Source organism: Episyrphus balteatus, chromosome 4 (assembly GCF_945859705.1).
Source record: "Episyrphus balteatus chromosome 4, idEpiBalt1.1, whole genome shotgun sequence".
Classification (NCBI taxonomy): Eukaryota; Metazoa; Arthropoda; class Insecta; order Diptera; family Syrphidae; genus Episyrphus; species Episyrphus balteatus.
The window spans coordinates 326,828-471,006 of record NC_079137.1 but is presented as its reverse complement, the minus strand read 5'-3'; the positions used below and the strand labels follow the sequence as shown (position 1 = coordinate 471,006).

The window sequence follows — 144,179 nt, the reverse complement described above, 5'->3', positions numbered from 1 at the left end:
TCCTACATATAGCTACACATTTATTCCATGTTTGTGATTTATAGAAGCTATAGTGTCGGAATAAACCGAAATGGGCTAAAATGTCAGTTTTTCAAAATACTGGATGTTCTCAAAAACTACCTATACTCTACAGTCGTCTACACACACTTAGGTTAAGTGAGTCTTCATCTTCCAGATATAGCCCAAAGGATTCAAACATATACCTACAACTAAAATTTGATTTATTTCTATACAAACTTGCGTTCACTTGTATGTGTACAAAGAAGAAATCTTAAATAAACCGAAATAATATCTTTATTGATGCCGGCAGTTAGTCAAGAGTAAAAGGAAAACATTTATAGATAGATAGTTTATGTAGGCGCCACTTAGTTTTTATTCGAATCACATTTTTGCACATAACACCGCTTCGACCAATCCATATATGGATTGCACTAGCTTAAACGATTAGAGTTACAACAGTGCATATACTGAGAGCTACCTATAATAATAATAATAGAAGAAAAATTATCTATTCTGACCAATAACAAATTGTCAAGCAACCGACCGACACATAAATAATAAGTAAAAAAAAAAAAAATAGTTGCACGTTAAAAAAGCGATAAAAAACCAGTGAAGTTAACTTGTTGGAATATAAGAGATATAAATTGCAATGGAAGTGATTTGGTTGTTTTTTTTTTCTCCTTATTTTTGTTTTTATATTTTGTAAGCACCGCACTTTAAAAAATGTGAATTTCACCAGGGTTTCTTATTGTAATTTTTCAAAAAAAAATATAATCAAACAACTCAACGCATACTTTAAAAGTCGTGATAGGTACAAAATAAGATACACTCACTTTTTATTATATAAAGAACGCATTAGGAAGGTTTTGAGTTTTAAAATTTCATCCGGGTGAAATTTATTGGTAGAAATGTTTTATTTTGTATGGGAACAAAAAATTTAAAGAGTCCGTAGCATTGTTTTGAGTGAAAGTTTTTATTAATTCATAATACAACGATCTTACTACTATTTTTTAGTAAAACAGCGTTTTCGAAATGTTCCAAAAATTTAAAGGTATAATTATTACGTTTACGAATTTTATAAAAAATGTGTTGATGGGCGTTTTTTTTTTTTTTTTGAAAGATTATGATAGGTACATTGAAAATATCAATACATACATATATAATGGATAAAAGGGTGTTATTAGGGAGAGTCAAATGGGAAATGTCATATTCTTTTCAAACAATAACTTTTTTTACTAAGGCAATTTTATGAACTCTTTGGATCTTTCACGTTCCTTACAAAGAAGCATTTTCAAAAGTTAAAAAAATATGGATGTGGTGGAACTATTTCATACATTTCTTAATCTCTAAAAAACATCCTTTTTGTCAAAAATATGTTTACAGTATTTATGGTTTCTTTGTTCCTGTTTCAATTAAGATTCCAACATATTGAATTGCATCAGTTTTTCATATTTTGTATTTGTACTTTCATATTTTACTTAGGTTAGATACCACAATCATGATTTATTTGGCCATTAAATGAAAAACTCACCCTCTCAAGATATTTTTTTGAATCTTTTGATTTCATATTTTTGTTGATTTTATTTTCCAAGTGCTATGTGGGTGAAATTCTCCTTTTTACAAAACAACGCCTGCAGTAGCCGCTATACAGACGACAAAGATGTAAACAAAAATTGAATACTGTTGTAATTCAAAACTTAATTGATCAAGAAAATTGCTTTTAAAAAATCTACCTCAACAGGTAATATTGATAAATTTTATTGACCAGAATGGCTTTTATACTTAACTTGAACAAAAAAAAAATAAAATTAAAATAATAAAAATATACTCAATGGTTACTTGTTGTACCATCTAATCTCAAAACACACCCATATGTGTGTTTTTATTTATCTATCTATCTATCTGACTGCATGTTTGATTTATTTAAATTAATCGTTTGTGATTGAGGTGTTCGGGGAGGAAAGGAAGCTAATTTCCAGTGGCATAGACAAAATGCTGATGTCACTTGTTAGTATATTTAAGTATTAAGAGAAAATCTATAGACAGATGAATGACGACATTGATTGGAATGAATAAGAAGACGAAGACGACGATGAAGAAAAAGCCTCTAGGCATGAGTCAGTCATTCAAATAATTCTCCTGATAAAAATAAAGCTTCATTTGGATATAGGAGAAGGTGTTCTTCTGTGACACCGTGATGTTATGTAACATGAAACTGAAGGTCTTCTTTCTATGAATTATATTCATTTATTCACAATATTATATTCTCTTGCTAGATCCTATTCTCATGAAGACTTAATTCTATGCAAATTTTGATTTTATTTCGAGATAAATAAAATCCTTACTCGTATATGTAGGTATTATACCTTTTAAGAGGCTTTGAGTAGTTAAAGAAGAAGGATTTCTATATTTAAGATAACAATCTTTAAGAAATCTTTAAGAATAACCCAAAACTATCTTTGATATTCATTCATTAGCCCTTGTGGTTTTTGCGGTTTATTATATTGATTTATATTAAATATTAAATAGGTTTTGGTTGGTATCCCTCCCTACAGGTGTATTGGTTCATTCAAAATTTAAGATTTTCAGAATCATGATATGGTTTTCCTGTTGAATTATTTGGATAAGTAATTACTTGTAATGAAGGCAGCTTTTCATCTGGGTGTAAATCGATAATGGTATGTCAATATGATAATTAAGGTATCAAGGTATCAAGGTATCAAAAAGCATTGTATTGAGAATTTTTAATTTTTTGTTTGTTTATGTACAATTGACTTTAAATTCAGTTTTTTAATCAAATAAAAGTTTTTTGATTCTGATACTTTCACAATTCGATGATACAAACTAAATAGCAGAGGACCTAACATCCAGCCTTCCAGTAATCCAGCCTTGATTTTTGTTGTTGATATTTTCTTTCACTTTTTGTTTCGCTTTATTCATTTGTAGTAGGCAATAGTTTGCTTCTTAGGTTGCGGCTGTTTCATATTTTTCTTCATGGGTAGATTTATTTTCTTCAAAGTTTCCAAGTTATTTTTGTTCTTCTGTCTGTTTTACTCCTATTGGAATTTTTGTTTGTTCAGTACCAGAAAAAATTGGTTTTGATTACGAAATAACAAAAAGTGAATAATGCCCGATTTTTCTTCATAACCAGCATGCAACAACCCTCTTCGTGTAAAGTTGATAGCTTAAACAAATTTAAGTAAAATTTAAATCCATTTCTTCCTTAATATCCAACTCCATATTACAAACAAAAAACCTTAAAAATATCGATTATTAGGTATCCAGTCCTTGTAATAAAAGATAACATCACCGACAGAAAAAAAAAAAACAAAAATTGCGGTCCTCACAAATTTCATCACTTTCTTCTCCAACGCCCTCATCCTGTTATTCAAATCAAAGTTCCTCAAAACAACATCTTAAAAGGAAACCTCAAGAAAACACCCGCTTCTAAACCATAGATTAACTATATTTATACAGATTATTCTGTTCCCTGGGCAATGAACATTCTGATAAAATCGAATTCTATTCATCTTTTTTATTTTATTATTATTATAACTTTCATTGTTTGTGTATCTTCTTTAGATAGAAGAAATGGAACTTACACAAAAGTGAGTGGTATGGTGCGGGGTACTATCAATATTAATTGAAATCACCATTAGGTATCGACATTTTCTCCGATATCATCACTTCCGGTCTTACGAAAGATACAAAGACGAACAAAAAAACTTGACCTAAAGTCCTCAGTTTTACCCTCCAATATCGTCACATCGCTATACGCCATCATCATCACCATCACATCGCGCTATACCTATTGTGTTTACGAAGTTTTATTTAATGAATTTACTTTTGTTGAAATGGCTTTTCGACGAAGAACGAAGCTTTTTGGCTGTCGTTTATTGTTAATCATCCTTCAAGTGTTCCCGAATCCATTTTAAACTCGTCTCTTTTTCTGTCTAAACTGTAGAGTAGCGTAGGACGACGACGGCGACTTGAACAGCACAGCTGATAGTGCAGTTTTGTGTGTGTTGTTATTGACAAAGTTTTTGAAGGGGGGAGGTTGTTTTTGGAATGTTCGCAAGCTAGAATTACTATAACAGTCTTACTCCTTCACCCAGTATCACATTGATCCAGCGTTGTGTATTTTGATCTGCAAGTTCTGTGGCACACTTAGTCTGTTTTTAATGATTTTCGATTTCTCCTTCCGTCTCCGTCTAAGTAGAAGTATTCGAAGGAAGAAAAGTTAGATGGTAATCAATAGTTTCCTAACATTCTACTGTGATTTCAAAGTTTTCGGATTATAGGTTGATTGTTGTCAGATATTTGATTGTATTAAGTATATCGTAAGTCGAAGATACTCCAAAGTATCTGATATTGGAAGATTATGGTAATAACACATCAAGAGGTCAATATAATGCCAATATGTGTGTCAAGCTTAAGGATTCAATAAAAAAGTCAATAGAGAAAATGCCTTTTGTTTGGAAATTGAATAGATTTATTATTTATTCATATTTTTGTAATATTGTTTATGTTTATATGTTAAGAGAGGTTGTTTTGTGTAGGAAAATCGAAAACTTTGTGTGTATCTAATTCAACAAATCTAAATTTTGCGTTTTTAACTACCACTATAACTATGAACATCCACCTGGTTATTAACCTTGTGTTTAACAATCTCATTACCAGTCATTAAAATGTTCGCTTTAATTCAAAAAGAAAACAAAAGGTAAGCCCTGGCATGACATTGTCATAACTAATAACACAAGAAGAAAGAAAAAAGAAAAGACAAACCCTTTACAAATTATGGTTCCCTCTCTCTCTCTCTTTTGTTTAAGTAGATCAAGATTATTTTCACCTCAAAAGTTCAAAATAGTCCCTACGTGCTATGAGAGAGATACGTATCCTCTTATACAATAGCGCGCGACATGATGTAAAATTTAAATTCTTTCATGAAAAGAACACTTAAATGATGAGTAGCTTTAGGTCGACATGAGTGAGAGAGAGTGAAATTATCCCGATTCAACGGGATGGTGGATGTTATAATGGTACACAAGCAAGCAGACAGTAGAGAGTATAGTGGTGTACAACATGAGTATAGTCTATATAGTGAGTATAAACTCAAATGTATCTTCATGCTCTTCTAGACCGAAAATATAACATTCTCAACATGCCAGATATATATTATATGTATGCGAAACTGGATAATAAAGCAGCTCATGGTTGGCCCTTCAAGGCTCCCATCATCATCATCAACATCGTCATCCTACTTCAGTGATGGAATTTATTTCAAATCTAATTTAAGTTCTATTTCTGCACGAATACAGTGGGTGACTCGAGTATTCTTTCAAAAGTTTCCAAGGGTGATGCCATATTTAATCTCTTGTGAACTTTAATTTTGTTCCATTAAATAAATCTATACCATTTCTAGGAATTCTTTCATTGCGAAATAATTAGTCTCGAATATCGGAGGTTTTTTTTTTGTATATGTTTAGCAACAGTAATGAAATAGTTCAATTCGCGGTTAGTAAAAATTAAAATACATATATATAAAAAAACTAACCATTTTGGGTTGGAGCAAGATGAATGTTAAAAGTAAAATAAAATCTGTGTACAAAATTATTTAATATTTAAAATATAAAAAAATCAAGTTCGCTTCTCAGCTCTTTTGTTTGAATGAGGCTAGTTTTGCTCGTTCAAGAGCGCTGGTCTCTTTCAAGTTTTAACTATTGAAATAATTATGGCTTCTTAAATTATAACACGAGGCATTACACAGATTGGTTTTTTACACACGGGTCTTATTGAACTTTACGCTTTTGGATTTAAAATACGCCAATAACTCCGCATTAAGTAAAATCAAAATTAAAATAATTCTTCTAAACGATTTGCCTTAGAGAAAAGTTTCTATTTTTTTAGGGAGAACTTTCTACACATGCGGTGAACTGGCAAAAATATAAGGAAACAAATTTTGTCAAAAAACAGAGACAACATGCAAATACACCAAATGTATTTTTATAAGTCTTAACAAAATCAAATGCAAAGAAAGTCCCGTTGATTATTTTTTTAATGTCTCGCCTTCGTTTTATTTGACTGTACTAATACGTTTAGAAAATTAATTTTTTAAGATTATTAATAACAAATATCTAAGAAATCTAATGCCATGCAATAAAAAGCAATGTAAAACCTTGGAACAGAAAAAGTGAAATATATTTTTTTGCGTAACTGTAGATATCAAAAGCCTGTCCTTGTTTTATATAATTATCACAAAACTATATATACAAACAAACAAGGAGCTTAAATTTCCTCCGATGATGACTACTGTACCATGCAATAATGCTCACGTACCAACATTTTTTGTTTCGTTTCCTTTCTTGTCGATAAATAAGGACTTAACCTGTGTAAGCTGAGTTCGTATTTTGAGTGTGCCTCGGTGCCTTCACCACTTACAAATTTACGTAAACGGTCTGATGGACACAAACACACAGTTAAATAATTATAGGATTACATCGCTTCTGTCATAAAATATCTGACACTATCAAGTGTGGATCTGATGAGAGTAGCGTCAAAAAGATATCCTTATTGTTAAGCAGCATTCCTGTATACATATTTATATATGTATGTATGTAGGTATGTTTCTGTGTAAGTATATTTTGACATGAAAATTGATGGATCCTGGTTTTATAGGTCATAACGTCAATGCTCATTTAGGAAATCGAATTGAGATCGACAAGAAAGATTAAAGATTATATATATACATTTTTTTTTAATATTCATTCGTATATATACTTGTGGAAATATTAAAGGTATATACACAAATAATGTTGGTTACATTTAACGACCTGATGAGAATTTTATAGGTAGATAGGATACTCATCAGAAAATAGCTTATTAATATTTTTATGATTTTTTATTGAAATTTAAAAATGAAATATGCGAATCATGTTTCCAAACTTTATCCTTCTTCCATCAAAAAATAAGAAAATGAAAAAAAAAATTAAAGCACAAAACTCAGCTTCCTTTTGTTTTCTTAAAGATTCATCCCCAAGACTATAATATAACTATACCTCAAACAAAAAAGTTTCTATACATAATCTGACAGTTTCTCAAATCCTGTAAATCCCTTTAAAATATATGGGCATTGCCACAAGCTAAACCAAAAAAAGAAAAAGAAAACAGCCCATCAAAAGTAAATCCTCCCACAGCGACATGACTTTTCAGGCGAAACTAGACATCAAATTCTGTCATCACAACACGAAAATGACTGATGTAGCAATTAGGGATCCGTCGGGCGTATCTGTCTATCTTCAAAAAAATATCTAATTCAGGAGAGAAGAAAATTTTATTTCCAGGTGCGTTGTGCTGCCACAACACACAATTACTCACCAGCTTGTCGTTTAGCAGTAGTAAGCCTTGAAAAAAAACCGCGAGTTTGATAAAGTTCCTTGCCATTATTTTTGCATACGTAACATTTTCTATAACTTTTTGGTGTCCTTGTATATAGAGATACATTACAGGGCGTGTTATGCTGGGGGGTGTACTATAACTATCAATTTGATTACTGGGCGTCATTATAAATGTACACCTAACCTATACCACATCTTATTTTGCAGGTGTTTATTTAAAGTGTTTACGTGCGTCAGACTAAAAAGTCCATTTCGAAAATAACTCAGCATAAATAATTATTAAAATAAATAAAAAAATAAAAAATTAAAGTGAAAGTATAGACTGTTGGGGTATATATGGAGATGGAGAGGTGTATAACTTCACTTCACCTGCTCCCAAAGTCCAACATTGACAAATTCTGGGAAATTTGTCAAAAACTCAAGCTTGTCTGTAAACTGCTGTGTGTTTCGTTTTCGCTTACCATAAGACTATGGGGGCTAAAGTTTATTATTTATCATGTCCCTTTAGCTGGAAGTAGAGCATGTGGAATGCTTGAATAATGCTTTGTAATTAAGATTTTGAAAAACGAGTGTATACCTTACCTATACGGTGGCGTTGGCGTTGTCGGTCGTTGGTCGTACGGAATATTGCAACAGTACCTATGTAACTGCTTCTATACTGTTGGGGGAGTTTAATTTAGCTACTATGGTATTTTTCCGATGCTGTATGGACAGACTTTTCATGATTAATTTGAATTTTGATTGTGTATAGAGTGAGTAAGGTTAAGTTTAAAATGATATTTAAGTAAGGCGGCACATTCAAAGTTTTCAAAGCCAGTAGAAATAATCCATTAACACATTTTGAGAGGCAAACAGAATTTTCTTCGCATTAAAAAAAGCACATGTTGAAATAATTTTCTAGGAAAAAATGTATATTGGTATGAAATAAAATGATTGTATTTAATGTGGAGGCGTTTGTGTGTTTTTTTTTTTTATTTCTGCTTAGTATAAGTTAGTAGGTGATAATTGGGTGTTGGAAAGTTCAAGGTTTTAAGAGTGTAAAATCTAGGAATTGTAACTTTATGAAAACTTTGCAGTATAGCACATACGATTTTGCTATTGCATTTCAAGTGAAAGCTAGAAATTGAAATTTTCAATATTGGTGTAGGTATTTATATGAAGGCGTTAAATTTTTTTTAACAACTTTTAAATAAAATTTGATTAAACATGAAAGTCTTCTTTAACTTGGCATCAGAAATCGTAACAAAATATGACCCAAATTCCATTTGAATTTCGAAAATATTTGTGTAATCAAATTTCAAATCATTTTCTGCTTTTAAACAATAAAATAAAACAATTCTATAAAATTTCGAATTCTATTTGATAATGAAAAGTACATAAACTTAGTGCATTGATGTATTAAACGATTTTTTTTTTTCGAAATAAAGTTAAAGATACAAGTATTTAAAGAATTTAAAATTAAACATTAGCCTTGGCCTTTTATAATGTTCATCAAACCACGGCTAAATGCGAGATCAAAAACTTAAAAATTGCAATAAATTCTTTAAAGAATATTTTCCAACAAAAAGTAGGAAAAACTTTATTTTCTACACTAAGCTCATGCCCTCGATAAACTTGAACGTAACAACCGTAAAGAGAACAGTTTACATTAAGGTATAGGTATAGGTACTAGGTTATAGACAGTATAAATTCTGTTTGTTTTTTCTTTCTCATGCAAACAAACTTTTCCAATATTAATTTTGAACATAATTACATCTTCAGTTTTTCTCTCTCTATCGTTCACTTTTCCCCTTGTTATTGGATAAAAGTCGGAAAAAGTCAATGAACAATCAATATTAAAATATTCACTTCCAAAGGAATCTGCATCAATAATGTTAGTAAAATCAAAAAGAGAAGAACAAAACAAAAATGTCAAGGCCATTGTTAAAGCGGGCGGCAACTTAATGACATTCTCTGTGACTTGACTTTAGTAATACCAGCAGCCAATATTTGCACATATATCCCTAAACAGGAATTCAATTAGAATGCACATAGCTTAGCTGGAGAGCAAATGAACGTTGTCGTCATCGTCATCATTGTCGTCGTCGTCGTTTGTCGTCTAATTTTTGTTTGTATTCTTTGAATAATTTTTTTTTTGTTTTGCTCAGTTTTAACAATTTTCACAATTTCTATTCAATTTTCCTTTTATATTTTTTACATTACATTCAGCAAGAAGATGATATGAGAATAAAATGAACGCGCTAAGGGATGCAGAATGAAACAATCGGAGGCAAAAAAAAAAAGAAAAAAAAATAATAAAAGAACAAAAACTGAAAATGTCTTTCCGCAATTTTCTCATCTCTTTTCTTGGAATACGCTAAGTGCAGCAAAAACATATAAAAAAGAATCTCGACTTCTTCCTCAAAACCCAATAGATTTTTGTTCCCTATGCGTATCAAAACAACCAAAACATAAAACTCACTCTTGAAGTATCTGAGGGATGAGCTTTGCAATGTTCTTATAACATAGCAAAGTGCGCTCTCAGAATGGAATGCAGCGAAATGTACACACTTTTATATTCAAATCAACGATTAATATCAAGAATCAAGATGCGAGATATTAAAGTTGTCGTAGTACATGCAGGGATGTGTTTGTCTGACTGGAGAAAAAAAAAAAAAAGAACTGATAGAAGAAGGATGAAGACGAACGAAAGTCCTGGAGGAATGCAAAAGGACATGCATTCCCCCGCCTTAAGAGATTTAAAACAAAAAAAATATCTTTATGAATGGTTTATGTTGATGTGCTTGTTATTACGTACATCTACTTACATAGAATGGCTTTTTTCTTTGTTGTTAAGAAAACCGTAGACAATGGTGTGAATTCAACCATCATTTAAAAAACTTCTTCTTTTTGAATATTTGAAAAAATTTAAGTTTAAAAATTTTTATTTTATTTTATTTGTGCAAACATTTTTGTGGCCAAAAAATTGTTTCAAAATTGTGTTAAATTTCTAAAACTTAGTTAGTATCCCTTCTGAAATTTAAAATTCTCAAACAAAAGAAATAGAAAATCTCAATTCCGCTCAGGATGCTTGCGCCCATGAAAAGACCCAAAATTCCTCCGATTGTAACTACAACATCTAAACGTGTTCGAACAGCTTGTCTACGATACAGCTGGTTGGCAACTGTTTGTATGATTCTAACTCGACTTAATTGCGTATCATTATTTCTTCTGAAATATAGGTATTTATATTTTGTTGTTAAAATTTTATCAATATATAACAAAAAATTTTACTCAAAATAGTCTGATGCTACATTGATTTCATGCTCAGTACAAGATGGTAAACATTTACACACAATTGAATTAGAACGCCATGGTTGCAGAATTGTTGGTTTAGGACGAAGAAGATCCGCATGATCTAGACAAATTAATCCTTTATAATCACATATTACAATTTTTTCGGTACCTATAATAATTGTAAAAAAAAAAAAAAAACAAGTATTTCTAAACCAAGTTTAACCAAACTAACTTTTTGTCCTTAACTTTTAACTATATAATTGTGGTGAACACAACCACATGTTTGATTTTGTAATCTCTTAAGACAATCCGATACACAAGATGAAAAACTGTAATATTGATAGTCTGAATTTCCGAAATTCTCATCTGGAAATCTACACTTTCTAAATTCTGGGGAAATTTCTCGAACATCTGGATCATTGATCATACTTTGGGTACTTAATTGTATTTCCCATTCCCTTTGGCGATGCCCAACCTTGAAGACGTTGCTTTGAAGAAACAACATAGGGATATCTTCAGCGTTAAGTAAGTGTACCTGGTGAAAATTTTGGTAAATATTAAAGATACCGACATTGCAATTTATCAACTGATACTCGTAACTATCAAAAACAATCCCTTACTTGTGTTGGATTCGATACCTCAAACTGCAATCGCCCAAATCCAATAGCCCAACTTGTTTCTGTTTCCAACCAATGTGGGCCATTTCTGGAAGAAAACAAAGAAATAATTGAAGATGTACATTTTGAAACAAAAACTACCTCAAACCTCTTAGTTGTTTGTATTGAGTTCAAAATAAAACAACGACCAAGAGATGTTTGTAGTGGTAGAAAATAATCACAACAATTGAAGGGTTTTCCATTCCAAGTGCAATTGAAAAGTAATTCGGGACAAGTAACGCGTACCTTTTTAATAAAAAAAATGTATGAAAATTTTAACATTCCATCAAATTCAATAATTTCTCACCATATCAGAAATATTTTTATATCCTGTTGTTGGACATTTAGCACAGGTGTCACAATCGAAATTTCGGTCACATAAAAATGCCAGCCCTCCGGCAGTATACGTATTTTCAAATACAACTCGCAAAACAAAATCTTCAATGTCATAGTTATCCTCAGGGTTGCTTGCAGTGTTTTTGGACAAACTGGAATTTTGGAATTATTTAATTTTATTCAAAAAACAAGAAAGATGAAAAAATATAAAATAAGTTTGTAATACCACGTTTTTGAGTGACCGAGTTGAGATTTCTAACTCTGTTGTTTCTAAATCGATTATAAAGTTCTAGATTTGAAGAGAGTTCTTGGCTACATTTTAGAAGTTTTTTTTTTGCTACTTTTAAAAATGTATAAGATTTTCTTTCCGATAATAGTTGAGAAACTTAAAATTGGTTAAAAAATGGTCACTCGAAAACGTATTTTCAATCATAAATATATATAAATTTTGAGCATCTTAGCATAATACATATTAAAATTTTAAATTTACATAACCAGATCAACAACTTTTTCTTAGGAATTCGACAAGTTCGTGACACCTCTTTTGCTTTAAAACAAAGAGGATGTAAAATTTCACATACATATCTACAAATTTAATTTTTTCAAACGAATCCCTCGAAAGTATTTTTGTGACTTCTTTTAGATTCTTTTAACGATGGGAAGAGAATTTTAAGCTTAGGTAGATATATTTTTTTGAACTTACTCTTCGACAAACTTTATTAGTGTTTCATAGCGCTGAGCAATACTTCCTTCCTCACATACCCCAATAGCAGGAAAAAGGGTCTTATCTTCTGGCCCTGTTCCTTCGATTACCAGGCTTATGGCCTTGCTTTCAAAAGTGTTTTGATATTCACGAATAAGATAATAAGATCCGCCTGCGGATATGACTATGCAAATGAGCCAAAAAATCCTTTCCATCAGATGGATTCTGTATATAAGGTATTATAAAAAACAGTTGTAAGTGTTTTAAGGAGATATTTTGTAGGAGTCTATTCGTTTAACATACTTTTGATTAGAAATATAACCGAGACCTACAAGACTTGTGTTCTCACAATAATCCCTAAGAATTGTTTTAACTTTTTGTAGAGAAGGCATCACTGATTTTAAATATTTACTCTTTTAATTCTTAACCACTTTGTTCACCGAAATTATTAACTGTATATGGCTGGGCTGGATGCAGTATTAAAACTCTGCAAAGCTATTACATTACTGTGCTTGTGCAGTGCTATGAGCTGAGCATTTATTTTCATTTTCACTTATAAAAGTTACCGTATAAATATTTAATTAGTAAAATGTACAATCGTTACGTGTGTTGCAAAAGTAATGATTGTGGTCTTGTTCCATGAATATGGGAAACTTAACTTTCATATATGAGCATATAGGTGGCGTACTTTTTAACTGCAATTGCAACTCTGTAAGGTAACAGAACAGGAAATACAAAAATACAAAACTGTTGGTATCCGTTTCGTTGGATATTTCAATAATAATGTGGAAGGAAACATAAGTGCAAACTGCAGTCCTTATGAATATTTAACTGTTAATTTCGTGAGCAGAAAGGATTGTGTAGTATACCTGCCTTTATGGAGTTTATTTTTGGTTTAAATTCTTTTTTTTTTTAATATATAATTTTCCTTAATATTCTCTTGGTCGTAATTAAAAAAAAATCGATTGGCGGCAAATAATGTCTTTTAACCGCTTCATGAACTATGTAAGCCTTGACGTGGTTTAGAGACTTACGGTGACCTCTGATATCAAACTTGTTTGCGGAACTTGTTTCTGATGTTGGTTGCCCTTGTAAGCGATAGGTTAATTAAGTAAGCAACAAGAACATATTGAATAGAGCGAAAGATTCTTGTAAAAAAAACATGGAGTTTCTGAGCTGAATAGCATTTAAGAGCGCTGAATAGCATTCAACAGAGCTGAATAGTGCTCATTTTATCAAAATGATTACTAGGGTTAAAAAAAATGTGTTCTTCTACTGAGATGTGCTGATATTTTTAGTCTAAGTCTTCTGAATAGGTTCCACTAGCGCTGAATACAATGAGGCTTTATTTATATTCATTACACTCTAGATTTTTCGAATGCCGCTCAGTCCTTACAAACAAAGTTTCTTTTAAGTCTCAAGCTTTTTGTGATCGAAAATGTCCGTAGTTTTGTAGAATCAAAAAATTTAATAGAAGATGATAAAACTTTTGTTCCCATAAAAAGTTGGAATATACAAAAAAAAAAAAACTCCTTAGACATATTTCAAGTATACCCCCAAGACAAATGTGAGCCTTTTGTTTGATTAAATATACCTATAATAAAAGCACACATGAAACTCACCTGAATGCGAAAAATTATTTTCACATTTCCAAAAGTACTCCATTTCATTCTCAAACTATAATGGAACAATTTATCATAAAGCATTTTCTGCCAGACATCACAATGAAACATTTATGTAAAAAAAAAAATAATAAAAATACAAAATCCTACATCAATTTCTACAAAATAAAAAACCACTGCACTTAAGTCCGCCGCAGCAGCCATCTGGGTACGTTTGTACAGAAAGCATTATTATTAAAGAAAAATACCACACAAAAAAAAAAAAACTTACGATTAAAAATGGTTCATCTTTGTACACTATGTGTCATGCAAGACTGAAAAATATGGCAAATCTTAACATGCAATAATGGGACACCACAACCGGAGCGAAGGAGGAAAACTTTCACAAAATAACTCAAATACTTTCCTGCTTCTGCTTCCAATTACTAGATTCCTCTCCTGAACCAATATAGATATAAACGATAAAAGGGGTAGATAAAATAAAAGACAACAACAATAATAATAAAAAAACAAAAAAAAATATGAAATATCCTGGCAACAGTTATTTTTGGCCCAGTGTCATTTATCAAAAGATTATTTTGTCGCACAAAGTTTTGAGAAATTTTTTCGCCCGATGATGGACGATGACTTCAGCGAAAACGACTACGACTACGACGACGAGCTATGGAATTCCGGTTCACTGTGAAAACTGAAAACTTTGAACCTTCCCTCCAAAAAATATCTCTCGCTCTCTCTCTGTCTGTCTCTCTATAGCGACAAAGCAAAACTTCTCATGAACATTTAGTGCTATACTTTCAAGCAAACCACCAGTACCGCCCGCAATGGAACGAATAACGAACCCAAACCCATCATGTCGCTGGGAAAATGTTTTACTTGTATGCCTGATTTTGTGGGAAAGGAGAAACATAGCTTGGGGGATTTCCGGAGAAAACTTTCCATAGAGACCCTTTTAACCAAATTCCAGTGTGCAAGGAAATTCCTTTAAATCCATACCATCCAGGGGGTTCCTGCTATTGCTGCTGCTGCTTCCATCATCATAGCTGAACCAAAATTCTCTGTGTCACCAACATTTATAACATTCGTTTCGGGTTAGCTTAAGCATAAGGCGTACGAACGACGTCAACGTGTATCTACTGCACAGGCGGCAGCGGGTTGCTGCTGCGGCGGGCTTTAAATTTGAGTGCTTCCAAAGGTCCTGTCAAACTCTTTTGCTCATCATAGTTTAAAATGCTTTGTTCAATTCTCATCGGATGCATTATTTTTTGTCGTCTAGCTAATTTGTTTTATTTTCCTCATTTCTACAACACAACGAATTTCCTCGCCAACGAATAATAAATGTTGAAGTTTTCGCAACTTTTCTCACGGGGAAATCAGATTGCTCTTCTAAAGGTAAAAGAATTTCGAAAACTTATTTCGAAATGTCATCATAGTATTCAACTATTTTTGTTTTTTTTTTTTTTTATTTTTTGTCGTTTTGCTTTGGCTCGAGTAAGGGAAAGGAAGACAAACACTATGCGGTTTGTTAATTGGATTAATTTTCATTCTCGGAATTTCTGTCTCCCGTTGAGAGTGTAGTCCTTTGGGCTGTAAAATATGGAAATTTATGGAATTTCTCAAACTAATTAATCGATGTTCCATCAATTTGCTTAAATTTATCTCTAAAAGAATAAATCATTTAATAAAGTAAAAACAAAACAAAAGTCAAGTCCTCTTGGAAAAATTGTTTACTAGGTAATATGAATCAGTCGATCTAATTTATTACGCTTTTTATTAATATAACCTATTGTGTTTGGTTTTTAAGAGGGATTATTTTCTGAAGGATATTTCTTGGTGAGCGACCAAGAGCATTTAAAAAAAAAGTTTTCTTTTATTTAAAGAAATTTAATTTTTTTTTAAATGACAAATCAAAGTCGAAATTTTAATCTAGAAACTTAACATAAAATATTTTTCTTGTTAAGTTTTCTTTGAAAAATACTTGACTGCTTTAAGTAAAAAAATTCTAAGAAGAATTCTAAGTATAGAGTTATTTTTCGTATATTTTGATTAAAGAAAATTCACTTTCTGTTCAGTTCATTCTATACATACAGTTTGCCAAATCACCATTGCCTCTCTTCTTAACTGAATCCTTATACTTTTCCTGTGTTTTTAAAGGTTTTATTCCTGCATAAAAGCTTCATCTAACATGTAAATTATTCACAATGTTATTTATATATAATCAACTTTTTTATTCTACAACGCAACCGAAATTAAAACTTGTAGTTATTTTTCTTTCACGTGCAGTATAGAACCGATGAACGTTCTTTCCATAACTTTAAAAACACAAACATACTGTTCTATTCATTACACCTCAGGATATACCGTCATATAACTTCCGCTTCTTTCTACTTATTCCTCTATTCTATCCTGTGAGTTTTAGATTGTACATATATTTTGCCAAAAAAAATAAAAAAAAGTTGACCGTTAAAAAACTTAAGAAAAACTTCACAAATAACTCCTGAGAAATATTTCCCTGCCCGTTGCCGTAAAAAGCAAACATAATATCAGTTTCTAAACAGACCGACTTGTTCAACAAATTCTGACAAAAGAAATTCATCAAATAAAATGCGCCTGAGCCGCTCAGGCAATATCCTCTATCCCATACAACTCCACAAATGAAAAACTTTCCAAGAATTGTTATGTGTATATGTGCATTATTGTGTATATGTATATAAAGGCAAAACTTATTTTCGTCTAAATAACTGTCCCACTTTCAAAAAAGTTACCCAACAATACCTTTTATATCTCTTCTTCTTCTTCTGTGATAGGATAAACAAAAAAGTTATCAAAAAAAAGGTATCCTTATGGAAGCAAACAGAATTATTGTGTACCAAAATGAAGCAAAAAAAAAAAAGCATTCAGAAGAAATGAAAGAAAGAACTATTTGTCTCTAGTGGAGAACCCAGCCATCATTGCCCAATATAATATACAACAGAAGTCCAACTTCACGAGGAAATCATCCAAGCGAGTTAGTTTTATTGTTTTGGGTATTTTTTTGACGAGATGAGATGGATTCGTTGATAAAAAGAAGTGGACACAAAATATTTATTCGATACACTTTGTTGCGTTCTTCTTTGGAGAGATGATGAGAATGAAGATGCAAAAAGTTATATTACAAATCAAGCAAAAGATCCTTCTTTCTCTCTTTGGTATAGTTTCTTAAAAGATGACTTCTTGGAAATTTTTTGATAAACAAGGGAACGTTTTGAGAAAGATATTGGTTTTTTTTTTATTGAACTTTATACGAAATCAAAACAAAAATATTTTTGTAATTAAAATTTAATTTTGGTATGTGATTTCTAAACTTTTAAGTCATTCAGTTTTATTCTATAATAAAAGTAGGATATAAAAAAACTGGTATATTTTGAAAAATTATATCATGCTTCTTCATTTTAAATGATTGAGTTGTTTAGACAAAATCAAGTTTTAATATTATGCAATTTTTTGTAATACCTTATGATTTTGAGGCCCCATTAGTAATCATAACCCTAATTTTCCAAGCTTAATGTGGCCCTGTTTCCTTTTTATTTATTTTTTTTCCTTTTCATGTCATTATGACATTGCCAAATCAGATTTAAATTCCCACTCATGTTATTCAATGCTAACAGGAACATTTGGTAGCTAAATTTGATAAACCATCAGGCAGATGATGTAAACATTGTCAAAAGTACCTATCACTCACATATTCATATATTATGTAAACCACTTTTAAAATGTCAGTAAGTTATTTGTTTTTTTTTTTTGTTTCATTTCCTTCATACTTTCCCCTAAATATGAATCACATTATAAGTTAAAGTCACCTAAGCACTTTATTTCCTTACGAAAGTGATACCTTATTATCTTAATTAATTTATTATTTTGATTTTTTTCGGCAATGAAATTTTATTTATTTTTATTTTTTTTATTTTAGATATTTTTTATTTTTATTTTTTTATTTTAGAAATTTGAGCCTATTTTTAAGTTTATTTCCGCATAGAAAACCAGAGATTTCTTTAGAAGCAACTGCATTTGTCCTAAATATTTTACGTTCCTTGCCATTTGTAGGTAGTTAGTTTTAAAGCCTCTTCCTATATTCAAAGCTTTAGTTGTTCTGACGTTGAATGTTACAGTTTTATTGAATGAATTTTTACTCGGGAGCCTTCTTTTACTTTGATTTGAGAACAACGAGATGGTTAGATAGAAATGATGAACCTAACTTAGGCAGTTTTTTTTCTGATAATAAAAAAAAACTTCTTGTCTTACTGTATGATTATTGAATGAAAAATGTACCATTTTCTATGTGTTGTTTCTGCTTAAAAAAAAAAACACTTTTTAACCAACAGGGTTTTTTTACTGATTTTTTTTTATAGTAAGTTAACAAGTTTTTCCGTCCTTTTCTGACTCTTGCACTCAACATTAAATACTGTTCTAAAAATATTCAATAACTTTTGACATGATGTTCCAGTAATTTTGGTTTTTATTACATCAGTAATTAAATAACATTTAAAAAATCATGCATTGCATTAAGGATGTTTCATTAATTGTACCAAGAAATACAACCAAACTTGTGGAATACAGAAAAACTCTTTTATATACCTACTCTTTCAGATGGAATCCAAATTGAATACTACCAACAAAGCAAATTTCATGTTTTCATCACAAAGTGCACAATTGAATATATTTTTTTTAATGGTAAGCCAGCTTACTAAAGTATTTTAAAAATTTTTTCTACCTCAAAAAAGAATATTCAAAATGAAAAATCATTTCCAAGAAAAAAAAAAAAACAAACACAAGTTAATGTTCCTTAGAGTATAGTTTTATTCATTAATTATTGCATACTTTGTCTCGTTGGAAGTTTTCACAAAATATTTTTTTTTTTTTATTGCATACTTTAAACAATAAATTCTTTGGAACTACGTTTGTATAACTGAAATGTCTCATCCAATATGATTAGAATCTTAGAAAAGGAAATGCACTTCGGTTAAAAAAATTTCATGTTTATTCATCAATTCGCCGAATACTTTTTTATACAGGAAATTTCAATTTCTGTATGGCATTGTTAAGCATTTTGGTACTGACCGGAAATTATAAAATTGAAAAGGATTACTTTTTGCTTTCAAAATAAAGAAACATCAACTTAAATCCAAAAGAGCTAGCAGTACTCCACAAAACTTAAAAATATAGTGAGTGTTGTAGTTGTTTTAAAATAAAACGAAAAAGGTTCTAGGGAAATGTTTTTAGGATTGTTCTGCTTGATACCCAATCCCAAACAGTGTTGCTAGAATATTTTCGAGGCAAAGAGCCGATTTTGAAAAATCTTGGAGCCAAAAATAGCCGCTTTCAAAAATGGTCCAGAAGAACGCAAAAATATTTTGTGGCATGAGATTTAATTTTTTTTTTAATTTCAAATAACTTTTGCTTATCAGAATTCAAGTATAATTTTTTTTTTTCATTTTGTTGATATATTCTGGTTTTCATCATACTCATTTACGGGCGTAAAATTAAATTTTAAATGCAAATCAAATGAATAATGTATGCAAATTGGTTGTCTGTTCACATTTCTGGTGGATTTTTGCTGTAAAACGGTTTAATTTTAAAGGAGCCTTAAATCGCCATGTTCAAAATTAAAAGAGCCAAAATCCGATAAATCGAAAATCAAAATTTTAAGGAGTGAGTTAAAAGTTCAAGGATCCTGTTTGGCGATAAATAGCCCGCTCTGACAACACTGATCCCAAATACTCAAATAAAAACCATTCAAATTTGGTAATTTTTAAATTCTTCGTATTTTTTCCTGAAAGTGTCACAAACATAGATTTTGTTTTTATTAAAAGGGTAGCGAGAAATTCAATGATTCTTAACCTTTAAGTTTTAAGTTAAAAAGAGTACGGTTCAAGTTCTTGAAAGTAATTGTGATATTGAATAATCACTAATTTCGTTGCGTCATTATTTTTTTTTTATATTTTTGCTAACGTTCATCTGAAAGTGGCAATAGATAGTTAAATGTATAACTCAACATATGCTTAATGCTTAATTCAATTTTGAAAACATAAAGATATCCTGCATCCTAGTAGTAAAATTTATTTATAATAGTGTGTGATGTGTGCGATGACCCGAGGGTTTAGAAATTATTCATATTGAATGAACCAAGTGAATCTATAATAAAACACATTTTGGCAGAGTAACTTTATTTTCCACATAGCCCAAGCCCACACTCAACTCGCAGCACTCTCTGATAATCTGTTTCACACAGTTTCAAGCAGTTTGATGATGAAACACTGTGGTTTACTTTCAGCAAACACATTGTGGTTTAATTATATGCTTACCGAAGTGTAGTCGCGTCAGTGGCTTTGCTTTGAAAACCAAATGCAAGTATGACAAAAGGTTTTCAATTTTCCATATAGAGATACTATATTAGAATGACAACGTTCTATTTAACATTGAAAAATAATTAAATTTTGCTTCTGAAGTTTGACATCCACAAGTCAATAGTCGATAGATTTTGTATAATAAACAATGCCATTTAAATCAACACCAAAACCTACATTCTACTTGAACGTTTCCGAGTATAGGGACCCTTTTCAGAAAGTTACAAAATCGATATTGGTAAATTCATTGCATTGAGAGTGTAGGAATTTTGTTGAAAGATTAATGTCCGCGTCCACAAATATGTACTTTAGTTAAATTTCTTCGAAAAACTTCCGGCATGTCATCCCTCTTGTGTAAAATTGTTTAAGCTAGACATAAAACACCATCGTCAGCAGTCAGCACTTCACAAAGTCCTTACCTCAAAAGCGTTTCACTAGTCAACTGGTTATAAAATACAAAAACGACTACCTACCGAAAAAAAACCCCAACAACGTTGAGAATCCCCTAGAGTCAAAACACGCTCTCGAACTACTTCTTAGTAGTTGTAGTTGTAGTCGTCGTCATATAAGTATAAGGAATCAAAGAAGTTTGCCCAAGTAAAAGTCACTTCACGTGACATTTGAGAGAAGGTGCTGGCTCTATAGGACGACTATTGGACAAGTAGCAAAAGTATAACCGTATAACTATCATCAAAGTTTTCAACACAAGACATCCTGCCCATTGATTGTTTTTTATGTCCAACCATTTAAGCAATCTGAAAGAAATCACGAAAAAAGCAACCAACATAAACTTTCAGGATTAGGGTGTCACACGTCGTTGATTTATGTTGACATGGGTTTTCGACATTTTCGTGTTTTTTTTTTTGCTTATTTGATTTTCTATGTTTTTTTTTCCGTTCATTCTTTCTTTTCTATTTATTTAACATTCCTTCTTTTGGATATTTGTAACTGTGAAAGAAAAACGGGCCAAAATTACATGGTTAGATAAGAATTCAAGATATTGGCAACGACAAAGATACGACAGACATTTGACCCATGAAGAAGAACACTGGTTGGGAGGAAAAAGCGAAGGATTATGGCATTCCGCTTGGATGGTTGAGTGTAATTTACAAAGTCAAGTCAATGGAAGACGATTGGGTCGTCTTCCTACTTCAATCAGATTGGGGGCATTTGTCAAAGGCTGAATAACATATTAGGCGCATATACACATCAGACATCAATTGAAAGCTTAAATTCGTTTGACACTTCAAGTGGATGTCGGATGCAGAATCAAATTTTCAAATGATGAAATATATATGTATTAATGGCTGTATTGAGTTTTTGTTTTTTAAGTTTTTTTTTGGGATTGAAGCCTAATACTTTGTGCACAATGAATATTTCATTCTATGATGTCAGCTATTAGCTATGTCAGATTGCAATGAGGAGGTTAAAAAATGCCATAAATCTGTTAAAAATTCAACAAAAAAAAAAAATTCTCGGGCAATTTATGAATGTTACAACAATGCTTTTTATTTATACGTTTTATAAAATAAAAATAACCAATGTTCAAACAGGAAAACAGCATATATTGTTAATAACAAAAAAATTTTTTGTAAACACAATGAAATGGTGAAATGGAATTCATTGATGTACTAAAAATTTTATGAAAAAATACTTGTTTGTAAGTTGCTTCAACAAACATCTCTTATCTTAATTGAAAAAGAGAATCAATTTCTTAAAAAAAAAGAACTTTTTTTTTAAATAGGATTTATTTCAGCAACAAAACACATTTCTTTACATTCACTTTAGTACACATTTGTTAATATTCACTTTGTATTCTGAATTCTTGGGACATTCACCGTGAATTGGTCTTTCGGCTGTACATTGGTTCCCAGTCTTGTCAAAACCAGTAGGACACGATTGGCCAGCAACAATAGATACCAGAGCCATTATAAAAGCAAACACCAAATAGAAGTTCATTCTGTAATTGATATTAATTTGAAATATTAAATAAAATATAATTTTTTATGAAAACAAACTTTTCAAACTGAGTTCAGAAATATGTCTAACATCAGAACAAAGTCAAAGCTTGTATTTATAGAAAACTATAACCTTTTGTGATCTTGTTATCAGTTTAAAAATTAAAATGAGAAATCACAAATTGAAACTGCATTAGTTTAAGTGATTAGAAATTTAGGTATGAGTAAAATATTGTGCAATAAACTTATCATTAAAAAAGGTTATCAATCAACATTTTTCTATAGAAATCTTTCTTGGGAATATTTTTTGATAACATTGTTAGGTAAACAATTGAAATTCTCTCTCTAAAAAAAAATAATATTTTAATATCTTCAAAGTTGAATTTTAAAAATATTTATAATAATAAACATTTTATTTGAAGTATTCCGATGAAATTCACATAAATTATCACATTATAACGCCTGCTGAATTAATATGATAATAATGAGAGATAATTTACGGTAATAAATTAACGTGACGATCCTGTTTTTGTTTAGAATTCGCATAATCCTCCAGCTTCAGTTTTGGCTGGCAGGCAAACACAATAGTGCCATCTGTTGTCCACCGTTTATAACCCTCTAGCACTTTAATAGAATGACAAACACATATACTATACTATACTACGACTACGACTACCTACAACACAAACCATGACGATGTCGTATCCATTATTATAGTCGTCCTTCAATAATTTTCTGAGCTCTGAGGGTGTTACGTGGTATATATGTATTCTCTATAAATTCAATGTGGAAAAAAAAGTGAACAGAAAAAAAAAAATCTGTTGACTAACGGAGATTTATGAAAATTGCATCTACTGGACAGTCTCTTAAAAACGTCCAAGATTAACTTTGACAGCGTTGACATCCTCTGCTTATTCCTTTCAAGTAGAACTCTGGTATAGCCAAGTGTGTACTACAAGAGTATAATATGTATAAGTAAAGTGTGTCCAAGAATAAGATTTCTCCCCCTCCCAAAAAAAAAAAAAGAAGAAGAAGACTCAAGATTTATAGAGGGGATATGAGTGTATAAGGACGACGAAGACGGTAGGTTATGCTCGTCCTCGCTTAGGAAATGAAATCGGAGATTGAGAGGCAGCAAAAGAAATCGAAAATGGAAATGAATATGTATTAAGGATGCAATGATGATGCGGACTTTAATATCCAAATGGTTGATGGAGCACGTGCAGAAGCAAGCTCCAGAAAAATGCTTGTAATTCTAGACCCTTTTGCTAATTTGAATGCCATTGGAATGAAAGTCATCGTTGATAGTTAAATCAGTAAAAAAAAAATAATGAAAAATGATTGAAAATTGAAGAACATTTTTAAAAACTTTAAAATGTTACTTCAAAAAGTTTTTTATACTCAGGAATTAAGTTATGCTGTATTTGTTTGTTTTTAAGTTATGGCTTTGAATAATCATTTCATAGTTGCATTTATTTAAAGGACTAATCAATTGTTAGTTCTTCTGGATTGTTAATGCAAAAAGGCTAATTAATTTTTCCTAAGGTAGAAATGAACATTAAGTTCTTAATCCACTTATTTAACAAAAAAAATCTTGATTTTCGTTACTTCTCTTCTTACAAGTGCCAACCCATTTTTATTTCGAAAACCTTAGTTTTTTAATCCTTACGCCAATTAAATTGACCAATTCGTTTGCAAATACTTAATGTAACACTGACTTGTCGTTAATCAGTTTCACATTTTTTTTGGCAATTTTTTAAAAATGTCTAAAAATCAATATCATTTAAAAAAAATTAAATCGTGAATGATGAATTTTTATCTTTTAGAAACTCTCTTTCAGCCAAAGTATTTTTCTGTGCTCTTTTGTTATTTGTTTTAAATGAAAAATGAAACATTTTTGCCAAATTTAAATTATTTTTAAGCATGGTATACACATAATTTGACATATTTTCTGTTTTTAATGGCGACTTTAAATAAAATGGTGTGGTGAATGATGTTACAATATGATAGATATTAGATTCAGCATTAAAATTTGTTACTTACTCGTAACTATCTTTTGTAACCAAATTAGTTCCTAGATATAAACAATCTAATCTATATAAACTATGCAGTTATTTTTTGTAAATTGCTTTTCCGGTGTACTGCATTATTTTCCTATGAGGTGAATTTTTTATCTCAGAACAAAAAAAGAAAAATACTCCACCATGTTGAAATTCCACTGATTTGCCTTGACCTTTTGACTGAAACATATTTTTTCAATGCATTTTGATTATTAGTAGAAATTTTGATATATTTCCTAAAATTTAATATTATCATATTTCTGATTACATTGCATATCAAGTAATGTCATCTAAACTGGAAATTGTATCTTCAAAATTTCTATCGATTGCACTGGATCCCGAGTCCTGTTCATCCCCATTCAAAGAATATTATTCAAAACAAAATAATAAAAAAACCACAACAAAAATAAAAATGAATAACACTCTTCAAGTAAATCTGGGTGAATAAATTTGCAATGCAAATATCATTAGTCGATGCATGCCCCGATGTCCTGTTCGGTATGCTATGTAGTTGGCGTTTATACGCTCCACATCAACTTGGACACAAACCAACCCCAATCGAGTTGCAGAGTGTTTGTACAATAAGCTACCACCCACCACCAACACCACCCTGCCATAGGCAAATTAAACTTCATCTCTAACAACATACCTCAATGTTGTTGGCTGAAAGTCCTGTTGATATCACACATATTTAAATGCAAGTTTTCCCATTCATTTAGATAAAATAATAAAAAAAAAGGGAATAAAACTCTACACGAGTTGTCGAGGACATGCAGAGAGCAGGCTAGCTACACAGAACTGGACATCCATTAATTGAAGAGATTATGCTACAAACTGTGATACACTGCAACGCCACTAATTTCAGGAATCATTTTTCGCTTTGCCTTTTTGTGTGTGTGTATGTGTATCGACTGTGTGGATGTGGATGCTTCTCCAAACCTCTAGACCTCCAAACCTCTCCGACCTATAATGTGTTCCCATTTCTGGCCACGGAAATAGTTTGTGCTATGGCAATTTATTTAAACCGGAGCAGAAGCCCCGTTCCAATCATCTGCAGCAATCTGGCAATCTAGCAATGCAACAACCAACCAACCAGGCTTGGTGTGGCTCGACTCGGCGCGGCGGTGGGTGCTAATTTGTGGAATTTACTAATTCCATTATTATCGTTGGCTGGCGATTACGAATATGAGCAGCAGCAGTTGATTTACATTATGATTATCAATATAATTAATATCGAATATGTTTTGCTCGAATTTAAATTGGAAAATCATTTGCGTTGTGCTGTATTTTTTTCGCATTATTTTTTTTTTTTAATTTTTTAGTTTGCTCCATAAATTAAAATAATAAATTTATTAAACAAATTATATTTGCAGCAAACTCTTTTGATTTTGTTTTTGTGTGTGATTTTATGCCTGTTTGTGATTTGTTTTGTTGACGTTGAATTGCATTGAATTTGTTTGTTTGGCTGTGTGAATGTGGTAGTGGCAGTGGTGGTTAGGAGCCAGAGGAGATAGGATAAATGGGAAATTGTTTGAATTTATATTAAATGAGTGTTGGAGATTGATAACGGTAACTGAGTAATGTGCGAATAGCGAAAGTGATTTATTTAAATACAGGGTCATTGGGTAAATATTTGCATTGATTTCAAACGAATACGGACAGTTAGGGATGGCTTTCAAATTTTTAATGGCCAACTACAGGGCGCTCAATTCGAATAACTTCTTAGCCAAAAAACTGAGAACCCCTATACCCAAGACTAACCAGCCCTTCATTATTCTTTAAGTGATCAATTCTTTGGTTGTGTTCAACTGAACGTAAAAATTACATATCAGAACATAGTTTTTGAAAATGGGACAAATAAGAAAAATCCAGGGCTACTCTGGCGTATACGTAACATTTTTTTTATTTCATAGTAAAACTTTTTTTTTAATCATTAAATCATAAGCTGTAAAAATCGCAGATTTTAATTTGAATTAATGTTCAATGATATACTTTACCAACGAACAGGACTTCATTATATTGGCCTACTTTGGTCAAATTTACCTCAACCGTCACTGAATACAAACCTATCATTCATTATTATATGAGAGTTTTTGGCAATTTTAAATTAAAAATAATAATTGCTTGCTTTTGGGTGTAGCCTATTTTATATTTGCAAACCTAAAAGTTTTGGTTAAAAATAAACATTACCAACGAAAACCAACTAAAATTCAATTTTTTATTTTCAAAACATATTGAATGTAGGTAAATTTTGAAATAATGTTCTATTTTAATTAAAGTTTTGACCAACCAATGTTGTATTGAATAAAGGTATGTGTACCTACATAGGTCTGACTGCAATTGAAATGTATGATATTTGCCTTTAGGAGCTTAAAAATGGTAGTATATGAGTTTTTTTCTGAGCTGTCTCTAGTAGATTATCCCTTTTTCGTTGTTTTAAAACTTCATATTATTCAAAAAGAGTTATCGTTACTTTTATAAAAATGTACCTATGTTGTTTGTTGTAGAACATGAATTTTATATTGTTGCCCTCGTTTAAAGGGTTTTTTTTCTGTTTTTTCAAAAGCAATTTGAACTGCAACTGCTATAAAGTTTTTGACTTCTTTCAACCTTCGAGTCAACGAAAATTTAAAGTGACTTGTTCGAGGTTACATTAAATTTAGTATTTCCCTCTTTAAATGAAACTCTCCTTTAGTATAGCATTGTGTATTGACTCCGGTTAAAATGTTAAATCCTATTCATGTTTTCTTGTTGTTAAAAATGTATGTTGACTTCCTTTTTTGTTCAGGCTCTTGTTGTCCTGGGTCCGAAGTTCCTAAGCTAAATTGCATTTGCTAAATGTTTGAAATTTAAAGACTTGCATTTTTTTGTTGTTCAATCCAAGAAGAACATAAAATACGGTGTCCTATCAAATTAAAAGCAAACAAACAAATAACGCAAAGAGGATGACATTTGGAATGTCCTTAAAGTAGGTAAACTGATCAACTAGTCTCAACTGCATCAACTTAATACTTGTGCTTTGGAAAAAAAAGTATTCATTTAAATTCAAAGAAGTATCTACATTTTTTTACTCAGAAACACGACTGTGTAGGTATTGTATGAAGGTTGATCTAAAAACGAATCATCATTTTAACTGAATTAAAGAAAAAAAAAAGAAATGACATTAATGAAGGTATGTATGTATACTGTACAAAGTAGATAAACTGGTCATTTCGAAGAAAAATTTAATTAATTTTGTTGGTTCATGTTGCAGCAGCAGCTATTACGATTTCAGAGAAAAAATGTTTTATTAATAAAGGTTTTGTCGTATAGATATCGGAATGAAAACACTTTCTTGGAAATAAAAATCCATGGCAATGCTTTCAAGTAAATACAAAGAAGAAGATTCATAACGAGTGCTTGGGACTTGGAAAAGCAAAAAATTCTTAGAGGCAACAAATTGCTTATTATATAAGTTTTAGATGTGTTTGTATATCTTACTATCGGCAGAATATGTAAAGGAATCAGGACCACACAGCACAGCACTCTATGTTTTTAAATATTTTTTAGCTATTGCATAGATTTTAACGCAGGCCTGGCATGGGGAGCGAACCAAGAAATTTCGTAACGAAAAATTATTACACCCCACACATAGATAATTTTTCAAATGTGACCTTGTTGTTGTATATGAATTGATAGGTAGATACATAACATAATCATTGGTTTTGTGTAGTGTAGGTTAACAAATTATAATTGCATAAGTTGATAAAAAATGCAATGCAATAGCTTTACCGCGGCAGTCCTCGAGTGCCAAAAGTTTTATTTTCACCCTTGGTCAATCGGGTGGCTGTGTTTAGAAATTAAATCCAAAACTCAAAAAAAGTATTTTTATGAGATAAGTGAGTGGTTATTTTGACTAATTATAACAGTTTTTTTTACGAAAATAGTACAATTTATGTATATTTTATGCTAGCAGACGAATGTATTCGCTATCACAACAACTGATTCTAATTTTAATATTGATATATGAATCGATTACCTCTCACGGAAAAAAACTGCTTAGAGCTCTCGGTTTGTCCTGATTCAGAGGTGAATTAAATGAAGTTAGAATCTCACACCACTTGGTGTCAAATTCCTTTTGAAGATTTTCAGAAAAATAATACACAGTCAGCTCATAAAAAAAATTCCATAATAAACCCTTCTCAAATGTCACATGCCACAAATTGAATATCTATCAATTTATTTAGTCGGGCGTGAGTAGAAAATTAATTGGTTGTTGAGGTGAATCTTCATCGACCCATGAAACCATGAGAAAGGTACTTAATTTCATAATAAAAACCAACCACCATAACCAACTTAAGATAGGTGGTAGGTGGGTGGTAACCGCGAATGGGAAAATCTGTAGGTTTAAAAAGATCACGTTTTGCCATAAAAAATAATAATTTTCTTTGTTTTTATATTTCAAAGCTCAAAGTAAAACAGCCTATTTTTTTCTGATGTTTTTTTTTCCACAAAAAAAAATGTACCTACCTATAGAAAGTAAATGCCACTTAAATAATTTATATACCTCATACTTTTCTTTATGCATTGGATTGTAGGTATATAAAGCTTTAGGCTCTCTTGAAACACTGAATTGATGATAGCTTACGTTTGAAAGAACCAAAGAACGTGCTAATGGTCAATTGAAGCGATAAAATTCACCCATTCTACTTACCTACGCGCGCAATTCTTGAAAATAAATTAAATAGCAATTCAATTGCTTTATTCTCTGTAGAAGGGAATATACCTTTTTTATACAATAAATGTGCCATTCTACTTTCAACTGAGATGAGATTATTTGCGAAAGAGAACAGTGAAAGCAATAATGTTGCTGCTTATAATAATAATTTTTGTTCCGATGCCGGGTTGTGAAGTAAAGTCTGGCAAAAACATTGTTATTTGTTTCGGTGCTTATCTTGGATGACTCAATTTCGAATCCTAATTAAAGCGTTCCACCGTTCCAAGGACCCTTATAGTCATAATTTGGTTTTTTTTGCTAACAAAGAGGCACTTAATGTCAAAAGAAGCACACAATATTGCGGATGTGTTCTGTAACAAATTATTCGTATTTTAATTTGAAAAAAAGGAAACATTTTTTTTTTAGAAAAATATATAAATTTCAATATAATTTTAACATACATATACGAGTAAGTAGGTATTTTTCTTCTTCTGTGTAAGTTGATAGAATTTAAAGGAATTCAAGTGAATTTTTACTTCGATAATTTCCATAGCAATGTCATGTTTAATATGTGTGGAGGAGCTGGAACTCTTTGGCTCTAGAAAATAATATTCATGCGCTGCCCTGGAGACCTTCTGAGTTCTTGTGATGGCGAAGAGAATGCCTGGCATGATTCTTATTTTCTATTTTTATTCTATTTTATTTTTCTGTTATTCCTTTTTAACTGTGGAATTCTATTTAACTCCAGTTATTCGTGAAAACCATTTCAAATGGAAATATTTTCTTTCACTTTGTGAAAGATTGAAAGATATTATATATAGCTTGAGGGGTTGGGGGAATGATAGTGGGTGAAATTTCTATTGGGCAGTATAGAGGAAAATGGGGATATGCCATCGCCATGACAGAAAATAGTTGATTCGACAAAATTCAATCCATCGCACAAAAATCTAATTTTCCTTCCAATTTTCGCAATGTTGCGAACTACTTACACATATAAAATCCTTGCAATTTGACTAGCGAGTGCTACCACATGACGTCGTTTACCATGTTGGCCACTGTTTTAACTATATGGCGCTCATCGTCAAATCAATCATAAAACAGTCGCCTCTATCGAATTTGCATTCGTGGGAATATATATGGGTTCTGGCTTTTGTCACATTCATTGGTACAACTGCATATCCACATATCGACTGCGAGTGTGTGTTTTTTGGTTAGTTTTGAAAGCAATAGTGCTGTCATGGAGAAAATTGTGTTTTTGCAGCCAGCTGATGAAATAACGTTATGATAACATGTAAGTCATTGAATTCGCAAGTGAACATATAACTTTAGTCAACATTTCTGCACTCAAATTGGCAAGGGTTATTTCCTTGAGTGGGGGGATTTTTTTGTTATTATTAAACTAGAGATGTACCAAGTGCGATGGAGGTTAAATGTTCTGTAACTGCTAGAGGCAATCTTCTTTTAAACTACAGATTCATAATGTTTGTTTGAATTTAATTACGAAAACTAGACATTATTACACAAACTTTTGAAAAAAGTTTGTTTTTTGACAAAAGGCGCCTTTATTTAATTTGTAAATCATTTTGAAATTTTTTTTCGAGTAAGGTATAGATAAAAGACGATATTTAAAAATTAAAAAGAATACAAATTGAATGGTAGCTGGCTACCACCCCAGGTTGCGTCGGCAACTAGTTACGGAAAGGTGACAGTACTTCAGCAATTATTTTGAAAATATTTTGAAAAGATGTTAAATCTTATTTTTTTTTAAATTTCAATTTCTACGACAATTTCCAACAGTAAAACATGTGGAACATATTTCTGCTAATCTCATGGATCTAGAAGTTTTGTTCTCATACGAGTTCACTGAATTCAGTGTCAGATCTATATGTACCTGTGAACAAAGTCGTCTTTTACAGAAACTAACAAGGTTTTAAGTTTTTTTTTTCTTTATAGTGTTAATGAGTTTCACAATATTCAATCCTAAAAACAATTTTGAAAATTTAGTTAAGTTGTTTCTTTTAAAGTAAGTTTGCGCATCAGCTCTTTTGTTTGAATAACTTAGTTTTATTTTATTTTCATTTTCAGAACTTTTCTAAGTTTTTGAATAAATTTTTAGGTTGTGATTCTCTTACTTATTCTTACTTCTATTTGCAATAAAAAATCTTCTTAATACCTTCGACTTTTCTGAATTTTCTGCGTCTGAATTTTTCATTTCAAATGAAAATGTTTTTTTTTTTTTTTTCTAAAAAAGTTATTTTCGTAGTTGCGGAGGTCCTTGGAGGTAAATTTTAAGTTGTTTAAATTTACAATTCATGTGGTATCCATCTATTTTTGGTAATAATTTCACGTTTTATAAATCAGTTTATATCGTAGACTTTTCTATTAAATTTTCTAATAATTACTTCAAGAATCACAACATGATCCTAAATCCCGCAAAAAAAAAATGTAATTCGTTTTGAATGCAATCAAATACAACAAAAATCTCTTTTAACTACATATTTTATGGCGAATTATCATACGTAGGTATATTTTCCTGCTGTTCTGTCAGCAAAAAAAAGAATAATACCAAAGGTGTTATAACCAATCAAATTCAATAAAATAACCATAATTCGACAAAGAAACCCTCAACGGAAGGCCAAATAAAATAACGATAAATGGCAGACATATTTGAACAAAAAGGGCTGATTTTTTCCAACAACAAGAAACCGAAGAACCGCTTGGCAATAAAAGCACATAAAAACCAGCCGCTGTCAGTGTCAGGTCAACGGATCCGTAATTTCCCATACAGTTCCTGCAAAACAAACACAAACACACACACACACACATATTATATTTTGCCATTGGGGAATAATAGACTCGCATCTCTCCTCGCACCAAATCATCGTCATCATCGTCTTCATATAACCGTCATCATATTTTTTTTTCTCCTTTCAACTTTGACTTCCATTCAAAAATATTAGCACAAAATAAAAATCCTTATTTTCTCTTCAATTTGAATGTACCAGTACATAGATATAGAAAAAAAAAAAAACCAAACAAAAGCAACGGCATGATATGGATGGCAGAAAAAAATCCACCAATAAAGATGTGTTTTTTATTTTGCCATTAGATGTAAAAGGGTGGGTAAAATTGGGTGTTTGAAATGTTTTCCGAAAGGTGGTAATGGGACAGTTCTTATAAATTTAAAGCAAACAATTTGGTTATTTTGTTGCGAAAGTAAAGCAGCAGCATGCTTTTCTTTATTGGAACATTTTCTAATATCTAGATGTACCATCAGCACTTTTGGCTGAATGGTTATGAGGTTTTTATATGCACTCTCTCACTTATTTTCATGCCAAAATACGTTCATTTTTTAAAATTTGTTTTTATTTAAAAAAAAGGAAGGTGTTGGAAAAAAAAGGTGTGCAAAATGCGTGAAACATTTTAAGGTAAAAACTTTTCATTTTTCTTCTTCTTCGATGTCGTGTTTTTTTTCAGGGAATACTTGTGCTTAAAATAACTGCTACACAATATACCTTTTGTATCTTATAGATATTCTTTTTTCTTGAATATTTTTTTAGGTATAGAAATATGTGAGTATAGATATTATATGAATCCCTTGAGAAACACGTAGTAGGGATCTTGTTTGAATATTTTCCTAAAATTTGTATTCAATTTTCTTATAAAGAAAAATTATACATGTACGAGTCAAAATTCAGGGTATGCAAAAATAACCAATTAAAGAAGACATAATTCGAGCTTGTTAACATAAAACACATGATAACTAGTATTAGGCTCTTGAAAAGGGTGTAAACGATTTCAGTTATTAGGACGTGATAAAAATTAATGTTAGTTTCCGAACAAGAGAACACATCTCGTATCGTCATTTTGAGGACGAATATATAGGAATTATCTAGTGTGAGTGTGTAGGTATATAAGTTTAAAGGAATGTGTTACGTGTTTTATGTGAATTTGAGCCTTTTTCGGAAGTATTTTGATATGAATGTTAGACCACATTTTAACACGAATATAAAAATGAATTTGAATTGATAAAATAATAAAAAAAAAAAATATTGAGGGTATACGGTATACCATATAAATAAACTAAGAAATATTTCGATAAAAAAACGACTTTTTTTCTAACGAATGCTAATTTAAATAGACTTTCTCAAATAAAGTGCATTCAGAATATAATGAAAATAGAAAGCAATCAATTTTCTTTATCTTAAATAAATAAATTTCGAAACAAGTTTATCATATTTCTCGAAATTGCGATAAATTGGATATTGGAATCCTAAGCAAATATATACTCGAGTTAAATTTAATCAATAATGAAAAACGAGCTTATAATTCTTAAAATAACGCGTGTCACACCCGAAACGGTAAAAACACCTCCCAACTTTTGCGTTTATCGAAACCTAATCAAAAGTTATATTATTTACGGTTTTCTATAATTATATATAATTTCTTTTTTTTTGTATGTCTTTTTAAAAACCTAACCTTGAAGCGTTTTTTTACAAAATTTTCTTAGGTTCTTGCTAAAAAGTACACAAATGAGAAAAATGGTATTGCAGCTGTTTATTTGCTGGCATATGGAAGTGGATTTAAAACAACGAAATTTAATTTAAACTTTTTTACGATCTGTTAAGTAGAATTTTTTGAACTTGTAACTAAGTTTTTCAATTTAACTTACTTGTAACTTTTTGAGTTACAATGTTTGAATTATTTCCAAATCAGCATCATTTTAATCGGATAAACATTAAATATTTTGGTAAACAAAAAATCAACAAAAAATAAAAAAAAAACAACAATTTTGTATGCTAAAAGTTGTTCTTTTGTTAATACAAAGTAAAAGTAGGTAAACTCCCCCTCTCTTTCTATCTATCTCTCTTTCTCTCTCTTTTTATCTGTCGAAAAACCACCAGCTTATGCAATTTTAAACAAAAGCCTTACATAAAAATTATATAAACTGACATGGCTAGCCCACAGCTTTATAGCAAAGCAGATGCGGCAAATCTGTTTACTGCATCTTCAAAATGTTGTTTCTATGCTAACATTGTTCTCTCCTTGTGCGCATTGATAAACTCTTTGAAGGATAGTGCACTTGTCACATAAAAGCATCTCCATCATCTTATCCCGAGTCCTTTGTTTCTGCAACAAAGAACAGAATTTGATGGCTTATACAAATTCCCATTGCAAACGTGTGGGGTGGAATGGGAGGGATGGGGTGAGGTTCCATTAATTTTCTTCCTACCTGATGCAACCGTATCCATAAGGATTTGTAAGTACGATGAGAACGACGAAAAAGTACCTACCAAACCAACCAACACAACACAACTAGCTACTTCCTTATTCTTATGGCATACAAAAATGAAAACAAGGAGTAACGGTAACGCTGATGCTTCCACACTGAATAAAAGTATAAAAGAAGAAGAAGTAGATGAAGACGCGGTTGACGATGAGGAGTATAATCAGGAAGATTGACTTTATCTGCGTCTATATGTACTGATGGTACTCCCATATGTCCCATATATTCCCCTATGTTGCTTCTTCTAATAAAAGTAAAATTCTGTTGGGGTTCTTTCATGGTTAAGTCTTGAACTTTTTTTTTTTGTGTTAACATTTTGGGAATGTACCAGTACCAAAGTAGGTACCCAGTACCTACTTGGCTTGAAGTTGCATGTTTTCTGAAATTGAAACAAGAAAACATTATGTATAAGGACGAGGAGCTTGTGTGTACGCGCCACAAGAACGTGAATAGCGTTTTAAGTTAATTTCATGAATAGAGCTCAAGCTTGCGCTCGCACTTTATTTAGAATGACAATAAGGTGATAAAAGTCAGTAACCTTAGTCGAAGAGCGCAGCTACTAGATGAAGTAGCATAGTATAACAGAATTCGTGCGAAAAATAAACGAAAATATTTTCCGAAAAAAGGAAATATAAAATAAAAACAATTTAATTTTTATACAACACAAGCTCTAGAAGAAAGGGTAAATCATGCTTTGGGGATTGATATGCTTAGATCCGTAAAACCATATACGAGAATATAGGATTTAGGTGTACCTAACCTACCAACGAACCAACAAAAGAAGAAAAAAAGACAGCAAATACCATGAATATGAATTTTAAATCGAAGAAGATTTTGACAGAGTTTTAAATTCATTGATGCGATATTTACCCAATCAGGTTGGATAAGGATTTATTTTAAGAAATCTATTTTCAGAGTGAATAAATAATAATTCGAAATTGTAAACGAAGGACGGGAGCGTATTTGAATTTGAAATTATCATTTTTATTGGTACACAAATGTGACTGTTTCTTTCTTTGGCAAAAATCTCTGTCCAACATTTCCATTGATCTCAGTAGTAGATGTCAAAAAAAGTCAATTTTTCAAGTTTTTAAACCAAGTATTTATAACCGCGAAGCTGGATAGATAAGAGGTTCCCAATTTGGTTGTATATGAAGACGTATATTTTGTTTCCGTTTTGAGTAGACCACCGACTCTCTAATACATATTTTCACAATTTCATTGAATTGTAAAAGAACAAAACTCCTTTCTGCCAAAATATTTCCCACAAAAATGCAGTTAAATACAAACTTTCCGAGTTTGATTAAAGTGATTAAAGCCCTTAAAGACAAGATTTTGAAGAGAGCAATGTACCAAATTTAATAATAATATTTAATTTTAATTTAAAAGCTATTTGATGCTGAGAAGTAAGTAATTAAAGGTTGTACCATCTGTCATTTTGTCAAAAGTCGTAGCTTTGCTAAAGTTTATTTTTGGCTTTTTTAAAACATTATGAAGAAATTGCCGTAAGGTTTGCCTTATTCTGAAATACTTTTTTAAAACTGGAACGTAACTTGCGTTGATGCATACAACACTTGGGCACACTTAGTTATCGACCAAGTTTGAATTGAACAGCTTATATTATTTGAAGCACGGGAACACACAATGTTGTAACAACACCTTAAGGTAATAAATTTTAAAGTTGTAAAATAACTTACATTAATTACAGTAATTATAATACGAGAAAAAAATTGTTTACATATTACATTTTTTTTGTTCCTTCCGTTTTTTGTAAGACTACGACAAAAATCACATTCTCGTTGAAAAGAAACTGCCTTTAAAAACTAATGGTGTCTTAATTTATTTAAATAACCACACACTACTTTCTATAGACGCCACAAAAACCATAAAATTCCTTAGTTATCTTTTTTGCCAATTAAATACAGTGCATTTTCAAGTTACCCTACACCATAAAAAAATGAATCTCTTATATTTCTGAGCTTACGTTTATGTGTGTGTGAGTTTGTGTGCCGTTTTATCGTGCATGTAGGTTGTAGGTACAGTACACACATTTACCAACCGAAAATTTGCATTTCCAATTTGGATTCCTTCAACACAAAACATCATCCCACTCGCAGTTTTTATTTCGTTCATACATACTCGTAAACATTTATACATATGTATATATATATAGCCGCAACTCTCTAATGAACATGGGAAACATCTTCTTGACGTCGCCTAGAATTCGGAAAATTCAACTAAAACGGCCGCTGACAACGACAATGACAGCAAGCAAGCAAGCAGCCTGCTCCCTCCACTAAAAAACGAACCCCCGTCTAACGCATCAGTGTGTTTATATGTGTGTGTATACAATTTGGCAAAAGAACAGGAGCCCCCGATAGAGAATGGCAACAACAAAACTAAATAGAGAATGGCATAGCATCCCTAACAACATTAACAGAAACCGCCATACCGCAAAAACACAGCAAATAACCCACTAACCAAGCCTCGGTGGCACACAAAAGAAAATTCCTCTGGAATATTTCAGGACAAAAAAAAAAGTAGAAAAACAGTACGAAACGGAGCAAGCCAGCCACCGAAAAGGAAGAAAAATTCATCGGAAAAGGAGGACTTTGTACTTTTGAAACAATAAATAAAGAAGAAGAGGTTTTTTTTTTAGCTTCATTCTGTTTTTTTTTTTCTCTTCTCTTCTGTTTTGTATTTTTTTTTTCTTTGTGTGCTTTGCAATTGCCACATTTGTGTGTTGAAAATGGCAAGTGTATCGAGGTGGCGGTGTTTGCTGGCAAGGGGTGAATTTTTTACTTTTCTTCAAACATAACGTAGATGTACCTCTCTGCCATCTAAGTACTTGAAGTCTTGCCTTCTGCTTCTAAAGCTCCTGTGTGCAGTAGTAAGTAAAGAAAAAAAAAAAAAGACGCACTTTGCCTTATAACACAAAGTATTCATAAAACTGTAGTAAATGGAAATTACCGAACACTTTAAACGGATATGCCCCTTCGTTGTGATTTTCTCAACAATTCTTTGGAAAATTCTTTGACGTACGTGCTCATACTAAGCAAGTATCGCTGTTTTTTTTTTTTTCATTTTTTTTTTATCTTGTACACAAAGTGAAACACCAAAGAATGAAAAGCCAATTGAATTATATTTTTGAAAACACATTTACTGTGGGTCTTTTTTAAAGTGTTTTTTTGAATAAAATTAAATACACCAGCCAGAAGTTAAAATCAAAATTTATTGATTGTAAAAAAAAAATTAACTGATCTAAATTTTGTGGTGAATTTTTCCCAGAAAACTGTTTTAATTACTTTTTCCTTTGACCTTTTTTTTTTAAATCATAAAAATATGAATCGACAGTTATTCTATGAAATATAAATATTTTACATGTTCGTTAGTGTGTTATCTGGTCATATTGATTTTTGTTTTTATGTAAATCTAGAGCAATGCATTTGAAATTGATTTCAACCAATTTAACCTCGAACAATGAGCCTTATTTGTTTGTTCTTTCCGTTTATGCGAACACCTTTAAAACTGAACCAATTTCGTTCAAATTTTGTTGATTGACATTTTGAATGAAATGGAATTTTAAAATATTTCCAGATATGATTTGTTTTTATCGCAAACATTTATCGAAGAAAAATGATTTTTGTTTTTTTGTTATAAAGGGATTAAGTGATTTTGTATATTTTTGGTATGGAATATTTGTAATATTTGATGATATCTAAAATTGTTGAACCAAAGTTAAAATGAAATTTGTAAACAAGTTTTTGAGAAATGTTGTAACAAAGAAACTTACTATTCCACGTTTGTTTCTTTTTTTTTGTTCCCATGCAAACACATTTTTTGACCTCAAATTAGTACCTCGCAATATACCCATACTGACCAAGTCTGTCTTTTATGATGGGTTAAGACTGATCTAAGGATGGCACGATTCAGACTAATTCTATTAACAATTTCACAATTTTTTATCTCGGGAGTTCACAACAAAAAGTCTCTTGATGGTATCAGCAGCCGATTTTTAAAAGACTATCAGTCTTTTTTTTTTGAATTTGACATCCTTTTCTCTGACAATACTTTGTAAATGATTTGGTGAACATTTTTTTGCAGGTTCTTTACAATGTTCTTTAAATTTACTTCTTCGAATTCGATTGGAGACACGAACAATATAGGCTTTAATGTTTGGCTTGTTTGCTTGAGCACATTCGAACCTCTTCGTCCCTTCTTGAAGATCCTTCCTTTGGATCTTTTGGTTTTTACGGCACCTTCTAAGATGAGTATTGTCTATTGCGAGTAAGTTTGTAAATATTTCTAGAAGGAAAAATCAACTTCGAATTATTGCATCAATATTGGATATGCGTAGGTAACTTACTCGTATTAAAAATTAACACAAAAACCAACTCCTCCAAGCATTTTGGTATTTTAAACATTTTAATTCGAGGAATAAAAATCAAATAAAACAAAGGATTATTACACCATTTATACTTTATTTACCTTAGCAAAAGTAAAAAAAAAATAAGAGCTTAAAATCAACTAGTTAATTTTTCAAGGAACATTAACATCCATTATTTAAATTAAGTTGTTTCATCCATAATTAATGGAATGAAAGCGATTTTAACCAAAAACTCACCATAGTTGCCTAATTTATTATGCATTTACAATTATTGTTTGAGAAAAGTTATATAGTTCTAGTTTAGAGATAAATACATATAATGTATATATTTAATGTGTAGCCATTTTCATGTTGTACCTATGGTCTTGAAAGCAGGTTCCTCCTTCAGTTTTTGTGCAACTGGCAACTGGCAGGTATGTATCTGGCCAAAAACCACCGAACAAAACCTAAACTTTTCTTGTTTTAAATAGAAAGTTTTGATGCCACCACCACCCTGAGGATGATGATAGCTAGAGCGACAAAGAGAGAGATAGATAGAGAGAGAGAGAGAAAAGGTAAACCAAACATACCACAATCATGGGTTACTGGACTCATAATAGTCAAAGTTTTCTGTAAAGTATCTAGAACATAAATATTTTGTATATTTTGGTCATTGAAATTCAAAGAGAAAGTCAACTTTAATAAAACGTTCATTTTGTTATTTGATAAGTACACATCAGGGAATTTGATGATGATTAAAAGTAAGTACTCAATTTACTTTAAACAAAAAACAACTTAACCCTGTAGGGCATTCAAAAAAGTATATAAATACAATAAAAAAGAGTTTTGAGTGAAATTTTACAAATAAATCAACTTTTGCTTTTCATAATAATGTATATCTGTCTAACAGAAATATAAATGAATGACTTATCCTTACATTTGGTATAAAAAATTTCAACTGAATCATGTCACTTAACATATTCAATTGTGTTTGGCATCTCTGCGAGGCGAGGCGAGGAGCTCGAGCTCTGTGCGAGTTCATTCGAAAATATTAAATTGGGCTGCCAAGCTGCCAGTCAAATCTGCTACCCTATGCATATTTGGAAACTAAACTGTGTGCAGGCAAATTATGAAAGAGAAGGCTTTTATTGAATTTGGTTTGAGCAGAAAGTCGGGTTGCAAAAAAATAAAACGAAACGTATGATTTATAGAATAAAATAACTATTCAAATAGTTGTGCTGCTTTAAACAGAAAAGGAGAAGAAATTTAGTTTTTGTATTTCAAAATACGAGGGGGTATTTAGAACACCTTAGAATTTATATTTTCCACTACAGTTTTTGATGTATTGAATCAATTTTCATTTACTTGTGGTCCTGTTTTTCATTTAAAGAAATGTCGCAGAAGCTAACACACACTACACAGTGTAAATGTTTTGCTTCACCCAAAAGTATGCTCTAAACGATGTACCATTAGAGAAATGGGGAGCAGCTTTTCTAGCTCTTTCAAGTATGCTATTATTTATTCGACCGTGTTTGCCAACATTTTCTTCTACCTTTGTAAATCAAAATTTTGTAGCATATTATATGCAAGAAGGGAATTATCTTTTCAAAAATATTTGAAGCTGATCAAGATTGATTTAATTTATTCAGCTTTCCTCTAAGTCGTGATTTTTAGGATTTTTGCGTTTTCGTAGACGTATTGTTGCTGGGATGGTTCATTCGCATGCTGGCTGAATTTTTGTCGCTTAATCTTGCATTTTTTTTTATACGACTGTGCTCGCTGAATGGTCAAACTTAGTCCCTATATTGTAGTTTTTTTTTTTACTAAGAAACATAACATAAATCATACTTTTTTACCTGTTTTTCCAAGGGAAACATTTTTTCCTAACATTTAGTTAGAAACATAACACAGAAATCCTGTTTCGGTTTTCGTGGAATCCTTCTCATTTCACAATTTCATTTTGGCTTCTTTTGATTTTGAAATGCAACATACCAGCAGGTATGTATAAGTTCTACTAGTATTAGTTTAACAAACTTTATTTCGTGGAAATTGCATATACATATTCGTATGACGATAGAAACCTTTAAATAAACATGATATTCTCTGAAATAAAACAGATGACAAAATCTAATACCAGAGTGTGTCAGAGGTATTAACCACCATGCAAATAACCTGTTTTTCCAAAATAGATTTTTAACTCACAGAATTGGTTTCTGATACACACGAGTACAAAAATTCCACAGAATTACACAAAAATACATTGAATATTTAAAATTTTGTTTTTATTTGACTTTGGATACAATTTCTATCATTTAAAATGAAATAAAAATATTCTTTATTTATTTCTTAAACAATAAAACAATCAAGTCATCCACTTAACATACTTCTTAACAAATAAACAAAAATTCTTCATCATCAAGTACATAAAAGTATTCTCTTTTATATCAATTTATCCTTAATATTACAAATAAAATTATAATTTAAAAAACAAGAATCCATCAATAGAGACCCTAACCTAAATTTTAAAACTTCTATTTCCTATAAATCATATTTTCATAAACATATGAATGTTACTTTTGGCAATCACACACTCTTGAATTTTTATTAATATTATCCTCTTCGTATATTTTTAATCAATATAAGGTCCTTTTGTTTGTTTGCGTTATGCGTGTGTGTGTGTTTTTTTTTAACCCTTCTTAAATTTCAACAATAAAATAGTTAATATCAAAAATACCAAAACCCAAGTTGATATCATAATGAAACCATTATAAACGACTGGATTATTAATGCCCCAGCCGCGTTGCAGTATCGAGCGTAGGGATTCTGTTGGCTTAGTTAATGGCAAAAAGAATGCGACAATTTTCAACAACGGATACATGCCCTCAATTGGCCAAATAATACCGCACAGCATAACAATTGGTAGGAAGCTACCCATTGCCACATACGTGGCAGTACGCTCTGTGTCAACAGCGCATGCTATCACAAATCCGAACGACATTCCGCACAGTCCGTTGAGGACACAAAGAAACAGCACCAGCCAGATATCCCCACGCAGCGTCACCTCGAAGAAGTAAAAGCTGAAGAGCAGCACGAAAATCGTCTGGCTTAACATAACGGTAAATTGGGTAAGCACTTGGGAGAAGAGAATTTCCGCACCAGTTATGCCGGCTACCAGGCAACGTTCCAGCATTCCTTCATTGCGCTCGATTAACATGGCACCGGATGTGATGGCAACCGACAGGAAGAAGATAATTGTTAGGATGACTCCGGGTGCAGCAAAGTCAGTGAAATTGGGATTACGATCGCCGTAGATGGGTTCCTGCCAATCCAGAGGCACACGTCCGAGCTTTGAATTAACATCACAGTCATCGAGGATGGCCGCTACGAAGTCAAAGAACGTGTACTGTAGGTCGCGGTACAATAATGTGCTGATTTGTTGATCTGTGGATGAGAGACAGAGAAAAGTTAAATGAGATTATCTATCTGATGGGAAGGGATGAAAACAATGGAATGGGAATCGTTTGACTTACTTGACATGTCAAGGCGAACACTGACTTCAGCCGTTTCCAGGGTGGCATCGTCTGAAAACCTACCACTTTCTGTCCGTTCCACTAGTGAATCTGAGTAATTGCTTGGGAATACTAATGCTCCCCATGCTTTGCCTAAGCTGACTTCTCTGAATGCATCTTCGTCGGATTTCAGGAATTTCTGAAAAGGGTTGATATTGATAGAGATAAAAAATCACAAAAGCTTTTATAAACATGCGTTCTTATAATGGAAAGCAATTTTCAAAGTGATTTGAAAACTCAATGGAGTATGGTTATTTGATCAACCTTCATATGCTGTCGAACTAATTAGCCTTCAAAAGCTAATACCCGTGAAGTTGCCTTAACAAAAGAGTTAAAAGTTTTGCAAAAATTTAAATTACTCTTTACCATGATGGGGTTCCTTTATTTATTGATGGCACAGAACAACAAATTTCTATCAAACGTCAAAACTTTTCTTGGAAAAACGAAAAAGCTAAAAGAAAAAAAAAAAAATGATTCTATTCAGGAGCATCAACTAAAAAGTTAGGTGCATTTATTTTTAACGACAAATACCCTCAAAATCATTTGACGACTTATATATTGAACTTTTTTTTTCTTCATTTTTTATTCCAAGGACGACTAAACCTACCTACCCAAAAAATGTCTAACTGCCTGAGTATAATAATGATGCATGCCTTTTGTTGGTTGTCAAGTTTATCACTCTCGTTTCAACTTTGTCGTCTTTAACATCAAGCTTGGATTAATCTGAGTCACGCACTACAGGAACATGAAGTTTTCCCATCGAAGGGAAGTTTTTATCTTCTGTGAGCTTAACCCAACAAAAAAAAAATATTAAAAAAAAGGAAAAATAAAGAAATATAAAAGCAACTCCTCCTTAAGGATTTCCGTCGAAAGGCAAAAACTTTTGGTCGAACGGACACTCTTCCATGTCGATAAAACGATCTTTCGAATAAATTTGTTGGCCATTATGTTGCTCCCTTTTGACTTTTTTTTTGTTGTTTTTTATTTAAAAAAAGAAAAACTTTTTATTAAATACTCTTTCCGGCAATGGAACTTACTTGCAATTAATCAAAGAAAAAAACAGATGCTTTCCGCTCGAGCAAATTAAAGGGCTGCAACTGATAATATTATGGAAACCTAACCGAACTGTATACTGAAGCGAACCGCAAAGGGAGGAACTTTGCATCATTAGTAATTTTAAATGCGACGACGACGAAGACCGACAAAGACTACAATCCCATTCCCAGTTGCCATTGCTGCTGCTTTTTGCCTCTTTTTTTTAATTCATTTGATTTGTGCACTAATTTCTTTCTGCCTACAAAAGTTTGCCATAAAAATTTTCAAGAGAACGAAGAATATAAAGGTAATTTATTTGTCAGGACATTAATATTATTTAAAGTGTTTCTGTGTTGAGAGAAAGAGAGAGAGAGAGATCGAGTGAGCACCCGGGCCGCTGCTGGTGCTGCCGGATGCGGAACTCGGAACTCCTTTCGGATGTTTATTTCATTTTGTAGGAGTGAGAGTAGGTACTTGTGAAACATTTGCGAAATAGGTTTTTGTTGCGGTAGCAGTATCCTTAATAGCTATTAGCTTGATGTCGGCACAGGATTTTTATTAGCATCCCGTAAATTAAAAGACTTTGACTTTCAGGATTTGGCCTTTGGGGCAATTTTGATGGAGAGTGTATAAAACGAGAACTTACCTTCCATAAGCCACCACCCAGTATATAGTATAGTTACGTTACGTTTTACGTATATAAACCTACACCCAACATTTACCTGGGTGTGCGTTTTATAGTTATAGGATTGGTGATGATTGTTGTGTTGAGGTAAAGAATGGTCCTTGTCGGTTGGAAGGACACGACAAATAAATTTCCGGAAATAAGTTCAAGAGAGTAGGGTGCTTTGAACATTAGTTACAGATAGATGGAGTTATATTTCTTAAATTTGCATGACTTTATTACTGCTTTGTTTTTTGGGCAATAAAACGAAACTATTTTCGAGGACGTTCATAAGTCCATAAAATCTTAATTTTCTTACTGAAAATGTTATTATATAACTGGGTGAAAGGGTTAGTTAATAACATTCATGGTTAAGGCGTGCGTTCTTGCTTGAATTTTTAAGATTTATTTTTTTTAGCTGTTCCACAAGGAAAAATATGTTTTATAGAGATACCAGCCTGATTATTTTTTAGAAGAATGTTATGGCTGCTTATTTTTGGAATAGGTAAGTGATTGTGAGCTGAGAAAATCGAAGTATAAAATTGTATGAAGTTTTAAATATTTTTAGTAAAAGTCAAAAAAATATCGGGTCTCGAAACAAAAATATGGTATTTTAACAAATTATAAAAAAAGATTAAGGATGCATTTGAATTTATTAAAGAATTGTTAAGCCTTGAAAAATCATAGTTACGCTGTTTTGGGTTTATTCTACTCCATTGTCAACATACAGCCAACACTCTTTGACTTGGAAAAAGATTAATTATGCAGCTTTCATACTGTTGTATTTTTATCTAAAGTAGTTCTCATAACAAAATACTCACCACAACAACACTCTTGTTTACCCGCAACATGTCCAAGTATCTGCAACTCAGCATAGTTTGATTACATCCCGGACGCACAGGACAATACTGGTACGTAATCATATTCTCATCCATTTCATGATTTGAAACAGCAATCTTGAGTCCTGTTGGATCGTGACCGATAGCATAACAATACAATACAATTTGTACAACGGGTAATCCAACAATAAAAAGCATAACTCTGCAACAAAACACAAAAAAGTTATCCCAAAAAATAAAGATATCAAAATACAATAATTTCTCCATCCATCCAGACAGACGAAAACAGAAAAAAAAAAAAAAAAAAAACAACTTACCCAACATTTCTCATCATCCATAAGAAGTTCTTCCAAATCAAAGCGTGTAAATGATTTATGCTCATCACATTGAAATTGTATGTCCACGATGTTGGGGTTTCATCTTCTGGCGGCAATGGCGGAGCTGGTGCTGCTGATGCTGTAATCGGATCTCTGCCGTGCGACGACATTGAAATGTTATCGCCAAACTCCCCAGAAATCTCTGGATTTGCTTCATCTGACAAATCTAGCGCCGGATTAGATATCGCTGGCACATCAACTTGTTCGATAATCTCTTGTGCTATAGAAGACCTCCTTCGTTTGCCCGCATTCTGCAAAACGGATAATTTCAGAAAGACAGCTTCCAACGAATCAGCATTGTATTTTTCTCGTAGAAATACTGGAGATTCCTCAGCGAGCATTTTTCCACCACGAAGTAAGCCAATCTTAAAAAGAAACAAGAAAAAAATAAAATCAGGAAAAAAAAAAAAAAAACATCACAAAATCGGAAATATAATGGAATATCCTGTGAAATGAGAAGTTACTTTGGGTAAACAAAAATCGAATGAAGGAGGAAGCTGTGAGAGCGTTGAGTTAAGAGGAGGACGACAAAAGTTTCCACATCAAAATGAGAAAACACAAGAGTCAACACTCTCGGAAGGAAGTCTCACTTATATGTCGGCAAAATGGTAGGCAACCCAACGAACCACGAACACGTGGCAGTTTAGTTAATTGATTCAACAACTTTTTGACTTATAATTGACTTAATTAAGTGCGAACAGAAGAACAAGTGTCTGACATAGCTATCGCCTGGAAAAAGAGATAAGAATGAGTGATTGGGCTCATAGCCAAACAAAATGGCAAAAATGTTTGTGATGGCCCATTTAAGGCCGCATCAGCATTAGTATAGGCATAGGGGGTGAAGTTTATAAATTTACAAAGGCTCTCTAAAGACGGAGAGTTTTTTTTTTTTTTTTGGCTGATGATGGGTTTTTGTGAAATATTAATGGTTGTTTGGAGCTTGTTTGTGTAAACATTTTAATATGTCTCATGCGACCTACTTTGGCCAGTACTTTGAACTTTATAAACCTCAAGGGATGTGATTTTTGGAAATAATTTTTTACTACGAAAAAAGACAATATCCTTACCAACAACTTTCTATGAATGTATTTTGTTTTAATTTGACTTTCTTTCAAGGTTGTAACATTAATTGAGTTATGTTTTTTTTGCAATTGAAATTAATGTTAATTTTCAACAAAAAAAAAAAAAAATAATAAAAAAAGTACGTATACGCCACAGTGAACTTAACTAAATAACTAACTCCTTTGTCATTGCTTTTGCAAGAAAAGAACAATTGCTATTTAAATTGGCCATTACATTAAATAAATCGATTTTATCTGAAAAAAGTACGTATACGCCAGAGTTTTGTCTTTTAAGGTTTTTGTTAGTGCTTTTGAAAAAAAAAATTAAAATTTTCTTTGACTGTTTGACTTGCTCAGCTCATTTTTTTTAATTTTTAGGGAAGATTTTCAAACTTTAATCGAAAGAAATCCAAATTTTTTAACAATTTTTTTTTTAATCTTAAAACCCATCAATTTAAATTTCGACCAACTCTATTTCAAAATCGATTTTCTAAAACTAAAAGCAATTGTCTTGCACACAGCCGCAACAACCTGTAACTTTTTTTTTCTATGAAAAAATAATGATATCGTTAAACTGAAAGCCTTAAAGGAAACAATTATCATCTATTTTGTGATGAATTCTTAAAGGTAAAGGATGGAACCTAATTTACCAGTGAATTCTTAAGGATATCTTTCAATTTATTTTCATAGCCTATATCTATCTCTTTACACACAAAATGTTTGCTCCCTTGGGGATGTATTCCTTTTTCTTCTCTTTGGTTACCTAGGTAAACAAACTTTTTAATGTTGAATAATGAACCTTCATTTTTGTGTTTTTCCTTCTGCCTATTATTTATATATATTTTTATATAAAACGTTGAATTCTAGCATATTTTTTTTGTGTATTTTTATAAAATATTAAAATAAATACCCACATTATTAATTGTTTGGTTTTTGACGGTTTACCTATTTTGATGGTTGTTATTATTTATGGCTGGAATGTCAAAATGAATATAATACTACATTGGGATTAAGACTTCACTCTTTTTATTGTTACATCTGTTTGAAAGATATTTTGCGAATAAATTAAATTGTTGTCTAGAAGAATAAAAAACAATTTTTTTTAATCGGTTTTTCCCCAAAGAAATCATCAAAATTACAAAACATGTGCACCACAAAAAGTTACCTCACATAAATATTTGAATACATTTACAACTTCAAACTCTAAATATACCAAAATATTGAATATTGAAATATTGAAACATTTGGTACTCGTACTTGTAATCCAATGCCATTCTAATCTATTGATAGATTCATCATAGTTGAAAATATGAATGCATGTTTACAACATTGGGAATAATAAAATCGATGATTCTCAACATTTATCGTAACTTTTCCGAATATGCAAAACAAAACGTTGAAGTGCAGACAAGGAGCTATAGTGCTATTGTAATAGAGCAGTGGTCCTTTATCATAGAAATGTTAAACTTCGAAAAGTTATCTGAACATTTTTTTTGTTGAAAACTCATTGAGTTTTTTAGTTTGAATCGATATAAAGTGGAAAACCCCAAATAAGCATTGAATACAATATTTGGATTTTATAAATGTTCTTATAGTAAAGGATGAAGCTGTTTTATGATGTATTGTTTTGTGTAACTACATCTGTACATTTTTATCCATTCACATTAAGTGAACTCATTTTAAGTGAAATCTAAACATTTTGTTGAGAAAAAAACAAATATTGAAAATGTATCCGTTTCACGATTTCGGCCTAATGCAGATTTCCTTCGTATATGTATAAAAATATATGTACCTATGCTTACAAAATTGTAAAATTGTAGACAATTTCTTTTACGATCATTTTTTTTACGCAAAATAAATAAAATTAGTAAATATTGTGGCAAATGTCATTTCCACACCCTATGAAGGAACAAGGCCTTGTGACTAAACACTCTCAACCATCCTTGGTTTTTGTTTTAGAAGGTGGAGGCTTAGATTCGAACTAGGACCTCTGGCGCTATAGGCCATCGCTCTTGCATCGCGGCACGGGGTACCACAAATTTTTACAAACAAAGCTCAAAAATAATGGAAAAAAGCTTATTTCGACCATTTATTGGCCACACAAAAAAAAAAGTAATTGTACCAGTATAACGAAAGAACTTTGAAAAGAAAAAAAAAAAAATTAAATTCCGACACCAGAGATATCTTGCCAAAAAAAAAGTGCTTCGTGGTGGAATGCATTTATGAACTGCAATGCTAAGTCCATCTGAATGTTATTTTTTAGTTCTTTTTCAATTGCATATTGTAACACTTAAGAGCAAACTGTATTATTTGCTATATATGTATAAGAATCCAAAAATAAGATGACCCCCGCCATACCTATAAAAAAGAAAATACTCTGACTTTACGCTCCCTGATTCAATTTATTAGAGCGGAAAATGTCCCTTATTTCCTCACAGACAAAATGAGGGCAGAGGTATAACAAAGTCACGAATATTATAGTACCACACAAAAAAAAAAAAGAGAAAAAAAAATGGAAGAAATACTCCCTTCGCCACAAGGAAGGAATTATGTCCGTCGGCGGTATAGGACAGTACTAAGTGTATGAATGTATGTATCTTATACAATCCCCAATGGTGGTTATCTACACTCAGCGAAAAAAAAAAAATAAAAATACCTAATTTATTTTTTTTCATCCTCTGTTGAGTCGAGTCAGGATTCAGGGTGATGGCAGTACCGCGAACACCCACAATGAGAATATAAAAATTGCTTCCTTGTGGATTTTGTAAGTGTATCTCGTTTTCTCTCGCTACACATAACATAAGCTATTGCACTAATTCAAAGGCTAAAGTAACTTCAATATTAGAGTGGAGTGTACAAGAACACAAGACCCCTTAAAGAAGTCCTATACCACTACCGAGTTGAGTCCCGGCGATGGCGATTTGAGTGAGAAGCATCTTAAAAGTTGAAAAAAAAGAACAAAATAAAGAAAAATACAGAGTTATAGTACAAGGATGAAATTTATTTGCACACCATTATATCGTGTATCGTATCATGAGTACTCTCTCAAGACATCCTTTTGAACGAGGCGCGCGGCGGTACAAGTACAAGCACAAGCAAGCAGATGAAAGTCCTTTTTTCTCTTTGATATTCATTTCTAAAAGAAAATTTTTAAATTAAGTGGAGGGTATTTAAATGGAAGGCGTTGTGGAGAAAATTGTTGTTTAATGGAGCTAGAGAATTTATCTTCAAGTAACTACTATACTTTGCAGGTAATTCTGTGCATCTTGGGATTATTTTGCCTCTAAAATAACGAAACGGAAAAAAAGGTTTCCTTTTTATCTTCTTACTTTCATTTGGCCGCCATAAAAATGTGAACCGGTTTTATTAAAGCAGAAAAAAGAATTTGTCGGCACCGAGGAGGCTATGCCGAGGAGTACACCACATTATTTATTAAGATTAAGCCGAACAAAAAAAAAAAAAAAAACAAAACTGGGTAAAAGGATTGTCCTTGACCGAAATTAACGCTCATTTCGGTAAAAGCTTAAAAGCTTTTTTTTTCCCATCGTATGTACTGTGTATAATAATTATGAGTCCACGCATATTTTAAAATAATACATAAGACCAAGTTGAGTTATGGCTATGAAATGTACTCTTAAAATGAACATACTGAACCTCATTAAAAAAACTGACATTTTGAATAATTTATTACTTTTTTTGAAGACTTATGACAATCAACAGGACAAAATCAACTTTTTTTTATTGAATTACTAACAATTTATGAGTTTTTGTCAAAAAAAAAACTCATAAATTGAAAGCTGAATGAAGCAATCCTTAATCCATGACCTTAAAGTTTCTCATAAAATCAAAAGTGCTTATAAAATATATTCGACAAAGTTTCTATTTTTCACACCTGGGAAAAGTAACTAGCTAGAAAAGTTTTTTTCTTTTTTAATACCCATTATCACATATTCTCTCGAATCCTGTGTATAGTCTATTGTCAACGTGGCTTTATTGGTAATAACTTTACCCAAGAACGGTCATTGAATCCCCCATAATTCAACCTGTGATGATTTTTCAGGTTTATACGTTGTAAGCACAACTTAACTCCTCTCCATATTTACTTTTTATCGTCTTTTCTTCAGCGCGTAAATAAATCTGGGTGGTTTTCGTTTTCCGGAGCACAACACTCGTAAATCCAAAGGTTTTCTCTTTTCCCAAAGGACAACACCACACAACCATACACAAAAAGGACAATTCCACTTTCGCACACAGCACACAAAAGGCTGGAGAATAGAAAATCATTCCCCTAACCCCAAACCTGAAAAACCTGTCAATTTTGTTTTGCAACAAAAAAAGTTGGTTTCATTCCCTAAAAAAAGTTTCCTTTTTGCAGCCACTTGTGACTTGTTCGAAATGGCCTGAGAGTTAATAGAGGTGTGAAGAAATGAGAGATAAAAAAAGGAATTATGCAGACAGGTGTACTTACCACTTGTGCCTGGGCACACTCGTCGATGTAATGTGTTGTAATTATGACCGTTGTGTTGCCATTTTGGGTAATATCCACCAAATGATCCCAGATGCTTAAATTTAAACAAAACAAAAATTTAAAGGCAAAGTTTTAATAGTTAATGTCTTGTGTCATGGGGCGATGGATAGGATGGATATATCAAACCTTTGTCGTAGAACAGGGTCGACTCCAACAGTTGGCTCATCTAATATCAAAAGTTCTGGCTCTTGAAGCAAAGCAGCTGCCAAACTCACACGTCTCTGTTGTCCGCCACTTAAATTCTTAACAAATCTCGAAGCATTTGGTAGATTCAAAAGTTTTAATAGAAACTCTGTTCGGTCCTCGATATCGCCACTAGCCATACCAGCTATGAGACCAAAGTAACGCATAGTTTCTCGCATATTGAATTCTCCATACAATGCAACTTCCTATACACAAAGATATAAACACGCACATTAATATAGTATATTTTTAGTATTCATTGTTATGGAAAAGAACCCGAAAAACTAGTATGTACTTTGGAAAACGTTTACTCTGGAACTTAAAACTAACCTGAGGCATGTATCCAATTCTTGGACCGGGTACTCCGGAGCCACGTGATCCTGGTCGTCCGCCGAGAACCCATATTTCTCCAGAATTCAGTCTTCTTCTGCCGACAATGCATGAGAGTAAAGTGGTTTTGCCACAACCCGATGCACCAAGGAGTCCATAGCTGAAAAAAAATTTAATGTTGAAACATATATGAATATTTTAGATGTGCATGGAATTTTTACAGAGTACTCAAAAGGGTGTTTCAAAATATTAAATACAATTGTAATAGTTTCTTGAATAACTTTTTTTTCAAGGAGACTTGACGGAATGAGAAAAAAAATTTAAAGTGATCCTTAGCCTAGCTTTGTAGGCTCGAAAAAAAATTTCATTATTTCCGATTTCCACTGCCACGCCCACTATTATTTACATAGTATACATTTTGGGAATAGCTCGAACAATTTCGCTGAAATTCTCAAAGTGTATTGTTAAAAGAAAAAAAGATAAAAAAAAAAAACAAAAAACCCACCCACCAACACGCTTAATTTTTTCTAATAATGTCGATTTTTCAGAAACTCTGTTCAAGATTTAGGTGGAAATTTTCAGAATTTGTTGTATAACTGTCCATTTTTTTTATAAGTTTAAAAAACACTTTTTAAAAAAAGTTTTAAATTTTTGTTGGGTATATGTTTTGACATACATATACGAGTACGTACTAAGCTGTAGTATAAAAATGTCAGTACCTTAGTATAGGTAAGGTTTATGTTTTGTGTGTTTTTCATAACTTTCATTATAATCATGAAAAATCAAAATAGATTTAAAATTGTACCAGTTTTTCAGACACTTCCCACAAGCAAACTTTACTTTCCAAAATCTTACATTAACAAAAAATATGCAGAAGAGGTCATAAAAATAAACGCCCTGTACTTATTGAGTAACACAAGGAATACCCAGTATAACAAGCTATGGGGTAAAGAATGTTACAAATTTTTTCATTACAATTCAGTAAGCATTCGCATTAGTGGAATGAGTTTGCAATAAAGCTCAAAGCAAATCACTTGTGTTAAGAAAATCGTCTCTTTATCTATACATTGTCTGCATTGTCAACAAAAGGAGAAGAAACAATGAAGCTTGGTTTTCCCTCTGAAATCTCGCAACTAAAGACAATAACAAAACAAAGATGGTTATAATGAAATAAGTTTTCTAGTTTCTACGTTCTTTTTATCTTTTTTATATAACTATGTATTTTAAAGAGTTTCAATACTGTTTTAAAATTAGATTTGATTTTTTTTTTTTTTTTCAAATAAAACGTTTTAAATATTAAGTACCTAATTTTTGTTATAATAAAAATTTTGCAACACTACTTCCATATAAATAAACAATTCTAGAGAGTGAAAATGTATGAGGAGAGACTTAACACCCACATACGACCGACGTAACACGTAAATATATATATTTTTTCCAAAAGCGAAATCATGCAGAATAAGTTGAATCCCATGAAAATTAAGTCTCAACTCCTGCGAAAAGGTAAACGTAAGCTGTTTGGGTCTTTTATATTCAGTCCTCGGTTTATGAATGCTATAAAGTGGTTTACTCTAGCACAACTAATGTGATCAGAGAGTGAGTGAGAGAGTGGGGAAAGCTTTAAAATCAAAAGGAACAAAGTAAACGTTATGTTTTTGTGCTGAACCATAAAGTTATGTATTGGAACTTATATTAAGATTATGGATGCTGATGATGATGATGATGAGTTTTAAAAGGTTTGTTCTAAAGGCTTTAATAATGAACTTTAAACTTTTATTCGCTTGTTTTATGATGTATAGTGTTTTGGTTATAGTTGTGGTTATAAGGACTTTTTGAGGATTAAGTTAATATCGTTTTATAGAGAGTTATCAATGGAGTGGTGGGAAATTGAATCCATCCGGTAGTTTTTGCTTATCATTGGCATACATTTATCTTAAAATATTTTATTAACTTTAACCCTCCATAGATTTATATGGGAAAAGTTTTCACATAGGTCTGGGAAATACAAAACCAGTTTACAGCTGGTGTTTAAAAGATGCATCACTTTTTGTTTATTCTAGAAAAGTAGAGCACATGCGTTGGGTATTAACGTATTTAATAAAGTCTTTATAATAATCACATCATCTTTGCATGATATATATTTTTGATTGTCTTAAAACTTATGATTAAATCGTTTAAAACTGGTGCTTTTATGAGCTAAAAACATAAATAACACATGATCTTAACACCACGGCACTGACTTGATTCTAATATTTATCTTTGTCTGGTTTTCCTGGTGAGAAAACGATTTCCACCTTTGTACATAAAAATATATACAATTTTTATGAAAGCAAAATTTCTACAATTTTATTGAAAATAATTCTTAAATATCCATCAACTATAATGCATTTGCCCACTTTTTATATAAATCCCATTTGTAGGTTGAAAACTTTAGTCAATTATTCGGACAATATCATCAACAAGTATATAATCGCAAGAATTTGAAGGTTACTAGGCTATAAATTCAGAAATAAAAAAAAGCACGTATACGCCACAGTGAACACATATAACGATTTTATTTTTGTTTATTTTTAATATAAATTGCAGTTATTTTTTAAGTTATATATCTGCATATTTTAGTACAAATTTTACGAAAAACAATTGATTTTATGAATTGGAACCGGAATTGGAATAGAGTTTATTTTTTATTTCAACTTTTAATAATTAATTTCTGAAAATTAATATAATCAGCCATTTTTTGAGCTGTTAGTAAAACAACTTTTTCAATTGTTATTAACAATTATCCTCTTATGCAGTAAATAAACATTACAGATACTTTTGAGTGTAAGCCAGATTAAACATTCATTCAATTTTTCTGTTGCAAAAACTTGTAAAAAAAAGTTGATTTGTTTTTTTCAAACAAATGTTCTGAAAATGAATCTGTTGTAAGGACATACAGAAAAAATATTAAAAGTTTGTATTTTGTTATTGTTGAGTTGTTTTAATAATTTATGAATTAAATTTTATTTCTGAATTAAAATCAACTTTAATCTCCCAAGTAGAAAATTCAAGTAAAGCCCATATCAGCTCTTAACTCTATTCACAAAGAGAGAAAATTTAATTTTCGTTAAAAATTCTTTAATTGTTGACATATTAAACGAAGCGAAGTGAATATGCAACGTTTGTCTGCAACAGCAGCAGCAGCAGCACAACCATCAGAACCAAACAGAAGCAACAGCAGTAGGTTTACCTATATAGTTACAAACTTGCCTGATGCACTTCCACATGACGATGATGAAGAGCTGACCACAAACGGTGCCACTTTATTTCATTTTCATTCGAATTGATTTAATTTTATATGCACATTCGAATATGTGTATAAAATGTAAATAAAAAAAAATTAAATAAAAAAAAAAGTCCTGCGTGCTGTGTAACCTTTGAATAAAAATTAATTAACGTTTAAATTAACGTTGCAATTTATGGTGAATTGAGAAATTACTAATTGAAAATCGGATTAAGTAAAAATGAAATAAAAAAATCGAATACCGCCATAAGTGGGCTGATTAACCATTTAGCAATTTAATTCACATATTTTAACGTGAGATTTCATAAATGAATTTCAAATAGTTGGTATTGTTTTAAGAATTTGCAAATTATTTAACTTTTTATTTTTTTTTTTTATTTAAAAAAAATAATAAACATTACTGCATTTTAAAATTCTATTCATGAAACATGCATCTGGACAAAAATATATTAAATTCAATTGTTCATATTTTCTGTACTTTCATAGTCAGGGACGGAACTTATGTACATAAGCATTTTTATTAGTTTCAAAAACTGAAAGCAAATAAAATAAATTAAGAAAACAACTTGCTGAATTTCCAAATGTTTTTCTATGTCATAACCTGAAGACCTAAAAATAAACAAAAAAAAAAAAAAAAATATTTTAAACTAAATTATTAAACAATTTCCGCCTTCTTGTTCCCAATCACACATGTGTGCGTCCACAAAGTTCTTCGTTCCACAAAACTTCACAATAGAATATTTGATAGGTTTGCGTTCAATATCTGAGTAAAACAAAACCATTTTCCTATTCCAACAAAGATACTTTGTTTCATGGCATGTGGTATCTGTTTTCATGTATTGTTGCTTACTCTATGAGGTTGAATGGGTTTTTGAATGGAAGTGTGGAAAAGGAGGTTAGGGTAGGGAGATGCTTTATTCAATGCCAATAGCAGTTGACCTCGCTCAACTTTTTAATCTCATAACGATTTTTCCTAGTGTTTCTGTGTTCATAAAGCTACAGAACTACGTGACAGGATTTCGTTATTATCATCATCATCACAGAAACAATATGTTTAGGATTCGTCATCATACAAACATATAAGAAGAGAAGTAATTATGATAGTTGGTTCTCAAGATTTTAAGATTCTTGAACATGCTGTGATGCATTGACAAAAAAAAATGAGAAATTAGGGAAAAATCATATTAGTGTTGATGTATGTGTGTGTTTTTTCCTTAAGGGCATGTAATTACTTTTTATAAGCTCATAATTATGTGTCTCGCTTGAAGGCATGAAAAAGATTAAAGGTTCAGACGTAAATCTTTTCTTATACGAGACTGAATTTCATTCATTTATAAATAAACCACAAACGATATCTATAAATAATAGAAAAGTTTAAACATTGATTATGTGCAGGTTATTATCTTTTGGGGAGCCACACAAATTGTTTCCTATTTATTATTTAATTAACATCCCTCAGACGGTAATAATAATTACTTGTTCTCTATCAATTTACAACAAACGATGAAATTCCTGCCAAGAATTTTGAGCTTGCAACTTTTCAAATAAAATATTTTGCCGGTCAAACTTCAAAGCAAATCGTTTTTAAAATCTAATTATGAAAGTAATTCCCTAAGTTTTTGGCTTGCTTGTGAACTGAACCGAACCGAAGACTGTTTCTTCGCTTATTCAATGCTTCTTTCCATAGACTACTTATCAGAAGCTTGTTATGCTTGCTTCTGGCAAGGCAGCTGCTAATCACCACCCTTATAGTGATCAAAGAACAACCACCAAAAAGGCAGCGATAGAAACAAAAAACAATTACAAACACCATACTTTACCAAGCCTCAGCTTTAGAGCATCAGCATCAGAGTATAAGCATCAGCATCATCACTGTTAGCACCGCAGGTCCTGCCATCATCCATGAACCTAACCTAACCAACCAACCAACGAAGCCATACCCAAACCCAACGCCATAGTCTAGAGAGATAAAAACTGATGACTACATTTCGCGCGTATAAGCCTGAAGGACTTTTAACTATGGATTTTTACTGGATTCAACGGAAACAAGTGAACACAAATTGATAAAAGGAGAGAAAAACATCAGGACTCAACTTTGCCATAGTACCTACTTCTCAGTTCAGTTATCCTTTTTATTTTTACTAGATATTCTCTTTTTCTTTTGCTTATTTTTTTTTCTTTTCATATTCATTCTATTGGAAAGTTTTAAGGAAATAAGTTTTAGCCACGATATAGACGCATTCTATTACGAAATAAACTCTTTTTTTTTTTAGCTCTCTCTGCCTGTGTGTGTTTATGTTTGTGTGTGTGTGGTGGTGTTCACACGAACCGCTTTTACCGCACAAGTTTCAGTCGAGCAGACAATTTCCGGTTTGCAGAAGTTGTGTATTGGCACAATACTTTGGAATTTAATGCGTTATCCTTTTTTTGCTATGCTTTTTGTGAATATTGTCAAAAGTTGAGATTCTAAAAGTGTCCTTTATCCCCTTCCCCATGGTCAGACAAGTGTGTTCATTTGCAGGAGACGAGAAAGAAGTGTGTGTGTGATGTGATTTCGAATTATATTTGAGAAAGCATACAGAGATAAGGAGGAAGGTACCTATATTCGAGGAAAGTATGGATGTAAGGTATATATTTATTAATACTTGAATGTAGATTTCGATAACAGACTTTTTGATTGACACAAATCATTTTATCCCCAAAAATGTATTTTTAATGTTCAAGTATTTTCTTTTTATGATACTCAAATAACTCGGTAACTACTTCAAATATGATGCCAGGAAAAAATTGTTCAATAAGATAAGTCATTATCATTGTTAATATAATATCACAAGTGAGATTAAGTTAAATGTTGATGTAAGGAAAACTGCTGACACACTTAAACCTGCGTTTCAAAAATTGTTATGGTATGAAAATACCAACATGTCTGATTAAAAATCGAAATTTGGTAATGAATGATCTTCCGTATTTGAGTGTACATTTTTTTTCTTTGAATATTTTGTGTCTTTCATAATAAAAATCTGTTATAACTCTACGAGCTCGACAAATCTTTTAAGAGAACGAAATCCACTAGGAGAAATATCAACATCGGAAATCTGCAATATGCAGAAAGTAAAAAAACACCCTTTTTGAACTTGTGAAGCAAATATTTGTTATTGTAACTATTTCAAAGTAAATTACCAAATACAATTAAAAAAATAATGAGCCCTAATTAGTTAAATCTAAAACCAGGAAATTATTTCAAAAACAAAAAAACTTATTTTAATCTATTCCACTTTTTAACCATTAAAAAAAAACCCTATTTCAAATTAATCGTTTGTGTAGTCATAATTTTATTTAAAAAAAATAAAATAAAACTAAAATACGTTTATAAATCCTTTCTAAGTATATTATGCGATTCTATAATTAAATATGCAAAATCCCTGATATTACCACTGTAATATTCAATTCTGATTTACCACAAGCCATATAATTATTATGAATTTTATTTGACTTTGACATGTTGCAAATGCGCTAAATAAATCCACAAAAAAAATTACCATAGCTTTATAACCATAATTCTATTGAACAAAAAAACTATTATATTTTAGCTCTTTAAGTTCATCAAACGACCAAAAACACACATTTTATTTGAACTAATTGAAAATTTGCACCCCAAAAAATAAAATACAAATATGCAAGGTTGCCGTGATGCATATCGCATCAAGGGGGGAGATAAAATTTGCATCTGTGTCACTTCACTTTTGTTAAAAAAAAAATACTTATAACCGCGAATAAATTCACACACACACCCAAACACATACACACACACATCGACACCAATTAAAACTCACTCTCTAATAACTCGAAATAATTATGTTTGCATATAAAAACCCATGCAAGCCCACTTAATTTAATTGCATTTAATTTCATAATGACGTATTATTATAATGACAAGTGCGTTATAAACCTTTTGTCGCGCCTTTGGCGTTCCATAGCATTTCAGCATTTCAGCAAAAATGCACATCACAATATCAGAAGTATCTCTCTCTTAGAGAACGTCATGAATTCTGCCTTTATACTTCAGTTGCAGAATTGAGCAGAGGCACAAAAATAGCTAATTCATGAAGGATGATGGAAATATAACACAAATGCACACATACCTATGCACATTGTACATTTCTCTTCCGACTTTCAGAATAATTCTGGAAAAGTTTAAATTCTGAAACTTTTACAACAAACTGATTCTCCCTACCCTTTTTTGCCATAACTCAAACTCAAACTCACATCTGACAATGAGGTGTACGTGTTTGAACTACTTTATACGACCTGCTATATAGTAGAAATGGTAGCCTAACATAAATGTATATGTACATTGTACATCATGCAACATTTTCTCTTTTGGTACCTTACCAAGAGAGAAGTAACTACTATTTTCATATCAAATTGTTGACTTAACAATTTTGCATTCTTACTTCGAAAATTAAGTTGTTTGCAGGCTTTTGTTGTCTCTTTTCGTCACATTTTGATGTTATTATGCTTTTGTTGAACTGCTCGTATAAGGAGATGATGTGATGTCTCAAGCGCTCAAGTCTAATCTCATGACTGTGCCCACTTGTACTTTCAAAAAGCTACTCAAGAGCTTGGCTGGAGTAGGCAGAATTGTGACATTTTAGAGTATGTAATTTGATGTATAAAAGTGATGTGATATTATACATCATATATGTACTTACTAGCAGCAGTTAAGACAACGTACCTGCAATTTGCAAGGATATAGGTACATACAGATACACGCATATCATGAGTTTTTTTTCAACTTTTTTTGTTATTAAGGATGAAAGGATATTCATATTTGCAGATATTTAAGTTTGATATCAAATCTTGATATAAAAGCCTGAGAGGTAGACGAACTATTTAGCAAATTAAGATTCTTAGATTTTTTTTTGTTTCTATGGTAGGTATCTTTAAAATGCATTTGAAATGGGTGTTTTACAAAATAACGCTTATGCTCCTGGTTCAACCAAAAAATCATCACTTTAGCCTCTCCGGTGTCTAGTCGGCCCTCTCGAGTCACCAAGTTATTTGGATCGTTCTCTTCTTAGACCCTTAAGGTCATCTGTCATATACTCGTCGGACTTCTGTATCAGGGCTGTATTTATTCGAGATATCAACGTTCGGTAAACTTCAGCACTTGCTTTTCGTACTCCTGTTTCATCCGCTTTGTTTTGAAAAATCAGTGTTCCTGGCTCTTTCTATCGTATATTTCTTTGGTTTCCTTTTCAGTTTTTCTGAATATTTCTTTTGCTACCAACAATTCAGTCTTGTCAAATTGACAGTGTTTCCACCGATTTGCCACACTAGGTGTTGGTGGTAGGTGTCCCGAAATATTTAGAAAAATGCAATGAGGTAAGGTTTTGGCAGTGTCTTGTGATAAAAAGCTGTCATAAATTTCTCATAAAATCCGATCTCATGACGACGTAGTGAGTTACAAATTTCAGGCATTCCTCTGTGTTTGTAGTTTATTTGCAAGAATTGATGGGTGTAACGATTTCCAAAGAGGAGGGCCCGGTTTCAATATAACTTATATAAGAGAGTTACAAGGTAGATAGTTTGATCTGAAAGGACCTACTGATGCTGCCATCGACTGCTACCATTTTCCGCGTTGGAAGGAATGACATCCTTCTTTAAGCCCTGTTAACTATTGTATACTACCCCTGCGGAAATGACCTTTTGCTGTAGAAAGTACAAGAACCCCCTTCGGCACTACAAAGCTTACTACATGGAGGGACTTAAGAAACATAAAATTGGGTTTTAAGTTTTTCTTGACCTTAAACTTTGTGTCATAGCTTGTTGATAGCTTTTTCCATGTTCCTTTTCCAGTTGATAAATTTTAATTTTTAAGCTACAAAAAGTTTGTTTCTTTAAAAAACACATTTTAATAACCCTTATATCTAACAAAACGAACCTGCTCTATCACACTGGTTGACTTAGATGGTCTATATTTTTCGGATACATAACTCTGCCTACTTTTATCTTTACTATAAATATCCGTTGTTTCCTTGAGAGACATATCTTATCCCATCATATATTAGTTGAAACCATAAATTCCTACCAAAAAACATAGGTATGTTAGCTACCTCATATAAGCCCTTACAAATATCTCGTTATTTACATCGCGGTATTCTAAAAGCCCTCCTGAATCTACACAACATGTGATCCTTCATCTGAAAATTTGTGCTTGGAAAATTTTGAATTAACATACACACATGCGGCAAAAAAGAACTCAAAATGAATGGCTTGCATGTTTGCAGAGTGTAAACAAAAGTTACTCATAATTATTAAAACCAGCTTCAACAGCTACGCTACGTGTAAAATTCTATGTATGTGTGTGTGTGTTTGTGTATGTATAACTATTCTTCTATTTCAGCAGCATAGTTGAAGTACACACTTACACCTGCCACCTACCATAAAGGTGGCAAGCAACATTAAGAGACTAACTTCTGAGAGTTGTTAAAACTGCCTTTACCTTTCTCGCCCGCACCTCCAACACAATACCCCATTCTCTATCATAGTCGGGTAGAGAGTAGAGTTTGTGTGTTTTTGTTTTGACAACAATTCGTTGCTGTTTTTTCGCTTTTGTTTAAGTTTTGCAAATAAAGCGAAACAAAACAAAAATTCCTTCCTTTTAAGTTACCACTCAACCGGAACATAGTCGCAGATTAACCCGGCGTCCTGCATACCTTTAGGGGGTATATAAGGTAGGTATAAAGACAGGAATGTTGGTAAGGGACTTTTTGTAGAACAGAGAGAGATATTCTGGGTGCAGAGATTTTAAGATATTTTTGCAAAGCCAATTTTATTAGTCAAGGTACGAAAATAATTACGCTATACCAAGTGGGTAGATTCTGTTGGGGACGACTTTTGTTAAATGGGTCCCATGGCCTAAGCTATTTTTATATGTTTCTCCAAAGAAGGATTTCTTCACTGGTCATTCTAATTACTATTATAAGATAGATACCCTGAGTCTACGTCAATCTTGCAGATGCCCTTTAAACAGGTAAAAATATAGTTAAGTAGGTACTACCTAATATTAATTGCTTTTTAATTTTGAAAACATTAATAAACATTTTTTTTTTTGCAGAAACCAAAAAAAATATACTCCTGGAGAAATTCACATTACATCTACAAGACCAAAGCTTTTTGTCTTGACGATGGACGTAGACCGGAAACTATGCCAAGGGTAGTAAAAAGCCAAGTTATTAGGTTATACATCATGCTATGGTCAGAAGCAGGTTTTTCGCTACGATTTTTCGCTTACTATACAAAATACAAGAAAAAGGGGTGTCCGTAATATTATTTTGTATGCCTCGAAGAAACAATGGCATGTTTTCTACTTTGTGTTCTAGAGGGTTATACTGTGGCTGTGGCACACCCCAATGAAACTAGAAAATAAAATAAAGTATCCGAAGCATTTTTACTCTGTATATTTGTCTGTGTGTGTGTGTGTGTATTTTTGTGAACATTCATTTTAGTGTTAATTATATTCTACACAGAAAAAGTGATGAATACAAAAAAAATAAAATAGCAAACGAAAAAAGAGCATAGTAGTTATGAAACAGATGCCGCAAGTACGCGCTAGGTGGTGTTTTTTCGTGGTGGTTAATGTAGCGGATTCCTTTGTTGGTTTTGAAAAAGGATATCCGGACGGACTTAACGCGGTACTATGCCATTAAAATGAATTTTAATATACAAAACAATACACCATCATCAGCAACCGAAGCAACAAAGTGCACCACAGTGTAATGCACCTGTGTGATGATGAGACTTTTGCTGTAAATTTTGTTGTTTGTTTTGCTTTAGTTTTGTTTTGAAGGGGGTATGTCGACAATGTAGGGGGCGCTGTGACAATAATAACATAGGCTGCGACAAATCTTTATGGTGGTTGAGCAATTTTGAGAGAAATAATGATAGAAACTAACTCTTGGGTTTTGAAGGTGTGCACAATTTAATTTTTGACGGCAGATGGAACGTGTTTTAGGAAAAAAATTAGTAAATGGTGGCAACAATTTGACAAATTTGCACAATCGTCAGGGAAATTGAAATTATGTATTCTATTTGTATACAAAGATTGTTATGAAAATGAATTTATCTGTATTATTAAATAATTTTCTTAAGTTACCTTATATACTAATATTTATATAACTACATTAACAAATATATCGAAAGAAAATAAATAATTAAATTAAAAAAAAAAAGTGTTTTCATTATTACGAATGAACTTGAAGAAGCAAGACAATAAATCAACAATATTTTAAAAAAGCTCAACATAAAAAATAAAAATATATAAATATATGTACATATAGCAACCTCCCACGAAAAAGAGATTACCGTTGATAAGGAGTGTACCCAATGTGCCTGTTGAAACTTTTGTCGCACGGAATTGATAATGCCGAAAAAAAGAAATAAGAATGAAATCGAGCCATCAAACGTGTATCAGGCGACCATGAAATCTAGCACGGATCTGCATCATTGGTTTTTAAGAATTCTAACCGTTTAGGCTAGGAGCACACATGCGATTTTCAGTCGTTGCTACTAAAAAATCGCAGTCGCAACATAAAATTACAGTGCACACACTTGCGACTAAAAAATCCCGCGACTATTTTTTATTGCAAGAAAAAACATTATGTTTGGTTGGTAAAAGTTGACCGTTTTTCGATAAAGAAATGCACTATCTCAAGATAAAAAAAAAAACAGGAGATACTCACTGTTCAAATCTAATGGTCAAATGACAGCAAAGAAAACAATCACGAAATCCGTTCGTAATAGAAAATTTCATACAAATGGTATCTACGATCAAATTGTATGATAAGGTGAATTCATGAAACGGTGTAAGCTCTGGTAAAAGTGGTAAAGTGATAAATGTGTCAAAATTTGGTAAGGGTTTGACAGCTTGTTTACCAGATTAGAAATGGATATAGATTCTCTGCAATGTGTAATACACATTGTGTGCCCCACGAGTACCAATATTTCACCAAGAAATATAGTACTGGGTAAATTTCTGAGGGTCTTTTCCTAAATTTTTATGAATTTTATGGAATTGCCCTTTTAAATTTCCTATCGTTTATAAAAAAAGAGCCACTATACTACACTTTCTAGTAATATCCATTTAATGTACATCCATTAATGTACTTTAAACATGGTTCCAAGTGTAGCACATGCGGGCAGGTACATTATATTCTGTATAATATATCCTTATGTGCAGCAAAAAAAATCGCGAAAAATAGAACCGGATCCATTTTTTTAAACATTGCGATTTTAAAATCGCAAGTCTGTGCGCTCTCAGTTAAAATAATGTGTTTCATTTCTTGCGTCTAAAAAATCGAGTGGTTGAAAATCGAATGTGTGCGCATGATTTGGACTCTTTGCGACTGCTACTTTTTAGTCGTTTTCGGTTTAGTCGCAAGTGTGTGCATAAGTTTGCTGGTCCATTTGTTCCATTTTAATTTGCGACAATCGCGTCGCCAAAAAAATAAGACAGTTTTCAATTTTTTAATCGCGGCTATTTTTTAAAAGCATGTGTGTTTACCGGCATTGAAATGCGTGTGATCCATTTTTTCGGCTGAATAATCGTGCGACTGAAATCGCATGTGTGCGCCTGGCCTTATAGGGGCGGATCCTAAACCAGTTTAAACTAAACAGAATAATGCCACGTTGTCAAGTTTCTAAAGTCAAACTGGTTTTACTCAATGTTTGTCAATAAGATGCCCCTAGTTGTATTAACTTGAAGAATTTCTTATAAATTTTTGTTTTGAAATTAATTTTCTGGTCTATTTCTACAAAAAGAAAGAAGAAAAAACAACATGAAAACGAATTATGCAACAGGTGCCCATGAAATCTAGCAAGCATCTGTCTAAAAATTCTAACCGTTGATAGGGGCGGATCCTAGTGCCCCTTCAAACTAAACTGATTAATGCTACGTTGTCAAATTTCACCAGTCAAACTGGTTTCACTCAATTTTTGAATTTTGAAAATATACTTCGTTCTACTTAAAAAATGTCATAATGCATTTTGTTATTATAAAAAATGTATCACATTCATTATATGAAATACATTTCTTTTTTTCATGTTGTGAGTTGAAAATAAATAAATTTAATGTTCGTTCGAAACGTGTTTGTAAAAAGAATGTTAATTAACTTGAACTTTGCATGTTGGACTTGCATCAAGAACTTTCATCGACAATGCAAGTGTTTTTATCTCGCCGCTAAGATTTTCTATATTTACACACAACAGCAAATAATGCATTTACGAGTATATATGAATTCTGCAAGTAATTGTAAAATGTAATTATCAAATGCTCATTTTTTAGACGGTTTTTATTGTGTGTGTTTGTAAAAAAAATTAACATATCGAATAACACTTTAATAATATTAATAATTCAATTAAAGTATTGAAGTTGATGCACATCGACATTAAAGTGCGAAAATAAAAGTCAAGCTTTAATTTATAAGTGACAGGTATCAAAAAATTGAAAAGAAAACGGATTTAAATGGTTTGCAATTGCATAAGATGAAAAAAAAAAAAATAGTTTGTCACTACAATTATCATATTCTTGAAAATAATGATTAACACTTTAATGAGGTAATTAAGTAGGTATTATTTTAAGTTTATCAGCTGTACAGCTATTATGAGACCAAAAATCTGTATTTTTTATCCTTTAATTAATTTCTATTCTTATCTTTATTCTATCATTAAATTCACTTCAACAAAATTAGCTAGACCCAATTTGAGTAAAAGAAAAAAGAAATGTGTTTTGTAAATGTTTTCGATTGCGTGTTGTCTCTCTTGCTGTCCAGAAGGTAGTTAGTTCATGGCTACTAACAATTATTCAAAGCGAGATTTTGTTTGAGTTTGTGCGATTAAAAATGTAAATATGTTATGATTGTAGACATGAAAGAAAAATTTTGACACTCCTTAAATTAGGTATTTTATCAAACTAATTTCCCTTTCATGTTAACCATGTTGTTTCATGACATTAAAAATTAATCAATAGGTAGTACCCTACCCACCTAGCAGCTTAACTTGGGTTCAATGGAGGCTCTTTTCTGGCTCGTAAAATAACAATAGCATCAGATCGTGTTCAAATTATGTATATTCACTGAAAAAGTTGTAGTTTTTAACGAATATAAGACCTCAGGAAACTTATAACGACAGTATAATTTAAAGAAAGAGGTTCCTTAAAACCTTAAAAGAAGAACATACTTTTGACGAAGACCGTATTAAGGCTCTAAATTATCCCAATAATTATTTTATGGAAGCAATTACTTGCGGAGATAAAACCTTATAGACGTCGTTTGCAGAGTTACCATATTGTTCGTGCGTTTTTGATTGTCTTCAAGTGCGTTGTCTGTGATCCTACTTACTACTATAACAAAATTCATTAATTAACTTTAATGACAAATTATGGAAGATATATCTTTCTTGATGTCAAATACTACACATGCTAGATATTTAATCTTAACTTATGAAAAAGTTAAAAATGTAAATTTAAACTTTTATAAAACAAAATATTAAATAATTTCAAATTTTCCAGCAAAATTTAATAGATTTCTTAAATTTTCATTTCATATTTACCAAACATAAAAAAAACTCAAATTCAAATTAAAGTTCATTGCTCGGCTTAAACTTTATCCTGCATACAAATCGAACAGAATATCTTTTTTTTTGTTTTTGTTTTGGTATTTAACCAGCACACATTCTAGGAATATTTTTTCGCACTCAAAACTCGACAACATCCTTTCAAAAAAATTAAATAAATTTTAAATGTTTTATTCCACAAAATAAAAAAAAAAAATATAAAAGAAATAAAAATATAAAAAAAAACTCCGACGTTTCAGTTTTATCCAACAGACGGAAGGATAACGCCAACGTACACACAATAACACATATACACCCCTCTCTCTCTCTCATGGTAATTGTTTAATTAAAATTTTAAATCAACTGCTGAACAATGAAAAAAATTAAAAACAAAAAAAAAAAAAAATTAGGTATACCCCATGAGAAAGAACCCAGATTTGTGACACCAAACCGAAAAGCATTTAAAACTCGTGAAATAATTATACTCTCATAATAGGGATGGAACAAGTGGAATGGTTTTATCTAAAATGGGCTGTGAATTTGGCAAGAAATTGCAGGATGCCATTTTGAATTTTCTTCTGCTGTCGAAATACTCCAAATAATTTGCATTTTGCAGTTTGCATTTTATTTATTAATGAATTATTTTTTGTTGTTGTTGTTGGGTTTTTCAATGTTGTGTCCTCTCCAAGAGCAAAGCCTGAGCTTTCAAGGACCTAAATAGATATTGTTATATATATTTTTTTTTATTTTTAATTTATGTATATCCGAATATGAAGATCCTTTTTTTTGTCAGATTTAAAAACTATTCAATTTGTTTCATATTATAAAAGGTCTCGCCACAGCCAAAATGGATGCTCTTTCATGCATGACACTTTGTGTGTGTGTATTTTTTTATTGAATAAAAATATCCTTTTATTTCCTTGAAAAATAAATGAATTTGATTTTGGTTGCTTGTGATTTTATATTTTATTTTATTTTTTTTTTTATTTTATTTTTATTTTATTTTTTAATCCCTTTGGGGGGATGGAGTTAAAATAAATAAAACTGAACAAGGGAAAATGTTAATAAAAAAGAATTTTTGTTGTGTGCACTCGTGACTATCTATTAGCCTGTGACAAAAACAATTTATAATCAAGTTTTCTTTTATTTTAGTTAAAGAACCTTTGAGTTTATATTTTTGTTTCATTTTGTTTAAAATAAAATGCATATAAGCAGCGTTGTAAGCTTTTATTATTATTCAATATGTTATTTTCGTTTTGATTTGATATGAAATATGCAAGATGCAGAATTCGAAATGGTAGGGATTTTCCAAAGACTACATTTTTCAATGTATAGGGTGTTTTTTAGTTAATAGAAAGATGAACAAAGTAAACAAAAAAACTGCACTGGGAAACGAAGACAAATATTACGAATGCGAAATTTTGTACAAGTGTCCGAACTATGTAGGTATGTAATTTTCCAAGACTCATCTCGTCCAAGAACCGTTTTGTCGAAATTTAGTTGAATTGTTTCAAAACCAACATTGCCTTGCTGTTTTCTTAAAACGTATCAGAATTTAAATCAAAAAAATTGTATATTTTGTAGCACTTACAAAAAAAAAAAAAAAACACCCTTTATTGACAAAAATCCTTTCCAATAAATATAATAACCACAGTAATTCATGCATAAGAGCGTTTACGTTTGCTTGCTTTTTCAACTACTTCAAATAGAATTTCGTTTAAATCGGATCTTGATGTTTAATGCTATATTCGCAGAAGAAATAAAAAAAAAAAACATTAGTCAGAGTAAAATTTTTCCAATCTTTTCACGATTTCCTGGAGAAATCAGTTAATCCCTTTACGCAAAGAGTTCTTTTTCAGAAAAGAAGATGAAAATCTTAGCACAACCGAAAGGGTATATAAAGCTACTTCTCTCTTCGTTATATTAGCACATTTCTTTAAAGTGGTTTCATCTGCAGTAAAGTAGTTTCTTCGTCTTCTTCAAAGGGAGACCTTTACCTTACACAGCTTTTGAAATCTTCTTCAACTCAAACACACACACATCTTTGCAACTTTATCAGACATTTTATATGCACAACATGACATGGAAAATAGTAGCTACCTTGAATGCAATTTGGTTTGCTTTCTTCTTTCTAGAAAATTCTTTCTACCTTTTCTCGTTTTTTTTTTTTTTCTAGGTATGTTCAAGGACTCTTGCAACAGGTTAAGTACCAGCAATCTTCTTGCAACACGTTCATTGATATTAGGATAATTTGATTCTTTAAATTATTTAATTTAAACATTAAAAAAAAAATTATTTATGTATTCAGATTAAATTACTGCGTATTGTATTTTTCTCCCCAAGGCAATGGATAAATGATACACCACATTTGTTCCGGATAAATAATTAATATGCCATTCAGTGGAAATAAAATGTGATTTCCTATCTGGATAGCGCACAAATGAATGAGAACTTTAAATGATGACTTGTTTAAAATGTAGTTGAAATTGTTTCTGCTTCACAATATGTATACCTGAATTTAAGTTTTTTTTTTGTAGGTTAAAACTCAACAGTGCTCAATGAATTCACTCTCCATTAAATTTAAAGTCACCAATTAAAACAGGAAATTTTAAAATGTGTATCCAATTTGACAGATTTTTCATTTTTAATGGAGACTTTAAATATATTGGATAGTGAAAAAATTGGGACTAGGTGTGGTATTATCATGTTTTTGAGTAAATGCTCCCATTTTTGTACATAAGCGATATAATCTAAAATTTGTGATTTACATTGTGTTCTATGTTTTTACAAAAGACTTTTTATAGAAAAATGTGTGTGGTCTGAATTTTATTAGAAGTTAAAACAAAATAAAATGCACGACTGGGGTCGCACGTACTTGCTCATGCAGTTTAAAACACTTTTATGTTAGTTTACTTGTAGATTTTAAGAGCTGCCTCTATATAAATTTAAAGAAATTTTGTTAAATGAAAAAAAAAATGCAGTTTTATTGCAATTGCTTTGAATATTACGTCTGCAAAGTTTGATCCAAATCGTTAGAGCCGTTTTCGAGTTATTTGGTATAATTTGAAAAATTTGTATGGGAGGTACACTTTTTTGATTTTTTTGAGGAAAACTAAAAATGTAGTTTGATTAAAACATCAAATTTAGCCCATACATATTTTCCATTTTTCTAAACAAATGTAATTATTCAACTTCCAAAGTTAAATTCTCGGAAAATAAACAACCACGTTAACTTTATTTGAAAACATTTTGCACCGAATTTGTTTACTACCACCTACGTCCGTTTTTCGACTTTTATTTGAAAAATAAAATGTAAATTTCGCTGCCTGATAACTTTTTCCACATAAAAGCATAAAACAATACGAAAAACACGAAAAGAACCCAAATAACAACCACTGCTGCAATTAACTTAATTGTATTATTTTACTATCACCATCCCTCGTGTAGAATAATAAAATAAAAACAAACTAAATATAAATAATATAAAATACAAAATATGAAAAAAAAAAAACAAAGTTAAAACAAACAATTATTGCATGAGCACCTATGTATACGTATATTTTAGGGTATGACGATACGTTAACGGCGACGACGAACGGTTTAAGTGAGGGTGGTTGGTTACTTTAGTGGTTATGTTTGCTGTGAACCCTTCAGTGTCATGTGGGGTGAATGGTTATGAAACATATTTTTAATTGAATACTCCAACAAGCTGTGTTAAATTTTTACAAACCCATATAAACTGCTCTAATTTAATTACACAGTCATTCAGAATTTCACATTTTTTATCTTTCGATTATCTTCTGTTAGGGTAAGTTATAAACTTGTGAAAAAAATACGTTAATAATAATAATTAAAAGTCATTTTAATATTATGGTCAAGAAAATCTAATCTTAATTGAAAACAATTAGAAGAAATTAAAATAAAAATCTTGAAAAAATCGTTATCCATTTTGATAAAATTTTATCTTCTGTTTCATTATTTTAGGCTTTTCTCATAATTGTTTCTAATTATAAAATTTTTTATTTAAGTCGTTAATTTAAATTTATTTTGGTTCAGGTATTGTAAACAGCTAAGCCAATTTTTATTAAACTTTTACTATCTGACTCAGCAAATTCATGCGCCACAGTTGTGCATTTCGTTTTTCTTTGTTTTTTGTGATATATTTTACCCCACTGTTCATCCCTATTTGGTTTTTCGAAATGCGTCTAACACGGATGGATGCTCAGCTGGAGGGTTGAAAGTGGTCAGTAAAAATTTAAACAATACAAAGAGAACAAAGAAAGCTCAAAATGATTTCATTTATCCCTTTGGTGCCATTTAACACCGACAAGCAGTTGGAATGATTTTTTTTTTATTTTTATATTTTTTTGAGTGGTAGGATGATAATAAAACTGTGTAGTAATTTTTTTTGATTTTTTTTTTACTTTAATTTGAATGGGGATTCGTGCTCCCAAATTAACTTTGTTTTACCAAAAATGTTTTAACGAGGGCGTAAAAGAATTACCATTATTTGTCTCTTTATTGTTTATTCGATTTTTTTCGCGTTCTTCATTGTATTTGTTGGTTTTGTTTGATTTGAGTTTTTTTTTGGATTTTTTCTGTTTTTCAAAACGACCAAACGACAGCGACGTCATTATTTTTTTTTTGGGTTGCGAGTAAATTAGAAAGAAGTAATGAAAGTGAGTTTTTTTCTTCTTTGTTTGGATTTTAACTAAGAGAGGATAATGTAGTTAATTAACAAGATAAAATAAAATGAAAATTAACTCAAGTGAAGATTCGTGCATTTAGAACTCTTTTATCCATTTACGTTTGAATTAAATTTAAAAGCGAATGTCAAAAGAATGAATATACCTATTGTGTATTAAGCTTGTATCTTAGGGAAATTTCAAGCTCTTGACCCAAAATCGCTTAGGTGTGATGAAATATAATGAGGGTGATTTTCTTTTAAATTAATGTTTTCTTACACAAAGATTTTTTTTAATTCTCTGGTACAAGTTTCTGATAGTGTATCAGTCAACGAGTATTTCAGAATCATAAAAAAAAGAAGATTAATGTCAACAAATTATTTTCAAATATCATTTTGTAATACAAAAATTACTAACCAACTCCAATAGTGACTTAACATAAAAACATCACTATCCACTTCAGATATTTGAATGTGCATACCTACTTTGTTGATTTTATTATTTGTTTTCATCGTAAACAAAACGCTGATGCCAATTTTTATGATGGCAATAATTTTTAATATATTTTTTTTTATTATGAAGAATTTCTCAAGCTAGGTAAGACAAAAAAAAAATTAATCAAAATCAAAATAGTTGCAATTAAAGTAGGTATCTTTTTAACTGATGTTTTTTTTTTTAAGGTTTTGAGAAATACTAATCGAATGAAAGAATTATTGAGATATTTTTTTTTTAATTTAAAAGCACCTTCACATACATAAGTAAAAAAAACTTTAATCTACAAAATAAATAATAAATCCAAAAATTGTTTTAGGTGATTCAATCAAATGGCATAGGTATACTCGTATATCAATGTATGTAATTCGTTCAAAAAAAGGTGTCTAAGTCAACTGTCAAGTGCAAACTCAATGAACCTTAGCCAAACTTTTCATCTTTACTAAATTTAATATCCGGCAAAATATGACAAAACATCAATATTGTACAAAGAATTCTCCCTTCCGGTTCCGGTTAATCCAAATATATAATATTTGACAAACAGTCTATGAACATGTGACAAACACATACAAATACGTGCAATATACCTATATATAGGCGTTCGTCCATCATCGTCCTTATCACACACAATTTCATTGAACAAAAATCAAATTGAATGTCCTCTTCTATATAGGAACTCTTAATACCGGAGGCCAGTATTTTCTTTGTGTATAGGTAGGCGAAGAGCTCGTTAGTGTGTTTGAATAAGAAATAAATCCATAAAGCAGAAGAAAAAACAAAATTTTTTATTAATTTTTCTTCTTTTCGGTGTACGAGTATGTAATTATTTCAATCAGAACTGAGTGAAATCAAATATGACTTCGAGTTTTTGGTTATCAATCATTAATTTCAATATTGTTTTGTTTGAAAAAAAAAAAAAACTAAACAATTTGCTAATGTCAATCGCATTTTTTTTGGAAGCAAGTATATGCGTTTCACTTGAATGCGTTGCTCAAAAATCAAGCAGAAAATAACAAATTTATGATGAGTTTTTAGTCATTTGAAACAGAAAACAACTAAACATTTATAATAAATTAAGATCAATGACATTTTTGATAAAAAATAATAAGTATTATGGTGTACAAATGAACTACCATTAGTTTCAGAAACTACCATTTATTTGTAAACTATCCAAGTGGAAATAAAAAGCATTTATTATTTTATTTTTTATGTTATTAATTTTAATACCTTTAGTTACTACATGCGAAGCAGAATGAACTCGACCAGATAATTCCTTCGGTTTTTTTTTTTTTTTTATTTTCCCGTTCAAAATTTAAATTGTTTTTAAAGTACCTATAGAAAGTTCTGAAATGCAATCTCTTTTTACAAAATCTGTTTGTCTATTATAAAAGAAGAAACAATGACAAACAACTTATGTCTTAATCACTTTCTTCTAAAACTAATTTCTTTTTCGAAACACCCTGTCTTTTAAAAATCCATAAAATCAATTAAATTTTTTTTTTTCATTCCAAAAGTACTAATTTGTTATCAAATAAAATTATAATTACTATTCGAAAAAGGGATAATTTCAGGCGTTTATAATTAAAATTCGGGAGGCATTGATTTATTACTCTTGACATAAAATCTGTAGTTCCCAGGCCAGGTTTTCCCCAGGCCTGACAAAATAAAACATAAATTGATCTTGCCGGGAAGCTGTTGCAAAAATGTTTAACAGCTCTCTGTCTAAAATTAAGCACATTTATATCTTTACGCTTCAAACTATCTTAAGCCACCTATCAGCATCATAAGAAACACATCTAAAATACAATACCTACTCGACATAGTTTCGTTTATTATTTAATTACTCATTTATAAAACTATTTTTTTTACTTCGTTCGTATCTCTTCACCACGTCATCATTGTTTTGCAGAAACATATAGTCTCAATTCAATTATCGTGTCTCAGTCTCAGTATCTCTCTCCTAAAACATACCTAACTATTTATTTTTCATGGTCAATTTCATGAGTTGGCAGATCCAAATATAGGGAGATATTAGTAGAGTGTATATTATTTATATGCACTTCCATATAAATATCCAACATTCCAAGTCACAAATTCACTAATAAGCTTATCTCTCATAAGACCAGATAAAGATAAAGTTGGTTAACCATTGACATTGACCCACTTTGCTGCGATGATGTTTGAAAAGAAAGAAATACAAAAAAGAAAAAAAATCATAAATAAAGCGAAAGAAGACTGTGAGCGGAAATGAAAACAAAAGTGAAAAGCTAACCAGTTTTCGAATTTCATTGACGACATTATTTTATGTCCATGTGTTGTGTGTGTGCATCTTTGGTCTTTATTTTAATGTTTGGTTTGAAAATCATTATCAAATTTTCAAGTTAAATTTTTTTTGTGAAGAACAGAAAAAAAAACAATGTTAAATATACAACTTATGGCAATCTGCACGCAAACAAAATCAGCATTTAACGCTAAGCTAGTTGGTTTATGCTTGTAAGTATTTGAATAGGTAGTTAGCTGGGTATAAAATATGGAATTGTTTGCCATGTACAACTTTTTCATGCTCAATGGTCGTTTTGAGCCTTGTTGCAATGCAATAATTGGAATAAATAATAATATTAGCAATTTTAAAATTATCCACACATCAATAATCACTGATAAATAATTATACTTGTTTTGTATAGTGGCTAGCATGTTTTTGATTTTCTTACTTTTTACACTTAAAGCTTCACAGTTATTTTGTGAAGGTATTTGCATTTTAATTTTCTAAAAAAAAAACAACCTTTGTTTTTACTTTGAAGCGCTACAGACGCACATAGGGTAGATATCTGACCCACAAAAGGTGATCAAAATTATTTGTTCGCATTTTTATTTGAAAAAGGTTCTTAAAAAGTGTAATTAGTAAATACAACAATTATTTACCATATTTTACAATTCTTGTAAAAAAAAAAAAAAAAGTTGCACATACGCCACAGTGACCAACAGTTAACACGCAAACAAAATATGTAGGTAAAACAAATTTATAGCTGACTAAACAATTACACCAGTTGTTGACCATTAAATAAATGTCGAAATTTTGCATTTGGGATGCTAAAATTTTGAAGCCATTATAAAAATATCGCAAGCGAAAATGGGTAAAGTATTTTTTACCCACTAACCCATTCAGAAAATAAGTCATAAAATCGGAAAAAGGCATAAAATCTTTAAAACAAAAACACTGGAAATCCACCTCATAAAACAAAACAAAGTTGCAAAAAATTGTTTCAATGTTTTTATTTTTATGGCCGACATCATCAATATTTCACCTTTAAAATCAGTTGATACAAAAACCGAAGACCACATTCTTCAACATTCTTTCAAAAAAAACTTTTTTTTTCCCTAAAAATATCTTTTCACCGTATTTTTCAGAACAAACAATTCGATTTTAATTAGAAAAACCAGAGTTGTATAATATGTTAAAGGAGTTGTGTTATTCAATTAACAACACACACACACATACACACAAAATACCCCCTCCCCCTTCTTCCCTATTTCAAGGTAATTAAACAAATCTGTTTTACAGAAGCGCCCAGGTACAAAAAGGATCATTCATAAAAACCGCCAGCAGTTACATAGTTCTCTGTGCTCTGTTACCAACACGTTAAAGTATAGTGTATAAAATGAGCACATCATCACATCTCTTGAAAAACCCCATTGCATGCGCTACTTTACGTGTAGGTAACTCAATATCAATTATCTTACAGTGTTCGCTCATTCCGTTGTTTGTAAAAGGTTTTGTAATTACCTGAAAAGTTTTCCAAAAACTTTCGCTGCTTAACGAAACCGCAAGCATTTGGCAGTTTAATTGAATTGTGGTGCATGCCTCTTGTATACCTTCAAATACGAACTGAACACATACCTACACTTTTATAGAGAAAATAGGTATAGAAACTTGTTGTTTAAACTCATGGGGATGTATCAAGGCAGCTAGCTATACTTTTAAGAGTTCCTTTTCTTCCTTGGAAAATTCGTAATTAAAGAAAAATAAGACAATGAACCTCGTACACTGTACTTTAGTCTAGGAATAAATAAATAATGTTTAACTATTGGGGAGAATTTCTATCCAAATACTATTCATCATTAACAAAAAAAAACAAAAATCATATACTTTTTACGAGTGCATTCAATTTTAAATTCTTATTTTGTCAACCATGAGATGAGCTGGGCTGAAGCATTATCCCAAAGAAAATAGGTCTCGTCTCTGTATCATCTCTATCAGTTATTATTATATCTATAAGTGCGTGCTTCGAAATTCAAAACTTGATGAACATTACTCAAAATTTTGTAAGCTAAAACAAATCGTATCTTAATCCTTAAGCACCACAAAAAGCTTAAACAAAACATTTCTATTCTATCTGGATCTCGGTCATAAACCTAATCTCATCCGTCGATTTATTTAATGACCTGGTTTCCTGTATTCTCCTCTATGGATGCTTCTCTTTACTACTTCTATATACTCTACTCTACTACCAGAGATTTTGTATTTCTATTTACAAGCATGGGTAGACGACAAGGATGAAAAGCAAAAAGATATCATATCCTTTTGAGAAGGAAATAAGTGTTAAAACGAGGGAAAACATTACAAAGTTTTCTGTAAATGGCAAAGTCTATTTGTCCACTTTAGAAATTGAAAAAAAAAACAAAAAAAAAAATAGAAGAAGAATAACAGAAATTTTGAAATTCATTCTAAAAGACAAATTTAATAGAATTTTGCTTTTAGAAGACTTTTAAACTGAAACAAGAAAAAATAAATAAATCCATTTTGTCTAATTTAATTAAAGTAAATTTCCGTTTTATTTGATTACGTAAATCAGGTACGTTTTATTTGTGTTTTATTTGTAGAGAATTTAAGGATTAATTAAAATGTAGATTTTGTCATTTGTATCTTTGCTATTTATGATTTTCGATATGATTACATTGGAATACAAAATTAGAATTCTTCATATAAATTTAATGTTGTGGGTTTTTTGGTTTTAATTGGGTAACTTAAGCTTAAAGAAATTGCATTAAAGTTGTTATGGTTTTTATTGTAATGTCGGAAATGGAATATGGTTAATTTTAGTTACGAAAACTCGAAATCTTCTTGAAAGATTGTGCAAATGTACATCTCTTAAAATGACTTTAAATTTTACAGCGGTAGCAAATTTCGCATCATTTTTTTAAATTAAACGGTCACGGGGGTGTATGAGTAACATTTTTGTATTGCTAAAAAAAAACATTTTCTTGCCATTGCCACTATTTAATTACCAGACGAAAGTAAAATATATGTACCAGATAAATATGCCTCTAAGTTTAGTCTGAATATATTATCCTTTCCTCCTCCTTTGAAAATATTGAAATTTGGGTAGTAGTTAAAAAAATAATTTTCAACAGTTGCTATTAACTGCTGTGGTTTAATTAATTTAATATTGAAAATGAAGATAATCCGTCAAGGAAAGCTACACGTGCAGATATTTTTGACTCATAAAATATCTGTTAAATGAAAACAAGTAGAGCCGTGTGCATTTTTATGTTAGAGTTAGCAGGTTTGTAATATTCGAAGTTGCAATAAATAGTAAAATATATCAAAAATCAAGAAATATTTATATCTACGCATCAAAATCAAGAAAACAAGATTTTGTCGGAATCCCACTATTGATTTTTACTTCCCCAGGTTTTTTGTGTTTTATAATATCTACATTCAAACTGCAAACTGTCGATAACTGTAAAAAAAAAACACTTTATTTAATTTATCAAAAGATAGAACATTTATTTTTCATTTGAGTTTTTAAAGTTTGTTTGTTAGTTTCTTCAGTCGAGATAGAACCAAAACTTAACCACATATTTAAATGACCTTTTCTTCTGCAAACCTTTCCAAAAACTATCATCAAACAAGACAAAAGAACTCAACTTTTCGTCACAGCAATAATTTACAAAAAAAAAATTCCTTTATATAGAACAAATAACGAGTAAATTTAAGTTGCGAACATAAAAAAAATTTTATTCAGCAACGTGTTACAGGTACCTTAGTGACAAGTCAAGTCGTAGTAATAAAAAAGTACTTCGTTATAGATTAACAGGTGAGCTGAATGTTTGGTCTTTGATGTCTTCATGTCGTTGACTGCGATGTTAACATTTTACTATGGCAGAACGTACACAAAAACGCAAATAAAAAATAAATATAAAGTAAAAATACTGCTATGTAGCTCAACGACCGCTTTAAGGGTGTGTGGATTTTTTTTTTTTTTTTTTTACTTTAAATTCCATCTATCGAACTAGAAATGATGTGTCTCCAATAAAAGTCATATGGGAAAGGATTTTCCAAAAAAACAAAATTCTTGATCTGTAAACAAATCTGGTGAAGGAGTTTAAGTCAATGCATTTCCTATCGAACTCTAAGTGTAAATTGTTAGAGCAATTCAAGTAGAATCAATACTTATCTACTTATCTATCTATCAGATACGAAAACAATATACATAAAAAAGAAGAAAAATTTACTGTAATGGATGAGTGCGCATATAAATGCAAAGTATACTGTAGGAATCAGGGAACAATACCCTATAACACACCCTCCTATACACGAAAGAAGAACGATGACGATGACAACGACTCCGATATTCTAGTAGTAGAATCGGAGTACAACACGACAACGACGATGACGATGAGAACGACAAGAATGAAGAATAATCTGTTACTACTTTGCTGGTGCATAAAAGCAATCAACGTTTTGCATGCTCCTGGCACAATGCTTAAAGCTATAGGATAACTTCCAATTCCAATTCAAAATGCGAACGTATATCGTTTGATAAAAATAAAGTGTATACATGTGCAAAAATGATGTCGACTTCACAAAGGACACTCACTCGGATGTATCCAATTCCGATTCAACATGATTATGCATTGCATTCGGAGATATTATATTATACTATTTTTGTTTTATTTTATTTTTAACGCATTTTCACTAAAAACGTCAGCCAAACAGACAGAATACACATCCGAAACAGAATGGAATTAATTTATTTATATAACTTTTTTGTGTGTGGTCATTATCCTGTGAAAATGTATGACAATGTCCTTTCGACAACATCCACATCCAGCATGACATATAGCACAGGGAGGAAGTTTTGTTACACAAAAACAAAACTTTCAGGGCACCCATATAAATAATATTTATTTATGTAAGTATATCAAAAAAAAAAAAATTAAAACAAATAAATAAACTTAAAATGCTATACAAATTACAAACTACGTATGTATAAGGATAATACTTTTTGAAATCATCAAACAAATAAAAAAAAAAAAAAAAAAAACAACAACAACAAAGCTTACATTGATCCTTTTGGTACTGTCATATTCAGGCCATCAAGCACAATGTTGGGATTTTTGACTGTCCCGTACATTTTGTGAGCCCGGCGCACACATACAGCTTGCTGTTTCCTGGTGGCCAAAGTCGATGGTTGTGACATAAAAAGGCGGCGACGTGCGGCTAAATCCATTTGGGGTGCGGCTGGCTCAATTGGCGGAACACCCTCTGATTCAGCATCCATGATTAGATTTATTTGTTTGTGGTTTTGCGTCAAGCGAGTGAGTGTGTTTGTGTGTTTGTGGGGAAAACTTTGGAGTCCCCGCTAAATTTTATGCGATACACTGTCGCTCGTTGTCGTCACTTCAAAAATGATGAAAGGATGAAACCCTTATGACGATGCCGCTAATTCAATTTAAGTTGTTTGAAGTATCAAAAGTTTCTGAAATTAAAAACAAAATATATAAACAAAAAATTGAAAATAAAATTTACGACTCAGTGAAAATGTACAAAAATAAAAAAAATAGTTTACATGGTTGTTATTTGTGAAATGAAAAAAAAAAAAAAAAAAAAATGTTAGGGTAGATTATACTTTGTATTACGAATCCCCAAGGATTCAATATTGATTTTTTTTAATGGAACTGATTTGTTGGTTATTGAACCGAATTTCCAGTGAAGTACGTTTTGTGAAGTATGAAATGAGGGACGGCCTTTGATTTAAGAAATAAACTAAGACCAACGCATTTTTTTAAAGGAAAAGTTGGGAAAATTGGATAGGTTTTCAAGGACGACCGAGCATTCTTTGAACACTAGCATGAGCATTAACTTTTTTCTGCCTTTAATTCGTGTAATACAGCATGAATGAAATGATTCGAAAGCATTCGATCAAACGAACATAGAAGAAATACATAGTACTTACTTTGTTACTTTATTAAAAAAACAACCTACTCGGTGGTCAATTCTTACGGAGACTCAACATTTGTATGATCATAAAATAGGCGTAGTTGGTCGATAGATAGAGAAAGAATAATCATTTTCATCAAAAAAAAAACAAAACCGACTTCCATGGATCATGGGTTTTTCTCAGAACTGAACGAAATTGTAAACTGACTATACTGCAAGCACCAGCTTTCCAATACAAAAAGAGTTACCAATATTGGTTCACTCAGTCCAAAGTTATGAGGTAACAAACACAAAAAAAAAAAAAAAATACAGATGAATCGAATACCTATACTTTTTTGAAAGTCAGTAAAAAGATTACTCTTCGTAGGGATTTAAAAAAAAACTTTTTTTAAATAATTTTATAAAATGTAAGTGTCCTGCAAATAATCACTTTAAGTACTTAAAGTTCAATTTGCTCAGCTCGCAGGAATTTGAGTTTAAATATGGAAAACTGCTAGAACCATGAAAAGCTTAATACATTATTATTTTCAATTGTTTATTGTTGCATAAGTATAGGAATCATGTATTCTTTAAAAATAATGTTAAAAAACTCTAAATCAATATGAATTGATTTTTGAAGATTAAATTCCGAAAAACAGTTCGAGTTTTTTCTAAGTTTGCAAATATTTTGGATTTTTGCCTGAAACTATTTGAAAAGTGTTTAAATGAGATACCCATACGAAATTCGTACTGACATATGTAGGCTATTGATTATGTCATTTAGAAAGGAACTAAGACGTTCACGGGTTTTAATTGCAGGAATCGTTCAATGGGCTATAAAAGAACATAAAACCGCGGAGTGCTATTAAATGAGAGGGTGGAAACTGAAGATTGGGGTGTAAAAGCCCCCTTTTTGGTTTTTTCAGTATATCTCGTAAGCCGAGCAAAATTTTAGTATATTGCTCTCAAAACTTTTTGTAGAGAATTGAATTTCCTACTAGAATAATGTTTTTTAAAAATTGAAAAAAAAAATTTCCATACCAAAATAGTCGAAACAATCATAAAAAAAATATCAAAAAAATCGATTTTTTGAGTTTTTTTGCTTTTTTGGTTGTACATTTTTTTTGGGTTGAGATAGACACAAACATTGCTCCAAAGAAAAAAAGAAGATTAAATTTCCTTCAAAACCCTGTACTCACTAAATTTTTTCATTGAAAATTAACCGAAGTATGGCCATTTTAATCTATCTTTTTTTCGCATTTTTAGTTTTACTCAAGTAAAACAGAAACATTTGAGGGGAAAGTACGATAACTTAAGCACCAAGAACTGATAATGAGATTTTGTAGAGGGGTTAAATACAATCATTGCTTACTATGGGAGGGGGGATCTATGTCCCCCCGTTTTGGCGGGAGGGGCAATTTTCTAAAAAAAATACTTAAAATAAAAAAAAATTATTAAAAAACAACGGCAACACTCACAGTTTTGATTGATACTTTTTCCAAAAGCTAGAATTATAAACTTAATACTAATTTTAAAATGAAGTTATTTTAATCAATTGTTTTTGAAATACCCGTTTTCAAAGTCAAAACTTGTGAAAAAAAAGTTTAAAAAGCACATTGAGTACAATTTTCACAAAGACTGTGGACTTCAATACGAAATTGATCGACAAAGTAAACTGCCTTAATTGATTTCTTATCAAATCATGAAAATCATAATATTCCTATGCCTTCTACTTTTTGAGAAAATTGAAAAATAGACAAAATACTTTCATTATTGGAATCACTCGTTTATTTCAAAAACAATTGATTAAAATAACTTCATTTTAAAATTAATATTAAGTTTATAATTCCAGCTTTTGGAAAAAGTATCAATCAAAACTGTGAGTGTTGCCGTTGTTTTTTAATAATTTTTTTTTATATTAAGTATTTTATTTAGAAAATTGCCCCTCCCGCCAAAACGGGGGGACATAGATCCCCCCTCCCATAGTAAGCAATGATTGTATTTAACCCCTCTACAAAATCTCATTATCAGTTCTTGGTGCTTAAGTTATCGTACTTTCCCCTCAAATGTTTCTGTTTTACTTGAGTAAAACTAAAAATGCGAAAAAAAGATAGATTAAAATGGCCATACTTCGGTTAATTTTCAATGAAAAAATTTAGTGAGTACAGGGTTTTGAAGGAAATTTAATCTTCTTTTTTTCTTTGGAGCAATGTTTGTGTCTATCTCAACCCAAAAAAAATGTACAACTAAAAAAGCAAAAAAACTCAAAAAATCGATTTTTTTGATATTTTTTTTATGATTGTTTCGACTATTTTGGTATGGAAATTTTTTTTTCAATTTTTAGAAAACATTATTCTTATAGGAAATTCAATTCTCTACAAAAAGTTTTGAGAGCAATATACTAAAATTTTGCTCGGTTTACGAGATATATTGAAAAAACCAAAAAGGGGGCTTTTACACCCCTATCTTTAGTTTCCACCCTCTCATTTTATAGCACTCCGCGGTTTTATGTTCTTTTATAACCCATTGAACGATTCCTGCAATAAAAACCCGTGAACGTCTTAGTTCCTTATTGCTCTGTTTTTTTCGACATAATCAATAGCCTAATGGACTGACAGACTGAGTTATGAGTAATTTTTGTGCAAATCGACACATATGTTGTATTTTGATTCAACGGTTCAATAGATTTTGTTCGAATTTGTTTTTAAATAAAAAGAACAAATAATCCTTAAGCCTCTTTAGCATTTTCAGGCTTCGATTTGAAATTTAAAACAAAAATCATAATGTCATTTATGCTTCCAATACTAATTCCAATTATAGCGACATCTACATACACATATGTTACGTTTTTTATGTTGACGTTGATGTTTTTAAATTATATGCCAAAAATAGCTTCTATCTAATCCTCAAATTTAATAACATGGATTAATGTAATAAACATTTTTTTCCTTACATGCATAGGTATTGCACGCTTTGATATATAAATCGTTTCCGCGTATTTCGAAAGGCAACAACCATCATCAAAGGCCATTAACTGTGTAAGCCTTTGAGAATGCTCAAGCTGATGAAGAGAAATAATTCAACATCCCTTAATCTTACATTACCATGCCATCAAACGTCTTAAATGATAAGTCCAGCTATCAATTTTACAACACTTGACTTTTCGGCTTTTCAACACAACAAGAAGAAAAATAAAGCAGAAAGCGGCAGGCTTTTTCATTGTATTCCTTAAATATTGTATTCAAGGATTTACATACTTTTTTTGTTGTTGTTGTTGCTTTTTTTTTGTTGATGATGCTGTGTAATAATGATAAAGTATATGCACGTAATTTATCACGCTGCCGTAACCGTATAGATGAGGAGGCTTTTGCTCCTTCTCCATTTCTCTCTCTCTCTTTCTTTTTCCATGCACAACACTTTATTTCATTTCGAATTGTTATGTTCATCATTTGCATATTCTGATATGCGCATATCAACGAAGTGTGATATGTATTTGCATATTCCTGTAATTTTATCGCACAGATTCTTTTTTTTTTTCTATCAAAAAATGATGAAATGGGTTTACGAACTCGTGGTTTTTTTTATTTTTATTTTTTTTTTTTAAATAAGTATTATCGATTGACTTTTATTTTAAAATAAATTGTCAACAGAATATATTTTCAATTTGTATTATTTTTCCCATATTTTATCACCTACTGTATAGAGAGCAAAAAAAATTAGATTTTTTTCTATAAAAATAATATAACTTAGTCATAAATAAATTAATGGTTATCAACAGAAAAAACAAATCCAATCAATTTTGATTTATATCATAAAATAAAATATATTCATATAGAGAATATGAAAATATGGCTATAATTCACTTGTGATACCCAGGCCAATCAGGAAAAATTAAAAACGTCAAGAAAATCATAACCCAAACTATCATCTCTCTCCTCGACTGCAATATAATAAAAGTACCTTCTTACAACTCACAAGTAGGTATGAGGGTCTTCTTTTCAAAAAGGATCTTCTGCAAATACTAAGATAAACCAAGTAAAATTTTATTATATACAAAAAAAAAATATAAAAAAATATTTTCTTCCTTCGATGTCGGTTATGTTGTGTTGTGCCTTTTTTTTCAAAACCACAGCTCTCAAAATACCTATAGTACTTGTATATGTATGGTATAATGCTCCTTCATTCATGATTTACTACAATTGTCCCTATTGTGCCATTCCTTAAACAAGGAAGTAGCAAATACACATTTATGGTTTTCACATCTGATTTATTGCAATCAGAAGCAAGACAACTATGATGATGTGTATTTTTTTTTTTTTTTGGTTTCTCTCTACTTCCGCTCCTTATTTGTTTTATTTATATTTTTTTTTTGTTTTTGTTTTTTTATGTGTCAGTATGTTAGGAGAAACAAAAGGAAAATGCTTTAATGTTCTCGTTAGTCAAAGGACATGTGCAAACAATTTCATATGACATATAGGTATGAAGTGGCATCCAATCAATATATAAGACATATTAATGTCGTATAAAGCCAGGGGGCAAAAGATAAGCCATATAGTGAACCTTAATCAATATAGTAATAGTAAGTATAGCTAGGGAAGGATATCAATGTAAGGACAGCCGTCAACGGGATTTAACAAGGGAATAAAAGTGCATTAACCTTACATGAATATGGTTTGGATGATGATGGAAAACTAAAATTAGAAACAACTAAAGAGAGAAAGAGGGAAAACTCATGGTTTAACTTTAAGGTTATATTCTTTGTTTGGCCTATGTATAGTACAAGTACATGTGGTGTAGTAATTTTTAGAAGAACAATTTGAATTAATTTTTTTTAAATATTTTTCCTTTTTGCTTTGGAAGCTACAATGCTACAAGTGTAATTCTTTTAAATACAAAAAAAAAAATAAAAATATTAAAATACTACTTTTCGCTATTATTTTTATAAGTGTTCCAAATGGATTGATAAATGAAAATAGAAAATCCTGAAACCAGGACAAGTTAATTAATTTAGGAAAGTCTTATTCATCTGTTCAGTCTCATAGGACAAAAATCTCTAGTTTTCAAGAGTTTAATTAAATCTCATGTGTGAGTCACTAACTGTATTTTATGTCGAATATCCACTACTTTGACCTGCCAAAAATTTTGTCTATGCCAAACTTGTATTTAACTGCACTATATTATTTTTTTTTTATTCTCAAAACAATTCTTTGTGAAACCCTGTTTAAAATAGATCAATCATACATTAAACATTTTTTTATAGTCATTTTTTGTTATCATTAACGTGAAATAATGTTTCTTTTTTTCAGTTGAAACCAAATTGAAAATTCTGAAAACTCTATAAATCGATCACCTTAATGTTCGTATAGACATATTTAGACGTTTAACGAATATGAAACTTTATCAATAGAATCTACCTACCAATAACAAAAAAATAAATAAAAATTGAACGGATATAAAAGCAAACTAAAAAACAACTTGTTCCAATAAAATATTTTCTATTCTTCAATATCGAACAATAATCTAACAGATTGTACAGTGTTCGCATGTCCATGATAGCACTTTTTTGGAAAATTGAAAAAGTTTTTTGTTTTGTTTCGTTTTGAATTTTTTTTTTGTATTAATTTTTTTTTCTGAAAATTTATGATACAAGTAAAAACTCTTGACTTGAAAATAAATAAAATAACATTAAATTAAATTATAATCATATCGAGTTTCATTTTAAATCCAAACAAAACAAACAAAAATTTAATAAACGATACAATACGGCGCGGGTGACTACTAAATTCGTTTCGATTGGATAGAAAAAAAATAAATAAAACAACAACAAATTTGTGGCATTGAATAAAATTTAACGATAATTACACTTTTCAAACTCCCATAAGGACTCCAACATGAATATAATGAAAAGCAAAATAGAACAAAAAACAAAACAAAAAAACTAAACTTATAAAATGTAAAAACTCTGAATGATGTAGACATTAAAGTTTTTGACGAATAAGTACCAAGGCTTTATGGTAAATTATATACATAAGAGACTTAGGGAAGGACCACTTGTTTCTATCTATCATGGCAAAAAAGAAATTATTGCCAGTCGCCACTTATAGAAGAAAACTGAAGATATATTCGAAACTTGTACACACCCAATCGATCGAAAATATCCATTTTCTTGAATTATTTCCGCTAAAAATTCTTCACTCTAACCTAGTAGACAATACTCAAATAAACCAGAAGAAATAATTTAAATGTTGGATTTATTCTATTGATCTGTTCTGTAAAATTAATAATTTCCTTAGGACCGACAGTTTTATCTGTACAAATGAAAGCGAAAATATATTCAGGCCTTGGGCACATTTTTATGATTTATGCTCTCTATAATTGTGTTAACTATTTACATTTTCTGAATATCTTAGTTGAATCATTCTTCCTTGTTCTTCGAAATGAGGGATTTTTCTTCAAGTTGAACAAACTGCATGTAAAATGTGAAAAATGTAAGAACTTTGTCCATTTTTAGGGTAATTTTCCACTGACACAATAAGCACGCACACTTGCGGAAAACCTAATGTACACCTATACATACAAAGAAGCAGAACAGAAAGGTATTTCAGTTGTACCTTAAGGGCAAGTACCTACCTATACCTACTAGGAAACACTAGTATCTCTACATCTCTAGAACAACTTACGTTCGACAATCTTAACTATTTGTTTTTTACACGTTTCCCATGAAATAGAACAAAAATAGAGTAAACACCAGAGAGCATCCTCTTAATGAACATCAACATTGCCTTGCAGCCAACTAAAACGCGTTACAAGACCATCTCTCCTAACCCCTGTTCAGCGTTCACCCTCCAAAAAAAAACCATGTTACCATCTTGCCATCACTTTATACTTTGTTCAACTTCTTTGGATTCCATTGTGGCGACTGAAAAATTGCAAGTGGATTTCATCAAGGGTGAAATTGACTTCGTGAGGGTGTTGCTTCTAAATTTGTTTTCTTTGCTCTTTGCTTGGTGCTTCTGCTGGTTTCTTTCCGGTTTAAATTGAAAGTCCTACTTGCTTCCCCGCGCATTGTTGTTGTACAATGAGTCCAGAATAAAAATTAGAACATTATTCCCGGTTTTTCTTTTCATTTTTCTCATTTCTGTTTCTTTTTTTTTTGTATTTTTTTGTTCGTGTTGGTTTTGACTTCATTATTATTATTATTTGGATGATTATAGAAAGCAAAGCACACACCAAAAAAAAAAGCCAGTCCCTAATGCTCCTTCAAATTGAGTGAGGACATAATTTGCGGAAGTACCTAATTTACGAAGTGTTATCGAAATCATTAGGGATATCATGTAAATCATCAGTTCAAGATGATCAAGGTGGGCTTTTGAATACTAGGTAGGTAGATGGCAGCTACTATAAAAGGTGAAATAGATTTTTCTCTCACTGATAAACAGCAGTTTTGATTTACTCATTCTATGTGTGTGTTTGTTTGTGTATTTAGAGTAAATTTGCACCTTGTTTATAAATTTTGATTTATTTTGTCTTTCTTTTTCGTTAATAAGCTTATAAATTTGTTTGATTGCGTGATAAAATTTCAAAGTCATTTGAATATTGAATGAAAATGATAATTGTGATATTTTTTATTGCTTTACAATAGAAAAGCAATTGAAATTGGAATAAAATATGGAAATTTAAAATTTGACTAGGAGAGGGTCGGAGTTGGGGTATTGTGTTTGAAATATGTTTCATTTATTGATTGAAATTCTTCCTATACAACAAAAAGTCTGAATAATAAATATTTAGTCTTATCACTTAGTAACCTAGTCGATTCTGTAGAGGAAAACCGTGGGTCAACTCTGCTATGTATTTTATGATTTGGCCAAAATTATTTAATGACAATAATTTAAGAGAATTTTTTTAATCATGAATCCAATAAAACCATAATTAAGATAAATTGACTACCTTGCAATAAGTTATTGAACATGCCAATTTATTAACTCTCCTGTGTTATTTTATTTTATATTTTAGCTAATGCCATCCTTTTGCTCAATACTATTAACAACTCGCAGCTAACAACTAACAACTGGGTTTAAATCACTTTTAAGGTTACATTTTGATGCAATTTAAAACACTTAAAAATTAATTTCAAAAAACTTATTTCTCTTTAATGTAGGTTTATAAAGGTAGGTGTATCAAAGTTCTTCATTGCCCATCTCATAGTCCATCAATTATACGAATTTGTTTTACTTTTAACTTTTTTTTCATTTTCTTCAATTTTACCCATTATCCACAAAAAAATGGTTAGGGTAGGTATTAAAAAACAAACACTTGGCGAAGGCAATTAATTAAAAACAAAGCAAAAAAAAAAAAAGATTGGTTGAACGCTTTAATTTTGTTCAACTTGATTAAATGCCCACACCCTTATAAAGCAACCCCACAGGCCTGCTCAAAACAAACGGAAAAAAAATTGATAAAATCTTAAAAGAAAAAAAAAAAAAACTCAAGGAAATATTTCATAAATCATAATAATCTAACAAAAATGTTTTTTTTTTTTTTGTTTTTTAATTTTTTGTTTAATCGAATTTTGTATTTTCTCTTTGACATTAATTACCTAAGTTATGCGTTTCGTTTTTTAATGGGTTTCTTTCTTTTCTATAATATTCTGCTGCACCATGGTGATGGAGCAACAGCAGTAGGAGCTAGGTCAATCTTTCTCAATTTTATTGGAATTTTTGACATTATTTTCATTATACAACAATATAATGCTATTTGTCATTTTTTTTATAAGTCAATTATGTATGTGTGTGTATTTATAAAAAAGGACATTTTTAAAGCTAGTCTTGTAAATAGAATTTCTTGTCACGTATAGGTTTCTACAAAATATGACCCAAAGAGATGGACATATCTTTATAGATACTTCAAAGAACGGTATCCAATGAGGGGGTATTCATATATTTACTTTTACATTTTATAAGGTTGAGGTTGGTTACTAAATTAAGGAATTAGATCACAACTTGAGGGGAAAAATTATTGCCTAACGGTGCATGCTTAGTTTTGTAAAACTCAAATTAGGTCAAACAGTTGTTGTCGTGTCGTAACCGTGGGAAAGTCATCTAATAAATTTACACTGCATCAGTGAGGTAGGTATACCTTATTCGCGTTTATATGAGATTAAAAGGGGTTGCGATTATAACTTTAAGGTTCATTTGATTTATAGAAAGTTTAAAAAGTTTATTTTTGTATTTTATAGAAAGTTTTGGATTAATCAGAAAATTTGTAGGTAAAGTATGTCTTTTGGTGGTTTGAGTAATTTACTATATAAGGAAAACATTATATCATTTGGTTTGGCTAAACGCAAATAAGTCAAGGTAAATTAAAAAAAATAACTAATCAAAGTTCTAATTTTCCAAATCCATTTAATTTACACATATACACCATAAATGTCACTACCGTGGCATGATTTAGAACAAGAATACGACAACCATGAACTGTATTTTTGTACATTATACGTATTACTGGTGATGGCATTTTAAATTGTATTTGGTCTTTGTAATAAATATGGTTAAATAAATTTAAAATAGTATATCACTTTGATATGAAAAACGTTGGTACTCAAAATGTTGGCTAAGACATAAGTTACTATTAAACAGAAACTGCAGTTCTCTAATTGTTCCCTTACCTTAAACGCAATTTTATTGGAAAAGTCTACCAAAATCCAAAGATAAAATAAAAAGAAAAGCCAATAAAAATCCCTTTTCTGAATAAACTAGTTTTTTTTTTACTTTTCCAACTAATTTAACTTGGAATTCTCTTTCAAAACAAATTTTTATTATTTTTTGCAATACAAACGCAGCTCGAAGTTTAATTGGCATTATTTACCTTTTCTGTTTTGTATTATCTTTTGTTTTAAAAAAGAAGGGTAAGCAAAATATGTATACCTAAGTTAACCTTGCGAAGCGACGAACTTCAAGATTATTATAATCTTGAATTTATAGGTATTTCCATAGAAACACTTTTATTAAGTAGTTCTTAGTATTTCAGTGACTTTGCAATTATACGCAATACAAAGTGCTTATTAATAAACAATAAATAATGAACATTACTACAACACCGAATAAAACCAAACAACAATACTTTACAGCGTTTGTCTGGCTTCGTTTTAAATATTTTATTGTTCTTTTATTATAATAAAATAGAACTAATAAAGAGCTTTGAAGCAGTTCGTTTCATTTTATTAAAAAATTCACGTGGGACTCAAAATGTTCCGAAAATTGATCTTCTGTTGAATATATTTTTTATTTTAAGAAACAAAATTAAGTTCCTTTATAAGGTATTATGAGATTATTTCATCTAAATGTTAAAAGCTATTTTAGTTGATTGTTTTTTTTTTTTTCTTTGTAAATTTATAAAAGTTATTATCTTCTAATTTGAGAATCTTTTAAATTAATTTAAAATTCATTTCATTAAAAAAATGCTTTAAAGCTTAAGATGGTCTTAATATTGCATCACAAAAAAATAACAATTACTCGATTCTGTCTGAATTAACACTTAAAAAAGAATATTCATTTAATTCCGCACTTCTTGAAATGGGATAATTAATTTGCATAATTATTGTTCAAATTTTAAAGTTCTCTGATCCCACAAGGACTCATAGTCAGTCAGAGAATGATCAAGAGCTGGGTACACATATATTATAAAAAAAAAAAAAAAATAAAAAAAAAATCGCATGATTTCCGTTAAGTTTTGTAATGAAAACCTTGCCAATCGCAATATAATCAATGGATTCTAGATTTTTTATTTTAAATTACCTCGAAATCTTGCCAATTTATTTTTTTTCGTATTGTACTTCTGTCGATATAAAATCTCTACAATTTTTAATATTGAATGTGTGGGTGGGTATGGTTGTTTGTGTGTGGGAAGGAAGTTACCTACATGGATTTTGTATTATATTGCAGTAACAAATTCAATATGACCTTCAGTTTTGTGTTTTTTACTCTTCATTATTTTTTTGGTTAATTGGCAGAGAGTAGTTGTGCGCTGGCTTGTGTTGCATCTCCAAATTGAACATCCTTGTTTTATTTTTTTCTGGTATCCTTTTTTTTTTGAATGAAGCCCCCATGGCAAAAATATACAATAAAACGATGCGATGGCGATGGTGTGCATTTGTGTATATGGGTGTATGTTCGGTCTGTGGTGTATTCAGTGTTTGTAGTTTTAAACTTTACTGATTTATAAATTTATTGTGCTTCGATAAGTGGAAAGGGATATTGGGAGTTCAAACCGATTACCAGTTATTTATTTACTGATTTTTGGTTTTCTTTATTGTATCCTTTCTGTACTTGGAAATAAAAGGATATTGGCAGCTGGAGAGTGCTTTTATTTAAAGGTGAACTCTTATGGCCTGTAACTAAATGGGTAATTTTTTTTTGTATTATAATTAGTTTTGTGCATTGTATGTCGGCAGTTAACAATACTTAACAAAAAATGTAATCGAAAAATCGTTAATGTTAATTTCATATAATTGATCCCATAAAGCAATCAGGGTATAGATGTACTTGGTCTTGGGCCATAGCTGGAGTTGTAAACGGAAAATATTTTTTAAAAAATATGTAGGTACAACATGAATATTGTACAACTAAGTTGACAGCACATTGTTTTCGAATACCTTCTTCAACATCAATTAAGGAAGTTGAAATATTTTTAAAAACTCATAGTCCCGTTTTTTTATATTGTGTCAAAACTAGTAAATTTTTAACATGGTTCGCGGACCTCAAGCGTCGAACGTAACATCGTCAAAAATGCAAAAATAAACGTCAAAAACATTCCCGCTTTTCAACTTTTTGGTAATTTAAGCAAATTTTCTGAATTATTATTATCACAGTAGGTACCTTAATTATTAAATAAAACAAAAAGATGTTTTCGGTTCCCTTTTAATTTATAGTAGTTAAAATTTGTTCCATGAAATGTTCTTCTAAAATGGTTTTTCATGTTAATTTCTATTGATTTTTGCAAACAATTTCTTTCCCTGTCAAAAGAAAAAAATATTGTATAAATCTGTAAACTTAAAGATTTCTTTGTGTTACATTTAGCCATATAAAAGGTTAACTTAAGGATAGAATATGTCTTAATTTCCCATAAAAAAGACGAAGGCTATTCTTTTGCTTGTGAATACCTTTATGACCCTAAGCCATATTTGTAACTGCCTTTATTGTGAACCTATACAAAAATAAAAAAAAACAAAACAGATTCTGTTTTAGTCAGTTTAAGATGGCAATCTCATTTAACCACAAACTAAATGGCTTTTTTTTTTATTATAGATATGGCTACCTACAACTATAGATCTGTTTGTATGGTATAAAAACTGGTCATTGAGCTGAGTATATACAATCTCAAGGGCAGATGTAAACCTACTCCCTCTGATTGTTGTTTCGAACATGAGTTGAATAATGTTGAAATTTACTCATAAACTAGAGTATATTCCTATACACATACATCTATATTTCACACACATATTCTCGAGACAGAAAAGCATCATCAGCACAACATGATGCAAACTAAATTTATATATAGTCACTCTTAGTATAGAGATAGTGGCAATTGGTTAAACAGGTAGAAACACACTGAACATTGAAAGCCTGCCTGAAACATCAACAATTAAATTTTAACATGTAGAGTGCTGTACTTATTTAAAGGAACATAATTGCTTTTGATGTTAATTTTCATTATCGGCAAGTAACTCTTTACCGGCTTGACTCAAAACGACTCGACTCGCAACTCAACTATACTCTCTCTCGTTTCGTTCGTCTGCCTCAGGTCTCATTGAAAAGTACCCTAACATCCTGTGATGGATAGTAGGGGAGAGTGGGTACGAAAGTAACAATTTGTATATTTTGTGCCATATCTTGAAACCCAAAATACATAACTAAATGAAACAACGCGCATATTGATAAGTGGACATTTGGCTACCATTAAATACTTATTTGTTTCCCAACTTTCTACTTTCTTCGGCTGTATCCTGTGAAAAAGAGATGAAAGTCGAATGTTACAATAGTCCTTTTCGGTGTATCGATTGTAACACAATGAAAGGACGATTGTAACACCATATAAATGCTATGGAAAACAATAGATTTATTAATTGTACTTCATATTTATTTTCAAAATTGAATTAAAATGTAAATAAAGTACCTTATTTAGAAAAAAAAAGTAAATACAAACATGATGTTAATGTAATCAGCCTTGACCTTGAGATACATCAAATTCAATTTGGTTTCAGTTCACGTATTAAATATAAACTTATATTAACTAAGAAATTCACTTCAAACACAATATTATCACTTATAGTGGGGAAAAATAAATAAAACCATGATTCAATCTTCAATTAAAAATCAAAAAACATAAATAATATACATAAAATCACCATTATAACATGTTACAAACGTCCACAAAAAAAATGTTACAACCGTCCACATCTCTTTTTTGTGTATTAAAAACAAAAATAAAAAGAAACTATTGTGTCCATTATAAAAACATAAACACCATTAGTTTCAGAAAACATTGAGCTTTGTCTAGGTTTTTACCACTTTATCAAAAAATTATAATTGGAAAAAATACAACGAAAAACACACCACGGACACAAAAAATTTTTTTATAGAAATTTCGCATTTTGAACTTTATTTGGCACAGTTCATAACTTAGACGTTTGGATTTTTGTGAGTGCATTCAGGACTTAATTGCGCAGAATTCTGCATTTAAAAATGAACGTATACAGTTACAGTTTTTTGTTAAAATCCAGTGTTACAATCGCCACATGTTACTTTCGTACCCACTCTCCCCTAGATTGTAAAACTACTTGCTTTTATAATAGGACAATGAAACTCCCACTATTGCGCGAGGATTCCATGACAACGACGACGATGACGGCAGGCGGTCGGTGGCGCCCGCTTGCAATCTTGACGTTACAATTTTTGCTATGCGCTAGAAAATGAGGCAAAAGTGTAAGAAAGAAAGAAGATTCTTTGGTATAGATAAATACAATGAAAGTTTTGCATAGTTTTTTAGGTCAACTACATTTGTGTCCTGTCTCATTAGAAAAATAGATAACACAAAACACAAAAAATTGATTTAAGTTTCTAACTGGGCTGAAGAACAAAACGTTACTATATGACTTTCATATGAGAACGACTTATTAAGATAGTTGAACATAGAACATAAATTAAAAGCAATTAGTGTAGTTAATGAAAGAGAAGAATGTTCGTGGTTTGCGAACAATACAAAAATCAGAAGTGGGATTTTTTTTGATGAAATACTCTGTATAACTTCAGTCATAACTCGTAGATATTAAATCTTCTAAGATAATTACTATAATTTAAAAAATGAAAAATCGATATTCTGTATAAGTATAGAGTTCAAGTCGCTATAATCAAGTTTGGACGTAAAGATATTTTCTAAACGAATTAAAATCAAACTAAAACAAACAAACATTGTTTTTCGATAGATTTATATCTAATGACCTTAAACCCTCTCACCCCAAATGCAATTACTCTTCAATTAAGAAAACAACAAACGTACTTTATAGATACATATATTCATTCAGATAATTACTGTTAATTATTGCAACCATAAGCACTTTTCCAAAGGCCACTAAGGGGCACTTTTAATGTAGCTACATACATACATATATACCTAACTATCCGAATAAGAATGTAGATGATATATACCTACGCAAAACATTTCCATTTCCCGTTTAACTTACACCTTTATATGCCCTTTGTCCATCAACGAGCCACTTAGTTGCAATTTTATTGGAAATTGGCCCCGCAATTGGCCGGCAGCATTATAGTGGGCGGCAGCAGCATGGCATTCAATTTATCGTAAATCAAGGTAAACTTCATTTCTTGGTTGTTTACATGTGTATGTTTTCTTAAATTATCTACAATACAAGTACCTAACATACATAGATGAAAGTCTTAATCAAAATTGACATTCTGATTAATGTCAAAAAACAAACTATTTCAACTATGGATGGGTTTGAGTTTGAATCTGTGCCTCAGAGTTTGACCATTTCAAGGCTGCATTTCCAGATCCGGCATAGCAGAGTTTGCATCCATCTATCCATCCATCGTAGTCCATAAAATCCTCAATGCAAGTTGTAATTTTCCTGTTACAAAAGTTAATGTTTGTCTTTTGACACTAACAAAACTTGTTACCAAAAAACCACATGCGACTATATGTGGAGTAACTTTATTTTTGTAAACTGGATTTTTTTGTTTCATGTCATGGGATAAACCACACAGTTTCATTGTCCAGTTTGATTTTTTTGATTCTTTTTTTTTTTTTGCTGACGTAACTGGTAAAGTAAACTAAAACAAAAGCAAAATAAAAAAACAAAAAAAAAAAACTAAAATCAATTTCAAACGGAAAAATTAATTCAATGGAAAATTGCAAAGCTCTGCATTCTGGAACCCCATCATCATGACCAAGCAGCACAGCAGGCAGATAGTAAAGTCGTTCACTGGGCTTATAGAGCAATAGTGTAACACAAGAGTGAGTGTAACAAACCAAATTGATACACAAAAGTAAAACCAAAGTCAAAATAAACAGTAATCTCGGAGAATAATGCTCATTTTTGTTAATTTATTTATTTGTTTTTGTTCATTTAAAAGTTTTGTTTATGTTTTTAAACGTTTTTAAAGAGTGATGGTGGAAATCTAATTGTGTGCGATTGAAATGTTTTCAAGGATTTGAAACTTGTTTCCTATATTGTCATATTAGGGCTAGAAATTGGCTGTCATACAAAAATGAGTCAAAATTACAAAATCCTCATTAAAAATCAAGTCTAGTTAACAGAACATCTTTCACAACAATATCTATCTCATTTTCAAAGTGAACATTCACTTTTTTAAGTGACTGTATCATATTAACTATTACTGCATTCGATCTTCCGCCACGGATGAGTCATTTTGCCTCAGCGACCATCACAGCTCACAGCATAGAGCAGTGGTTTTAAATTTAATGGTTAAACCCGATTGAGTGTGGAATATTGCAAGAATATTGTTGCAGCTAGATAAACTATAAATAAATAAAATAACACTATAAAACCAGACTACGTATAAAAGTAGATATATATATGGCAGAAACAATATTTTGCTTCATTCTACACTTTTTGGTTTTTGCATCATCAGCATTGGGTATATGATGTGGTGTTAGGTGGTATAGAGTCTTTATAAACCTCTGCATGTGCAACAAAGCGAAAGCTTTGTATAAACGAGCAGTGGCAATAGTGTGGATCTGAATATTTGTATTCGACTGACAACAATATTTGTTTCATAATTCTGTAACTTAGTAACTTTTGGATACATATACTTGTCAAATTATTAAAAACAAATATTATGGCCTTTAACAAACTTACTGTGAGAGGTTAATAAATTTACGTACAAAAGGAGAAAGGGACATGCATATTTTTTGTAGCTATTCACAAAGATGTTGTGTGTGTTAAATTTCATCAATTTTTTGATATTTCAAATTTATTAATAAAACTTTTGTATATTGTATCTTGACACAAAAAAAAAAAAAACAACAAAAAATTAAACCAAATTTATATTGAAAATAACTTTGAACATTGTTCGTGATTCAAAATTAGGAAAAACAAACACAAACCCCAGAGAAGGAGAGATGATGAAGGCAGAGTTTAAAGAAAATATTTGACTTGCAGGTATACTCGTATCGAAGTTATGTTCTCTTCAAAAAGTATTTTAAACTTTATTTTTTTTTACAAAAAAATAAAGACGAAAGGCCTTTGGGAATTTTCAAATTTTGAATTTTGAGTAAAGTAAAATAATGTTCTTCGTAATAAATTGATCACCATATGCATAAACATTGGATTACAAAACCTTTCCAATTTAAAAGTTTGTTTTGATAAAAAGAAAAAACAAAAAAAATATACATTATATTGTTTTGAGAGATTAAGGGCAATTACTTGGATAAACCTTAAATGCAGTTTTTATTCTCTTTATTTCATATTTAACTTTTAGATATATGTCTTTATTCTTAAGGTAGGTACACTCGTACAAATAATGTTTGTTGCAAGGGAAAATTGAGGGGTGTAATGGGTATCTGATATAATATTTGTTCTGTTTGTTTTTATACAAACTTTAAGCGGCAGGTTTGATAAGAACCATGAAATCATTTAAATTGAGATTGCGATTTAATAACTGAAATTGAAATACATAAGTAAATGGATACGCTACTTTGTCATGAACAATGAACAATCTCTTAAAATTTAAATGTATATAAAAAACATAATTTAAAAATGTTTTTACAAACCCTAAAATACGTTCTTAAATAACTCTTTTGTTTTGCCAGTTTTGCGGAAAAACAATATCACAAAAATTTCTCCATTACAATATTGACGTTTCAAATATCAAAAGTTTTGAAGTTTCATTCAACTAGATGAACGATTATGCTTTCTCCAATTTATTTTTTTTTTAATTTTGTATCATTAAAAATTAGCAAAGCTCTGCTCAAAATTGACACTTTATTAAGAACATTTTGGAGACGTGGGATTTTCTTAAGTGAACAATGAATTTGTTTTTAAGAGTTTTCTTGCATATTTTATTTAACGCTATGCAGCAACATTAAAAGGTCATAGAATCAAAAATTAAAAAAAATTAAATCAATTTTTCAAAAAACTGCTTTTATATGCATAAAAACAGAATTATTAAACGTGAATTTTTGTTATTTTTTCATCATATTGTAATATTGATCCCTATCTGGAGTTAAATTTTTTTTCTGTACAACTGCATAACATTTTTAGTGTAGATAAAAAAAACATGACACTTATCTATATTTTCACATCATAAAAAATGTAGTTTAACAGACTTAACTAGTGAACAGTTTGATAAAAAATAATAATTTATAAACAACTTTCCGTGATGATTATTTTCCATGATTTTATAATTGTCAAATAGCGTGTTGGAAAATATATCAAACGATTTATCATTTCAATTTTATGGGTCAGGCTATGCAATTTTTTTTTTTTTTTTCTGAAACTGATGAATCTTTTGGGATGTCGCATTATTTTTTTTGTTCCATTTTTTAATGCTCTTTTGTAGTGAGTGAATATATTATAGTTTTGAATACCAGACGTTCAATGAGTGGTTTTGACAGATGGATAGCCTGCTTGCCAGAGTGGTATAGATTATTGATTGTTAAACGTTGACCTCAACTTTACAATGATGGTTAGATAAATAATTTTTTTATGAACCAAACATAAATTGGGAAAATCAAAAAGGCAGATGATGAGATGAGTCATAATTTTCCAGGATAGCATTGTTTATATTTTAGTGTTTTTTTTTAAACTTTATTCACTCATTTATAAATCTCTACGTCTATCATGATTATGTATTTTTTTTTTATATTTTCCCCTCTTTTTGGAAAATAAAAAAAAATAACGTTTTGCAATAAAAAAAGAGGAAAAAAAACATCAACAAAGAACAATGATCTCACCTCACATGTCCATCAGAGCATTTACTTACTCATCCGTTTGCCCGTCACAGGTTTTTTTTATGACTTTAATTTCGTGAAAGGCAGATGAACTTTTTCCATGATGATATGTTTTTTTTTTGTTATTTAAGGGAACCCGCAGAGCGTCACTTTAACAAAAACGTTTGAAGAAGCCGGATGATTTTGTCACATCATCAACGAAGATATAAACGACGGCTATCAGACAACAGACACATCAGTTATATAACACTACTAACCTTAACCTGCCTTACATGGGAATGGGATGCTGGGAAGGTAGAGAATGGAGAAAAAAAAACTTAATTTACCCAATTTTTCGGTAAACAACACCTTGCTCTGCAACAAAAGATACATTTTGTTATTTTATATCTCATTCCACTTTGCAAATTACCTAATTACTTAAGTGCTCTAAAATAATGAAAACATTCATTTATAAAAGACAAGTAAAGTAACCAAAAAAAGGTAGGTAGGTATTCTTGCTGTGATATATAAAAGAAATTTACTCCAAACTAAGATCAATATTTGAATTAAATTTAATGCTTTAAAATAGTTCAATGCCACGACCTTTATTAAGCTAAAATGTAGGTAGGTTGTTGTTGTTTTGTTTTGGGCTATATTAGTCGATGTATAGATATCTCAAGTTATTTAGCAAATTAAATTTGACGAGATTTAACAAATCACTAAACAATGTCAGTCATCTTTCTTTTAGTGATTCACTATAACGTTTAGACCTAAAGAAACGTGTATCTCGTACACAAAAAAAAAAACCCGTTTAGATATTTTTTTTTGTTTGATAGTGTCTGTTTGTGTGTTTCTCTGATTTGCTTGTCTATTGAGTTCCTCAATTGATAGAAATTACCTTGCTAACTGGCATGTCTATTAGGAAATATGGTTATAATTATAGTGGCAGTGGAAAACTTTGTCTTGACACCACAAGTTCAATTCTTTATAAACAGATAAGTGTTATTTTTCCCAAGTTATCAAGCAGTAATGTATTAGAGTTATTGTTTCAAGTAGGCACACATGAATGAAAAAAAAAGAAAGAAAATAGGCGGTTGAGTCAGAAAACAAGCCCCTCCTCCTGTACTATATTTTATTCTTATTATTATATGGTAGAATTCCACTATTAGATGGTTATTTTCATTGACGTTTAAGTTTCATGACTTTAAGAATTTTCAATTGACTCTTCGTAACCTAACTTTCAAACGTGTGTTAATCATGAAACAAAAGACCTTGCAAGATGGCAGGTTCAAGTAATTGTTTCTTCGCAAAGCAGTTTATCTATCTGACATATCCTTGCGTCTAACCATAAGGACCTAAGTACCTGGAACTTGATTTTCCGAGTAGTTTTTTTTTTTTTCAATGTTCCTCAAGGATCTAATCTGAGACCACTTTTATTTACAATCAATGTAAATATTTCCGAAAATAGGAATATGTGCAGTAGTGTGGTCCACGTTATAAGGCAAAAAAATAAACCATATAATTCATTAGTTCCCCACGCATTATTTTGCTTCAGACATCAATACCAACACATGCTGAAAGTTTTAGCCCTCAAAAGCAAAAGGAAGAGGGCGCTCATCAGCTTTGGAATATTAGACTTTGTTACCCTTACCTTACCCTTAATATCTGATTATATTGTATTAGGACTTGGCTTGAGGGTGGAATTTGGCTTAAACATGATAAGCACGCATGTTAACGACAACCATGTAAATGATTTTCATGTTTCTTTGGTTTTGAGTCACTAGCTCGTATTTCATTGATTAATTCTGTTTTGTTAACTTTAAGCAAAAAATACTTACAGACGAATTTAAATGAACAAAAATTATTATCTGTGAAAATATCACTTAACTATTGGTTTTTTATGAAAAACTTTACCACATCATAACTTAATCCACTTGATAAATCAAAACAAGAGTTATTTACTAGGCATGAGGACCCAGCTATAACAGCATGTGAGCAAAAACTTTGAGCTTGTTGAGCGCCCACTTACACTTCACCTTAAAAGCTGAAATTTCACGTGTGTAATACAAAACACATATGCAACCAATTTTTGAGTGGGGAACAACGGAAATGTAAAAACCAAAAAATTGGACCACCCTAATGTGCAGTAAATATTCTCTGACATTAAATTGTTTTGGACGAATCTACGTTTAAGCACTTTGAAAGTTTTTTGCCTTGTTATGTATCTCAAAAACGGAATTATTTTTGTAAAATATTAGATTATATTTTCTTATATTTTAATATTGTCATTTAAATCAATAAAGTAAAAAAAATCATTCGTTTGAAGATTTTTTTTTATTTTATTTTTATTTTTTAATTTTTTTTTTTTCAACAGATAAACACATTAACAGGACCCATGTTGAGCCTTTTTTAATCACTTTTTTTTTTATTTTATCAAAAAAATCTGTTGACTGATAAGATTTTTGATAAAAAAAAGCCTATCTCTCCATTTTCAGCAATGTGCGCATTTCTCAGTCATATACATACCAACATTTGTATGAAGGCAAACTACTTCAAATATTTGAACAAGATACCTACCTCAACGTATTTGTTTACTTCCTCTAACCTAGCTTAAGGGCCTTGACGAGTCTGTGGCTATTTATTTGGTTTTTGCTGACTCTCTAAAGCCGTTTGCAAATACCATAGAACCCCGCCAAAATATGACCATTCAACAATTTTTCCAAAACATATGGCAAGCACAAAATGCATTCCCAGAACAATTTTTTTTTGCTATACATATCTCCGCAATTTTTTTGTCCATAGTAAACAATTTTATGTGTGAGTGTGTATGTGATTTTTTTTTTATTTTAATTTAAACCTAAATTCTTTGCATACACTATTTCCAACTCTACTCGCACATCTCACATGGCACAAACTCTGAAAATGGCAAATACACATTTATGCTGGAAAATGCTTCGCAAACTCAACATCAGTACCTGGCGCTATCTGTGAGTAATTAACGTAACGATTTTGGCCTGGAATTGGTTTGCGGGGCATTTTAATTCGATTTATTTTTTGGGGAAAAGCATAGCGTTATATAGTGTAGTAGTAGGTACAATTCAGAACGTAAGAGGATCAAGGTTATGTTTTATTTTATTTTATTTTATTTTATTTTATTTTATTTTTTTTTCATCGTCGGGAGGTTTATGTAAATTGGATCTGAAACCAAAATAAAATCATATTTATATGCGATATGGTAGGTAGATGAAGGGTTGAGGCAGTTCAAATAGGTGCTTCTGGTAGGCTTGGTTTTATTAATATTTTTTTGTTGTTAGAAAAAAATTATTAGCTTCGTTACTTAAAATGGGGATTTTATTCTATAAAATAGATGCGATTTGAATTGCTTTTTAAAATTATATTGACCACGTGGGTAGATATTTTTTGATAACTTAAAAAAAAAATAAAGCTATATCGTTATACCTAGCAAGGTAGCTATTTTACGCAGTTTTTGAATTGTATTTTCGTTGTTTTCGAGAAATTGCTTGCCTGGTAAAATAAAAAACAAACCAAAACTAGGTACCTAAATAAGCAAAATTTTCTGGCCTATCACCTCGATAATTTGCAAGACAAGACAGCTTAAACTGAACTGAAAACAGAGCTATTTGTCAACCTAAGAATTGATCTTTAGAAAAACATTCAAATACTCATTTTCACAATTCTTAAAAATGACAATAAAATAAATACACCCGCTCTCAAGAATCCTATATAATTTTTGCAGCAGGTATCTACTCTCGCCAAAATATGCGAAGCAACAGGTTTCCTGGTATTGAAGAACTTTTTCAATTTTTAATTTATTAAACATTTAAACAATACTCTTTAGAGATTATTCCAGTAAAAATTAAATCAGTATTGAAGTTAAAATAATTTATATAATTTTTTGAGTTAATAAATTCTCAGAGAATAAAAAAGGATGTACTGAAAATCATATTATTTGCTGCGTACTTTAACAATAATATCCATTGATACAAAATAGTTGATTCATTTGAAATTTTAATCATATGAAATTTTAATCATTATTTTCGATTTCATCGAGATAACAAAGTATTGTGTTATTAAATAGAAAATCAAATAAAAAAATCATATATTCCCTAGCATTGAACAAGTAGATTATTAAAATACTCAATTGGTTTCATTATAAAAAAATGTGGAATTATTTATATGTGAAAATGTGTTGTCAATTCAAAAGGAAATAAAACAAATTGATTTAGGTATGTAAGAAAAATAAAAAAAAAATATAATCAAAGTGAAATTCTTCAACAAAAGTACCTACAAACAAACAAAAAATTAAGAAAACTTTAAATTATCTTTTGCTTGGAAAGAATTCTTCAAACAATTTGTTGAAAATCCTTTCGAAATCATTGAAACCCATTCAAACCTTCAAATAATCATTGAAATCCAGAAAAAAAATGAAACAAAAAAAACAAAAACCTTAAAAGAAGGTAAATACTTCTAGTTTGACTTCTTTGAAGTGCACAAAAAACAGAAAAAAAACGAAAAAAAAGAAAGAAAATCGCATCTCAAACGGCTAGGCCAGCAAAACAATCAAAATTCCAACGTCCTTTCGCTGTGCTGTGCTCAATTAAGGATGAAAATAAACATTTTGCTCAAAATGGAAATTGTTTTGTGTTTCACTTGGTATATTTCAGTTTTCAGTTTCTTGTTGCGTGCAGAGTACATGTGTTCATCCAACGGATGAATGAATAACCTGTTGTTGTCTCAGTTTCCGTTTTCGAATCGACAGAAAAGCTTATATATCCTTCGAACTATATAAGCAGAGGTTTTGTTGGTTTCGTACGATTGTTGGAATATAGCATCGCATCGACGCGGTCGGTGGTGGTTGCTATTGCTATTGCTACAAAAGCATCAGAAGCAGGAGCAAAGCATCAGACTCATATTAAAACGAAATCGTTTCTTTGCCGCAAGCGAACCGCCTCAAAGTGTAGGTAGTACACAAAGCCCCTACTGCGAACCTTTGTATTTAGTCGAATCGAAAATTGGAATAAATTCGAATGGGTAAGAAAATGGTTGGCAAAAAGCATGAACAACTCAAGAGGACCGATACTAACATAGCCTTTACCAACAATATGGTAGGAGGAAGCCTTATATTTCGGTTCGTTGCAAATTTTAAAGCCATTAAACTATTAACGACATTCTGTTGTGCGGTTGCCCCAGCTACTGCTACTGCTACACCACAGCTTCAAGCCTTCAAGGGATTAACAAAGCACCAAAAACAACAATAAACATATCGACGTTATCTAAATAAGAATTCCGGATCTACTCCGATTGATTTTAGTACAAAGATGAAGAGTTTTATGTTATTTGTAGGAAACAGGATGAACAGGATGTGTGTAAGTAAAAATGTTAGCAAAGCCATTAAATTGTGAGCCCGAATAATGTTAGATTGAGAGCGTGGATTTTAAGAATGACTCGTCATAGTCATCGGGAATACTTCGCTTCGGTGAGAAGTATAGAAGAGGTGAGAGACGAAACGAAACGGAAAAGACGATAAGTGAGTAGATACCGGAGAGGATATATAAAACAAGTAAGGATGTAATAGGAGATGATAGCATTAAGTGGGTAAAGCCGCTTAGGGGTTTTTTCCTTTGAACAAGTGAATACTTGAAGGGTAATAAAAGGCAGATTGTGGTGCTAGTGGTTTTGACTTTATCCCATTATGGCAGGTATATACTCGTATATACATAGTGTGTGTCGAAGTCAACATGGGTTTAGGAAGGTTCTTTTTTTTTTTGTCAGGGAGACAGAGAGCTTTTTAATGTATGATTGATTAAACAAGCTAGAAATGTGATAGCGTTTTGCTTTGGTTGTGGTTTGAGTGTGAAATTTTCGAGTTCCTTAAAATAGTGGCATTCTTTGGGAATTTTGTTAAAGAATGATAATTATTCGATGACGCGACGATAACGTTTTTGTTCTAAGGTAGATACTTGAGATGATTTCTTTTTAGTTAATAATTCAAATGCTTATGATGTTTATGATTTTCCTGTTGGAATTTTATTGAGTTGTTTCTTGTGAGAAAAAAAATCTCGTTATTTCAAAATGAATTGCGTTTAAAGAAGGCACTTTAATTATATTTCAAGTGAAAGACTTCAATAGGACTTATGGTCTTATTTTTAAACCAGTTCGTCGTGAGTTTTCAATAGAACACTGTGTCTGAAGTCTGACTTTTGATCTCGGGAGCTTGTGGTTTAGAATTCTTTTTTTTTTTATAGTTATTTGAAGGAAAAAAAGGGCGGCGTGCCTCATTGATCAAATTCTGAAAAAAATATTGTTGGTTAGAATGAAAACAAAATTTAAGTGTACCTATATAATCAGAGTTTTAAAATAAATCGAGTCATTATGATTATGACAATACACTGCATTTCGTTTATGACAAAAAATTATCCAACATTTGTTTCCAATTTGTTTTTGATTTAAGGATGACACTAAATTGACATAAGTCAATTTTAAAGTTCAAGTGACCTCACCTCCAAAGCGTTTCGCCCAGGTACGACAGTGGGCTCATCAGTTAGATGTTAGATCTGTCGTACCCTTTCTAAGACGCCTTATTTTGATCGATGTTTACCGACAACTTATAAAACTTACAGCATGAATATACTGTGAATATTAATATTCTAAACACAAGTCTTGTCCTACACATTAAATACCAGCTTTAAAAAATGACCATTTCTCAAACCTATGTTTTTAGCTGTCACCGTTGTTATTTCGGCCCAATAAATATTAAAAAATTAAGTCAAGCCTAGGTACCAAGTTTAAAACAATTTCATTTACCCTACACCTCATTATAAGAAAAAAATATTAAAAAAAAACTAAGATATAATTTTTTTAAGAATGAATTTTAGTTAAGAGATTAACATTTTTTTAAAGGAAATCACATAATTTCAATATTTCCTTGAATGACTCAAAATAACGAATAAAAGGTATGTACATTAGTAAACAGGAAGAACATATTTTAAATTTTTTTTTTTAATTAAGGAAAAGCATCATCATTTTTGTATTTTTTTAGTACATTTTTGTAACGATAAAAGCTAAAAAAAATAATTAAAAAAAACTTCATATAAATTTTGAAATCAACTTCCAATAAATTAATTTAAATAACCATGTGTTGGTTAAAAAATAATCAATTGACCAAAAAAATTAGAATATTTAATCCAAACATGTCTTACGCGCGTACCTACAGATGACCTTGAGCTCCATTTTTAAAGAGAACACACAGCATTGATGTTTAAACAAAAAAAAAAAAAGAAATATAAAAGGTTAACACTCTCTCACTTGAAGAAGATGAACGATTTTTGTGAGAGATGGAAAATACCCCCATCGAAACATTAAGAAAGATTATTTCAATAAAAAAAGAGAATTGATCGCTCACCTTGAATCGAGTCAATGATGGGTTTCAATAGGCAGGTACATATATTTTGAATTCCAGAAAAATTCTTATTGTTTTCCACAGTTTTCATTTGTTTTTTTGCACGTTTGTTGAAATAAATAAGAAAAAAATATCATTTACAAAAATTTTACTTCACAATTCACTTTGAAAAAAACTGATTTTATATTACAAAATATTTTATACTGACTGATTGAGAAAATCAACTCCGTTTTTTTTATTTCCGAACAAAAAAATGAAGTCAAAAATCAAAGCGAAAAACCGATAAACCACGATTTTTTATTTGATATTATGTTGTCAGAACTAGTTTTTTTTCCGTTTTTTGTTTTGGAATAGGTTACTGTGTAACTATTATAATGGAAATATTTGCTAAAAACCCGATCGATCAGTCAGCGATGAATTTTTGTTACCCGTTCGAGATGAAAAGTGTAAGACTACTGATCAAGACTGCTACTCGAACTTAACTAACTTAAGAGCAAAAGTAAATTTTGCTTTGAAGACTGACGAGACGAAGCGACGAATTACTATTTGTGGTCACTCAGCAGAAATATCTATACAACAACTAGATATTTTTTTATTCTGTCTTGTGTGTTAAGATCGTAGATGCGCTAATAGCACTTAAATTTTTGCCGACGACGACGATGGGAGCAGAGACTGGTTCTTGAGTAACCTTTGTTGACAGGTGGTGGCGTGGTGGTAAGGTATAGGCTTTGTGAGTAAACAAACAAAAATTTAAACGTGAGTCGCGATGAATTCGCCGTGAAGCTTCAGCAGTTAGGTATTTTGGATTTCGGGCAGAAAATCATAAGTTTGTGTGAAAAACGAGTCAAACTAGTTGTTAACACGTAGCATAGTTTAAGGTGCTAAAATTATTTCATACTATCAAATTGTGTGGTTCACGTGTCGATAGCATATTTTAGGAGTGGAGATGTAAAAAAAATATAAGTGGGTACCTACAGTTTTATAGGTTATGTGACTTTTGCTTTATTTCGTTGTTCTTAATGATTTTCGGTAAGTTGAAAACTCGAGCTTTTCAATTAATGTGAAAAAACATAAATTCACTTGCATTCATTAGCATTTTTAATAAAACTTCTCTTGTCCCAACATTTTTCAATAGGATCAGAAATAATCAGGGCTTTAATGCTGATGATTTTAACCAATGAACTCCAATACTAACAAATATCTCTGCAGGTTTTACAACTTTGAAAAACTCTTTTTTTTTCAGCTCTTGGCCTCCGTATCAACATTTAAATTTATGTAATGAACAAACCTACTTATAAGAAAAAATTAAAAAGGGCTCAAGAAATCAATGTTTCTAAAATCAAAAAAATTAAAATGAAGTTTTACTTAAATACATCGATTCGTGAACGATTAACTATCGCAAATGTTTGCCATCGTCGCGAAGTAAATATAATTTAAGAACGAAATTAATAAGTGCATCGTCAAATTAATCGTTAAAAATTTTGTTGATTGTTTTGTGATCTTCGGTTGAAAAATTTTGTCGTCGTGTCTGTTATATTGAATCAAATATTGCAGTGTTAATCTTATCCCTATTTTTTTTTTTGCTAGTGTTTTCTTGCTGAAATAAAACGAAAGCATTTCTCCATTTTAATGAATGTCCCTTGTGAAATTACTATGTTATTAAGAACTCTTTTCTGAAAACTCATTTAAGTGGCAACACGATACATATTGCTGAAAAGGATTAAAAATGGAAGATCGACTTATGGTGAGTTGTTTTTTCTTAATTAAAAATATGTATTCATTTATCTAAATATATTTTTATTTGTTTTAATAAAAACATACAAATCCTCAGGGCCTTCATTAAAATTTTTGAAAAATCGAAAAAACTGTTTTTGAGGAATACCTATTTATTTGAGAAAAATACAACAAATATTTTTTCATTTTAATATTTGTGAAAAATGCAGTAAGTGTGGTATATATAGACGTTATTATGAACCACCAGCTTTTTTCGTTTTCAACTAAAACTCCAGTTTCTAATTTCTCTACACGTACCATAATGTATTTTCAAAATTCAAAACGTTCAGTGTGCAGTTATTCAAAATTGAAGCTCTTGCTTACTTTTTCTTCTTTTTGTTGTTTATGCAATAAACTAAGATTTTAAAAGTTTTCAATAAATTAAATAGGTATGAACCATATATGTTTAAGGATAACAATAGAAAATAAAATCCTTTCTCTGGTAAATTTAGCTAACATCTCATAATCATAATTTTGGATTGCCTCTCTTTTACAAGTAATAAATTTATTACTAATTTATTTATCATGCTATTGCGTTAATAATCCTACCCAACTTTGAAACCTCCTAAACAAAACGAAAATATAAAAATATTCATATAAAAACACATCCAATCCATATGAAACATATAAAAATATCCCTAAATCCTTCTCGCAGATGAAAATGAAAATATGCGAAGATGTCGCTAACTTGGCGGTGATGTTGGTGGCGAGCGACATCAAAAATTTAGCTACCTTCCCTTCCTTTTTTCTTATAAACGTGTGCATCTATAGGTTACACCACAAAAGTTTCCCTGACATATTGGGTCAGTATGGAACATTTGGCCAATGTCCTTCGCCCCATCAACATCAAGATGATATCCATTGGCTTTTAGGATAATAGTCTGTGTGTGCGGTTGCTATAAGTATAAATGTTCGTTTCATTTATATTCAAGGTCATTTCATCACCCACGACCACGACACGATACTCTCCGAAGTGATATAATTTATGAGATTGTAAATTGGGGTTTACGACACCATCATTGAAAGCCGAAAATAAAAAATGCTCTGGGCATCAGTAGCCATCTTCTTTTATCTCCTTCTTCTTCTTTTTCTACTCGCATATATGCGAGAGGAGTTTTTATTAGTTTTTTTTTCTTTTTCAAGAGTTTTGGAAATGCGAATAATTTCTTAACATAAAGCCTTCTTGTGTTGAATGAGGTCTGCTATTCAATAAAGAAAGAAATTTTAATCAAAGAAATTTAATTTTCAGGATGGAATAAGTGGAAAATAAAATAAAAAAATAAAAAAAAAGTAAAAAAGGGGGCCCGTGGGAGTTTTTTTTTATTGTCTTCTTGACAAAAACTAAAAGAATAGGGATAATCAATTCAGGGGATCCCTTTGAGCAAATTAAAAAAATGTCCCTAAGTTGTGTTTAAAAAAAAAAATCAAATAAAGTCTATGTGCATGTAAAAAAATAAATTGGAGAGAGAGGAGAGGTTTGAAATTGAATAAAATTACAAAAAAAAAAATTGTACTAACAATGTAAGCGACTCAGGAAGAAATTTAAAAATTAAATGAGTTATTGAGTTAAAATTGCTGTTGGCATACAGCTTTCTTTTTTAACAACTTAAATGAAATGAAATTATTTTAAAAAGACTGGATTAGTACCCACATATTTTAGGGTGTGAATGTATTCGTTCGAATTCCATGGTACCGCTTATTGAACTAATTTTAAGACCTGGTACCAAAAGCCGAATCCGGTAAATTAAACCCTACTGAATACCTCTTCACGACCTTACTTTGAGCTTACCTTAACCTTGTTCTGATTTAAAAATGCTTGTTTGACGTACATAGTTCCTTCAAGTTGATAGCAACTGGTCAACAAACGCTCATATATTTTTTTAGAGCTTTATGAATGGATGATGTATTTCTCAATCCAATCCACTTCTTCATACAAAGCCGTCTCAATAGATTAGCCTTTTATATACTCGTAAAAGAAAACTATCGTTACCTTGTAATCAGAACGATGATTTCTACTTGCTATTCTAAACTCTTGAACTTTCAAAAGGTAGGCTAATTGCACTGCACTTTTTTATGCAAAAATTATAAAAGAAGAATTTTTGTTAAATCATATTTGATTACATCAAGGTCCATCCTGTTTCTTTTATCTATTGATCCTTAATTACAGTGTAATAAGATTCTTTTTCATATTTCATTTTTCCAACAAATCGGGGACCTAAGGAATATTTGATTATAATGCAAGTTTTGAAAAAAAAAAATAATATAAAAAAAATTCAAATTCAAAGATGAAGAAATTATTACAAAATACAGCAATTCCTTTCCCTTTCCCTCTGTATACCTATACAAATTTGACATTAAAAGTAGTTCACCCCGCAAAGTGTGTTAAACTTAAACAATCCTCCCTCCACCTCTTTTTCTCACAATTTTATGTTCTGAATTTTAAGTTGCAATTAAAAGAGCAGCATTCGCTTGCATTTGAATAATTAAAGTAAATATACGAAAAGAGAAGAATAACTATGCAGAACAATTTCTTAGGGTAAAGTTGGGAAGCTATTTCTGTTTGGGGAAGAGAAAAATGTCATCCACCTCCATCCCAATTCCGCGTGTCCTTATTATCACCATCATCATGGCATAGTCCAGTTAGGGAGTCGTCTTTTTCTGTCTCTCTGTAGTTCAAAGCCAACTATTAGGCAAATAAATAGATGTCCAGGTACAAACTTGGGCTTGGTAGGAGAGAGTGTCAAAGTTGTCTCTGGCTTTAATTACATAAAAGAGTTCCTCCTTCTCCTTTGCATGGATTACCTTCCCTACAAATCTATGGTCGGTCGCCCTGGTACTGGTTTCTGCTTTTTCTATTCCTTATTCTTTCTCTTTAAATATATATATATTTTTTTATTCTATCTTAACATTCAGTCTCCATCAAAATATAAATTGCGAAAAGGTCCTTGTGAGCAAAATTAATACCATTCACTCTTAAACTTTTCATTTTTAATTAGAATAAACGAAAGGGGGAAAAAAAGCGCGGGAAAAATTATCCTGGTAGTAGTAGTAGGTAGGTAGGTAGTATTTCTGTCTGTATGTAGGTATATACATGGAAGTGGTTGGTGCGGGATATCATCATAAGAACTACAAACCAGGTAAAGACACTAGGCCAAGGACACTATGGCATAGTAGGTGTATAAAAAGTGGTTAAAAATCTGTGGTAGGTATATTTAAATTTTCATCATACACTTAAAGTGAAATTATCTTCAATTTACTTGTTCATGCACAAAATAATTGACGGGAATAGTTATGATTTATGAATTCATAATAATTATTATTATACCTATATACCTTGAAGTTGAAATAAACAAGAAAATTATATGACTTTAAGGGTTGCCATTTTCTTATTTTCTTACAAAGGGAGAGAAAAGTAGGCACTTAATTTGTTGTGCTTTTCTTTTGTAAGAAAAGTGGGCTGCTAAGTGTGAAAATATTTCTACTGGCATCCGAGTGTTTTAAAAATAGGTATCAAATTGTTGTTTAAGTGAAAGATGAATGAAACTTAAATTTAAGATATGTCTGGTTTGTCTTTTTACTATTTAATGTATAGATCTATATTTCCTGTTGACCCTAACGTGGCATGAAGTCGCTTCCCAGTGAAGAAAACTAAAAAAAATGTATTTACATAGTTTAAATACCAAATATTCCTATAGCTAATTATATCATTTTTAAGGATATAAATGGTCAACCATCTGATTTATAAATCAAGAATAGAGGAATTTGCCTAGCCGTTAAAATTTTGTCATTAAAAAAAAAGTTCCACATACGCCACAGTGACCCTCTAAGGCAAAAAAAAAAAAAAAAAATTGGATAATTAATAATACCTAGATAATTATAATTATTTGTTTATTCGCGAGTTAAATACTAAAACAAGTAGACTACTTTATCGAAACACATAATTATTTGAAAAAATATACATACATGTAAGGTTGAACTATGCAAAAAAATTATTTGTTTTAAATGGGTTGATTTTTAAGTTGAAAATCGAATATCAGTTTTTAAAATAATTTCTCAACAAAAATATCATTTGGCTTAAGATAAGCTTCTTACGTCCCAAAATCAAATACGAAAAAGTTAGGGGTTTCTACCAAAAAGTTGAATATCTTCAAGAAGATAGGTTTTAGCTCTGATTTCAGCAATATTTTATTTTTTTTTTACATTATAAAATTAATTGAGGTGTCGCTCTTTTGGACAGAGGATCCTCAGTTCGATTTGCATTATTGTTCTACATCAAAAAATACTCCCTTGAAAATAATTGTATATGTATGTGAAACATCTTTTTCTCAACCATTTTTGACATATTTACTATCCACCATTGGGTGGAATGTTTGATTCCAAGTGAAAATAAAAATAAAATTGACATTCAATTTAAAGATGATGAGTGTGTTTGTGAAACAATGTAACATAAAAATAATTAAAACTTTCATTCTGAGGTGGTAAATAAAAAAAAAAAACAAAGTTCCGCTGCAGAAGAAGGTACATTCAAGAAAAACCTTTAAAAACTTTTATAGATTTGTTCAACTTGGCATCCCTTTTCTCTTATAAAATATAACTATACAAACCATTCAGTCATTCATTTACTTGGGGCAGAGTTGCATTGCAAGCTGATAATAATATGCCATCCCACAATCTCCGGCTTCACTTCTTAAACTATAGTAATGTCATTATCATCCAGGACGAATGGATAAAACAATGTGCAAGAGCCAAAGCCAAGGCAACTGTTCATTTTGCCTCAATATAGCCACATTGTGAATATTTTAGAATAGAAATAGAATCCTATAGAATATACCTACTAAGAGAGAAAAAGCTAGCTCAAGCTAGCAGTAGCATATGCAAAGCAAAAAGCATATACAAACACTCTTTCGTCTCTCTGCTAGTCTATCTATATCCTTGGAAAATTTTCAAACGCTTCTATAATACGAGCATTTCTAAGAGAATGTACTATAAGGCGTTTGTATATCTCTGGTATAAAGTATAGAACTTGTCATATATATAAAAACGAGTAAACTTATGAGATACTTTAATTAAAGTGCCATCGCCAAGTGTTTGACAACATATGTTTCCTTTTTTGACATATCACCGAAAATGTTTCCGCATGACATCCCCATAGTATAAGAGTGTATATAGTATATATTCACTATTTTATCGAAGCGGGATCTTTCTCTCTTATTGGATTCATCCATTCATAGTCCTTCACTTTGAGATGCTTTATACTTGGAAGCTAGAAGAAGAACTAAGAAACTGCTACAGCTACAACTGATGGGTACTGGGTACTACTGGGGAATGTAACTGCATGTGCCTGTCAGTAGGTATTTTGCTTCAATCATCTTCAGTGATTTTATAGCTCGCCAACTTCCTTGCGTCTTTTTGAATGCAATAATGGTAATGTCGTTTACTACTTCTGCACCGTCTTTCAAAGTTCTACAAGAACAAGGCATACAACTATCTATCATCTCTCTATATATATATATCTATGTATGTATTCAAGGAGATACATATTTGAGGATAATGCTATAAGAAACATTTTAGAAAATACTTGTTCATGAGAGTAGGTGCATTGTGTATTTGTGCATATATACACAGAAATGAAGCAAGATACCCTTTTAGATGGACAGATCTATACGTTGTTGGTGGGTCATTTTTGTTGTGTCGAAGAGGTATGAGTAAAGTATATTTAAAAAGATATATCTTTAGAAGGACCCTATACCTATATATTATTTGTATATGTTTGTACTCATGGCAGTTAAGCTTATAGTTTTATTCTCTTTTTTTTTTTGTTAGAATAAACTGTTTGGAAAAGTGAAGTAAACGCTTTGGGTAAAGTGGATATGAAGTTACCAAGTTTATTGAATTTTTATGTGGGTTTTTGCAAATTGATTGATGACACATTCAGAGGAATTTTATTTGTGAAGAGGTTTATTCATTTGTTTATTCGACGAATAAAAGTTCGTTCCAGTTGAGAATACTCATATCGGTTCAGTGAATGCAAATACCTTTGTACGTGTTTACACTGAATCACTTATTAACAGTTTTTCAAATTTCTGTTTGTACGACCTTTTTAGAGTTACTTCGGTAAATTGATTTAACTTTTGATTGTAAGTGTTTTCGCCCACTTATTCCCATTTATGTAATAATTGTTAAAGGACATGTCCAAAAACAAACTATGCAGGTCCTCCACCAAACTACTTAACGTTGCTTTGAGCGATTGACTTATATGGATCTTGAATTTAAAAAGGTAATATTTTCTGAGAAAACAAGAAAAGATAAGAAACTTATGCAAAAGCATCCTGGACCAAAGCCAAACATCCATAAGGAATCCGTCTTGCTCATTTAGTCTTAGGCAGTCACTTACAAGAGTCTTTAGCAAAAACTAAATCTTGTTTCAACAAAAACAAAACGCTGCAAGGTTAATCATATACCTAAAGAGTTATAAAAGTCAAACGCAGCCCAAAATGCTTTCAAAATATCTACTTTAGTTTTATTTTTTTGTAAATGAGGACATTTTTAATACATAGAAGCTACTTTCTTTCTGCAATTTGAAACAAAATTATAATAACAATTATTAGGTATCCCTTTACCCAGTTTACTTCAGTAAAATTAAAATCCATTACATTATATCAAACTTTCTTGTTTCCACACTCTGCTTTAATAGTGATATCTCCTTTGACACCTAGATCATTCCTTTTAATAGTTTACGTTACTCTTATTAAATTACCTACATATTCTTCCAGGTGTGCAGAGCAAAGCACTAATCTCTTCAGGCTTTGCTATACTTTCAACTCACAGAGACTTGAACTAACAGAAAAAATAAGAATCTACTACTACTTTTCTTCTAGCAACTTCCTTCTTTTTCGACATACTCTGTACACAATGTCACGTAACAATTTACGGCCCATTGGCGGTTACAATTTGCAATCACGTTCAAATATCCTTTTCAATGCAGAGGCAGAGACTTCAACCTTCTTCCATTTCTGCTGTCTGTTTTTTATTGTATATAGTATATATTTGATGTTGTATAACATCCGCAATAGCATTTCTACATTTCTTCTTCTTCATCATCGTACTGGAAAGGAACACTCTTGGGGTAAAGAACAAAATACTCTTCCATGTACGTGTTCTATTATTTCACTCAGAAACGGATATTGTTTTTGCTAATGTTTTAGTTTCTAATTAGATCCTAGGGAACAGCACTCTCTGTGACATTGATGCTTGTGCTGATGCTGATGCTGGACCCAATGACAACGACAACGACTCAAAAGTGACTTCGCGTTAAAAATTATTGTCAAAGATATCTCATGTGACTAGAATTTAAATGTTGTATCAAAAGTTTATTTTAAAGCCCCAAACAAACACAATGAATTTAATGAAATTAATCAAAGATCAAAAATTAATTTTTCATCAGATAAGACAAAGAAGAAAGAAAGCCTAATTTTGTTTAACTTATCTATAAAATACACAAAAAAAAAAAGGGAGGGTAACAAATATGGTGTAGGTGGGTTCTTTCTTATGTCCTTCAAGGATGTAGAATCAATTCTTTATATGAACTTGAACTCACTGGGGAACATCCCAACACGTCTTCGAACTAAAATGAAGGAAAAAGAGTGGAAATAAGCACCATTTTGAAATGGGTAAAGGGTATTGGTACATACCTCGACTTTTATACTATATAGAACAAAATTGGTACGTGTTTCTTTTTTTTGGCGCACAACCGAAATCAATAAAAAGTAGGTACCTATTTAGTACAGATAGATATATGGAGGAGAATATTAAATCAGACATTATTATCAGTACTATATAAATTATTTATTTACTTATACTTTGGGGTTAGCAAGTACCTTTTTTTTTATTGTTTCGAACAATAAGTGTCAAAACTATGGAGTTGGAATACTTTAATGTCCTCATAATACATATATTCAACTTCGTTTAGAAAATAGATTTTAAACTCAAGTATTGGTTTAAATATTATCAATGATCAGGTTATACAAAAACAAAACGCATTTTTAGTTTATTTTCAAATTTATCAGCGGAAAAAGTGTTGGAAAAAGTTATTTCTGGAAAGCTTTTATAATATTAATAATATTTGTAAATTAATTTAAAAAGTTTTTTAATTCTATATTTATAATAAGTTTAACTTACGTGGAATTCTCATTAAACAATTTATTGGTTTACAAAAAATTATGCTATTTATTTATATGTAGATATGTTTGTTTTTGGGAATTAAAGAAAAAAAAAAAAATAAATCGAATTAAATAGCATTCGTTTTTTTGTTTTTGTTTTAGGGGAACAGAAATTGGTATTTGTGCGTATCATTACATTTATAATTCGTTTCCGGAAATAACAAATCCCCAGGCATAACATGCCAAATGAATTTTTGTTGGAAATGATTTGTCTATTTAAAAAATCATGAGTAAATATAAATGCTTTTAATCCTAAACTTGTTATATGTACATGAAATTAATTTATTTTATGAAAATCTAATAATTTGACAACATACCAAAAAGACTTCTTTATATAAGTAAAATACTTAAAATACCAATAAATAGATGGGGTTCTGGGTATCTTTTCATATAAACTGACCTTTAAAAAAATAAAGGAGGAAAAATATTTTTATTTCATAGAATACTAAAGCTGTAAAAGCTTTAGTATTCTATGAAATAAAAATTTATTTATTTTATAATTATTTATTTAGTTTATGAGTACATAATTTAATGAGAAAAAATGAAATTTCTTAAAGGTTTATAAATATGTAGCATTTTGTTAAAGAAATATTAATATATGCGTATAAAGTTAAATAATAATAAACGTAGGCTTAAAATGATTAAGTAATTTTTCCTAAACAAAAATTTTATCATTAATTCAAATTTAAAATAAAATTTAATATCAAATGTCAGGCCCGTAACATTTAAACTAGTGTTGAAATATTTCAACGCAGTTTTTTTTATTCTTTAAAAGAATTTGTTTCCTGTTTAAAAATCATTCCTTTTTCAAGGTCATGTCCGTGTAACGTTAATCAGAAAGTGTATTTTCCATGTAAAGAAAATGCGTTTTTTATCCATTAAAGCCTTGATTCAATGCAATAGTTGCAATAACACTGTCTTGAGTTAAAATTACCCCCCTCCACTATTTTATCTCAAACGAACAAATTTTAATTTTTTTTCATCGATTATTTTGTAAATCATTATGTCCCTAATAAATATTTGTATCATCTGCATTCAACATTCTAATAACAAGTAAATATTTAAAGAAATGAAGGAAGACATAAAAAAAAGTAAATTAATCGAACACTTCCAAAAAAATCAAAACAGCTATCAGTCACATCCGCCAACAATTTCTTCCATTAATTTATTGAGCCAAGAGTTTAGGTATGTACTTTCTCCTTCCAAAAACTAAAAGCATTTCTCTGAATCCGGCGAATCCTGAATCCGAATTTAGCTGGCTGCTGCTCCCACAGTGCCATTCCACAAACATGATGATTCCCAGCGTAAATAAATCGCCTATGCTTCGAAAGATCATCACGAAGAATAGTCCTCTTATTTTAGGAAATATAAAATAAACAGAACAAAAAAAAAAAAAAACAAAAAACAAAAATACATGTATCTTTAGACCAAATAGCGAATAGCGAGAATGAAAGAAATCGAAAAATATACAAATGGTAATTTGTTTTCGTCCATTTTTGCCGTTACGTAGCGTATCGTAGAGATATATCTGTCCTGACAAGTGGGAAAAAAGTAGATTCTGACACAATTGAGTACCGAGAAGAGCAACTTAATCCCTCTGCTCCTCTTCTATTCAGCTCCATTGACTTATGGGAATTTGGATTAACCCATTTTATTCAGAATAACGTTTGATAATAAACATCAGGACCTTCGGTACTCATCTTTAATTTAGTAAAACAATGCAAGTGTGTATTGTATTCGTTCATGGGATGCTAGAAGATGGTTCCGCATACATACATATATAAATGTATTTAGGGATAAGGATTGTTGTGACTCCTTTCGCTGCTTAATGGCAGTCAACATCAACATCGTCCTCTTCTTCGCTGGCGCTGGTGTGGTGTTCGGTCGGCATCGGCAGCAAAGAAGCGAAATCAAGTTAGATGGATCGATGGAGCTTCTTTCGAGGATTTATAATAATACCCATCCCATAGGGGTAAATTATTCATGCATACCTGCGTGGTGGGATGTCTGCATTTTATATGTACACATTTTTTTCATTTTAATCCCAGAGCATCAGTGATAATATGCGTAGTTGTTTCACTCAAAGGATATAATACATACACATACATATATAATTTTATGTTATGAGGCTTCTTATAGTAGGTTAGGAAGGAAACAGAGGCGGAGTACTGATGAATATGTCTAGCTACTTCTATTTAATGAAAAAGTTTGTTGACATGCTACTTAGTATGTCAAAAATCCACAATTTAATACAAGATAGATTTTGATAATAGTCTCCTTCTTAAGAAAGTAGACCGAAGATCTAGAGCCCTCTTACTTTGGTTCAAAGAAAGTCCGCCACTGACATGGCACATAGAAGGCTGACAATTCTTCTGTTTAAAAAAAAAAGTAAAAGTAGGCAAAAAGGAATGCCGATTTAATATTAAGCAACCACAAGTTTTTATAATATCAGGAGAGAAATCATTTTAATACCAAAAGCCATGAGTAGGTATGAGTATATAAAATATATGGAGAAGGAGACTTTTACTTTGACAAATAAGACCTGAGCTTTTGTATTAATGAAAAGTAGCTTCATGTACTCTTTTAAAATATTCCAAAGAATTTAATAAATTAATGTGTATGATAAAAAGGATCATCTGCAATTCAATTTAAAATTCAGGTAATGTTTATCGTCAGATGGCCCGATTTTGTCAACAAGTTTAGGTACTCTTGCGGAAACAAAAAATTAATCAAAACAAAAATAAACTTTTGGTGAATTTTGCCTTGAGATGTTTACATTTGGAAAAATAAATAAATTCGAGCTTAAAACGATTTTGTATGCATACGGAAACTGCATTTCTTGTTTATTTTCATTCTAATTATCTAATTATTTTAATCCTTCATCAGTTTAATAAATTTATAAAAGTAAGTAAGATAATAATATCGATCTCTATTTTTATCGAACCTACGACTCCATAGTGATTTGGAGTCATTGGTTCAATTCGTATTGGTGTGAATTTATTTTTTTTTTTAATTTATAATATAGTATGAACTAAAATTTTCGTGTAAATTTTAGCTAAATTCGATTTCTAAATTAAAACCTACTTTATACATTTTCAATTAAATATTTGATTGAAGTTCTCAAGTATTAAAATTTCCGGGAACAAAAAAAAAACTTTTTCAATAAAAAATAAAAAATGAAAACAGGGCCTATGTTTCAAAAGGAGTCAAACACGTTCAACCTTCAACCATTGAAAAGAGATACTAATTTTAATTACCTAAGTAATATTTTTGAAGTATACAAAACATACCTACCCTTTCAAAATATTTTCCAATTCGGTCAAACGGTACCTACATTACACAGATATATTTATTTCAATCAATAAAATAAAAAATAACTCACTTATTATTTTTAATCATTTTTTCCTATTTTATCATTACAGGTAAACTAATCTACCACCATCAAGAATGAAGAAATTCACCTTACAATGAAAAAACATAGCTTAAAGCTCTAAGCACACATCACGCACCAAACATGCGATCATTTTTCTAATCCGCAAAACAACTTATAATTCCCCTCAGTAGAAGCACTAGTTCGAATAAATTTCTCATACCTATCGAAAGATAAAAGAAACTTATCTATCGTCAAGTCGCCATCTTAAATTGTAAAAAAAAAACGTAAGACTACTCTGCTCCGTGCGTAGCTACGACAAATTTAAATTTAAATCACGGAGTGTCCGATTTCTTGTAATAATTTTCAATTTGGTACTTACTGAATCTGAATTGTATTAATTTTTTCGTCGCCATCTTTAATTGCTTAATATCTCCACGTTCGAAAGTTCAAATAAAAACGTGCGCAGTTACGACCAATTTAAATTCAAATCAACGCGTGCGCGATTTTTAGTAATAAATTTTCGTGATCTATAAATTTGTGAAAGTGCAGTAAATTAAATATTTATTTTTAAGTGATCGTATTCATTTTTTTTTATAAGTAAATTTTTCAATCCATTAATTAGTGAATCCGAATTTCATTGAAAAAAAAAATCATATTTTTATGTGCAATTTTTTCAAAAAAAAAATCAATAAATAAGTGAATTTAAATTTTATTAAAAAAAGTGTGCGTTGTCAGTTTTGTAAATTTGTAATTTTATTATAAAAGCTATTAATTTTTTTTTTATTTTTAAAGCGAAGTGAATAAAAAATTCTAAAATAATTGTTTTAAGTGATCGGCTCTGTAAATTATTTTTTACTGGCGTTTTGTCTTTCACATTCAAGAATTTGTACGTGATTTTAGTACCAACCCCCCGTTGAATAAAAGTAGGTCATTTGCAGTTTGGCCGAAATTTTCTATTATTTTTTTTATTCGTAAGGTAAGTGAAGTTTATATTTTTTTAATTACTTTTAAATAAATAAATATTTAAAATTCAGATCAGTCGGTTATCATTTACGCAAGTTAAAATTAAAACCAGTTCGATGTAGTTCAGGGCGTTTATGTTATTGTGTAAAAAAGCTTGAAGTTCCCCCATAACCTCTATGGTTAAAAATTACTGATGTTGCCGTATTGTTTTTTTTAACTAAAATTATTTTTTTTTTTAACAAAACCATTAAATTTCAAAAATTAAATGATTCCAAAATTCTCTTGGAAATTTAAGGCAACAAAAAATATTTAGGAGTAAAAGACAATCTTCCATCGTTTAAGCGATGAATGCAATTTTCCCACAAACAGAACGGCAACACCTACAATATTTAAAAATACATTTTCAAAATTCTAGAAGCTCATTCCTAACTGTTATATTTAAATCTACTTAATTTAATAAAGAGTTTTGAAAAAATGGTCCTCAAACTCAGAATTTTGAAATAAAAATTTATTAAAAAATTGAAATGGCCTTTTTTCAAACCTTTTTGTAGTAAAATATGAATTTACTTAAGAACAAAATTTTGGCCATAAATATTATTACTTGAATTCCGAAGAGAAAAAGGTAGGTAGTTAAAAAAAATTAAAAAGCACTCCAATTTCATTTGATTTTTTTTGATAAAAACTAAATTTTTCTATTGAAATAACTGATTTTTTCTAAAACTTTGACAAATAAGACCTTCTTACTTTCGCTATTTATTTCTTAATAATTAGGGCGCTTAAATGAAGAAAAAACAACTTTATATTTAAACGTTGGACTTTGAAAAACAAAAGTTAAAATTTTTTCCAAAAACTTTTATTAAAAAAAGTTCTTCAAAAGGAAATACTTTTTTTTTTCATAATTTGTAATACATATTAAAATTTTCTTTTTTGAATTCAAATAACAATTAATGTGCCTTAAAAACTTTGACAAATAAATGCAAACAAAGCAAAATTTATTCAAAAGGTACGTCTATTTTTTCAAAATTCTGAGTTTGAGGACCAGTTTTACAATTTACATATTTTTAATTTTACAAATAGAAATAAGTTTCTTGCTTTTTAAAAATGTATATTAAAATATTGTAGGTGTTGCCGTTGTGCTCAAATATTTTTTTTTGTTTGAAGTTAAATAATCCCAATAATTTTTCCTTTGATTTTCTAGACAATCTTTTAACATTAGTTAATTTATGAAATTTAAGCCAAATTTTTGAAAACAAAATGTTTTTGTTCACAAAAAACTTCAATTAAATTTGAAAAACCAATACGGCAATAAGAGCAATTTTTAACCTATAGACGTTAAAGTATTTTCAATTACTGAAGTTTGAAAAAAAAAAGATCATCGAAATGGGAGCTCTTCGGCCGGGTTTCCTAATATTGGCATTTTTTGAGCTTTAGTTAATCCACTATTGTTGGAACAATCGCAATGATTTTCTAGAATAAAATTCATTTTCTTAAATTTTACTCTGCGTCTGTTAGATTTGCAGTCTTCATTTGTTTTTATTTAATTTTTAAAACTAATTTCTTACAAACATTGTACATAATGAATGTATGTACATATGTATGCAGAGAGGTCAGTTTATTTTGAGTTTGTATAAGGTGAAAGATATGCAAACAAACTTAATAATTCATATCATGTTTCAGGGGTTAAATATTAAGAACGAAGGTGATGCATGTCTCCCTGTACACTTATTAAATTACCTTACACTTTAAAATTCACTTTAACTAAGATTTGAGTTTGACAAACTCCCACCTCCCCCTCTTTTCTTATTCAATGTCTTCTTCTTCTCTTGACAATAATAAAATACATTCATATGTGTGTATTTGTATTACAAACATACACTGTCAATTGATTACATAATCAATATAAATTTTCTTCTATACCCACAAGAAGACGAGTGAAGTCGATGTCAGACGTCTTCAAATGTCGTCATATCGTCCTCATTCCAAAAAAAAAAAAAAAAACCAATAACTTTCTGTATCAATCCAACACAACCGCATCAACACCACCACCACCCTCTATACAATATAGATTAAGGTGTTTTTCTCACCTCTCTGTTGGTCTATATAGTGTCAATTTTATTTGTCTCAAGCAAGTTCTGGTCAAGTCCATGGTACAATATCTACTCGAATGTTTCCATTTGCCTTATACTCGTATGTGTTCATTCTTTCCTTCTTGTTGTCGAAAAAGGTGCCATTGCCATAGACATCTTAGTCCTCAGGAAATAAAAGCAGTTTTCTATCCAATATACAGTCTACAGTTCTGCACTATAGGACTCTTACAAAACTGTTACAATAAGGATGACGAAAAAAAACAAGTCTACATAAATCGTATAGTTAATCCTTCAATATGAATGAAACATTTCCCTATATTGCGGATCTAGTGCTTTGTTCGGTTTTTTACTGTTACTGGTAAGCTTCCGATATATTTCCTTGGTTGTTTTTTATTTTCCGAATTGTGTTACTGTTTTTTTTTTTGGATCTTTGTTCATTTCCATTTTTTACGATAATAAAATAGCAAACAAGAGGGCCCAAGAATGAAGCACAAAAAAATCCAATTAATCCTTGTTCTCCAGAAACAAACAAAAAAGTTAAAAAAGGACTAAACTACAAAGTCCAATGAAGGAGAACTGTTTGAAAGCAAAATTGAAGAGAACCAAAAATAATAAAAAACAGAAAAGAGAATTATATGTAGCTGTTGATGTAGAAAAGGAGCTAACACAGAAAAAAAAGCGAGAAACAAAAGACCCCAAAAAGCGACACGGACGACACAAGAAAGTTAAAATGTGACAGGATAAATGCCCCTAAGTTAAATTTGTGTGGTAAAAGTGGCGGCTATGATGTGCTCCCTATTATTTTTGTAAGGCCCGTATTTGCTTTGATGAATTATAGAAAATTATTTACGCTCAGATAGAAGTCTTATTTTGATTCATAAATGACAATGGCTTAGGCTTCATAAAGCTCTTTAGACAGATAGTAGCTTTGTCTGCTCCACACCTTGCAAATCAGTGGCATTTTAGGTTAAAAACAGCCAGGATCCTCCTTTCCGGAAAAATTACAGTAGCGTTATTTCGATATGCTTTTTTTATTTAGAAGTTCTTTCTTCTTGTGAAGCTGCTCCTCGCGCATTGATAAGACTATACTCATTTACTCAACCAACGTCAATATGTTAAACACAATATGATATATCGAAGTTCGTCTTTGTTCGTCTTTGGTATCATTAAATGATCTTCTATCATGTGGGGACAAAGATATGAACATTATCAAGATCAGAAAACCTGCTGGATTTTTTAAGTGCATTCAGTGTCGGACAGTAAAGAAAAAAAGTGGAAGGTACCTACTCCGATTTTACAGCGAAATTTAGCCAAATAGATAGAAATATTGCGACTGGGATGCATATTGCATATTATTCGTATTTCAAGAAATTGCTGAATTTTGGTGATTTTTAAAGAGATCTCGGAAGCCGATGTCTTAGTTAAAATGTACCTTCATCACACGCCTTAACTTCTTCACTCTAAAGATGTCGTTCTATTTAATTATTCTCCTGTAGCAGTGCTTAAAGAAGGTATGAAAACCTTTTATTTTTAGTTCACTGTAATTAAAATTTCCACCTGAAAAAAGTGTGTGTCCTAAACGTAAATACTTACCATGGCTTCTAAAAAACTTAATAATTAATTCGCAAAGATCCAGAGGTAACTATAACTTTTCCTAAATTTTATCTCACAATAAACAAAAAAAACAAAAAAAAACTATAAAGTAGTAGGAGTGTATAGTACCTACCCTTTGGTCACTCAAATGGTGCACCATAAAAAAGGACCACACGATTTGTGCTACGTGCAAATACAACAGTTTATGCCATAGTGTAACTAAAAAACACCATGAAAATCAACGAGAGTACATGAAAATTACTATACTCCTTCGTCCTCCTTTATTTTTTTGGAGAAAATTTACCCTCAAGCTCTAAAAAGCGGAATATTATAATGTCACGAACTTATATTACCACTCACCTAACTACATAGAGTAGAGGTAGCGTCATTGGTCCTTCAACGTGTCCTGCGACAAGAAGAAGAGTGCTCTTCTGGTTGTTCATTGCGAAAAATGGGATCGTAATTGCGATGGTAATATTGTTCTAAGTGCCTTGAGGGATGGAAATGAAAATAAATTAAAGAGAAAGATTGTTTCAAAAAATAAAAAAAGAAAACGAAAACGTAATTCTGGCAATACTCTTTGCCGTGCGTCCGCGTCGTCATGGGTCGGTCGTAGTCCTTGTCTCGATGTGGACTCTTTTGTACGGCTTGTTATTGAAAAAATTACTATTAAACTCCTGATTGTAATTAGTTTATTTCCCTTAGGGCTTCTCCTCCTACAAATACATACATATATATATTCCTTCCAACCCACCTTTCAATGACATTTTCTATGGCTGATTGTGCTTTTGCACTATAGACTAGGCGACAGGAGTGAATATTCGTTGAGACGGTAATTGTAGCATGAAACCAAAACTCTTCCAACCGAAAAATATGTAAACTTCTACCCAAAAATGAAAACTTCGATAAACGAATAGAAAAAGTAGAAAGAAAGAAAAAAAAACTACCTAAGAGAAATAAGGGAAAACATCTTCCCATTTTAGTTTGCCCTCAGCTAATCCTATTTAGCATTCGTCAGATGCAGAAATCTCAATTTACAAACATTGTATAGGTGCAAATTGGATGCTATGCTGAAGAATCGATTCCGATTTGCTGTCAGTTGGAATAAGGTTCTGAATTTGGACAGAAGTGCAAATCGAACCTTTTTCTTTTTTATCTTTTTTCTTGCTGTTGTTGTTCGTCTATATGACTGCCTGGTTCTAGTGATGTTAGTGGTAATGGTACTGGTCCATGGTAGTGTAGTCGAAAGCAGTCGTAAATTTGGAGCTAGGAGTTCTGCAAAACTCGTTATTGCATCATTGGTTCATAATGTTTGCATAATTCGAAAGCATTTTTTTTAGTTTAGTTTCCTTTCATAGAATAGAGCTGGATAGTAGTAGTTCAAATTAAACACGATTAAATGGGCTTTAAATTTAAGGGACTAGATTAATATTTACATTATGTACGTGCTATGCATAGTTGTGCCATAAATTCCTTTCAAAAGTTATGGATTATAAAATTATTTAAAGTTTTTAAAGGACACTTTAATCCTTGCATTCACATTTGGCAGCAACCAGACAGCATTTTATAATATAGCACACGAAGCACGTGTCTGGCAGCAACAAAACCTAACCAAACCAAACCAAACCATTTGCGGTTGCACCCACCTACTGTGTTTGCTATATTGAACTGCTCCAGGACTCCACACTTAAAGCAAAGTAACTGGCTTTAATGGCATTCAGTTTTCTCGCATATAACACCAATACATACTTAAAACATACAATTCCTACCAGCACAGAGGGAATTGACAAATGAAAACTTGCAGAATATTGGAAGACAAAAGGATGATGTTGGGGCGATGATATGTTTTCTATGCGCTACATCAACATCATCCTTCTACTTTTTCTTCCTTGAATTGTAATTTCTTGTTCTTCTTCTGTTTTTTCTTTACGTTTTTTCTTCCATTTTTTGTTGTTGTTGTAATTTCAACAGCAATTTTGTGTTTTATTACTGCAAAAGTTGCAACTTATACAAGACAAGAAAATAAACTTTTGGTTTCTTTTTCACAAGATTGCAGATTTCAATTTATCAAACTGCATGAATAAAAAGGTATCTTTCGTAGGTAATCTTTTGGTTTACTTTTTTTTTTTGAGCAAAAATTTCTGTGAACAATTTTGCTGCCTCATTTACATTATATACATACCCGGATAGAAGTTGGAGCAACAGAGGGATGTGCAAGAGATTGCAAAGGGCCATAGGCGAACGTGATGCGAATTTAATCGGTACAAGTCGATTTTGCTGAGAGAGAGAGGAGATGATTGAGATTATTTGGTTGTTTAGGTATTTTGTTTAAGTTTTTACGATTTTTGCTACATTAAAAAAAAATAAATTGCACGACTGGGGTCGCACGTACTTGCTCTTATGCTTAAAGTAACAATAATGTTAAAGCTTTTTATTCAAGAAATTTAAAATTTCATAAGTAGCATAAAAAAATTAAATCTGTTTTTATAATTAATTCTTGCATAAAAAGGTACTTTTAGAAAAAAATTTTCGAAAATTGTAGGAGTCGTTTTTTAAAAAAATAATTTTTTATATATAAAAATTTTTTAACATTTTTTAAAAAAAAAGTTGGTATGCCATTTTGAAGAAATAATTAATTTACACATAAAAACTAAATTTCAAAATTTTTCATTGATCCGTTTTCAAAAAATTGATTTTTCAAAAAAAAATTTTGAAATATTTTTAAAAAAACCAAAAATGCGTTTTTTGAAAATTTTCTAAAATTTTATTATTATCTTTACTTACACACTTTCGTATAAAAGTTTTCATTTAAATCGGGTTAATTTTGTACGAGATATTCAGAAACGAAAAAAACCGTTCTATGACAGGTACCGTTAATAACAGTACAAAAAATATTTTTTTTATTTCAAAAGTTGGCTCTTATGTGTTGTACTACACACAAAAATTTTAATCAAAATCGTTAGAGCCGTTTTTGAAAAAAATTAACTTTTCTATTTCCGTTATATGACAGGTACCGTTAGTTTTGGTCATAAAAAAAAAATTTCAATTTCCCCTCTAGGGAATCACCAAAAACTGCTAACTACCAAGTTTGAAGAAAATCACTTCACTCGTTTAGGCTGCAGCTCCAGATAGAGACAGACGGACAGACAGACAGACAGACAGACAGACAGACAGACAGACAGACAGACAGACAGACAGACAGACAGACAGACAGACAGACAGACAGACAGACAGACAGACAGACAGACAGACAGACAGACAGACAGACAGACAGACAGACAGACAGACAGACAGACAGACAGACAGACAGACAGACAGACAGACAGACAGACAGACAGACAGACAGACAGACAGACAGACAGACAGACAGACAGACAGAATTGCCAGACCCACTTTTTTGGCATTCTCCATCATCGTAATGTCATGTAAAATTGTTATCTCGAGTTCGATTTTTTTTACGAATCCTAAACTTGCCCTATAGTACCTATATCGCAAGTAAAAATGTAGAACTTTTTTCGTGGATCAAAATATGGGAAGGTTGATTCATATGGGAAACTTGAGGAAGGAGTTTTAGAAAAAATTAACTTTTGACTTTTTGACTTAAATCTGCCATTATTATAACTGTAGTCGATGTTTATCTCTGAAATTAAAGGCAGTAGTGATTAAAATACAGGAATTTTAGCTATTGGTTATTCAAGCTCCTTGAAGATAGAATTGCGACTTCAAAATTTTTAACTCAAACTTGTCTAATTCGTTTGTCCACCTTTTTTCCATGTTTGTCCACCAAAAATGTTCGTTTGCCCTTTCAAAAAACATTTTTGAATTTTTCAGTATCTACAAATTTTTTTTTTTAATCTTCTAAACCAACTTTGGATAAACGACGATTGTTTGTATATTTTGGCAAACAACAGAATTTCGAATTTTTGAAAAAAAGTAATTTTTGGGGATTTTAAGGGATTTTGAATTTTTCGGTTTGGTTTTTGAATATCTCTTGAACGTAAAGTGAACAAACGATGGTTTTTGGTTTGTATCCATTTCTATAGGTGAACAAAGGATTGCCGTTTGAATTTTGAAAAAAAAAAGTAATTTTTGGGGATTTTGAAATATACAGTTGGTACACTGTGGTGTATGCGTAACTTTTGTTGAGAATTTTAGTAAAAAATTTGATTTTTGAAGCACAGTGCCCTGTAGAGAGATGGTTAGTGCGACGACTTTCACATCAGAGGATCTGGGTTCATATCCAGCCTCTAGCCCCTAAACATCTTTTATGAAATAACCATTTTAAGATTCCTTCCATATCTGTAATCTACATTCAAACACAAAAAAATTAATGTACGAGCTCGTTGTGACATAAATAATTTTTTGTACTGTTGCAAACACCATTAAAATGCATGCAAAAAAAACCTCGTTGTTTTCACATTTTTTGTTGCAGATAGGCTTCAATTTTATAAAAATATTTATTTTATTATTTTCCAAATAAATATTTTTAGAAATAAGATTTAGTTGTCTATACAAAAATAAACTCTGTCTTTAAGAGAAAATTTATCCAGAATAATTATTAGGATTGTAGGTCTGGAAATTGGAAAATTTAACTTTAAAATTATTTTTGTCCGCTTTTTTACTTTTATACAACTTCAAATCACATTACACTTTTATACCTTTGGTTTTAAATAAAAAAAACAACAAAATAAATAATACATACATATTTCAAAAATAAAATATTTTAAAATAAAATTATATTTCAATTTAATTCGTTATCGACTGTTATTTGTAAACCAAGCTATCTGTTGCACATTTTTAGAAATTCCTTTTTTCGTGCTCTCCCATTACCAACCACTGATGAGGGATGATCATGATGTGCGCCTGTGCATTGCACTTAATTCTTTCTTCGTTCAAATGCAGTCGCAGTCGGTTGATATATCGCGTCGGTTGAAATATCGTTAATAAATGTATGGTTGCCAAATTGGTTTTAGTTTTTGGCGGTTTTTTTTGTCGAGGCGGGTTTTAAAAAAAAAATTTAAAAAGCAATAGAGCCCTTTTTTATAAAAATGTTCGCTCATTTCCGTGTGCGCGCGTGTGAATCTTCTGTTTATTTATTGTGTTCTTTGCCTCTCGAAATCTTGGACGCCATTTTGCCGCGAGCGTTAAGAAATCTCTCTCTTTTTGGATGTTCGTGTTTCGGTGATGACACTTAATTATTTTGTATATGTGTGATTGGAAGAATTAATGGTTTCCAGCTGTGGTTAACAATTGCAAATTGATTGCATTTAATGGTGAGTGTTTTTCTTAATAAATAATTTTTAAAATAATTTTTATGTTTTTACCATTTCATTTAATACACAAGACACTTGGTTAAATACTTTTATTTTATTCCCCCTTTTTTGCCTGAAAGCATGAAATGAAAATAGTTAAAACCTTCTCCGGGAGAGTGTGCGAGTCAGTGTCGGTAAAATGGTTCATTGTCCTTTTATTTGAAATTGGGTGTATTCTGTATTGTTTATGGTTGCCAGGTTAGAACTTTTGCAAAATTTCAAATTAAAAGTAATTTTTCAAGACTCGGTGGCGCAAAACTAAGTATTTTATTTTAACGTGAGTCTAAAGTATTAATTTGAGATAATAATAGCTACATGTGAAAATCGGAGGTCGATACAATTACAGATTATGCTTCTCTATCATTTATATTTATAATCTTCACCTTTAAATTTTTCATGAGATCGATATTGTGTACGGTTAACTAATCGGAATGTAGACGTTAATGAATCAGCTACTACATTAGTTTGGTTATCTCTTCTTCTAGGTTAAATAGACAGGTAGACAGTTATCGTACAAGTTTAATAGATTATTTTACTTAACACGGAATGGTTTCTTGTCATTTCAATCGCACACAAATGTATTAAAAAAAGTTGTTGTTGAAAAGTAAACCTAAAAAAAAAACAACAAATTCCCATTTTCTAATTAATTTAATGAAATTTGTGTGGTACGTGAAAACGATTCACAAATATTTGTCAAAATGTGGTGCGTGATGTTTTGCTATTATATGTAGTACCTATGCCTTGCCTCTCCTCCCATTAACGTCTTCAAAATAAAGTTACAGAGAGACATTTCTATGCCATCTGTAACGGAATTAATTTCAAAATAATTGAATTTTCTCATATCTCTGTATCATATCATCATCCACCACCATCATCGCAGTAATATTATCAAAACAGCGCTTGTTTGGTATGAAGTCCCAAAGAAAATGCTTAAATGTTTCTATTATCATCGTGAAAGGCGACAAAACCAAACAATCATGGTTAGCTTTATGATTATTTTTTTTTTTCTTTTTACTTTTTGAGATAACGTCGACGTTAGAATCAGTTACAATAAGGATTTAAAAAGGATCACACATATTTTCCTTTTTTTTTCTTTTTGTTGTGAAGGAAAGTAAATTCTTTATTCTGTATTTATACATATCTCTATTCATTTGCAATTCAATAGATGATGTCAAGGACTGTGTCCTTCGTCCTTGATGTTTGGTCGTTGCTCTATTGTCTGGTTTCATTCAAGAAAATTCAATCATGTAGTAAATATCGTTAATTTCTAATGGTACAGCCTCCTTGGTGTAGTTTTAGGTCTCAGTTCTCACAGTGCTTTCGAGCATTGTCGTTCTACATTTTCATATACGAGTATGTTATGTTTAAATAAGGATACATAGGATGGGATGTAGTGGTTGACGACATTCTGTATGATTGAGTTCAAAATAACAAGAACTTTCATGTTTCTGTTATGCCAATAAACTTGTTATATAAACTTGTTGTAGAAAAACAAAAAGTCAAAAGTAAGTTTTTGTTTGAGAGAAAATTAAATGGTAAATTTTAGATAATATGTATTTTGAATTCTTTGAAATTGGTTTAATGATTTTTGGATAGAAACCAAAATGAAAAATAAAATTAATTTGAAAATGTATGTGCAATAGGTGGGTTGTATAGGTGGTCCCGAGATATGATAAGATTTGTACCGATTAATAATTCTATTCGCCTCCGTTTAGGCGAGAGGGACAATTTTCTAAAAAAAGGCTTAAAGTAGTAAACAAAAAATAAAAAAAAACAATGTCACTGTCTTAAAAACGCATGTGATACCTTTTTATAAAGAGTATTAGACTTAGACTATTTTGAAATTTGGAAATAAAGATCTTCGAGTGAATAGCTTTAAAAAATTAGTTTTTCAAAACATCGGTTATTACATTAAAACAAAATATTCCTATATGACCTTAAAAAAGAAATAGATACCATTAATGAAGGCCAATGATGTCAAATAATTTTCAAATAATGAAACAATTTTGCTATATACATATGTGCTAAATTTGTCTGACCAATATTAAGAGATTTAAATAAAGTATTCACTACGGCGTATACGCAACTTTTTTTTAACATAAAAAAAAGTTTATTTATTATCATTTTTATCGCTGATTCAATAGTAAAACAATATCACATATCTTTACTCACCATTCTCTTCACTATTCTCTGAGCCTTGAAGTTATTATATTTGTTTTTTGGCATACACAAATAGAGCCCCATTTTTCGATAAAAGAAAACTTGTAAAATTCGAGAAACCCTTAGTCAGATGCATTTGCATTTTAAAAATCTGATTTATTTTTGTTATTTTGAGTTATACTTTTATTAACTCCCGCCATAAAAGCAAAATTTTCCTGTTCTTAAAATCACCTTCAGATTGATATTAACTTTACCTTATTCTTTGAATTATAAACCAAAACTTGAGTTTTTGACCTGTCAATAAAATTAACAACCATCAATCATAACAAAATGAAAGTTATTTTAAGATTTGTAGGCAAATCAATTAGATTCTTCTAAGCAAACCTTCAAAAAAAAAAGAAGAAATGCTGCTTATACTACCATATCAAAGACATGCTTCCAATCAACGAAAAACTGATTGATTGATCGATTCTAGAATGTGATAATGTGTCGTTTGTCATAAGGAGAATTTTCTATATATGAGCCACAAACATTATACACACACGCTTTCCCAAACACACACGCTTTCCCAAACACACACTTGCATACATACAGTTATATTAATGCGTGTGTGCCTTGTCCTTAAAGAATGAATTTTTCTAATCAATCATATAGCTTATTCTGCAAAAAAAATAAAAATACAAAAAAAATACAAAAAAAAAACAGATTCACGTTCTCCCGGTTTTGATGTGGGTCAATATAAATTTAATCGTTTTTGTCCGCCGCCACAGCCGTTAGTATAGAATGGACCCTCCTATCCTTGAATCCACCTTCACATAACCACATCCACACAAAAAATCCAAGGGATGTTGGACACATTTTAATGGCTCATTAAAAAGCAATAAATGTCCACGGACAAAGTTTAAGGCAAAACGAAAAAAAAAAAAAAAATATATATACATCCGTCCATTGTTTCGTGATATACAATGATGTGGGGGTTATTTTAAATGCGGGAACCAAATAAATAGGCTATTTCATTGTATGCGTTCCGTTCTAATTACAACAAAACAACCTGTTCCATCCGTTCCATTTAGTTGCTTTACATTTGAAACATATAATTACAACTGTCAAGCTCGCACCCTTTAGCATCGTATTCAAAGCGGACTTATCATTAAAAGAATTATTTTAATCATACAGCTTGATGGGGGAAAAAGGATTCCAAGTAAATTGTTTTCACTTTATTTTAATTAAAACACATGAGTTGTGCATAAAACGATATATAATTAAGAATTAAATCTCTAGAAATCCCATGTCTTGAAAGAATTTAAATTCAAATTTGAAGAGAGGTGGAGGTATAGGTAGTTTTGTCCTTGAAGCTACTCCTGAATCTATAAAACGAAAACCCATTGAAGACAGTTTTCAATTTTTATGAGGCAAAAAAAAAAAAAATAAACTTCAAAACAATGCGGTTTTGCTTCTCGTCATCATAAGTTTTTTATTTTTTTTTTTATTTTATTTCCTGATGCGAAGCACATCAATTTCGCACTTAACAAAATTGTTTTTTTTCTAAAGTTTTCCACTAAATAATCTTATGCTTTCTTTCCTCTTTAACTTTATCTCAACTTGTTCCGATCCAAAAACAAACTTCCGGTTCAAAGCTAATGAATTGAATATTATTTTTGCTTTCCTGGTACTTTCATCATATTTTATGGATTTTATCCGATGTACGTCGATGACGACTTGAAGTCGCAAACTTATTCTTCATAAATTTTTTTTTCTGGATAATAGTGTGTGTATCATGTGTCCTTAAAGGAGTCTTCACATCAGTTCATCGTTTGTGATTTAAAATTTGCAACCTACCAACCTATTAAGTTTTTAATGAATTTAAAAAGAATTTACCGTGGAGTTTTATGAAGTTAGTGTGCTGTGAAAGTAGCATGAAAACAAGTTTTTTATTCTATTTTACTTCTACAAGTTTTATAATATTAATTAGGTACTTATTGGATTCCTAACCCATAACTTACGTCGAGTTTCATCTTCTTCTGATTTATTGTTAACTTTTTGGATGGTTAGTTATTTTATTTTATAAAAAATATGATAATGGTACAAAAATTAAACATTATAAAATTTTGTACTTTCGCCATAAACTTTCATACAAAATTGTTAAAAAAAGAAAACAATTTAAACACCAAATTAGTGGCCATAAGTTACAAAACTATTGTACTGACTATTAATTTTTAAAATCTAATTATTTCAAATTTTTTACTAAAATTAGATTATAAGAAGGTATGCATTTAAACTCATATTTTGGATTTAACTTCAACGCCAAAAGGTCCTATCGTTTCTTGGTCTAGTTTTATCGTCTTAAGACAAAATTAAAAATCAACGGTACTGACATCATAGAAAGATTGTTGTGATCTATGTTGAATGTAAGACTAATTTTCATAAACCTTACTACTCGGAATCAATAGAAAATCATGTTTGGGGAAATATTTAAAGATTTACCTTAAATTTACTTATTTTTTTTTTTTGTGTCTTTCAATGAATTAGGTAGCTTAAAAATCTATAGAAGTTAATGCCCTACATCCTTGAGAGCTCTCCTCTATATATTTTCTAACTGATTATAACTATTGACCGACTTCGGCAAAGTTCCCCCAATTTAATATTTTAGGGGTGGTTAATGTACTTATATGCTTCAAAACTATATATACACAACAGCAAAACAGGACTCCCCCATTGTGCAAAGTATAGGAAAATAGATTGAATAAATGATGTCCTGGACAGAAGTAGCCTTTTTATATTTGATGTCCCACTTACGACCCCAACAGCAACAACTGAACACCAAGTATAAATAAAATATATTATCATTTATCACAAATCCATTATTTTCGGTTCGAAAAAAGGCAACAAAAAAATATGTGCTTAACTGAACACACACAACAACAATATACCTGCATATTATTCCCATGCCTTTGATGAATGTTACCGCTGGGATCTAAACAATAAAGGTTTTCCACGCTTTTAGGCTCCAAGTATATGTGTATACCCAATCAGCCGACAGATTTTAGTGTTAATCATGAAATAATAATTTTGGAAATCCCGATTCCCTTTGCGGTCATAAAGCTCTGGCCTTATTGCCAAATAAACTTTGATCATGGTTGTAACTTATGATATAAGAACTATGAGTGTATTCTCCCAATGAGGCGATGGCGATGGCGACGATGTGACAATATGAAGAACCGACCCAGAATAATTATTATTACGATTACTATTATTCACAAGTTAATAAAATGGTTGGCAATTAAACAGCAGAGCAAAGCAGAGGGATGCTATGAAGATGTCCTGTGTTTGTATGTATATGGGTCCCCTGACCAAAAATGAATATCGAATGACAAATGAATTGGTAATCAAAAGCGTCCTGTCCATTTCCCCATTTCCCAAGTCCAAGCTATATAGCTACAGCCCTAACATCATGATTCGTTCAAATTCAGCATTTCACCATCATCGCTGAGCCTGTGAAATCTATCCATTTCATTGTAGTTGTTGTCGTCGTCATCGGAAATTGGATCAGAGAATTGTGCTTTCCAAAAGGACATCGATATTAATTAATTTGGTGAACCTGAAGGGATATTGGGGCCGTTCAGCAAAACGTTGCTTCTCGTTGTTGGATTGTATATGAATGTTGGATGTTGGATGTGGAGTTTATCATCAGAGGAGTCTCTTGCTGTAAGTTTTGTATACTTTTGCTGCTAAATAAAGTGAACAAAGTTTCTTGATTAAATTTGCATTCGGATGTGTTTCTGCTGTTTCTGGATTGGCGGGAATCTCTGAGGATTTTTCGGTTGACATGAGTGTGTTGGTCAGGTTCTATAACTGGACAAGCAATTCATTGTGACCATTTATTTTGAAGTACCAACTTAATGAACACTGTATACGATGGTAGGAATGATTATAAAAAAAGAATGTCAACATTTGAACAAATATTTGACCCGATATTTCATAATACCTTTTTCGAAAAGTTTACAAATTCAAAGTTCAAGTTGCTAAAGGTCCCTCTTTTGAGAGCCTGTATGTGTATTCAAGTATTCTGCTGATAATACAAATTTGAAAATTCATGATGATGAAAAGCAATTTTCTTCAAGAGTCATTGATTTTTTTTTTCATATTTAATCAACCAATCATTGTGTATTGCTGCTTTTAAATGGTAGGTACAATCCATGTTTTGGCCAAATATAATACAAATACTCATTCACTTTTTCACTTTTTATGCTCAAATGAATGGCATCAAATCTATTGATATTACCTAGAAATCCAATTCTGTTCCCTAGCAGTAAATCTAACATAAGCTTACACCACTTGAATCCCAAGCTTTAGTAGTGGCTGTACGACAACGAGTAAATCTACAAGTACTTGATCTTGCTGAGTTGTTTTTTTTTTTTTCTTTTATTTTTTTATTCATTCATTCCTTTTGGTTTTGCTTTTTTTTCAACTTTTTCAACACAATGCCACTTCACCTAGAAAATCTGTGAAATTGAATTTCATATTTCATGAAGTCAGACAGAACAAACAGTTTCGAAGCAGGCGTTTGTCTGTCTGTCAGTGTTCAGGAATAGTGTCACAGTGAATTGTATATGCCGCCATTGGAAACTCAAGCTGAGGTGTTTTTTTTAACTTATTTTTGTGTCCTTTGTATCATTGCCTTGCAAATGAATCCCGGTACCTTTTCTGTGTTTTATACAAGAATTGGATACCTTTTTGCCTTCTTCTCTAAATCTATCCCAATCCAGTTGAAAACGAAGACATAAGACATAAAGTTAGAAAATAGAAATCCTACAACAAAAGAATGAGAAGAAGAAAACCTTATTGTCACGATATAGTGTAAGTGTATACATAGTAGTTTTTTTTGTTGAAACGAAACGTAACGAAACGAGAAGAAGAAGAAGAAGAAAATTGTGAAAGACGAGAATCTAGGGTAAAACCAATTTAATTTCAAATTTAAAATCAAATGATGCAGGTTGGCTAAAAAGATTTCACACAAGTTGACACTTTACACGCGAAATCAATGCGGCCTCCTGCAAATCCTTGCAATGTGCTTAGTCCTGGTGTTGGTAGATGGTTATGGTGCTGGTGCTGGTGCTCCGTCGTCGTCTAAAGTCTATAGTTGTGCACTTGGGTGGAATAAAGTAAATCCACTTCACTATATCTTTGGGAAACGTAAACTCATTCACAAGTAAAATATCTTTCCAACTCTGAAGAATGTCATTGGATTTCCATACCAAACAGACGATGGATACAATATCCTTATATACCTATACATAACAAATAGATGTGAAATAAGACGAACCAAAACATAAAAGCAACACACAAAAAAAGAACGTATCCTTGCTTTGTACATTCTATAATTTATTCTTTTGATTGTTGTCGCGAATCTCTAAAGTGCTTGAGTTTTTTTTTTTTTTTTTTTTGTAAATAAAATGGTTTCACGAGTACATGATTGTTTATTTGAAAATGATTTCCCATGTGGGCAAGATTTCCCTTGAATATAATTATCATTTTTAGAAATTTTTACAAAGTCTGTTTGCTAAATTATGCTTGTATCGTCGTTTAGATAGAAGGCTTTCAAAGATTTTCTTTCGCAATTATGGTCTCAATTGCAACACTGATGTGAGTTCGACCAAATACAATACAATGTTGTGTGACCCTTAAGCTGGTTTAAGATTTTCGTATGGCAGTTGCATAAATGTCTTTTAGTTTTTTGATGAAATCAAAATTAAATATGTTGCGTATACACCATAGTGACCGTGTTAATTAAAGCCTTATAAATTGTTAAACAATTTGTTTCTTGTATTAAAAATAATGAAGTTATCAACTAAATTGATTCGTTTCAAATGCAAATTTTAAATTTTACATTATTTTTGTTAATTTTGTTCAAATAACAGAAAAAAAGTAGCTATTCAAAAGTCAATACATTTTTCTTTAAATGGATCTCGCAACATTCAAAAAATATTACCTTATGTTCCGCGTTCTTATTTTCAACATCTGTCCGAATACTTAACGCGATTACCAAAAGAGCTTAAGTGTTTTGTAGAGCATAGAAATCACTTCTTAAAGAAAAAATAGAATAAAAAGAAGTACCCACCAGAAAAAAGGGTCTTTCGCTTGTATTCATTAAAATTGATTTAGCAACCATGGCACGTAGAACAATCGGTTTAAAGTCATTTTGTAAAGAATTTATGAGGAATGGGTTGTAATAACTTTTCTATCGAAGAACTTAAAAGATTTCTTTTTTTTCACGGAGGGTCACTACAGAGTTTTGGTACCTTCAGTTTTATTTATTTTTTATTTTATCTTTCTCGCTAAATTTTTTGTACCTTAGATTGATTTTCTAGAATTTGAAAAAAATGTCATTTTTGATAAGGGTCGAATATGGAATAAGTTTAAGTTCTCTTTAAATGTTTGTTTAGTAAATTATTGAAAACACACATATTTTTATCAAGTTCAGATCTTTATTATAATTTAGAAATATTGTTTCGTCAAGTTTTTTTTTTTTCAGTTTATAAATCAATTAACTTAATGGTCGCAGGGATTAAAATAAAAACGAAACAAATCTCAATATTTTTTGACAGCCAACAAATGAGAAATTTTTTTTTTGCTTCCTAATTGATTTTTAATCTCATAAAAAATTTTCACAATTGTAATTTGTTTATTTTTCAAATCATAAAAACAAGAAGTTCAATTTTCAATAAAAAAAAAGAAACCTAAGAATGCTGACCTGGTTCTAAGGGGACAAAGGGTCATTTTAAATCCTACACTCTCACACCTACAAAAAATTCAATCCCTTTGTATTAGATACAGCGGTATTAATATGCCGTCTAGCATTTCATATATCCAATCCTGTCGTCTGTACAGTTCAATGTTTTACTTCCAGTGACCGAAACGTTCTCCTTTGGGTAAGCACAATGAGAAGGGATTTAAAGTGTCGTGTAAAATATGAAAGCATTTTCTTATCTTAAAAATGTCCTGGTTACAGCTGGTTTGTTAATATGGCGTTAATTTTGGTGTAAAAAATTCAATTTTTCCCTCTATCTATGGGGAACCATCAAAACCCTTCACTATCAAACTTTGAAACAAATTGGGTCTGTGGTTTTATGTTTTTTTCGAATCATTAACTAACATTATAGGTAGGGCTTTCAATAACTAAAAATTTTAACAAAATCGATGATTAACGCATTGACGATTCATGGATTTATAATTCTAATTGAGAATATTTTACTTTTGATAGCATTTGCTATTAATGTAAAAGTAAAATTTTATCAGAATTTTTTACTCAGCATTGTGCATAAGTATCAATAGAAGCCAGCAGAAAAAAAAAACTTGAATTGTTGCGGTAAAGAGTGGAACAGAAATGAAAATTCTATCCACGATCCAAAAGGAGAAAAAGCAACAAAATTATTTTTGCCTTCTCAGCTTTTCTTTGAGTTACCCTAGATCGACCATCGTCATCGTCGTCGTCCGTCCATTCGTTCGTTCGTCCATTTGCAGAGAAAACCCCAGCATTAGACAGGGACACATCATCTGAAGTCCAGTCGATTGCAGTTTGAACTCCTTTGGGTCCGAACCAAGGTGGGTTATATATTGCTCAACTGTTTATAACCACATCGAAATGAAAATGCCTGTTTCAGATATCCTTGTTCTTGTTTTTTCTACTTTATAGGAATGGGTTAAGCATATAAGGATATGTGTTTTGTACTTTTTTTATTTTTGTTTTTTTTTTTTTTTCATCTCGACAAAGAAGGATATTTGTGGAATACTCACGTAAACATATAAAATCCTTCACAGTCGAGAACGTATTCGGTTTTTATTGTATGCCAAATATGGAATAACCAAAACTATATCTCCAGATAAGGATATCGGCAAACGGATGCTTTCTCTAGCATATAGCAGCACATACCTACTTATATAGACAAAAAAGTTTGTACCGTGTCACCTCTGTTGATATTTGTTTTGTTTTGTTTTTTTTTTTTTCTTTTTTTTTTGTAGTTTAGTCGTCTAGAAAAAAGGGATGTGTGAGATAAGAAGTTTTTCCTTAGACGAAGTTAAGCAGCAAATATGAAAGCAATCTTTATTTGAGGAGACGAAATTGAAGCCACTTAGGGGTTTTCTTATTGATATGACACATAAATGTAAAAAAAAAATACATGTATTGTACACAAATGCAACACCAGTGAACAAGTAAGCGTAATTCTTTTTTGAGAATAACAGTATTTAAAAAGAATGCTTAGATTGCACAATGTGATAAGATTATTTCTGGTATTAAATTGATAAAGATTTTTTTCAGTAGAAACACATTGAAAATAAATTTTTTTTAACTAGACCCACATATTATTTAAAACAAGCAAAAAATTAGTAAGCCGCAAAAGTTTATCAATAGCATTGCTGATAAGAAATTATTCTATTAGTTTAAATAAAAGTACCTTCTACAAATATCTCTCCAACGCATTAAAGTGATAAAGTAGTAATCAGTAACGCGCCCCTTTTTTTAATACTTTGTATGTTAGATAGAGGCAAAAAATAAGTGATACATACATATTACCATATAGTTTAAAAATGAATGAATAAAATTTTGTCAACTAGGTACTTTTCAGTAGCTGTCAAGCTTTTGAGGTTAAACTTCGATGTCATTTAAATCAACAATTTTCAATTTTCAGTAAAAACAAAACGAAAATGCCAAAGAATGAAAACCAAAATCAATCTAAAACAAGACAAATAAAACACAAAAGTACACTAATTTCAAGCCAATATTAACATAATATCATCACCATTACTATAGATAAGCAAAAATAGAGGCAAATATTTGTTATACATTTCTGAAAACAAACCACAAAACCAACCATTTCCAACCATCACCCTTATTTTCGAAAGTCAATTTTCGGTAATTTCCAAACTCTGAATATATCTAGAAGAGAGTTTACTTCTTAGTTCGTTTTTATGTAGTTTGTGTGCAGAGGAATATTATTATCTCTTATTGGTATTTCTGCTGTATAAATAAAATAAGTGTGTGTGTGTGGCTAGAAGTATAGTTTGTTCGATTTTCAAAGTAAAACAAACAAAAGTAAAATACCCTACCTTAAGGAACTTCTTTTGGTGTGAAATAAATCGTGTGCGGAAAGTATAGAAAGGATTTTCTCCAGAGAGCAATTTCATACCTTTTGGTTCAGCTTAAATCCATCGTTATCGATTGGTTAATGGCAAAGGTTGTAAAGTAGACTATGTCGGACGTTTGGTTTTATAAAATATTACCAAAGTGAAATCAAGGGAATTAGGGCGGGTGATGCAGAAGGATATTTTATATATGAAAAAGGACCTAATGTATGTTTGTGATCATTAAATTATCTTTATGGATGCATTCAGTCGAAGATTATACATCATAAAACGTTGAAAATTAATCAAATATTATATTATTTGAAGATTCATGTGAAAAAGATTGCCAATTCTAAATGGTATTTAATCTTTTTACCCCTAACTGAGAGATATCAATTTTTGATAAAGTTTATGATTCTTTTCAATGACGTCAACGGGGGCTTGACGCCAACATACATATGTACATGCATACAAAAATAAAATAGAGTTAGATGTTTATAAAATTAAAAAAAAAAAATATTTAAACATTCAAAAAAATATCTTTGTTTGTTAAATCATAAAAAAAAAAACAATAGAATGACTTTCAAGAATTTTAAAGATCAAAAATATAATAAATTTTCTTTGCTAACAGTGAACTGAATATATGCGATAGAATCATATAGATTAAAATAAAAAATTTTAAATCCATATATAAAATACAATTAAATTTGGTTTGGTGCACCAGTGAAGCAGGAATTAATCATTTAATTGTATCCAAAGGTAAGAGATACAGAACTGATATTGATAGGGATGTAAATTTGCGATAAGATTTTTTATCCAAAAGTAGCTACGATATCAATTAATGATATAAGACTAATTTTCGAAACATCGTAAGGACGGCAATTGATTTGAGTTTAATTATTTTACAAGCTTACGTACAATGAACTGTTTCAATAAATGCAATTTACTTCATAAATATGTTCGAAGCTTAAATTGAGACATTGCAGTATTCTTTAGGGTATTTATCTTCTAACAATCAATTTCATCATAAAGTCCTAACGCTAGTTAGTTTTGAAAACATTTTATTACTTCACACTTTTATTAAATTCTTAAGCCTGAACTACATAGAAAACCATCATTAAATTTTGTTTTTGTTATTTTGTACTTTTGTTTACTTTTTATACTTTTTTTGACTTTGTGTTTCGATGTAGTTCTAGCTCAATACTGTGACTTGGTACTAATTACAGAAGTGGACAAATCTAAAGAATTAAACAAAAATTTCGATTTTTAAAGAATTTTTAAAAAGCCGTATCATTAAAAAAAATAGTATCGAATTGCATAGCTTGAAAGTCCATTTGAAGCTAGAAATCTCTTATTTTAAGATTTTAAATTTGGCAGAAAATCCATTTTATTAGTACACTGAGGAAAAAGCCACCATAAAACAACGTAAAATCAATGAAAAACACATTGATTTAACTTTTATTCGGAATGATTTTGCGTTGAAGATGAAAATTTTAAAATCAACGTGGAAAAAAGGTAAATTTTTGATTGTTTCGTATCTTAAGTCACATACATAAGTCAAAGTAGTTCATCTTTGAAACAAAGACGTTTCAACTTCAATTTATTTTTTCCCTCAGTGTAAGTATTTTCAAAATTAAGTTTCTCAAAAACCTGGCAAGCTGAAAAAAAATTTGATTTCAGAGTCCGACAAACTATCGAAGTTCAAAAACGTTGTTTTTTCCAACTTCTTGAAATCAACATAAAATTACTCCAATAATAGTGCACAAATATTTTCTTGAAACGCCATCAAAAACTTAAAGTTACTTCCTTTTTGGCAAATCTATTAAATCTGTGGCAATAAGACAGAGTAGCTTATGTCGACTTAAGAAATTTTTGAAAATTTTTGTCTCTACATTTAAGCGTGAATCTTAGCTTAATTTCTGTAATTTTGTTTTTAAATTAAAACTTATATGCAATGAGTAAATGCAGATAAGAGTTGACTGGTTTTCAAACTTTTTTTTTTGACATAAGCTACTCTGTTTTATTGCCAAAGAAATATTCATTCTTACCCCTTTATTTTTTTACTTTCCTAAATTCATATATTCAGTTGAAAACCCCAAAATTGAATATACCACGGTACTGGCATTTATTAAATACTTTTCTTATTTTGCTGAGAGTAATTCATAGATAGGTGATTAATATTACATACATGTATGTACATTTTTAATATTTCACGGTGTTAATATTTATTTGACACCAAAACTAATCTTCCGTTCATTTTGCCATAACGATATAATAACTGCTAATTCCTCAAACAGTTTTATAAATATTTGATAATCTTATATTCGGAACATAATTTTTACACTTTGGAAAGTCCTTGGGTGGCGATACCATCTGATTTTGGTTTCCAACCTGTAGTATTAATCCCATACCTATAGCCAAATGCCATTCATAATGACAATGCATAAGCCAATATCCTACACAGCAAAAACACAATCATTAAATATTAGAATATCTAGCAGATAATCGTAAAATGCAGAAGACACGATGTGGTAGGTGGATGTGCATTGTGCATTTACCTGGATTACTGGCCCGGAATCTCACGACAGCAAATCCGCAGCTCGGTATGGAAACTGTATCCTTAAACGGTGGTCTATCATTACGATAACTCCGCGGCAGACCTTTTTGCCTTTCCATTTGCATTGCTCTGGCTACAGTCATGGGTAGACCCAACGGATGTTGACCCAGTGCCGTGACCATGAATCGATAACCATGTAAATGGAATGGATGATGCATTCGACCAACGGCTGTAATTAAAATATACGATTCATGATATGCAGTTCGCAAGGCAAATAAGCTGTCATTAAGTTTCCCTTACCAGTTGATTCGTCCACAATTACCAATTCAACAATACTGTTCCTTCGAATCTTTATCCGATGGATGCACGAACACAGTCTATTGCCAATGCAGTGTTTTGGCCAGTGGTATTCATCACAGTATTGAGATTCGTCGATATCTTTCGGCTGGGTAAGAGGTGGCGAGGCCGGAAATACCAAACTTAAATTATTCACCGCTCCAACAATGGTTAAGTTGTCTTGCAAGTCTTAAAATGGAAAATAAACAACGGCTTTTGTACGATAAGTATGTTTACTAACTCGAAAAATGTGGGAAGCTTCCTGGACGAAATACCTCCTCATTGGGAACGGGAAAGTTGTGAAAGGCTAAAAAGAACTTATGATCGGGTCTTTTGTTGAGAAGTTCCTCGTCTGCTTCGAGTGCAGTCAGCTCAGTTATGCAATGGTCATTACTGCCTCCTTTAAAGCAAGTTGCATTGGGATGGTTTAAATACTGAAAGAGAATTATGATGAAGAAATCCGTAATGCAAGAGGCCAGGACTTACAGTTCCAGGCGGAAAGGTCTCGTTGTAGGCTGGAAAATCAGGTTGAGGCCGGTCAATCACTTCCTCATTAGCATCGTTCGTCTCATACCTCAGCAATGCAAAGGACTCTGTTGGATTTATCGCACAAACTCCCAACCCGCACACTCTGATCCAAAAATCCCCCTTTGTATAGTTTGCCGTGAGAATGAAATCGTATCTCTCCCCAGAATTACTAACAAGTGTGTCAAAAGGTCGTGTTTCGACATTATAGGAGTCTGATGATATAACTGATAACCCATGTCCTTCAACCTTTGACAAAAAAGAAACACAATAAAAAGGCTCTGTGATTCAATGCTTTTTTTTCATACCTGCAGTTGAACTGGACAAGCATGACTGATTGAATTTATGATACGAAATCTGTATTTTTTCCCAGGCTTAACCAAATACTTCGTCACTGGTACTTTCGTGTGATTCAATGTCCTTGGCTAAGGTGGGTAAAGAAAAAAAGAAAATTAAAATTTCACTTAATAAGCTCTTTGTACTGGAAATACATTAATATATGTGCCACGTCCATTGATCAAAAGCGAATTGGGAAATATCCCTCCTGTCGATGGAAGTCCTGGAAACAATTGTTCGCCGTAATCATGCATCCAATCCGAAATGAGTATGTAATGTTCCGGTAGGTCAAAGTCATATTCACTCGAATGAGCACCTTCGAAATACGTCTCTCGAACAATTAA

General features: G+C 30.9%; 3 protein-coding genes and 1 long non-coding RNA gene across 5 annotated transcripts in view; all 4 read right to left on the bottom strand.

The window, feature by feature from the left end:
* Positions 1-10,663: 10,663 nt before the first annotated feature.
* LOC129917983 (pickpocket protein 19) lies at positions 10,664-11,787 on the bottom strand. The gene is made up of 5 exons (XM_055998257.1): positions 11,634-11,787; positions 11,436-11,572; positions 11,291-11,375; positions 10,917-11,205; positions 10,664-10,839 (listed from the first exon to the last, which is right to left on the bottom strand). The coding sequence occupies exons 1-5, from the start codon at positions 11,634-11,636 to the stop codon at positions 10,664-10,666; spliced, it is 690 nt and encodes a 229-aa protein (XP_055854232.1). The 5' UTR covers positions 11,637-11,787.
* A 25,897-nt stretch (positions 11,788-37,684) lies between these two features.
* On the bottom strand, positions 37,685-38,834 carry LOC129918076 (uncharacterized). Its single transcript, XR_008772919.1, has 3 exons — positions 38,735-38,834; positions 38,162-38,673; positions 37,685-38,086 (listed from the first exon to the last, which is right to left on the bottom strand). It is a non-coding gene; the product is annotated as an uncharacterized LOC129918076 (long non-coding RNA).
* Positions 38,835-40,999: 2,165 nt separating this feature from the next.
* On the bottom strand, positions 41,000-106,040 carry LOC129918063 (ABC transporter G family member 20). Of its 2 annotated transcripts, XM_055998398.1 has the most exons (10): positions 105,690-106,040; positions 105,485-105,548; positions 78,741-79,156; positions 51,321-51,480; positions 50,934-51,196; positions 50,748-50,841; positions 45,159-45,583; positions 44,824-45,043; positions 42,265-42,442; positions 41,000-42,175 (listed from the first exon to the last, which is right to left on the bottom strand). In XM_055998398.1, the coding sequence occupies exons 3-10, from the start codon at positions 78,956-78,958 to the stop codon at positions 41,421-41,423; spliced, it is 2,313 nt and encodes a 770-aa protein (XP_055854373.1). In that variant the 5' UTR covers positions 78,959-79,156; positions 105,485-105,548; positions 105,690-106,040; the 3' UTR covers positions 41,000-41,420. The 2 variants fall into 2 exon arrangements, with proteins under 2 accessions (XP_055854373.1, XP_055854372.1); XM_055998397.1 differs by lacking the exon at positions 105,690-106,040 and having other exon boundaries at positions 105,485-105,659.
* Positions 106,041-142,182: 36,142 nt separating this feature from the next.
* Positions 142,183-144,179, bottom strand: part of LOC129918065 (uncharacterized) — a 2,841-nt gene continuing 844 nt past the window's right edge. Inside the window, exons 3-9 of the mRNA XM_055998401.1 lie at positions 143,991-144,179; positions 143,808-143,924; positions 143,461-143,748; positions 143,216-143,408; positions 142,939-143,163; positions 142,640-142,867; positions 142,183-142,537 (exon numbers count right to left, since the gene is read on the bottom strand). The exon at positions 143,991-144,179 is cut by the window's right edge and continues 32 nt beyond it. Coding sequence (XP_055854376.1) covers positions 142,371-142,537; positions 142,640-142,867; positions 142,939-143,163; positions 143,216-143,408; positions 143,461-143,748; positions 143,808-143,924; positions 143,991-144,179 — 1,407 coding nt within the window. The 3' untranslated portion in view covers positions 142,183-142,370. The remainder of the gene's footprint in view (positions 142,538-142,639; positions 142,868-142,938; positions 143,164-143,215; positions 143,409-143,460; positions 143,749-143,807; positions 143,925-143,990) is intronic.

Excerpts from the sequence above, each read along its gene's own strand:
- LOC129917983 (XM_055998257.1), bottom strand. Across the intron at positions 11,206-11,290 it reads AGGTATCGAATCCAACACAA|GTACACTTACTTAACGCTGA; the intron begins GTAAGGGATTGT and ends AATTTTCACCAG. Across the intron at positions 10,840-10,916 it reads CCACAATTATATAGTTAAAA|GTACCGAAAAAATTGTAATA; the intron begins GTTAAGGACAAA and ends CAATTATTATAG.
- LOC129918063 (XM_055998398.1), bottom strand. The coding sequence starts at position 78,958 with ATGGATGCTGAATCAGAGGGTGTTCCGCCAATTGAGCCAGCCGCACCC. Across the intron at positions 51,481-78,740 it reads ACAGTACCAAAAGGATCAAT|CTATGGACTCCTTGGTGCAT; the intron begins GTAAGCTTTGTT and ends ATTTTTTTTCAG. Across the intron at positions 42,443-44,823 it reads TAAACAAGAGTGTTGTTGTG|AAATTCCTGAAATCCGACGA; the intron begins GTGAGTATTTTG and ends AACCCTTTTCAG.